Source organism: Tachypleus tridentatus, chromosome 8, assembly GCF_004210375.1.
Source record: "Tachypleus tridentatus isolate NWPU-2018 chromosome 8, ASM421037v1, whole genome shotgun sequence".
NCBI classification, from domain to species: Eukaryota; Metazoa; Arthropoda; class Merostomata; order Xiphosura; family Limulidae; genus Tachypleus; species Tachypleus tridentatus.
Window position 1 is genome coordinate 86,449,548 of NC_134832.1, and position 128,211 is coordinate 86,577,758.

The 128,211-nt window shown below is 33.3% G+C and overlaps 2 protein-coding genes across 10 annotated transcripts; one reads left to right on the forward strand and one right to left on the reverse strand.

Annotated features, from left to right (window-relative positions):
- Positions 1-19,021: 19,021 nt before the first annotated feature.
- LOC143223952 (uncharacterized) lies at positions 19,022-109,134 on the forward strand. The gene is made up of 13 exons (XM_076452424.1): positions 19,022-20,618; positions 52,383-53,047; positions 78,389-78,489; positions 80,128-80,244; positions 82,792-82,849; positions 84,251-84,343; positions 84,947-85,108; positions 89,780-89,935; positions 93,216-93,311; positions 93,708-93,837; positions 94,259-94,409; positions 95,020-95,030; positions 99,227-109,134. Exons 1-13 carry the CDS (start codon positions 20,423-20,425, stop codon positions 101,704-101,706), a joined length of 4,416 nt encoding a protein of 1,471 aa, XP_076308539.1. The 5' UTR covers positions 19,022-20,422; the 3' UTR covers positions 101,707-109,134.
- A 912-nt stretch (positions 109,135-110,046) lies between these two features.
- LOC143222850 (protein yippee-like 5) lies at positions 110,047-117,494 on the reverse strand. 9 transcript variants are annotated; one of them, XM_076449929.1, is made up of 3 exons: positions 117,380-117,494; positions 113,836-114,028; positions 110,047-113,463 (listed from the first exon to the last, which is right to left on the reverse strand). In XM_076449929.1, the coding sequence occupies exons 2-3, from the start codon at positions 113,994-113,996 to the stop codon at positions 113,265-113,267; spliced, it is 360 nt and encodes a 119-aa protein (XP_076306044.1). In that variant the 5' UTR covers positions 113,997-114,028; positions 117,380-117,494; the 3' UTR covers positions 110,047-113,264. The 9 variants fall into 9 exon arrangements, with proteins under 9 accessions (XP_076306044.1, XP_076306048.1, XP_076306045.1 ...); XM_076449933.1 differs by having other exon boundaries at positions 117,388-117,491; XM_076449930.1 differs by having other exon boundaries at positions 117,339-117,473.
- Between the last annotated feature and the right edge of the window lie 10,717 nt (positions 117,495-128,211).

Below are 128,211 nucleotides of genomic sequence, written 5' to 3' on the forward strand. Positions count from 1 at the left end.
ATAAGTTAGGTTGATAAATTCTAACATGCACAAAAGCCAGTGCGTTTTGATAACACTACATTCCAATAACGGTGTTTATATCATGTTGCTTAGTAACAAATTTATAACCTAATATTTTTTAGTCTATGCACTGAAAGTACAAAATGAAATGTATGAGACAACAAAACTGAAAACATATTTGTTGATTTCTTAACTTAGAGTCTCCGTTGATTAAATAGTTTTATTATTATTATTAAAAACGTTGGTGATATAACAGGAAACAGATTAATTCAGAAACTATTTACATTGAAAATTGAATCGATATTTTTACTTTCATGACAAATATTTTGCACTTGGCTCTAGGCTAGATGATCTCACACTACGTCTTTGCTTCAGGCTTATTATAACAACACTCACTGTATTTTTAAGGTTTCACGGTATCCTTCACCTCTCGGCCCCCTTGTAGCACCATCACTAAAATCGTAATGGTCAGATAGTAGTCAAACAATTCTATCTGGATAAATGCACTTTGACTTTTATGACTCCTCCTATTTCGAGAAATCGGTCATGACGTGACACACACTAGTTTTAATAAAGGTTAGATTAGTTTATTTTGTTTGATTTAATTCATGTGATTTATCCTCTACTCCTGCTGGGTGATTTTGTTACTAAAACAGAAGTTTTCAGGATGTTAAAACTTTTCTTATTACTATTACGTATTACAATTTCAAATAAACTCAAACCGAATTAAATTGTAATTTAAATTTAGAAGTTAATTGAATGTAAAGATATATAAAATATATGATGTTTGCCAAAGATTGATACACGTAATTTTCTTTCTGAGGTCCTTACGTGGTGCAACAGTAATTTTATGGATTTACAACGCTAAAATCAGGGGTTCGATTCCCCTCGGTGGACACAACAGATAGTCCAATATGGCTTTGCTATAAGAAAAAAACACACGACACATTCTTTCCGAAAACAAATATATTTTAATATGCAAACAGTAATACAATTTATAATAGCGGTTATTACAAATAATGAGCTATATACAAAAGTTTCACAAACTAATGAACAATATTGAGTCTTCTATCTAATCCGGATGCCCTTGCTAACCTATCAAGGGTTCATGCTAAGCGAATTTCGAGTTGATACAGGCAAAATTCACTTAAAAGGGGATCTAGCCGGCTCTTCGCTGATCATACATGAGTTTTTCACAGCTGAAGTTATAAAATATCTTCGAAAAATACTAACGTCCAATGTTAATCTCCTGAAGTAAAACAGTTTATGATGTTCCGAGTCAGTATCCCAGTTATGGCTTCCGGGGTTTATAATATAGTAACTGGAGTAAACCAACAATATATACTGTCTCTCCGCGCGTTACATTTGTTACCTTTTACAAGTATAAGGCGAGATTCTAAACATTTCGGCTAAAACAATAATACTGACATTTTAATACAAATTTACATTGGTGATTCTTACACACCGGAATCTTCTACAACTTAGAGATGGGAGGGAATTTCGCAATAGAGATTTAAATATAAGTTATATACATTTTTAAATATATGAAACAAACATTGATATTAAAATAAATATATAATTGTAAATCCGTCATACTACACAAAAAAAGCACCTAAATATGTCCATGAAAAAGAAACTGTAATTTATTTAATAAATGTGTTTCGAGCAACCATTCATCGTCAAGAGCAGTTTCTGGAAACGTCGCTATTCAATAAAATAAATTTTTTTCTTTTCTGTAGGTGTGTTAAAAATGTGAGATTTTACTAGGCTGTAGATCACTTCAGCATTGGAAATCTTTAATTTGTATATTATAAAGCCTGCCTATATTTCTTTACTTTCTTTCTATATTTCTTATGTTACTTGATAGCGAAAATAAAATTATTAGAGACAGTTTATTAAATTTTTAATCAGTGTTTTACAATATACATCTGTCCACTAGAGTTTACGTAGGAGGAGGTGTGGCAGTGGCTCCATCTTGTCTTTTACGGGTTTCTAAGTCGAAGAACTGAACGCATAACTTGTGTGTCGGGTCTGCGGAAAAGTGGGTATGGCAACTTACAGATTTGATGGGAAGGGCTTACAAAAGAAGTCGTTGTTTGTACTGTACAAGCGTTTCCTTGAAAATATTTTGGGAGTAGAGTCATTCTTGTTTGAAGCTGACGACTCGGTGTATAAATACACTGCTGACCAAAATCGTAAGGCCAATGAACATAAATAAAAATATGTATTTTACGTTGTTAGACTCAAACACTTTAGTATTACTTTAGCTAAACGTATTAAGTATGTGGGAAATATGATTTCCTCAAACAAAAATTAATTTACAGGAAAGCCGCTCATAAATAGATAAATATATTCCTTTATACTTATACAGGGTGTTCGGAAAGTCACTGTGCACTTATATATTTATTAACAGACATGTTTCAATATAGAATACAGGAGGTAAATATGAATGACAATTATAAACAATGTTGAAAGTGACCCCCGTTGGCATCAATACAGACCTGGATCCTTCTTATTTTGTTTCTAAACATCGCTATCAGTTGCTGGCTTGAAATAGTGAATGAATGCTGATTACAAAACTACACAGTGACTTTCCGAACACCCTGTACAAGTATTAGTAAAAAGTATCGTTAAATAAAAAACTATGTAGGGCTAGCTGCTGAACTTTAAAAAAATGGAAGCAGTCAATGTTGAGATGGAAATAGACATCTGATGTGGCTGAGCCGTTGACTTCACATGGAGAATAAAATCCCCATGTTACTAACTTCTTCATCTTTCCTTTAGTTAACTTTAGAATACTACTTTTATGACTATTTCACAATAGAGTAGAATTTTACGGTTGAAAATCCTAGCACTATTTGTTTTCCCAGTGAGGAAACTTTAAAATGTTTGCAGAGAATAATAAAATAGGTACTCAAAAATCATGAAGACAGTTTTGTTCTATCAAATGATGATAAAATGATACTTACTGCTAGCTCTACAATACCCCAATGAAATATTGTGAACAAACAATCTCATCGAAAGGGGGAAAGTTCTTTGAGATGACACTGTTTTGATATACCGGTGATTAACGACGCGTCCGTACCGTTTAAGTTAAGAATAACCTGAGTAGAAGTTTACAATACGGTTTATAATTATGAATAATCTGAGGAAAAATTACAGTACTGTTTATAGTTATGGATAACCTGGAGAGAAATGTACAGTACTGTTTATAGTTATGAATAACCTTGGAAAAAATTTACAGTAGTGTTTATAGTTATGGTTAACCTTGGACTAAATGTACAGTACTGTTTAAGTTATGGTTAACCTTGGACGAAATGTACAGTACTGTTTATAGTTATGGATAACCTGGAGAGAAATGTACAGTACTGTTTATAATTATTGATAACCTGGAGAGAAATGTACAGTACTGTTTATAGTTATGGATAACCTGGAGAGAAATGTACAGTACTGTTTATAATTATGGATAACCTGGAGAGAGGTGTAAAGCTCCGTTTAAGTTGTTGATAACCTGAGAAATGTAAAGTACCGTTCAAGCTACAGGTAACTCATGGAGAAGTATACAGCACTATTTAAAGTTATGGGTAACTCGACGACATATATAAGTTGAGGGTAACTTGACGAGAACAGTACAGTAGTGTTTCATTTTTGTATAACAGTGCTTTCTAATCACGTCTGTTGACACTAGATAACAGTATAAATATTTATCACTGATACATCGTTCTGCAACAGCATAATTTTTATAAATAAGTTAAAACCGACACTAGGTGGCACTCAAACCAGTGACACTACATATTAGATGTAGACGAGTAGGATATTGTTATAGATTATATTTATTTCTAGCTATTAATGTATCCTGCGAAGTTTCTGACTCACACACACATATATGTATATACTGAATACCTCTCTTGTAAAGCATTTTAGAGTACCTAAACGTGGAACCAACTCTTCCAATTTTGTTATGCGTACAACAAGTTACGTTTTTGAAGATTCTAAACATTAAATGTAAAATATATTTGTCGAATGTACGTTGGTACCAAAACGTCATTCTGCATGATTTCTTGTTGATGGAAAGTTGCTTCAAATACATTCAAAGCAACCTGTCTTTCTTATAAGTACTATATACACCGTGCACACCAAACTGTGATTAAAACTATTTTTTCTTTCTTTTTTTATCTTTTAACTTAGTCGGTGATTTTTATAAATGGCGTTCGTAGTTTAAAATCTTCTATAGTTCTTGTCCCCAAGTGGCACAGCGGCATGTCTGTGGGTTTATAACGCCAGAGACCGGGCTTTGCTGTCCGTGGTGGGCAGAACACAGATAGCCCATTGTGTAGCTTTGTGCATAATTACAAACAAAGAAATTTAATACCGCAGTATCACAGTGTTGGGTTTTGCTGTTGGGCAATAAATGCACGAAATTAACATAAATATATTTCAAAAGACTGCCTTTACAAAAGTAAGATTATCACAAACTAAAGTTTATTAAAGGTGGTAAATGATATATAACTATAATAAATTAGGAACTTTCCCCGTTGTGAAAACAGTAAAATTAAGTTAATAATAAGTTTTCAGTCAGCTGTTACTTCTGGCTTTTAGTCCATCATTTGTTCTCTCTTTAATAAACACACTATTGTACAGGAATGTTTGTAAAAGTTTCAGAGAGATATGTTTAGTTTGTTTTTTTTTCTGGAGGAAAATAATGTTACTTAATGTTTTGGTTTTGTACTTTTATCAAGAAAATTGTGTTCTGCTGCAACAGCTCCGATAAACAGAGCAAAAAATGTTCTTCCTATGTATTAAGTTTGTTATTTCTTATCGAAAACAACTAAAGTTTGTTTGTTTTTTCTTCACTAGCCCTAAATAGTTTGTAGTAAAGAGAAAAATGAAGAAATTTTAATATGTGTAAAACTTATATTTTTGTGAACATATTTCTGAATTTTCATTTAGATCTATGTATACTCATATAATGTTTTAATTACAACTGCTTGTCTTAAAAATAAACTATTATGGTATGAAATATATTGAAACGTACAATCCGCGATAGAATAAAGCTAATAAACTATACTGTTGGGTTTGAATTCTATGAACTACAACAGTGTAAAACTTAATTTATTAAAAACATTTTCACTCTCGTTTTGTCCATTTCTTAACATTTCTCTTGGGACTGTAGTACGTTCAATCATTAGAATCAACTTTTCGAGATGATTGGGGGATGTTAGGCCTATTTTTTCAGAGTCCCAGCTGCCCTCAAATCAATAAAACTGGCTGAACTGGCGCTTATACTTTCAGTTTTGAATAAAACTCGTACGTATCCTACCTGAAGTAAGTTGTAGTAAAAGAAAAAAATATTATTTTAAGCACATTGATAATTATTATAAGTATTATATGTTCCACAGTACCTAGGTCTGCATTATTTAAGGCACTGTATAAATTTATAGTATGTGTTCTACAATGAACAGCATTGTGCTTATAAATCGTTCTTTGTTAACTTACTACTGTATTAGAACAATGTGCTTTCCTACAGAAGTTTGGAGTAACTTGATATGATTAACTTGATGTATTAAGCGTCTATCGGTTGAAATGTTGTAGGTATGCAATGGTCAACATGTAAATAAATAATACAACCTTCATTTATGACTCAGACATTTTTATTAGAAATTAATGAGTCGATTAAAATTACACTTCAAATCTGTAGGTTCACATGTTGAGTTATATAGTGGAGACATATTGGTATAACACACAAAAACGCTACCACGTAGTATGCATTCAATATATATATTAATTGATTAAAGCATGAATCAAACATGTTTCAAGCGTAATAACTGATTATAAAATGGTTAAGTGAATTTATTTGTTTGCCAACTCTTCATTTAAGACTTCACAGAAAAGCTAGTCATTGTGTTCATTTGTAGTTGTTGTGTATAAAACATGACACGCAATAAAAGTATAGAGAAATATCTCGCGGGTATAATAAGTACGTGACCAAGAATACTTGGTTTTAACACAATACGTTCCGCGTCTTATGCTTACGTGACTCAGAGTGGTTGGTTTGGTTTTTTTGTTTCGAATTTCGTGCAAAGCTACAGGAGGACTATCTGCGCTAGCTGTCCCTAATTTCGCAGTGTAAGACTAGAGGGAAGGCAGCTTGTTATCACCACCCACCGCCAACTTTTGGGCTACTCTTTTTTCTAACGAATAGTGGGATTGACCGTCACATTATAACGTACCCACTGGTGAGAGGGCGAGCATGTTTGGTGTTTCGGGGATTCGAACCCAGGACCCTCAGGTTACGAGTAGAGTGCCTTAACCAACTGGCCATACCGGGCCAAGAATGGTTGGTTCAAGCAGTGGAGATTCCTTGAAATATTTCTAGAATATATTTAATTACATTGAATTTAATTAGTATAAAATGATTAAATATAATCGGTCGTTAGCAAGATATACATAATTCACTTTAGTACATTTGTATGAATAACTTACATATATATACGTTATACAGTTAATATGTATAACAATGGCTAAAAAAGTGCCAGTTGCCCATTCTAACACATAGATAAATACCAAATGAAAGACTTATCTCAAGTAGCATTTATGTCACATTCCTTTGTATGGCACTCCAAAAATAATTTTGAAAACTTTTATAGTTTTAAGCACTTATGAGTCACTTGTATGTGTCAACTGTTAAAATCATTGTATATCATCATTACTATAACTTATTATGAATTGTTGTTTTACTGTTCAGTAGGCCCGGCATGGCCAGGTGGGTTAAGGCGTTCGACTCGTAATCCGAGGGTCGCGGATTCGCATCCCCGTCGCGCCAAACATGCTCGCCCTTTCAGCCGTGGGGGCGTTAAAATGTTACGGTTAATCCCACTATTCGTTGGTAAAAGAGTAGCCCAAGAGTTGGCGGTGGGTGGTGATGACTAGCTGCCTTCCATCTAGTCTTACACTGCAAAATTAGGGACGGCTAGCGCGGATAGACCTCATGTAGCTTTGCGCGAAATTAAAAAACAAACAAACAAATAAAGTCTACAAAAGCATAATTTTTACGTCATATGCTATATACATATTTTCTTTAATAAAAGTCTGTCTGAGAAGACAGATAAAGATAAACAGATAAATCAACAAAATTTCATTTCACAAGGTAATAATAGAGACCAACACAGAGATAAGAAAGTTTCAAAATACGTTGTTTTATTTAAAATACGTTTTGGTCGTCGTCATAGGCTTCATAGTTTAATTAAGTTTTATTCCAATGTGCTTCACCCCCCCCCTTCCTATACTCCACTAATTCACTTTGTTTACTTTGTTATAATACCAAGCAATGCATTCCAATCATCATTAGATAATGTAAGTTAAATATTTTATTTAGTTAGATATGTTTATTACTTCGTGTATACGTTTAGTTCTGATCTATCTGGGTAGATTGCTTTGATATTAAGTTAATATTATACAGTTATTTTAAGTGTATGTTACACGTATTGTTGATATTTGTTTTTCTTCACCGTGTAAGAGGAACGCTAATTGACTGTCCCTTTGACTGTCAACACTAGTATTACGCAGATTTATTATGTTTTTTTATGTTTTAGCATGCGTGATGTTGTTGTCCTAATTTGAGGTTTGGTGTTTATTTTACGTTAAGCTTTATTGACCTCAAGTCCCCAATTTTCCCTTATAAATTGCATGACTGTTGAATGATGTTTATATTTTCAAATATATCATATAATACTGAACATGGCATAAAAAATGTATACACATTAGACAAGTGTGTAATAATATAGTGTGATAATTCGAAAATATCGCGTTTTTGTAACCAATAGAAACATTTTAGTATGTAAAGAAATGTCATTGTTATAGCTTTACTTGAGTATAATCCAAGAAACAAAGTTACACAAAGACAACATTATTAGAACAATTACAAAAAAATATTTTGGTATATTCGAAATATAACTGACAGGCTGTCACTCTAATTTGGTTGTGTTCTACCAATTTTGACATTTTGTATGTAATGTATTGTTGAAATTCAGATACTGTTTTATAACTGAACAAAAATACATCGTTCGACATCATTTTGTGGTCCATACAGACTTGTTTTTTGTTTAATGAATATTGTTGTTAGGGGAAAATTTGTTTCATCCAAAATGTATCGTTATTTGTAGCTTATAGATTAATATATATCAACTTTGTTATCGAGTAGCCTAATAGCTTTTCTCATGTATCTGTTTCAGATATTGACATGTTTACGTTTATCTTTACTTATGTTTATATCAGACATCTTAAACAATGTTATGTGGATGCCAAGAGTATTGGTAGGTGATAGTAAATATCGAGGTGAGAGTTATCATCATTAATAAGGATTAACTATACACCAGGCCCGGCATGGCCAAGTGTTAAGGCATTCGACTCGTAATCCGAGGGTTGCGGATTCGAACCCCGGTCGCACCAAGCGTGTTCGTCTTTTCAGCCGTGTGGGCGTTATAATGTGACGGTCAATCCCACTGTTCGTTGGTGAAAGAGTAGCCCAAAGTTGGCGGTAGGTGGTGATGACTAGCTGCCTTCCCTCTAGTCTTACACTGCTAAATTAGGACGGCTAGCGCAGATAACCCTCGAGTAGCTTTGCACGAAATTCAAAACAAATAAATATACACCAATACAACAAACTTAATGCCTTGACAGAATAAGTGTACGTAGTAGATGAAATAATAAGGTATACTTAAATGAATATCTACTGAAAACATTATAAAATTTTATTTATGAAGGCGACGCGTGATCTACAGTATTTAGATGTCAATGTGGCTTCCAGTTTGTCAACACCACCGTTAACATGTTAGCTATGAAATCTAGCGATTCTACCACTGACACCGGAAACACCCCTACACGTACAATGTAGTGGCTAGGGGTGGAAAGTCAGATTTTGTTATGTTATTTTCTTGCAATCTGTACTTTTTCTTTATTTTCAGTGCAGCAGTGTGCATCCATGGTTCCGTCTGCACATGCGCCGTGTTGTTTATTAATGTCATTATATGCTCACTCATAAAACTTCGATGTCCGTCTGCACATGCGCTGTGGTGTTTGTTGATATTATTACATGCTCACTCATGAAACTTCGAATACCGTCTGCACATGCGCTGTGTTTTTTAATGTTATTACATGCTCACTCATGGAACTTCGAATGCTGTCTGCACATGCGCTGTGTTTTTTAATGTTATTACATGCTCACTCATGGAACTTCGAATGCTGTCTGCACATGCGCTGTGTTTATTAATGTTATTGTATGTTCACCCATGCAACTTTGATGTCCGTCTACACATGCGCTGTGTTGTTTATTAATGTTATTTTACGCTCACTCATGCAACTTCGATGTATCGAAGATTAAGTTTGTTTTTATTGTTTTAAATCTGCATTACCCTACCCTCATACATTATTTAGATCCTTATGAATAAAAGATACGTGTGTAAGAGAAAATAATCACGTTTTAAAAACATAAGTTAATTCACACTAAATTAAAAAGGTCTAAGACCTATACTTGAGTAAAACCATCGTCGAGTTGGATAATGTATTAATTACTGTTGGCATTGTCTTGAGTGTCACATTGTTCTTACATAGATGGGTCCACCATTGTGAGAGAAAAGGCTGTGTGAAAATTTTATGGCCGACGCATATATTTGTATGAAAACATTATTTCTACGATCTCTGCTTGATATGGAATACCTTATTGTTCTGTTGGCCATTCCCAAATCCTCCGAGAAATGGAAGAGAGGATCTTTGAAGAGCTTTACTGGAAAGTATGTGTTAAAATACACATCGATTCCTCTGGGTGGACACACTAGATAAACCAATGTGGCGTTGCTATAATAAAATTTATTTTTCTACATCACTGTGTGGTTACCTAAAAGGATGTTTGTTTGTTTGTTTGTTTTTTGAATTTCGCACAAAACTACTCGAGGGCTATCTGTGCTAGCCGTCCCTAATTTTGCAGTATAAGACTAGAGGGAAGGCAGCTAGTCATCACCACCCACCGTCAACTCTTGGGCTACTCTTTTACCAACGAATAGTGGGATTGACCGTCACATTTTAACGCCCCCACGGCTGAAAGGGCGAGCATGTTTGGCGCTATGGGGATGCGAACCCGCGACCCTTAGATTACGAGTCGCACGCCTTAACGCGCTTGGCCATGCCGGGCCCTACCTAAAAGGAAGAGCTCCAGTTCCCAAAGGAACGAGGAGTAGGACTGTAAGTCAATACCTTGCACTATAGTTGAAATTAAGGAGCCTACTTTACAAGTTGTGACTAAGGTTTCTGACCAAATTAACCTTTTGATACAATTTATTCTCAAGATGTCGTGTCGATATTAAAACTTTAATTAAAGTACAGAACAACGTTTCAACTTTCTTAGGTCATATTCAGGTTTGAAAACTCTTTGTTAACGTTGTTTCGTACTTTATTTTAATTAAAATTTTAATACCCGTACTAACCGTCTTGAAAATACACTGTTACTTCAAGTGGTTTTCTTGTCATCACAAACTACTTTTGATACAGTAAAGTTAAGCAATCTACTTTGCAAGTTGTGACTAGTGCTTCTAAGTAAATTAGCCTTCAGATACAAGTTAAATATCACCCATACAAATATCTGAAAATCATAACTGACTTTATGAATAATTCCACAGTTATGTGATATACGAGAGTATCAGGTATTTTCCCACCATCTTTAGTCGTAGCCCCTTCGCTAGTACAGCGGTAATTCTACGGATTTACAGCGCTAAAATCAGGGGATTTGATTCCCCTCGGTGGGCTCAGCAGATAGCCTGATGTAGCTTTCCTATAAGAAAAACAAACAAACCATCTTTAGTCATATAGACGTTTTCGAATTGTTCGTGTAGTTTGCTCGTATGCAGTTTGGCATGAAACCTCTGGTCCAAAAGTTCACCAGAATTATACGGTTCAGGTGTGAGCTTGTACCCATTGTCTCTCTCTCTCAGTTTTTCTTAGTAAGTTTCGTTTTCTCTGCCTGTAAAAATGTAGGGACGTTCTTTCATTGGCCGAGGAAACAACATATATATGGCTTAATTTACAAATGTTAATACAGAGTGATCGATCACGTGGTTACGCAATGTTAAGCTGAAGAAACCCAAATGTTTCATGCGAACAAGAAACCTGATCTTCGGGCTTTTCATTGTGATTAGTTCTTAAGGGATTCAGTTCGAGAAATGGAGATCCAGTCACTGATCCAGCAGATTTGATCTCCACTTTTCTACAAATACTCACAGATATTCGAAAGCGCTTGAGTTTGGTTCGTTGTTGTTGTTTTGAAATTCACAAAAGTAACCAACACAGAAGTTATGTCAGCATTAATAGCTTTAAAAAATACTTGTACCTTGTACGGAAATAAAGTCAAAACAAAATATCCGCACAACTTCCTGAAATAGTTAAATTATACAAATCGAAACTATTTCTAAATAAAAAATGCCTCCTTGTGGTTCAGCGACAAGTCTGAAGATTTATTACGCAAAAGCAAACATAATCTAAATTAAAATTACTTGAAAATTATAAGCATTATATTATGCTATTTTTTCATTCTTAATGGCCAAATATTTTTCTAAGTTTCACTCTCAAAGATTAAGTCATCTAATCTATGAATATTCCATCTGCTTCAACTGAACGATACTCATTCACTAAAATTATTAAAAACAACGCCATGTTCCTCGTTCCCCGCTGTTACAGCGGTAAGTCTTCGGATTTACAACGCTAAAATCAGGGGTTCGATTCCCCTCGGTGGACTCACCAGATAGCCCAATGTGGCTTTGCTATAAGGAAACACACGCCATGTTCCTCACTAATAATTATCCGTACCAGTCATATACGCCTCAATCTTCCAACCAACTTTTTTTATTTGTCTCAAAATATTTGTAGTTGTATACATATACACACGTTAGATTACTGTGCATAATTAAATATACGCAAACTGGTTCATATATTTGTTTGAATTTCGCGCAAAGCTATACGAGGGGTATCTGCGCTAGCCGTTCCTAATTCAGCAGTGTAAGACAAGAGGAAAGGCAGCTAATCATCACTACCCACCGCCAACTCTTGGGTTACTCTTTTACCAACGAATAGTGGGATTTATCGTAACATTATAACGCCCCCACGGCTGAAAAGACGAGTATGTTTGGTGCGACCGGGATTCGAACCCGCAACCCCCGGATTACGCGTCGAACACCTTAACTCACTTGGCCATGCCGGGCCGGTTCATATATAACTTAAGCACAGCTTTTCTCAGCATTTTCGACGCCAGGAACGCTACATTCCTAAGCTTTCTGACACTAAAATAAGCACAACGAAAAACTATAACGACTTATATATGTTAATATTCTATACGATTTGGTTTATTTGTTTGTTATCGTAAAATGTCACGAACTAACGATATGTTTTTGACGTACCAGTGGTTAAGAAACATTGTTCGAGCATACAAATGTCTTAACACCACGCGTTAACCAACAGGAACTTGTAGTAAATGCTTTTACAACTCAGTGACTAACACGATAACCATAGGAATCTATGAACTCATTTGTCGTACTTTACAGTACAATAAAACACGTGTACAGCCTTCAGGCGCCACCTGAGTATACCATACAGTACAGCGTAGTAGGTGCTCAAGAGGTGACAGTACAATTATGTTCGCATTCACAATATAGCAGTTAGCCCTAACTGTCATGTACAGTATTCATGTTAAAACTACAGTACATGGGTTAAAAAAACACTTCATCAGATTAACACGCAAAATAACTTAAAAAAGTGTAGCAAAATGACACAACTTGTGTGTGTTAAAACACAACTACGTTACCGCACTAAATGAAGTTGATTTGTAGCATTCAGTTACACTGACGTTCTCACAAAAATACGAAATATCTCAATACATCAGGTCACGAAAATATTATGAAATGAACACTAAATCCAAAGAAAACAAGCAAACACGCGTGTAGAATAAAACATAATTTTTAATTATTTTAAGCAAATATATTTTTGGATACTTGCTTATATTCATATTGAATTCTCTGGCTGCTAAAGTTGAAGAAATACATTTACAGTATTTGACAGGAACGTAATTACTGCTGATACCACATTGTTAAGTCATATCAAGGATCTTGTGTGGTGTCTCATGATTTTGAGACTACTTTTGTGCAATTGTCATGCACATTACACTTTTCTCAACTGATATTAAGTTGTACAAATTTCTCTCCCACTCCTTGAAAAGAGTATGACCTCACTGCAGAAGGACATGACAGAGAAACATGACCAAACAAGTATAAGCCATATTAAGGAACTGTTGTATCTAATAACCTTTGTCTAAAATGTTAGCGCAAGTCTACTTCTTCTGTACGTCAAGTTACAAGGATGCTTCCAACTACATGCAAAACGCTCGCGTAACTATTTGGTTTTGTTCTGAATTTCGCGCAAAGCTACTTGAGGGCTATTTGCGCTAGCCATCCCTATTTTAGCAGTGTAAGACAAGAGGGAAGACAGCTAGTCATCATAACCCATCGCCAACTCTTGGGCTACTCTTTTACCAACGAATAGTGGGATTGACTGTAACATTATAACGCCCCTACGGCTGAAAGGGCAAGCATGTTTGGTGTGAGTGGGATTCGAACCCGCGATCCTCAGATTATGAGTCGAGTGCCTTAACAACCTGGCCATACCACGCTATGCATATCTATTTATAAAATTGTATTAAAATATTACTAAATACTTATGTGTTCTTTTTTTGTCAAAGAATGGTAGAATTTGACGATCTATCCGATCAGTAGAATTGGTTATTTAGTAAGAGCAGTTTCTGCTTGACTCAGAATTCCAAGAAATGATGAATGTTTGCAATGCATTGAACATTAAATTGTCACTGATTGTTTTGAGAGTTAAAATTACGAATTATTCTACGGTACTAATTATGCCTGACTGTATTTGTTACGTGTTATGGCTAACTGATGCGTTCGTTATGTACACCCATGATTAGCAGTTTGGAGAAAAGAGCTGTAAACTAGCTGTGCCAGCAACAAATTTATGGCTGTTTGTACTTATATTTTCAATAGTTTATATCTGACTGCACATATAATACTGTGAATCTAGCAAGTATAGATTATAACATCAAGTATTCTGATATCAATCCTATAAACTACGAATGTCAGTATAGGAGAACATAATACGAAAATCGAAAACTATTATCATTGTTGTTTTTTTCAAACATTATTGGTATAGACTCGCTAAGTTCAAATGTAGAAATGGCTTAGCTCATTTAAATATATGTATATATATATCTAATGCGGGTTATGTGACAAGCTAAGTCTTAGGCTTAACTGCAGAATTATTACTGTCTCATAAAATAATTAATCTAGTGCCAAAGGTTAATTTCTTTTGAGACTTTGTTGTTGTTTTTTATTTCATTGCTGCCCGTTAACAACATAGCATTTAACCGTAGTTGTTAGAATTCTTGTTACTTTATGTTTGTTACATTTCAAACATATTTAACTGCATATTATCAAGCGGATCAGTTAAGTTGAACGTACTTTTACTAATTAGTTTACTGCAGTTAGAACCCAGTTTGGTAAAGGGTAAGGTTTAATGACCCAAGGAACTAAAGGGAAATTACCAAAGTCACATCAAACATTGATTTATAGTTCTTTCAACAAAAGGTATAATAACATCGAGCTAAATATGATAAATGATTGTAAAGAAAGAAATTAACTGATTAGGTAATACGGTAATTTAAAAGGTCAAAGGTCAAGAAAGCGTTTGACAACTCAATGTGAGCTGGGTATAATTAGAGAACAAGTATGAATCAGTATGCTGGCGTAATTTGATGGACTTTACTTGTCTGGGAGGATAAAGCTACGTGTAATTCCATAGTAAGACTTTATTCATACAACACTATTAACAAGTTATACCCATAGCTTGTTTCAGTTATATATTACTGTTATCACGTAACGGAATTCAATATTTTCATTCCATACTAACTAGATTGGTGAATGTATTCTGGCAAATAGCAAGAATGTTACACTACTGGGGAATATTGCACTGTTGTGATTTATCCACTAAAACGTAAAAAAGTTCAACGCTTTCCAAACACGCTCCTACTCGGATAAAAAAAGAAAGTGTTCGGAAGTTAAAAAAAACTTCAACTCGTGCGTTGTTTATGAACTGAAGAAAGGAACAGATTATGATACTGCCAAAAAATGAATACGTTTTTTATTTATTTATTCTTTACACTTTGTTAACAGAGTACCTTTCTTCGCTTACTTTTATTTTATTTTGTATCTTTCATGTACAATAACGTTTGAAGTTCGTTGGTGTAGGATGTGTCAAATTATTTAACTTGTGTGCTTGAAATAAACCATTTTTAGTGTTAAAATATAAAATTTATGAGTCGGAACTGATATTTCAGCATTGGTTTTAAAGAACATTGGTTTGTATATGTGTACACTGCTGGCCAAAATCTTAAGGCCAATGAACATAAAGAAAAAATATGCATTTTGCGTTGTTAGACTCAACCACTTATTTCAGTAGAGCTTTGAAAGATGAAAATAAGAAAAGGGAAAATAAAAAAAAAAACGTTTTTGGCATTTAATAGAAAAAATGTGAACACTATGAAATTAACCTAAATACTAGCTGGTCAAAAGATTAAGACCATACTAAAAAGAAGTCCTAAACAGGGTAGGAAATGACCAACAAGAGGTCTAAGTAGTGAGTTGTACGACTGTCATTGCGAATAATTTTAAACATTTGCTTTGGCATGGTCGATATAAGCGTTTGCAAAATGCTGGCTGGAATGTTACTCCAAGTGATGAAGATGGCTTCATGAAGATCATGCACTGTTTGGAAATGACTTCCATTTCTATAGACTTCCCTTTCATCCACCCCCAAACATTTTCAATGGGGTTCAGTTCGAGTGAACACGCTGGATGGTCCAAAGGAATCACGTTATTCGCCATGAAAAAGTCCTTTGTCCTGCGGATATTGTGGATTGCAGCGTTGTCCTGCGGAAAGATCCAGTCATTTCCACACAAGCGAGGGCCTTCAGTCAATAAAGATGCTCTCTCCAACATGCCAATGTAGCCAGCTGCTGTTTGACGCCCCTGTATAACCTGAAACTCCATTATTTCATGGAAGGAGAAAGCACCCCAGATCATGATTGAACCTCCTCCACTGTGTCGTGTAGAAAATGTCTGCGATGGAATATCCTTATCGTACCAGTAACGTTGGAAGCCATCTGAACCATCCAGGTTAATTTTTTTCTCATCAGAGAACAAAACCTTCGTCCACTTTTCTACGTCCCATGTTTGGTGCTTCTCAGCAAAGTTTAACCGAGCTGTTTCGTGGTGTGGAAGGAGGCGTGGCCTTGAAGACATTTGCGGTTTTTAAAGCCTTTTTCTCGTAGACGCCGTCTTGTTGTTCTTGAGCTGTATTCTGCGTCCGTAAGGGCCTTAATCTGGTTCGACGATCGGCTGGTGTCTTGCCGGACAACTCGTCGAATCCTCCTGCTCAACGCCTGCGAAATTTTCTTGGGCCAACCACTTGAAATTCTTGTTCCGTATCACTCAGGGTCTTTTAAGAAATTTGCAACAGCAGTTTTACTACCTCCAATCTCACCAATGATGGTACGTTGAGAGAAACCTTGCTTTTGCAGCTTGACAATTCTGCTACGTTCAAACTCTGTCAACTTTTTAGCCTTTGCCATATTTTCACCCAATGTAACACAGGAGATGTCAGTGGGAGATATTGACAATGCTAATGCTTGAACACAAATGACTAAATTTCGTGACGTTTTTACCGATTAAAGCTTAAACTTTTGACCAGCTAGTATTTAGGCTAATTTCATCGTGTTCACATTTTTCCTATTAAATTCTAAAAAAGTTTTTTTTTTTATTTTCCCTTTTTTATTTTCATTTTTAGAAGCTTTACTCAAATAAGTAGTTGTGTCTAACAACGCAAAATGCATATTTTTTATTTATGTTCATTGGCCTTAAGATTTTGGCCAGCAATGTATGTTGGTGGTTGTTCGTGTATATTATCTTTTCACAATTGAAACAAAACGCAAAAAAAATCCATTTAAACTCCAGAGTGAGGTGTAACCGTATAAGAAAACATTTTTTTAACAATTAAAACACTTAGCACACTTAAATGATTCTCTAATTAAATAGTATTGTGTGCTTATTGTGTTTAACCTCTGTCCATGTAGAATACACTAAAATTAAACTTGTACAGTTATAGTATCATGTTTAAGTTGTGTAAACACACTGATGTAAAATGTCTATTGCTAAACATTCAAAAGCGTAGTCAAGAGGGCAGGCCCTCTGAACAATCTTGGCATAACGATCACATAATGTGAACTCTTACACATAAACACGTTTTGTATCATTTAATAATAAAATAAAACTTCTGAAAACACTATTACATTTGAATTGGTTTGTTTTAATGACCTTTTAAAAATTTAGATCAATATCAGTTTTTTAATTTAATGGGCTCTCCTTAAATTTTTTCTCCCCTTTATTCCTGAGTGTAAAACCTGGTTACATCACTGTAAACACTCAGAATACATTTTATAGAAAAGTTTTACCAGTTCTGTCTTTCCCATACTTCCCCGTCACACCAAAGATACTCGTTCTTTCAGCCTTGGGGGCATTATGATGTCATGGTCAATCCCACTATTAGCTGGTAAAAGAGTAGCCCAACAGTTGGCGATGGCTAGTAATGACTAACTGTCTTCCCTCTAGTCTTATACTGCTAAATTAAGGACGGCTAGAGCAGATAGTCTTTGTGTAGTTTTGCGCGAAAATTTAAAACAAACTTTCATTGCTGGTGAGGAAGAGATATTGTGCACCTGACCCTCCTGAGTAGCTAAAATCCAACATATCCAAATGCCCACAAAGAAGAAGCCAAGCTATAGAAATCACTTGAGAGGGAGCTGTAATAAGTGTGATTGTACTGAAGCCGATTCATGGCCTTTCCATTAGCACCAAGAATATAAATATATTCGCATGTTTGTAGTGTGGTAATAGGTTATTAAAGGATGAAATACGACACAGTTGATTAATGCTGTTTTGCCTTACTATGCTTACAGCTATAAAATTATTAACAACTAGAGGGTTCATTTGTTCATGAAAAAAACGAGAACTTTAAAAATGTCTGGTATTTGTAAGAATAATAAAAGTTAATGTTACTACGTGAAAATAATGCCACACACGTGCCTAGAAGCTGGCTGTATAATGCATTTGTAAAGATAAACTTATAAAACTACAAAGAAACTTAACAGCCACAAAAGTGATTGACCCCTCCTTCTAAGATGTAATATCCTCCAGAAACAAATTTAATATTTATTTTAATAATCTATAAAGTAAAGGAAAGGAAAATTTGTAATGATATGTCAATCATCTTTACCATATCCATTTCTGGCGAACCCTCATTTAACACTTTCATTCATGTTTACCATATCCAATGCTCACGAAGCTTCATTCAATACCTTCAATCGTGTTTACCATATTCAGTGCTGACGAAGTCTCATTCAATACCTTCAATAATGTATACCATATCTAATGCTGACGAAGCCTCATTCAATACCTTCAGTCATGTTTACCATATCCAATGCTGACTAAACCTCATTCAATACCTTCAATCATATTTACCATATCTATTGCTGACGAAGTCTCATTCAATACGTTCAGTCGTGTTTACTATATCCAATGATGGCGAAGCCTTATTTAATACGTCAGCTCGTCAAGCCAACTAGGAAATAAAAAACACGATAGTAGTCTTGGCGGCATTTGTAACATCAGTTGGATGAATAGCAACTGTAATGGTACGAGCTGAATTAAATATATGAAGTGTAAATATTATTGATTTTATTTAAGTCATTTACGTACCAGAATTACCAATAGAATTAATAACACAGTATTATTTATTATTTTTAACACCACTTGAACTAACTACACTATCACCCAGAAGGACAGCGAGCTAACTTTCAAAGTACCTGCATGAAATTTTTTCATAACGTGTATTCGCTAATTAATGCAAATTCAATCACGACGACGAGTTGAAACGCAGAAAATTTGCGTTCACTTCTTCTTTGAATGTATACAGTTTCTTCCGTGCTAGGTGGAACAGTCTAATGAGTAAACAGTGTAACGCCTTTGCGTAGAACAAAAAGGTAATTAACACTTCCACCCTGGGCCCCTGACTGTAGGCGAAGCTTCATCTTCTGGTGCCATAAGGAAAATAAACGACGGGTCCCTACATCTGAGTCAGACGAAACCTGAACACCAGAGGAGTTAATAAAGGCGATAGTCAGCTAGCTAATATTATCCATCCCTTCGACATAAAGTGGACCCGTCCTCTGACTTAGATTTCTTGCTTGTTTGATTACTCGAAGCCTACACTTGTCATTTAAGTACACGCGCTGTGTGGTTAGTCTGTCACCCTTAGGCTCTTTCCTTGACATGAGTTAAATTCCGGCCCGTTTGCTACTGAGTTACAAATATTTCCCTGACAAACTGTCTACGAGACATGCAAGGTGATGGCCCTAACTTAAAAGACTCAGAAGTGACATATGAAATATTAGGAATAAAACAAACGAGAAGAAAGATCAAATGTTTTTATAAGTGATGACCTGGTACGAGTCCAATGTATTTACATTAGTTTGATACTGCTCTGTGAAGACTTCATTCAGAACTGGATGGAAATATATAACTAGAAAGAAGTATGTTTACCATGAAACGTAACGGAAGCCGTAGAAAAAGGTCACACATTGACTGAGTTTAATTGAAGTCTGTCACATGAAGAATTCTGGTAAAGGACGAAGCTTTGGTTAAATGCTATGGGAAACTTTTTTCCAGTGACGCTATTTTAACAACAACAAAAAAACAGTGTTTCATAAGCATGACGTAGGCTTAGAGAATGTTAAAGCCGAAAACCGAGAGAAGCGTTTTAATAATTAAAGTACCCAAGGACTTTCACTCGCGTTTGTTGGCATTTTGATGTGAAGTTTAAGGGTAATGATACTGAAAGAAAGTACACCAAACTACAATTAACTGTAATATTGTTAAGAAACTGAGATGAAAAGTGTTTGCGAACATACCGTTTCCAAGATTAGTAGTAACAGAAAATTGCCAAGTTAACAGTTCTCAATAAGTTGGATGGAAAAACCATAGAAATCGATCTGTGACAGACACCTTCAGATTAATGTTGAAATAGAAGTATCTCAATCAATGTAACTCCAAAGTAATGCGTTTGGGGGGCTGAATGTTAACCCCCGGACGTGAGGTTCTTGTGTAAGCTTTAGATCCATTAAGTTGGTGTATACACGTGGAATTCATGCTGCAGAGTGCCTAACAAGGCACATCCTGCAGCCTTTTAAATTACACATATACTTCTACGGATGGTGAAACAAGAAAGCTGCGAGTTCTCTACTTGGACCTACCCACCTTTTGACGTCAATCTGTCCATTCTCAAGCGTGTCAGTCTGGTCAACGATGATCACAGCATGTTTGCCCCATCCTGCTATGTCCAGTGCAAATGTACTTCTGACCAGGAATATGAATCCGACAACTCACTTACCTGGGAAGATTTCTTCGGTGAGTTTAGACTTGAGTTATAAAACAAAACGTGTGCATTGATTTCTTGTAATTCATATTACTGCATGAGTCAAAATTATGCCGTCTATGACAGAAATGGGTACAGTTACGTTATGTGTTGTGACATAAGAAATTCGAAAGCGAAATGTATCATGAAAATAATCAATGCGCTACTGCAGTATTACAGGCCAACATTTCGTTAATATCATAACACGAAGTTGTGTACTGCGTTTCAAAAATAACAATGCTAACGACTTCACTTTTATCATAAACAAGTTTCCACAGGTGTGCTCAAGGTCTAAGCTGCCCACGTTATTAGAGTTTGCGTCCTTCTCGTGTGATGTCTATTCTAGCACAGTGATTACTCACAGAGATTTGACCAACCTCTCTGTCTTTACCCTAAGATTTAAATAACTCACATATTTTTCATGTTATTTCATCATATTTTTATGCACACCTCAGGCTTTGCTACTCACACAATGTTTTTTAACCTAATCGCCATTTTTCTGTTGCATTCCTTCTTAGTCTTTCCTGTTATTTACTAATCTACTCTGTGACCATTACTAGAAGTTGAACTTCCGCATGAACTATTATAACGATTGTCATTTCGCACCAGCTAAAAGCTGTGTAATGGTATTTCGTTTTACCAATAATACTCTGGAGAAATAAGAAAAAAAATGTGTAGTAAATAAGATGACGTTAACTTGCGTTAACCACTTGGCGATTTGCAGCAAATTAGGACAAGTTATTTTTGTAATCCATAAATGTGATAAAAAAATGCAATCAGTTAGTAACTAAAACTCTAAAGAATACTTTTACCTATCAGTGAAAACAAAAGTGAAGATTATTTTATAACTTAAGTAACAAGCTTACTACTGAGCTCAGTTCATTGTGTTGTAACTTCAGTTTACAGGAGAGCATGCAGGTTAATCTGAACTCACAACTTTATCAGTGACTCAACAATAAAATAGATTCTGTTATTGTATAGATATAGATAACAACCCACAGCGAACAATATGCAGTGAAATGTTATATCTTTTAAAAACCCATAATAAGCCAGCTAAGAATTGAGTGTTACAAAATTTTACATTGTAATTTTGTAAAGTTTTATAAAGTATTATTACTGTATGTTTTATTGCTAATATCTATAAAAATAAAATGGCTGTGCCTACGTTATTTAAATGCAGTTCTACCCTTAGTTTTTCAGTATAACCAGTGATCTACCTTTCGAGTTAAGAATCACTCGTTTATTTTGCTAGTGTTTATGATTAGACGAGTGTCTTTCGTTAATAGAGTTACTTCGGTATCGTTAGAATATGTATGCACATTTAAAAAGGGGGTAAGATACAATAAAATTAATTTTACCGTGATTATGAATAATTTGTGTATGAAGGAAGAATACATGGTATATGATCAGATATTACCTATATTGTACTACATTTTCAAAACAGTACAAAGTTTTATTAAAAATGTTATTCCATACAAGTAAACTGAGTGCAATGTTTTCCTTTCGTAGAAAAAAAAAAGCTTATTTTCAGATGCGGGAAATGTTCAGAAGATAATAATTGTCCCATATATTCAAAAGATACTTTAAATGATACTTCAACCTAATCTTTTGAAGACCCGAGCTGAAATTCATATTACATTCGTGGTATAAACGGTTTTGTTTATCGTTTCTAATATTTAAGCACGGCTTCAAAATGTTTCAGATACATAATGACTGAGGTGAGCGATACATCCATGGCAGGAAACCGAATCTTCCATATCTGAAGATCTGGTTCTTCCTGATTCTACTAGTTAAGCTCTTGTCGTCATCCTTCTGTTTTTGTGTTTTTCTTTACTAGATAGTTTATATAACAGTAGTCTGAATGCGGTTCCCAGAACAATTGAGCCATAGCTTACTGCAGTAAACATTGTATCTTTATTTATTAGTTATAGCTTCAGAAGTCGTTCGCCGTGTACAATACAGTTATTGTTCTCAAATATTCGTACTCGATCAGTATAAGTGTATATGTATCACAGTATATTCTCTTTTTTATCGGCAAGCATTGCAGAAAAACGAATGTATGTTGCGGAATGTATATTTGTACATGGTAAACATTATTGAGACAAAACTAGGATATACTTAGTATCGAAAAAAAGTGTTTAAAATTACACCTTTCACATAGACTCTCTTCTCGTTTATATATTGTCTGTTTAGAGACGTATATTAAATTGAAGCAGTTGCCTTAAGCTTGGAATGTTAAAATCCATTATGATAAAACTTGCATGTATGTAACAATAAACTAACAAACAATGACTTATAAACATAATGAAGTGATTTATTTTAGGGAAAACATGTGGTATGTCCCCCCAAAATAAATCACTTTATTATGCTTATAAATTGTTCTCTGGCAGCTTACTATTATTAAATGTTCAGAGCTATCAACATAATATTACACTGGCTTTGTAAGTAGTGATGTTAACAATCGCATATAAGAGTCCTTAGTGATTCATGATATGGTATGGCAACACTTATATGTATTATCATTTTTTGGCAGAATTTCTAATATGTGGTTATCTTTTTTTCGTACGGTATGTAAAACGTTTCCATTTGAAAGCCCTTTGTTTATGTTATCATGTTTAATATTGTCCATTATGAAATGTTGTGCACGTGAACGTAACAAAAAAGTAAAATAAAGTTTAAAGTCATTGAAAATGTATATACAGTGTTTGTAATCGACCCGCCTTTTATTGCATACGGGCACTAACTTGGTTTTCATTTCACTTTAAATGTTGTATAGTATAAAGCAGGATTTGCTATCGTTCTTTAGATTGTATTGAGGCGCCACATTCGAGCTTTAATAGTCATGTCATTCAACTTATTGGAAATACGAACACTTTCATGAAGTTTAAAAGTTGGAAATTGCTACATTATTTATTATTTAAAAGTAATGAAACTTAATTGTTTTTTAGGACTTAAGACGTAATTTTTACAAATCTTCCGTTTTCTCATAATTACATTACTTTATAAGAACACTTCAAAGATTTTTATTTATTCCTTCTTTACTAAAATCACTTTTGAAATCTATAAAATACTTCTATAAAAACTATACCAAAATGGCAAAAGGAAACTAAAAAATTATTGTTGACAACTTGTTGTTCAACTATTCCTAATATGAAGGATGTGCTTGCTATAACTAATTGCCCCCCGTTAGGACAGCGGTATGTCTCCTGATTTACAACGCTAAAATCAGAGGTTTGTTTCCCCTCGGTGGGCTCAGCAGATAGCCCGATGTGGCTTTGCTATAAAAAAACACACACGCTATGACTAACATTATAACGTTATTCCGTAGATTAGCAAAGTTTGAAAACCTCCGGAACTACATCGATCAAATTATAAAGCAGGTTGTAGCTACTTTCGTTATACATGAATTAACATGTTGGTTAACGAAGGACGAAATACGATATTTGGATATTTCACTTTTACACAGTAATAGAAATCAGTGATTGAAGCCAAAAATGTCATTGACTGGATTAATATACCATTAAAATATGTTTCCATGACAGTACTATTTGCCAAAAATTAGTTTACTTTATGAAAAACAACAACAAAAAAACTCATTTCAAACTGGGGTATGCATTGCCAACTATAGGAATCGAATCTCAATTTTAGCGTTGTAAGCCCTGAAGGGGGAGAGAGTTCACTTCAAATTTACTAGTCGAAGCTGGTATTGTATTTAATAAATTATGTTATGCTAAAGTATTTTATCAAAATATGAAATGAAAAGTAACTCTTTCGAAAATTGTTCACACATTCTGGGAACTTTATATTGATTTTGTAAGTTTTGATTTTACTTTATTATGTGTTTAACCATCACAGGACGAGTTAACTCTTTGTTGATGGTTTTATATTGATATTTGATTTTTTGTGTCTAATTTATTGCTTTATAAATTTATTATTATTATTATTATTATTTCATTGTGCCGTTTTTCTCTACACAAGATTCGAAATATTTTTCTATTTTTCAAGTGTGTTTACTTTTTCATGATGACACATAACAAAACACCACAAAAATTCTAAATGAGTAAGCAATTCCAGCCCATCCCCGTCGCACCAAACATGCTCGCCCTTTCAGCCATGGGGGCATTATAATGTGACGGTCAATCCCACTATTCGTTAGTAAAAGAGTAGCCCAAGAGTTTGCGGTGAGTGGTGATGACTAGCTGCCTTCCCTCTAGTCTTAAACTGCAAAATTAGGGACGGCTAGCGCAGATAGCCCTTGAGTAATTTTGCGCGAAATTCAAAAACAAACAAAATTTCAGCCTTCAAATGAAAACTTGTAAGACTCTCATTATTTTTTAAATCTTATCACAGAGTCTACAGTTGTTATGTGTTTCCTTCATTTTTAATGTTTATTCATTAAAAATAACGTTAGACTTGCATATTTCAGTTTGTTCAAATAATAATATATTTTGGTTTTTACTTTGTTTTCCTATTTCAGCACAGAAGCTTTAAATAAGCAGTAATGAAACTTGATATAATTTGACATTTTTTATTCTTTATCTAACAGAATGAGTCATTTTATCTTATTCTTCCCCCACATCTCTGCTCTTTCTTCAACTATTTTTTCTCTGTCTTGGTGCACATAGTTGTCGCTTTAGCTGGTATGGGTTCAAACAAGAACTATTTTTACACACACAGTTTGGATAGAGTTTGTTAAGCTTTGTACCATTTGTACACACCCTAGTATATATATATATATATATAAAAAATAGAAGAATAAGTCATTGTTTGAAATGTTTAGGAAATTGTCGGCCTTTTATTGTTTTTTTTTCTCTCACATTTGTTTCATTTGCATTTATATTTTCTTCACCCCCCAGTGGCTCAGCGGTATGTCTGCGGACTTTACTGCTTAAAACAAGGTTTCTATACCCGTATTGGGCATAGCACAGATAGCCCATTGTGTAGTTTTGTGCTTAATTCAAAATAACAACAACATTTGCATTTAAATTCTGGTGCTGCTGAAATATTGTACCCCGACAGGACAACGATAAGTGTTCGGATTTACAATGCTAAAATCGAGGGTTCGATTCCCCTCGGTGTTCACAGAAGATAGCCCCATGTGACACTTCTAAAATAAATACATATTGCTCGATTGAAACCACATGGAAATTAATTTACAGAGGAGAAATAGTTGGGGATGGGTAGATAACGAATTAGCCTTACGATAAATACACATGCAACATTATTAACTGACCACCAGAAATGTAATTTCATACGTCAGCGTTTCCTGCCTTTTTGTTGTTGTTTTTTCTGTGAACGCAACATTGCAGGTTATGTAACATTTTTTTTAAATTTTAAACAAATTCACCATACAGTAACGTGATACTTCCTTCCACGTGGCGCCTCTGAGTCCTCGGAAGTCATGTAAGGGTTTGGATTCCGCGTGGCGAATTCGTGTTGTTATTTACTAATTTCATTTCCATTTTTCGTGTCTGAGCACGTGTCAGTACAGTAAGTCACGATATGTTTGACTGTTGTTCAAGCAGATTTAGATTCTCTGGGCTTTACTGTTTGGTTTCTTTAAATCAAAGGTACTGATTTGAGTTTCACTAGTCATAAAATGAACGACCTATCTTCTCGTAATTTTCACAACTCTGATGATGTTAATACCGGTTAGAACCACTGCACCATGAGACACTTATAATAATCGTAACACAACCTGGGATTTTAGAGCATTTCTGCATTATTAACGTACTTCGAGATCTCGTGCACATGGTCAACATATTGAGTTAATAAGAATAACTGGAAACTTAAAAGAAATACAGGTGACTCCATCTGAAGAATAGCTTGAAACTTATTAACAAAGAAATATAAGTGATTCGACCCAAAGAATAGCTTGGAACTTTACAAATAGATATAACTGACTACACCCCAAAAATATATTGGAACTTAACAAAGGGATATACGTTTTCCTCCCCTGTGAATAACTTTGAACTTAACAAAAATATAGTAGTGACTTGATCCTCCCCTATAACATAGCTTGAGTTTATGATTGGTTATTCTGTAATAAAATGTATGGAGATTATTTGGTTGAAATATTGACCAAAGTTTAACTTAAGTATTTTAACTCAAACATCTTTTGTTTGCTTTTAGATTACATGTCTAATCCAGTATTTCATAAATTGATTTAAGATCTTCAATTCTAAAAATTAATTTAGCCTAATATACATTTAGTGGCCAATTTACATATTTTAATGTAATAAATAAAAATAACCTATGAAGACCTAAATTTACTGAACTGTAAAGATAAAATTCCATGTGATACTATAATGGAACTCTTGCTTATATTATACTGAAAAACCCTTTTTATTACGCGATGTGCATCCCTCAAGTTTACGAAATTTTAATCCTATGTGTATCTAGAATTGCGATAAGGGTCAAAATTTTCCTGTTTTGTCTCCGTTTCCCGTCACGGAGAACTTTATATTTCTCCATTCTCAGGGTGCAGTCATGAATACGTCACACGCGGATCTAATGCACTGGCGCCATAGGTAATCGTCTATTGTATAATAATATGGCTGTTTTATTGTATCAATAGTATTACAACTAATTTAAACGTCACTTCTAATACAAATAATCCTTAGAGAAACAGTTTATTTAATGAAAGGAAGCTTTTATGTGGGTAGAAATTTACGCACACAAATATATATATGTATATATACGATATATGAAGTAAATTCATCAGTTTGAATTGTTTTAAAAAATGCCTTACTAGCATCTCGTGAGAAAAGCAGAAATGGGAGTTCCAGTAAAAATATGACAACCCACTTAACGACATAAAGATTAAGCCTTAAGGTGGGTTTTTGTTGTGGAAGGTAGGAACGTGATAATTTGTTAATTGTGCATCGACAAGTTGTTGTAGTGAATTGACTTTAGCTAAATCGACAAAATACTTGTGAGAGGTCACATAAGCAGACAGTTCAGTAATGAACAGGAATGGACGTGTAACGTTTTGTTTCAAAGTATGGAGGGAGTCAAAGTGAAGGAAGAAATGGCCAGCCTATGATAGTAGGCCGTTGCGTGTAAAGAATAATTTATAGATTGATTTTTGTCATTGCGCCAATTATTTAAACAAAATAGATATATAATATATCGGACAGAATTTTTACTGCCTCAAAAGTTTCATGTAAAGTATAGTTTTGGAAAAGTACTGCCATTACAAAATTTTTACATTACGTATCTTATACTACGTTCTTGCGAAACTGCAAGTGTAAAACTTAACAATGGCGGTTAGAAAAAGTAGCGTAATTGTTATAAGTTGTTTTTTTTTCGATCCAAATAATTGTATTGTTCGATAACTTACAAAATTATTGATGGCCAACACAGTCTCTTAGTACATTTTTTCTCTCTTATATAAAACTTTTACTTTAAACGTGAGTTATTTGTTAGTGTAAAACTTTGAGACTCAGGAATTTCCACTAAGAGGCGGAGAAGTTCAAGGCCAACTCTTCTATGGCTGAGTTGCTATATTGTTCTGTTTTGTTAAGTCTCGAGTTAGAACAAGCTTCAGTCACAACGAAAGCTTTCATTTGATCCTAGTCTAAAACCGGTAACTTAATCAGTAAAACGTGTTTCGACAGGACTCTCCACTTAAGTATTCAAAAGTGGATATCTTAAGAACACTGTGTTACAATAACAGTTTCGATGCTAATGTACTGGTATCGTAACACCTCCTCGCAATCTTACACTATGTAACACAGATTTTGTTCCTGGATAGTATGTGTTATATCTTAATTGCTTATGTTGTAAAAGTACAGAAAATGGCCATTATTCCCTTCAAATTTTGCTTTTGTGACCTGGATAATGAAATTTAGAAACTAACCTATTTTCTATGTAAAAACGAGCAAATTTGAACATTTTCATTTACATAAGGTCTGAATAAAACAACATATGAATCAAGATATTTACAAGTTATACAAAAATGTTTAGAAGTGAGTAGTTTTTCGAGAGTTGCGACTGTAATGTAAATCACTTAAACGTATCAGCCCCCAAATATAGTCTCCCATCATGTTTTCGTTATACGCTCCCAGGTCACAAAAGCAAAGTTTGAAAAGAAAAATAGGTCTTTTCCATTTACTTTAGACATAAACAATTTGGAAATAACACTATCTGCCCAAGAACAAGAAAAAGTAAAATTTTTGTTACATATTGTTATGTAAAAGTTAGCTTGCTAAAAGCTTTTGATTCACTAATATATGTACATCTGTTTGTGCCCAATAATACAAAAGTATGACATTCATTTACGCCCAGAGGTGAACTTCAACCGGTAAAAAATACTTTGTAAATTACTAAAATAAATATTTTGTATCACATTAAATAGAGTACTCTAGTACCAGCTTTCCAACATTGAACTATGCTTGAAAATTACAAAGCAGCTTAAAAAGGCTTTTCTAGATAATTCGCTCCACAGGTATACTGAGTACCGACCCACAGTTTTTAAACATTCTGTCCTGTTTTATCCTGTTGTTGCCTTATCTGTATGCGAAGATGTGATATAACTTATATATAATACCATGTTGGCTCTACCACTCGTATGGTACTAATACGTTCACATCAATTATTAGTAGTGGAATACAAAAGTAATATGTACTTTAGTTGTTTTTAGTTGTTCTATGTATGTGTGACTATAAGTGTTCTAGTTCTTGCTGCAAAAGATACGACAACAAATATAATATCGCATGTGTATTTAAATAATTATTGCATTGAGCTTTTATGTTGCTAGATATGTGTTATAATAAGAAAGTATAGATGTTTTTGTTTTTTTCTGACAACAAACTAGTGTACATATCGAATGGACAGTTGTTTGCCGAAGATCTGATTTAGACTGTAACGTATTCTCGCTATTTGCTTTTGATTTGACTTGTTCCAGATTAAGAGAACATTATGTATAACATCCTTTCAGTGCGCATGCGCAGCCCACATTAGTGTTGATCATTTCAATATCAAAATAAGGGAATATACCTGCTTAAGGTATCACTTAACGTGCCAGTGGAAAGATCGAAATCCATATTTACTTACTATGTTTGGTTGTTTCTTGTTGAGCACAAAATTATACAATGGACTTACCTGTGCGTTGTCCACTGTAGGTATCGAAACTCGTTTTTAGCGTTATAAGCCATCAGACTAACCGCTGAATCTCGGGGGTGTGTATACAGTATATTCTATTCTGCAGTAATGTTCCTCACGAGAAACCAAAGGGCAATAATCGAGAACAATAGGTGTCTAGAACAAAAGGAATGTAGTTATATTCCTTGATCAAAATTCTGTTGTCAAAACTACACAAAAGAGTAGAAATGGGTAGGTACGAAAAATTTTGGCAAAGATAAAACAGTCGCTTCACTAAACTAAACCAAAAAAGGGGAGATAGTAAATATGTTTTGTGTACTATCTCGACACATATATTAAAATGCCTTAAAAACTATTATATGTACATGACACTCACTTTCATAAATACAAGAATTTTTGTCTAGTAATACATATATGAAGAGTGTGTGTGCTTTCTTATAACAAAGCTACATTGAGCTATCTGCTGAGTCCACCGAGGGGAATCGAACCCCTGACTTTAGAGTTCTAAATTCGTAGACTTACCGCTGTATCAGCAGGGAACATATATATGACGAGACACTCTATATTGAGTGATATTGCTATCCCAGACCGCGCAGCGAGCACAGAGGAAAATATGTTTGAAAGTGAATGTTTAGAAAAATCCATGTAATTGATAAAAGAAAACGAGTTTATGTATGATGGGTTATTAACCTTATGTAGGCACGCATCTACAGAGAGAGAAACAAGCATACAACGGGAAGAAGGTTCTTGCTGCATTACCTGAGAACGAAAGTTGAAATCCGAAAACTAATTCGTTTGAACCGGAAGATACCAGTAGAGAAACAATTGTGACTTTCTTCTCATGTTTGAAAAAAAAAAAAAATGACGTCACCTCGTTACTGTATTATTAATAACGTTAAAGGTTTATCTCTGCTGCACACATTACACTATATAAAAAACCTTGCAGTCAAGTTGATACGGTTAATGTATCCTAGGCTTACTGGTATTGTGCTGTATTATTCTACATGAACTAGACTCATTTGAAACATAACGGGAGTTTTAATGACCCGTAACATTACGTGGTCAAGGTTAAACAGTTTGTCTCAGTATTCAAATACACGAATGCTATGTAACAGACTCTGTAAAACCCGTAAGTAGCCTCTTTGATCTCACACCAACGTCTTTATGTTGTTGTTGTTATTCAAGTAATAGAGAGGGCTAGCTTCACCTTAAGGTGAAATCTGCCTGCTTCAACAGCTCCAAGTTTGTTGTCGAGCAGAAGTGTCATTCAGAAGAACGGGCTACTAGGTTACATATCCACACTATGTGATGTATATGGGATTACGTAACCACGACAATGTATTTGGTAACAAGTTAATCCGGCTACAAAAGGCCGTCATTTATAACACTCTACAATATTACCATATCTGTATACCCCAGATAATAAGACTTGCTGTTTATGAAGTGCTTACTAGACACGTGCCGCATAAATTTGTCACACAGAAATCGGTTTGAACGAGATAACATTCAGAGAAAACTTAATCCAGCTGCGATGTTTAGAATAAAGGAGAAAAACCCACTTGTCTAACTCCTCTTTCGGGGCTTCGTGTTTACGTCGAAAGTAATTCATCTACTTCAAGACTTTGCTGGCACGTCACGTAAAACATATATTGCATATTAGTAGAAAGATTGGAATTGGTAAAAATTACACAATGAACCTATTATAGAACCATGAATATATATATGTGTTTAGAGTGTTCTATGTTCGTAGGTATTGAATTATACATTGATTACACATGTACAATACTAATTTATGGAATTATTACCCGCTATTTTGGTCGACTTGAGTGACACGTACTAAAAACACACCGGTTGTTTCCAGTAACATTTAATGGTACAAAGCAGCTAGTACCAGCTTTCCATATAGGTACAGCTCCAAAAATAGAAATATGTATAACAAAAAACTATGATAATGTTTATTGATAAAATAGTTGAAGTCTTCTGTTTTCTGATGGTTATTAGTTTCTGTAGATTGTTTTGGAAATTAAAACGTTTTTAATAAAATGAAACATGAACTTTGTTGTTTTGAATTTAAGCACAAAGCTACACAATGGGCTATCTGTGCTCTTCCCACCACGGGTGTCGAAACCCGGTTTTTAGCGTTGTAAGCCCGCAGGCATACCACTGAGCCACTGGGGGAAAAACATGAACGTTATTATTTGTCTTTAACATTTAGTATACATATATATATATAATGTATAATACTTTTAATGATTTTCTAACATTAAAGATCTCCATATTAAAAGATCCATACTGACTTCATTCAAACTGTTTCATCGCATTTAGTTCTTTACAAAAATAAAAGAAAAATTTAGTATGATTTTCGGATGATTTTTCTTTATTTATTTTCACTTAAAATTGTAATTTTTCTAGATCAAGTGATTTGTACATGATCCAAACAACTGATTCTCAGTATGTTTAAATGTACAACTTAACTGGGATGTGGCAAAATAAAAACAGTAGACAACGTAATTACCAGGAAACACATCCGTGAACATAAGCTAATTAGATACACTATATTCTTATAATGCTATTATAACGGTCCGAGACTATAACTAACATTTTAATATTTGCGGTAGACTTATGCTGGCAGGAATTAACAAACAAATATTTTATATTTGAATGTGATAAGTGCATACAGTATAAGTTGCAGATTACGACTGCTCTGTAGGATTTGTGTGTGGTCACGTGGAAGAAAGCATATCAGCACACATATTCTATGCCACTTTATCTCTGCAGTTTAGTTATACCAAAGGTAATACACACATAAAATTTAAGGATGAGTTAACCAAAGCTAATAAAATTTAAATAATATTCTATAAATTTATACGTTTCCATACGCTTCTAAACCTTATTGATAATGTAGGAGGTATAATAAATATATTTAATACCATAAACCCTATAACTTGAGCGCTATACAAACTGTTTTAGTTTCTTCCAGCCTTTACGATTTGTTTATTTAAAGCGAAGGAAACTCAAAAGTTGTTGTTGTTGTTTTTAATTTTTTGAGACAAACTTTACAAGTTTCATGTAAACATTTTAAAGAAAGCTCTTTCTGGAGGAAAAGGAAGGAAGGCACACTTTGGTTCAAGTGTCTAAACTTGTACAGACATTTTGTACAGATTTTTATGTTTAACCGGTGATTGCTTGTTTCTACAATTCGTATATTTTGAACTACGTGTGCGACAGAGAAACAAACATATGAAACATATACTTTCTGTGTGAACTACATTAACTGTTGGGTTAATTCAACATGTCACAAGGCTTCCAGAAAGTATACTTGTCTTCCGTAACATAATAATAATGAAGGATTTAACTCTGTGTTTCATGCGTTTGGTGAATCATAACTCGAGAAAAAAGGAAGATAGTTCGACAATCAGACTTGGCTGCAACATCTCAAAAACCCTTTACAAGGTTAATGACCCACTTTTTATCTAAAGACTCCAAGTTCATGTGACAAATTCATTGCACAACATTAAAATGCTGTCCTTCCCACGACATCAGAGTACTTACTGTTCATCAGTTCACTTGATCTGTTTCTGAGATAATTTATCCGAAGCAGTTGATGAGCGTTTACAGTGTTGCTACACACACGCTCTTAATTCAGTCCATGTGTATGTTATTCTATCAAAGAAACATTAAAAGGTCAGCGACATATACAGTGCATCGTTATTCACAAAGAAATACATACTGCAGTTGCGCTCTAACATCTTAATGAATACACTAAAAGAAAGTTCAACGTTTGTATAGATGGATAAGATGATCTACAAGCTTTACATTAAAATTTGAAAACTATTACATAAAGAAAGAAATCGTACGTTGGTTAAACATTCAATAATTATATTATGCATATTTGTATGTTTACATATAGCAGGGATTCTCTGACGTTTCTTGCTTCACCCTGTTTGCTAATATTTCCCATCCTCACACACAAAGTAATAGAAAACTACTGGAAACACTCTTTAAGATACTTGTTATCGCAATATTTTCTATGATCTAGGGGGCCCCAAATTGAGAAATGCTGTTTCTTAGTAGGAATATAGGAATATATATATATATTGCAAAGTAAAATAGAAACTTGTATCACCTAGCAGAATGTGTAGGAAGCTGTACAATATGTTAATTTTTTTTTCCAGATGTGGTTTAACTTGTACAGACTCTTCACTATCATAACCATTCTGTTTATCGTTTTACGATATATTAGGCAAAATCCAGGAGTTAAATGATGCATTAAAGTTTTCTAGCGTGCAGGTCAACCTAAAGATGACCTAATATTTTGATGAGTAATAAAATCGAAACCCTCCTCCCCAGGCTTGATATTGGTGGTGCACAAAAATATAGCTAATGAAAGATGGAAGAGGTCTCATACATTAATTTATTATAATTCTGCTTAAAAGAATTTCAAGTGCTTCAGCCATTAAGGATTTCCTCTTGTTTTGTTTGGCTTAAATATAATTTTAATGCAAGGACCTTTGCATCAGTTTTTGATTTCAATAGGTATTTTAGAGTGAGGCTACAATACTGTTAATCTTTTGACGTCATTTTATTGGCCAGTTTTCCTGCTGTGAGTTATTAGTATACTACATACAATTTTGGTATAAGCTTTCAATAAAAACACAGCCGCTTCTTTCAAAGAAACAAACAAGACATATTAACCATCGTTTTTACATTAGAAATGACTAATGAAAGTAATTGGTCTAAAATTAGAAGGCATTTTGAGATATTTTTCAGGCTTAAACAAAGAAAAAGCACTATATCAATGCCATTAATCATGAAATGCTTCATCTTAATATATTTATTGGAGATAAAAACAGAAGATGACTTTAAATATTACGCAGCATCATATATTGGCTGTGATCTTGTATATTGCTAGACTAATATCCAAATATTTTTAGTTCCACTAGAGCAGATAGGTTGAATATATAAAGTAATCGTTTTAGCTCATGCATTGAAGGCCAATAATCTAGAGGTGAAGTGGGATGTGTAATAATAAGAAAGGTATTCTCCAAAGGTGGAGATGTTAGAATCATGGAAAGAATGAACTTTTAGACGTTCAAGTAATTTTCTGTTAATGAAATACTTCTTGACGATTAGTCTTCAATATTGATGGGGGACGGAGATTGTACTTCTCTTACGTTTTCCGAATCGTCTCCAACCACATTTGAACTGGTGGATTAAAATATATTGGAAATAAATCTGACAGAATATTTCTTCTGAAATTGACAACTGATTTAACGAGTTTTATACGTGACATACTTTTTGTCAATCAGGTGTCCACAATGGACGACAATACAATGGTTATATGTACAGGCTTTATAAATATTATACGTAGCTACAAGGATAACTTGGCCTGACAGTGCATCTGTAGAGTCATTAACACGTAGTAGATTAATGGCAACTTGATTAAACTCTGATGAAGGATGGGCCATTCACTGTGGCACAACAGTATGGTGGCGCTAGCTGGGGTCAGTCTTTCAGAATTATCAGAAAGTGAGTATTGCCATGTGAAATTTCATCTACCTTCTAAGAAGAGAAAGGTAAATGAATGGACAATTGTATAGTAAGTAGTTAATGCCTGATTTAAGGCATAGAAATACAGGTATTGAAGAGAGAAAGAAGCTATTTGTTATAATGATACTTCATAGGCTTACTTACTCCAACGTGACATTGTCTATTCAAGTTTCCCAGTGAGACAAAGGGAGATGTCTACTGCACGTCGATATCATTAAGGCGTAGCTGCTGGTAACTGGTACAGGGGATATAATGTGATAGTAGGACAATAGACTCACTTACAGCAATAACCACCAGAGATGTCATAATCATAGAGAGAATGTGCTGGTCACATAACTCGTGGTAATAGTATCGAGCAGTTTCAAAAATATCTCCTGTGAACACATACGCAGAGGATGGTAAAATTCTATCAAGACCCTGTCTCCATCTACATTAGTGTAAAAACTCAACAGTTCTAATTTATTGGTGAGGAAACAAAAGTAGTCTACGTAATAGAGCTTACGATAAGTCTACGAAACGGAAACTGTTCAAACTTAAAGACTGGATATGATATAGACTAGCTAGTGTCGTTTTTTTTTTTTTATGGAACGTGGATTCACTAGACCCTTCTCGTTATTCTATAAGTAAAGTTGTCAGGTTATGAAATTCAGCAATAGCATAACACATGACTATACAAAGAACAGATTAGAAGATGAAACGACATGTTAGTGATAGATCTGAAACGCTGGCTGGACCAAGATGTTGAGAAGATATTTACTTGGTGGTTTGTTTATTTTACTTTGAGAGATTTGGTACAATTTTCACTTGGTATCGTAAACGATAAAGCACTGCACTGTTGAAAGACAGCTTAGCGATGTTTTATTTTGTCAATAGCATGTGTTTATCGCTCTCTTGTTCAACAAATTTCGTGCATGAAACTTGAAAAATGGAAGTAAAAGTTCACTGTGATTAAAGGCAAAATAATGCATGACTTATTTATGATTTTCATATTATGCTGTAGTTTACATCTGGATTATTCAAGTATAACAAGAAATAGCTTTAGTAGTTAATCCAGCAGAATAAAGAAACACCCAGCAATACGTGATGTTGTCGATTAGCCAGTACCTAGCATCGGAGTTTGAGTTTACTATTGTATTTCCTATATATTCATGAGAGGAATGGAGGTAAGATCATTCTGTGGGTGAATGTGGTATTTCTGATCCTCCCAGTCCTGGATATCTGCACAACCAAAACTTCTTCAGTTAGTTTAGAAACAAAAGAGTTTTAAAGTTTGGTGTGCAATTGCTCTGTTGTCGCTAAATCCACTCTATGCTAGAACTTTGCCTTTTGATACACTTGCACCATAAGTAACCAAAACAAGTAAATGCGTTTTTATCAACCTGTGAGCTTACCAATGGTCCTGCTTACTACTTCAGTGTTAAACATTCGTCAGATAGAAGATACACTACTTACATTATTTTCTGAAGAGAGAAACAACCTACGTTTTTCACTCTAATGCCATCAAAGGAAATTTAATTTGTCACTTCTACAGGGCTCAGCATGGCCAGGTGGATAAGGCACTCGACTCGTAATCTGAGGGTCGCGGATTCGAATCACCGTCACACCAAACACGCTCTCCCTTTCAGCCGTGGGGGCGTTATAATGTGACGGTCAATCGCACTATTCGTTGGTAAAAGAGTAGCCCAAGAGTTGGCGGTGGGTGGTGATGACTAGCTGCCTTCCCTTTAGTCTTACATTGCTAAATTAGGGACAGCTAGCACAGATAGCCTCGAGTAGCTTTGCGCGAAATTCAAAACAAACAAACAAACACTTCTACAGTTAAGCTTAGAAGATAGAGAAAAACATTTTTTGAGCCAACTCTTTGGTGCATTGCAGACACTGAGGTCATCTGCGTGCATGTTTTTCATGATCAAATAATCCCTATCCAGAAAGGATTATGGAGTACTGTAAGATGGCTAGAGCAGTATCACCTCACCACCAGGCCCTCAAAAATATCTAAATTTTTAGAAACAACAAGAAGGCTAATAAGGTAATAAAGATTGCTGGAAAGAAGAGACAGGAGCTAGTGGAGATAAAGATAACTTCACAAGCCACCACTGTCACTCCAAGAACAACACTAATCACTATTTTGCCCTGGACCACGAGCATTTCTTCTACTGCACACCTGCCTCAATTACAACTTCACGAAGTTCCTCCACTATAAGCAGAGAAAAAAGTGGAAGACAATTTACAAATTCTGCGAATTTAAACATAATAAAAGTTGTCTTGGTTTTAATAATGAGATTTTCATAATTCAGCCACACAGGTTTAGAAAATAGTATTATTTTTTTTCTGCCACGTAAGAATTTGTTTTTACAAATCTGAGGGAAAAAAGACTTACTTAAATCAAATTATTATTTTATTTTACACAACAATCAAATTTTATTATTGTGTTTGGTAACAAAAATACAAAAACTGGTGAAAATGGAAGGACATTGATGTCAAACGAATATGTACCCATTCATCATTAATGTTTTGTGAAATCTTCACCTATTTAGTCTCAAAACTAAATGTTGTAGTCTTTTATGTATTGCGTCTGAAGCATCTTGTTTCAATGATCAATAGTAATCATCCATCATGCTAATGTTCCAACTTCCCTGATACTTCCTCTACATTTCCCTGATGTATCGATGAAACCTTTCCCATTGTTTGTCTCTGACGGCACCGAGATTTTCAGGAAAATAGTCAGAATGTAACTGTAAGAAATGACGTTGTAAATTCATATTACAACGCAACTCTTTGAATTTATGAAACAGGTTATTTACAATATTTTCGTAATTTTTGTCCTTGATGTTTCCCAACAAATTTTCGATAACATCTTTAAAGACAATACACGCTTCTTTTTCAACTTTCTCTGTATTACTTTCGAACTGTTCATCCGAAGTCAGTTTCCTAATCTGAGACCCTACAAAAATCCCTTCTTTAAGTTTCGATTCTGAAAGAGCTGAGAATAGCCGACATAGATACTTAAACAATTGCTATCTTTGCATAATGCCTTTACAGATCGCTTCACCAATCGCAGTTTTATGTGAAGTAGAGATAATAGGACTTTCATTGTGTCAACCAAACTTTCACATTAAACGTTTTTTTATCCTGGTATCAGGCTGATTCTCTGTGGCCATTGCTTCTTTATCCAGTGCTGATTTCGTGTTCTGCTGTTCCATTCACACAATAAACATGGAAAATTGTATAATCGTATTGTTGACACGACAACATATAAAGGACTTTTAAGTCGTCACAAAGTAGCCAAACATGATCTTTGTATCAAGAAGTTTGAAATTTACGTTTTTTTCAAATGAACCGAATGATCAATAGGAACAGATGCATATATGCTACCATTGTAAAAAAATAACACCTTTCAGAGTTCTTTTGTGAGAATCAAACAAGAAACACCACTCACTTGGTTCATAGACTGCAGCTCCTAGCATTGATACCAATACAGCAATACTGTTGCAACAAACCAGTGAACTTTTTTTGCGAAAAATATAGTATAAACTATTTCACGATTTCTGTACCAATAAAATGATGTCCCTGAAGAAAACCAGCTTTTAGCCCAAAATCTAGATATTAAAATATCTGAAGAATCCGTTTGAAGGCCCAAATCATTGAAATCACCTTGTATGAAAAATTGTGGTTCACTAGACGTTTTAAGTTGAAAATAATCCTTATCATCATTTCTATTCACATCAGAATCAAATGAAACTGTGTTATCATTATGGAATTTGATCTAATATGGAGACTTTTATTGATTTCTATTATTAATTTTATTGGTTTATTAAGGCTTAAAGAGATCGCTTAGAGATGTTTTTACGCATCGTCAACATGGACTTGAAATGTTTATTTTGTCAGTTTATATGTAATTCATGCTTTATTATTTATGATGTGACGTTTCATACTTGTATGGAGATTGATTAGTATGTGTAAGGTACAATGAGACCCGTGCATGTCATACTACTACCACTATATGTAACGTCACGTTCCTTACGTTTGTGCAAACTGTTTGGCTAAGGTCGAATTTTAGCTTCGAGATCGCAGATTTTCACTTTGTATTTTGATTATGTTTTATAGTTTAATGTACAGTAGAGTCATCTTGTGATAAAGAATGGAAGTATTGTAGTATTTTCACCTGTAATTCAAATTTTATATTTATACATGGCCAATATTAGAAAAATTCATTCTATCTTAGTACATAAAAACTGACACACCTGTGACTGATTTGTTAAAATATGTTTTAGATCTGTAGTTTTATTATAGGGACAGTTAAAAAAAGGCCGGTGTCTTCTGTGTAACAAGAAATGTAAATATTTTCTCTTTATTGTCTGTCCTGTACTTTATCTCAAGAGATAGGTGGAGAAATAATAGTCATATTCCTTTGATTTCCGATGGTCGTGTCTGAATTACCTTACAACTGATCTAGTTGTTGTGGATCTGATAGCGTAAAGGTTGATGAAAGTGTATTTAAAATTATAATTCTAGTAATTATTAACAACGAAGTAAGGATCTGGTTCTAACTGTAAACAGAAAGTCGAGTAAACAAGCGTTGAACCTTTTTTTTAATCTTCAGCACGTTAAAGTCGATTTTTGTGTGTCTTAACTCCAGTCTTTGTTTCCACGTCATCCAATCAAAGTGTTACGTCTTGCATCGTACTATATATATTATATACTGCACTTTGTAGTTTTGTGATTGTTAAATAGTTTAATAACGAAGTTTGTTGTGGCTGGTCTATTACGTCACAACACATAACTCGAGAATCAACATCCTTATCTTACTTTTCTTTGCAACCTCTGGTTGTTCTGTGAGAATCTAACTGCTTGTTACAAAATTGAATTACTACAGCGTGGAAAAAATTGAGTAAAATGTTATTACTCGTGTACCGATCAGCTTGCCGTTCTTGAGGATGGCATATCCTATCTTGTCTAAACCCCTCGTATAGCTTGTTCAACTTTTTATGTTACCAGCTGTTCGTCCGTTATTGTTACATATAAGTCCCCCGCTAGGACAGAGGTAACCCTACGGATTTACAACGCTAAAATCAGGAGTTAGATTCCTCTTGGTTGGCACGACAGATAGCCCGATGTGGCTTTGCTCTAAGAAAAACAAACACACTTAGTTACAATATTTTTTCTCTCTGTACTGATTATGTTATTGTTTTTTGTGACTAATTATTTTATTTCTTACATCATTTTTCTTGCTCCTTGTACATGTACTTGTTTTGTCTGTTTTTAGTTATTTCTCAGAATTTAATTTTGACACAGATCTTCACTATTACAGCAATTTTCTATGCTGTGTATTTGTTTGTTTTTGAATTTCGCGCAAAGCTACACGAGGGCTATCTGTACTAGCCCTCCCTAATTTAGCAGTGTAAGACTAGAGGGAAGGTAGCTAGTCATCACCACCCACTGCCAACTCTTAGGCTACTCTATTACCAATGAATAATGGGATTAACTGTAAACATTATAACGCTCCCGCGGCTGAAAGGGCTAACGTGTTTTTTGTGAGGGGGGTTTCGAACCCCCAATCCTTAGATTGCAAGTCGAACGCCCTAATCACTTGGCTATGTCGGGTTAACTGTAAAAAAAAAGAGTAATATCCTAATCTTTTTAATTAGTTTAATACCTGAATAAATGATACAAAAATTAAAAATGTTTATCTCTTGATAAACGAACAACATAAGAAGTCATTTATTCTTCTGTGTCGTTTTACAAAGATGACTCTTTCGATTTGAATTTTCCTGAGTCACCTTTTTCGTAGGGGTGAAAAACTATATTACCACAAATATGTATACATCATAAACGATCTATTAATAATAGTACTTTGCCCATCAGAATTTATAAATTTGTAAATGCCTATGAGGCCGGGCATGGCCAGGTGGTGAAGGCGCTCGACTCGTTATCTGAGGGTCGCGAGTTCAAATCTCCGTCACACCAAACGTGCCCCCTCCCTTTCAGCCGTGGGGGCGTATAAGTCACTATTCATTGGTAAAAGAGTAGTCCAAGAGTTGGCGGTGGGCGACACTGCTAAAGTACACTGAATCGCTAGCTCAGATAGCCCTTGTGCAGCTTTGCGCGAAATTCAAAAAGAAACAAACAGATGTCTATGGAACTTCTAGCTTGATTGCAAAGTGTTTACATAGTAGTAAAATGTAGTAGTGCTTCATCTGAATCTATGAAACTTACCTGAATATTCTTTTTTTTTTTTCAGTTTGTTATAACAGAGTGTAGTTTAATATTTCTTTTTCGGTATCAGTCGATTATTCCGATCACAATTGTATTTTCAAACAAAGGGCAAGGGTTACCGTAAACGAATTATTAAAAGTTATTGTTGTTTTTGGGCAAACCTACACAGTAACTATTTGACTTCTGTCCACCGTGGGACATTGAACTTCAGATGTTTTTAAACTTACTACTAAAACACTGATAGACAAGCATTTTAAGAACTTAGGAAAACTCAACATATGGGTTATGAACTGATAAGTTGTCTGGTGCCGTATTTACTTCCGTAAGATAATAAAAGTGAACAACTTAGTGAACTGTGTAAAATGAATAGTCTGGTAGGCGAAGTTAGAAAACCGCCTACTAGGACAGAATGAAGGAAACTTTATATATCACTTTTAGTTTTAATAGGACCAACTATTTCGTGTTCGAGATACCATTCAGTGTTTCTTGCTGATCTGGAAACTGTGGCCATAAATACAAAAACTGTGAACTAATAAAATATAAAAAAAAGTTTCTGTTGAACTCAAGAGTCTGTAAACTTAACAAAGTATCCACGTTGTCGCCGTCAGAAAGTCGATGAAAGATGTTGGAAAATGTGACATTTCACTCGTGTAACGTTGTTTATGTTAATCCGCGGAAATATGATATGTTGGAAACTGTCAAGTACCTAAAGCTGAATCTGTAAGTAGTTTTAGTAAATGTTATTTTGGGAAGATAACAGTTTGAATGTAGTTAGGTGTTAAGGCTTTACTATCTTTTAAAGTTTTGAAGATGTTCCTCGTGTGTCATAAAGTATCCCGAGGACTCATTATGAATTTATAGATCGTAAAACCAACTCAGAAAAAAAATTTGTAATCACATGTGCCTGTGGAGCACGTGAGGAGTGTGTGCACATAACCAAAGACTGGTCGTGTTTATCCTGACTAAACTGAAAGACAGTCATCTGAGATGAGGATAAAAATTAGTTTGCCAGTTCTATAATCATACCTCAAAGTAGGCTTAAACTTATATTTGTGGACTATTTACATGGAAAAATGATGTGACACTGAAATTTACCCACATTTTATGAACGTGATAAATAATTATGTGTGTTTTGATTAATGCTCATAGACACTGCATTTGATGCGTTTTTTTCTCTCACATATGTTATAATGCTATCCTTATTTAAATTGCAAAGTCTCATATATTACAATAAGATTCTGTGTCTTTATGTGTCACGTAACATCTACTAAACCACTGGTTGCAGCGAGTTATAAATGGCACCAATCTACTCGTCTGGGTTCCGAGGTTCGCACGAAGACAAAAACGTTTCACTCTTTTATGGAGAAACTCGGGAATTTCCTTTCAAAACCCTTCTTCTAAAGTTTTGAAGCCACCAATTCACATTAGTACCAAACAAAACTTCTCGGCCGCGAGGTTTACACAAATGTAAACCTTTTCATCCAACCCCTTAGAAAACTTGGGTATTTCGCGAAAACACTTTTACGTGGATTCTCCGAAAATGAGCCTCCAATTTGGCATTCATTACTGTTAAACTATGTAAAAAAACAAGCCTATAAAGTACTGTTCGTAACTTAGTTAAATAAATTACATCTGCATTATAGTGGCCCCGCAAATGTGGGTAACAGGCCCACAGGTTCGTTAGTGCATACATATATTTATGTATGTATTGAAAGGTTATTTGAATAAATCTACGTTACAGTCTACAATACTTGGATATAGTCGACTATGCTGTCCGAAATGAACGACTATTTCTTCATGAACGACATGTGTTCTGTAAAAATGAAAACATGCTACTGAAACCAAAGCATGTTTATCAACACATCTGTAACACTAACTAGTTTTGGCAAGACCAGTGTTCTTCAATCTTCTTAGAAATATGGTCCACCTAAATTAAAAAAAAAAAAAAATCCGGGGCCCGACACTGCCAGGTGATTACGAGCTTTTTTCGCAATCTAACGGTCGCGGGTTAGAATCCCCACCCCGCTAAACATACTCGTCTTTTAAGCCGTGGAGGCATTATAATGTTTCGGTCAATTCCACTATTTGTTGGTACAAGAGTAGCCCAAGAGTTGGCTGGGTGGTGATGACTACTTTCCTTCTCTTTAGGCTTACACTGCTAAATTAGGGACGGCTAGCGCAGATAGCTCTCGTGTAATTTTGTGCGAAATTCAAAAAACAAACAAACAATAATGTCGTTTTGGAATGGCACATATCAAAATTACATTTTGACATCATTTGATGTTACGTCGATAGTGTGGTGCCATCAAATTTTGATCGCTTTTGAAAAAAGTATGTAACAGACCTTTCCGACGTAAAATATTCGTACACTCAGGTCGTTAAAATATGTTCGGAACGGGAATTTACGATTTCCAAGATAGGGGGCGTCCTTTGTACTCAGAGGATTGTTACCTAGAGTAATGTTTCTCGAGAACGGCAGAATGTCTTCACATAAAGTAATGTTTTTAACATGAGCATAACATACTGCTTTTACCTAAAGTAATGTTTTCGACTGTGTCAGCATATTTTTACATACCAGTATTCCTATCAGAAATAAACATTTATTATTTTAAACTGGATGTAATTATTACCCAACGTTTGGACGCTCGGTTCAGAATTATAAGAGCTGCGAATTGGAATTCCCTTCGCTGAACATGTTTATCGTATATTACTGTTCAGTGGGCCAGCCACCATGTATAAAAATTTTTGGCTTACAAAGACACCGACCGACTCCAAAATAGTTGGTATTAAGGTCGTTACAGAGAAGAATAAAATAATTATTACCCAACAACATTGAGAAGAGATATTCCGTGTTTACATCAAAACTTCTTGAAATTGATATGCTGAGTTGTGAATGCCAGTCTTGGTCTCAATCCGAAGCCTTACACTGCGTTTCATGTTAGTTTTTCTGTATATAATTTGCAACGGAAGATCGTGGAATAGTGTTTGGCGTTTCATGTTAGTTTATTTGTATATAATCGACAACCGGATAGTGTACTTTGACACAATGGGAAAACATTGCAAGTTCTAATATGTAGGACACTTATTCTTCACTACGAAACAATTTTCTGTCAAATATTATCAAGGGAGAAGCCAAATGTACAGGTAATAGTGTATGCAGGCCCAGACTCGTAATCCGAAGGTGGCGGGTTCGAATCCCCGTCACACCAAACATGCTCCCCCTTTCAGCCGTGGGGGCGTTTTAATGTGACGGTCAATCCAACTAATCGTTGGTAAAAGAGTAACCCAAAATTTGTCGGTGGGTGGTAATGACTAGCTGCTTTCTTTCTAGTCTTACACTGCTAAATTAGGGACGGCTAGCGCAGATAGTCCTCGTGTAGCTTTGCGCGTAATTAAAAACAAACAATGGAGTATGCTTACCCGTTAGTGACAGAAAATATGTAAAGAAAGTTTTAAAATATACTGGTATGTAATATTGTCTTAAATATTCATGATTGGATGAAATGATTTCAATCCTAGTTATTTGTTTTGTTTTGAACAGTTTTAAGACTTTGTGCTAAAAGGGAAGTTGTAGTACATGTGAGATAAACGCTTTTTTGTTTTTTTATCATACGTGACTGTTGAGGAGAGATATCCCGAAGAGTTACTTTTTACTTATAAACAGTTTTTGAACGTTAACTTACTTTACATTCATTTTATTTGAACACTACACTACAAGACAGTGCTCTGTAACTTAACATTGTATTAGTCAGAGGTTTGACATCGCCTTGTAGATAGGGAGCTCGACTCGTAATTTGCTGGTCGTCGGTTCGAATCCCCGTTACAAACATGCCCATCCTTTCAGCCGTGGGAGCGGTATAATTTAACGTTTCAGTCCAACTATGCGTTGGTTAAAAATACTTGCGGGAGGGGTGTAGACCAGCTGTCTTTTCTCTAACTTATCACTGCTAAACTAGAGACGGCTAGAGTGCATACAACTGCAATAGCTTTTCGCGAAATTCGAACTGAACCGAACCGAAAACCAAACCAAACCAATCATTCCACAACCACACTCTCTATGTTGCCAAAACATAGCCTTTTGTCAACTATAACACAACTGATGACAGTTTTCAATTTATAATTCTGTTCATTTAAATACGTTGTTGTGTTGTGAAATTATATTTTTATGTGCATTTAGAGTGTATATTTTGAATATCGCACAAAACTACACGAGGGGCTATCTGCTTTAGCCGTCCCTAATTTAGTGGTGTAAGACTAGAGGGAAAGCAGCTAGTTATCACCACCTATCTTGTGCTACTCTTTTACCCACGAATAGTGCGATTGACCGAAACATATAACGCCCCCACGGCTGAAAGGACAAGTATGTTTGTTGTGACGGGGATTCGAACCCGCGACCCTTATATTACGAGTCGAGTGCCTTAACCTACTGGTCATGCTGGTCATATCTCATTGATCAAAACTGTATTTATAAATTGCTACTAATAGATCAAAATTTTTTCGTTTCGACTGTTATCTCTAGCTGTGTAGTATATATACAGTCATGTGAAAAAGTTAGGTCACCCTATGAAAGCTTGTGTATTTTTGTAACATTTTTGGATATATAGATATTTAATCTCAATTTTAACAATACTGGGAGATTATAGGAATATAACTAAACAATTAAAACTGAAGAAAAGACTTTTCAAGATCTTCTGTAAATGTAATTCTACAAAAATGCATATTCTAACTGAGGAAAAAGTTAGGACACCCCCACATTTATTCCCACTTAAAATGCCTCAACTCACACACAGGTGTATCACACCAGGTGCACATGATTACTCAGGTTACTCAGCATTTTGAATGAGACTTGCCCTATTTGAACCACAGACATTTAGTTTGGTGTGCTCCTGACTATTGAAGTGAGAGTGAGCACCATAGTGAGAGCAAAAGAGCTGTCTGAGGCCTTCAGAAAGAAAATTGCAGCAGCTTATGAGTCTGGTAAGGGATTTAAAAAGATCCCAGAAGATTTTGAAATCAGCCATTCCACTGTCGGGAAAATAGTCAACAAGTGGAGGCTTTCAAAACAACTGCCAACATGCCCAGGTCTGGTCGTCCAAGCAAGTTCACCCGAGAGCAGACCGCAAGATGCTAAAAGAGGTCTCCAAACACCTTAACATGTCATCGCGGGACCTACAGCAGGTTCTGGCTACTGTTGATGTGAAAGTGCATGCCTCTACAATCAGAAAGAGACTGTACAAGTTTAACTTGCATAGGAGGTGTGCAAGGAGGAAACCTTTGCTCTCTAAGAGAAACATCAAGGCCAGACTGAATTTTGCCAGAGAGAATGTAGACAAAGACCAGGACTTCTGGAATAATGTTCTTTGGACAGATGAGTCCAAAACTGAGTTATTTGGACACCAAAACAAACAGAGGACATGTTTGGCGTAAACCAAATACAGCATTCCAGGAAAAGAACCTCCTACCGACTGTGAAGCATGGAGGTGGAAGTGTCATGGTTTGGGGCTGCTTCGCTGCAGCAGGACCTGGACAGCTCACAATCATAGAATCCACCATGAATTCTACTGTGTATCAGAGGGTGCTTGAGGATCATGTGAGACCATCTGTAAAAAAATTAAAACTGAAGCGGAACTGGACCCTGCAACACGACAGTGACCCAAAACATACCAGTAAATCCACCAAGGGCTGACTGAAAACTAAGAAATGGAGAGTCCTGGAATGGCCGAGTCAAAGCCCAGATCTTAATCCCATTGAGATGCTGTAGGGTGACTTGAAATGGGTTGTACATGCAAGAAACCCCTCAAACATATAGCTGAAATAATTCTGCATTGAGGAGTGGGACAAACTTTCTTCAGACCGTTGCCAGAGACTGGTAAATAGCTACAAGAAGCGTCTCACTGCAGTTATTTTAACCAAAGGGAGTAACACTAGCCATTAGGGGGTAGGGTGTCCTAACTTTTTCCTCAGTTAGGATATGCATTTTTGTAGAATTATATTTACAGAAGATCTTGAAAAGTCTTTTCTTCAGTTTTAATTGTTTAGTTATATTCCTATTATCTCTCAGTATTGTTAAAATTGAGATTAAATATCTATATATCCAAAAATGTTACAAAAATACACAGGCTTTCATAGGGTGTCCTAACTTTTTTACATGACTGTAAAAATGATACTAATGGCATTTAATTTTACTGTAAAAAAATCTCTACTCACTATTATTTTGCCAGGCATTACTGAAAAAAAAAAAATTAATTTATCGTATTCCATGTTACTCATGCAAGTTTAAAATATGTTTATGTGGTGCATGTTATTAGAATTATCGTATATCGAATTGTCAGTGACGATATTTTAAAGCATATGTCCGGTGTGGAATTCCTTGGCGCCAAAAGGGTGTCAGCAGTATTTAATTACAAGAATCATATCTTCGTATTTCCTGAATGAATGTCTTACTGCAGAAAGTATCAATGTTTTCTTACAGTTTTAAGGTAACCTTGGCTTACTTAATACACTGAAACGTCTGATATCGAGTTACAATAGTTACTAATGGCAGGAAGAGTTATGGATGATCAAAGAAAATCTGCCTGTCAATAGTTTAGAAAGACCTAACGGATAGTATAACATTTAGGGAAACTGTTGTAGACATTCATCTGAGGAATGTTTCCATACTGTGTTTCACAAGTAATCTTTGAAACTCCAATACGACTGATCACGTTATAGCCGTCCTATATATTAAACTGACCTTGGAAAGGGAAAGCACAAACAAATATGAAGGCTGTCTCGTCTGTTTAGCAAACACTTTCAAAATATATCCCAACTGTAGGAAACATTGAAATAAACTTTAAAAATCTGTTCTCAGTTCCTTAATTTTTGTTAACGTAATCCCATGTCATTACAACTCGGTATTAAGTCCAATAGACAAACTTTCTGTCCAAAGTTTTATTGTTATTTTAGCAAAATTTGTGTTGGCAAGTTATAAACACCACATTCAAAACTTTGTTTGTTTTTTTTTTTCCAAAATATATTCATAGCTGGGAATGATCAATGAACTTTTTACATCAGATGACAGAAGATTCTAATGGATTCTAGAGGGAAGGCAGCTAGTCATCACCACCCACCGCCAACCCTTGGGCTACTCTTTTGCCAAAGAATAGTGGGATTGAACATCACATTATAACGCCCCCACGGCTGAAAGGGCGAGCATGTTTGGTGCGACCGGAATTCGAACCCGCGACCCTCGGATTACGAGTCGAACGCCTTAACACACTTGGCCATGTCGGGCCTACAACTGTTCTTCATATATTTCATGCATGCTATATTTACTTTTGATTTTAGTACCCTGAACTGCTTTACTATGTTACTGATATCCGGTTTTACCTAATCTATTTTTAGTAAACGGCAAATAGTTACGGCAATTAAATAGAGTAATTCCATAATTTACAAATATGACTCCAGTCAATCACTTCACATTGATCAAAGCAGTAATAGGGCTATTATACTTTATTCAGAGATTAGTTGTAGCTGGATAGGTGATTTGTTTTCTTTTAAACACAAAGTTGTATTATGGGCGATGCTCTCCTTGACTATTGCTAGGATTGAACCCACATTTTTGCGTTATAAGCTTTCAACTTACCATTGAGCTGAGGACAGCTTCAGTGGTTAAAGTCCCATAGTTATAACAAATAGTCATCTACAACTGTTTAAACTAGTTATGATTTTCCATGACTTTTGTTTAACTACTTATAGTATCACCTTGTGATATATGACAACACTCCGTGCATTGAAGGATAATAAAGAGAAATAAACACTTATTTTCATCACCCCCATTGAAGTCGTGATCGAATCACAGAATATATTAGTGTTGATATGTGAATAATTATATCCTTGGAAAACAAATAATGCATATGAAACCAATGTTAAAATAATAATAGTGCTTTTTCATATACATATTTCACTGCACTTGGTAGATATTTCATATACATTCCTTTCCAAAATAACATCTATCTTTATTATATTTCAAAGAATATTACAAAGTTTAGATAAATAGCACTATGTAACTCAAATTTTGGTCCTGAATTGTATGTGTTATTTGTTAATTGTTTTAAAAGTACAGAAAATGGCCGTTATTTCCTTCAAACTTTGCTTTTGTGATCTGGATAATGAAATTTAGAAATTAACATAGTTTCTATGTATAAACGGGCAAATTTGCACATTTTTCATTTTCATAAGGTCTAAATAAAACAACATATGAATCAACATTTACATGTATTTATACTAAAGTTATACAAAAATGTTTAGAAATGAGTAGTTTTTCGAGATTTGCGACTGTGATTTAAATCACTTTCACATATCAGCTCCCAAATATAGTCTCCCATCATGTTTTCGTTATACGCTCCTTGGTAGCAGCGTTCAAAGTCCAGTGTATCTTGGTGGAAGCGCTTGCCTTGGTCCTCTCTGTATGCTCCCATGTTCTCCTTGAATTTCTCAAGATGAGCGTCAAGGATGTGGACTTTCAGGGACATCCTGCTGCCCATTTTGCCGTAGTTCTGCACCAGAGCCTCAACCAGTTCCACATAATATTCGGCCTTGTAATTGCCCAAGAAGCTCCGAACCACTGCGACAAAGCTGCTCCAAGCTTTTATTTCCTTCCTACTGAGCTTCTTGTGGAATTATGTGTACTCCAGGATCTTCTTTATTTGTGGTCCAACGAAGAAACCAGTTTTGACCATTGCCTCAGACAGTTTAGGGAAGAAGTTTCGAAGGTACTTGAAGACTGCAGACTCCTTATCAAGAGCTGTGACATATTTTTCCATAAGACCCAATTTTATGTGCAATGGTGGGAACAACACCTTCTGGAGGTCCACTAGTGGCTCACACTTGACATTGTGCCTCCCCACAAAGAACTTGGTCCGTTGTGACCAGTGCTTTCTGTTGTAGTGCGCTGCGGTGTCCCTGCTGTCCCAAAGACAAAGATAACAAGGGAACTTGGTAAAGCCTCCTTGAAAATTCGTCAGGAAGGCCACCATTTTGAAGTCTCCGTTAACTTTCCAGCCATACTCATCATACTTCGATGGTTCTAGCAAGGTCTTGGCACTGTTGTATTCCTCTTTGAGGTGCACTGAATGAGCCGGGGTAAGAGAGGGATACTTTTTCCCGTTATTGAGCAGCACAGCTTTGAGGCTTCTACAGCATTTTAGAAAGTTTTTGAAAATTCTTGTAAGTTCAAGAAAATTCTCTATCAGCTACTCAGCACTGAATCTACCTGGAATGTTCTGTAAAATGGGTAAATTTGAAAATTTTATTACTCAGGTCACAAAAGCAAAGCTTGAAGAAAAAAATAGTTTTTTTTCCACTTACCTTAGGCATAAGCAATTGGGGAATGACACTTTCTGCCCAGAAACAAGAAAAAGTAAAATTTTGTTGCATAGTGTAATAAAACGGACTAACTACTGAACATGAATAACTGTGTGTATGTGTGTGTGTATATATATACATATATATATATATATAGTGAAAACATTATATTACTTTTACCGTAGTAACTGGAACCTGGTTTATATTTAGGATACCATATAACATCTAATTTATGCAAGGAAGATATTCACAAAATTCCAGCAGAGCCAAATTTGGATAAATAAGATTGTCAGCAAATATATGTACGTTCAAGATGTTAATGAAGTTGAAGACTTGGGAACAAACTTGTGTTTTTAATTTTTATCGTCGATGCTGATGACAAATCCAAGTGGTGAAGAATTAGATAGCTAAAAATACATAAAAAGTATGTTATTAGAGCCACTTAAGTCTTCAATGTAATTGTAACAAAACGCCTTTTTTAAAATTAGCTTCCCAACAAAAGTACCTTTTCTTCTTACAGACACCAACAACAGCCGAAAAGCACATGATATGTACAGCTTTCTGTGTAGTTAACAAAACTTGATCTGAAAAACTGTCAGCGAAATGTATGTAATCAAAATATAGTATTCGCAAGTATATTTGTTAACGAAGTTCTTGAATGGCATTTTGACGAGACTGTACATTCTGACGAGAGACATTCTTGTACTATCTAAAGGTGGCTGATGAGTTAGAAACAGAAATAAATAAACAGTATATGTGTATTTACCGCATGGATTTATTTCATTAATATCAATATTGGCTTTTATTAGATTATGTAAAAACTTATTTTTACTTCATGATATGAATATTTTTGCTGACGTCTTATTGTGAATGTAAAATGAAATTCAAGTGTAATATGAATATGTAATGGTTATTAATCTTATAAGAGGGTCAGACTCAGTTCAGATCGTTATAATCAGATGTTTTCAATATGATGTGATATCTAATGTGCTACTTTAAGTTATTGTATTTTTACAGGTCAAAAAAGTAGAAATTCTGCAGGATTTTCCTGGATACGTATTTATTCTTTGAATGTAATGTTAATCTTACATCTTTATTCTCAAGATCGAATGTATTGATGGGATATTTCACTTTATTGTACATTTCTAAAATGATTCAAAACAATTAATTATTTGATTATTTAGAATCTGAAGTCCAAAAGCAGCAGATTATTGACTAGTTGAATGATGTGTGTATTTAATTTGTGTGATTTAATGGCCTCCTCTCTTCCAGAGACATATTTACTAGTGTGTGATTTAATGGCCTCCTCTTTTCCAGAGATGTATTTACTATTGTGTGATTTAATGGCCTCCTCTTTTCCAGAGACGTATTTACTAGTGTGTGATTTAATGGCCTCCTCTTTTCCAGAGACGTATTTACTAGTGTGTGATTTAATGGCCTCCTCTTTTCCAGAGACGTATTTACCATTGTGTGATTTAAATGTTTCCTATTTTCCAGGGGTGTGTTTATAGTTTTGTGATTTAAAAGTCTCCCTTTTACAGGGACGACCGTGGAAATCAGTTCTGGTTTAATGGATATGTATGATAAAATCATACGAAAAGACAAAATTGAAGAGCAGCATGATAAGGCCTGGACAGATAAAGAAGCTCTCGATAGCTCTGGGGTAAATAAAACTGCCAATAATAACTTCAGTGAGGTGTCGCCAAGTTTCTCCAACAAAAGTCTTCACGATGAGACACTTCCCGGAGGACTGCCAGCAACAAGCAGTAGGGAGAGAAATATCTTCCCCAGACGGAGTATGTCTGCTACAGACACATATCACCCTGCGGGCAAAAAGAGACCGCTCAGCACTAGTTCTGTGTCGTCTTCGTCCTCATCTTCATCGTCTTCTCTTCCCCGCAACGGTATAGACGTAAAAAAATCTTACCTGGCCAGCATAGAAAGCCTAGATGACGAAGATGAAGTGACTGGATATGGGGAGGGACTCACAGGTGCACATGCACGTAGAGATCAGCTACCCCATGGCAGAGAGAGAAGAAGTGTTGGCAGCCTCTCTGAATGTGGCGGTAGTGAGGCAACCTCTACTATTACTAACCCGTCCCGACAGACATCTTATGATCCGAACCTGGGTCTTATCGATCGCGTCATTTTAGAAATTGTGGACACCGAACGAACGTACGTTAAGGATCTCAACGAAATAATCGAGGTTAGTCGTTTTATGTTTGTTAAAATTAAAGAATTATATCTAGACTCTTATTATATTATCACTCTGTGTTTATTGTATCAGTCACAAACATTCAGCCATTGTGCGCATACGATATTCAATGAAGTGGTGCTTACCTGTATTGCTTAAGTCCCATGTATGGAACAAATGCAGTATAGAAACACTGGTGTATCTTTTACAATACACATTCATGATTTCTACAACAATGGTAAACTGTTAAGCTTCGCTTAGAAAGAGTTTAAAGAAAAACTGGTACAATTAAATAATGTGTTCAAATACTGGTATAAATTGTTATGAAAAGTCTGAAAAGCTATAAATAAAAAACAAACAGTTTCACAATTGACTTATTTTCTTTCCTCCCCTTTTATTATATTAAGATGTACGACGGATGAACGACAAAGATATGAATCAAAGATGCTTTTCTATTATACAGAAATTCGTACACGATCCGAGATTAAACTGCCTGTCTTTTAATTTAACTCTGAAAGTAATCAATGAATAACAAACTAATTCAGCGTTTCTGGGACTGTTTTGTTTGTTTTGTTTTTGAATTTCGCACAAAGCTACTCGAAGGCTATCTATGCTAGCCATCCCTAATTTAGCAGTGTAAAACTAGAGGGAAGGCAGCTAGTCATCACCACCCACCGCCAACTCTTGGGCTACTCTTTTACCAACGAATAGTGGGATTGACCGTAACATTATAACTGCCCCACGGCTGAAAGGGCGAGCATGTTTGGCGCGACGGGGATGCGAACCCGCGATCCTCAGATTACGAGTCGCATGCCTTAACGCGTTTGGCTATGCCGGGCCCTTCTGGGACTATTCGAATACTTTCTCTCAGTTGTATATAACAATAATCAGGAAAAGTTTTTTTTTATGTCTGAGCTAAAATTAGAAGGTTGTGACGTACAGATGCATTCACTTAAATGTTTTTTGTTATTTGACTCCAGGTTTTAGTAATTTTCCAACCATGAGAATGTAATATTATGAACTGAGCTTTCATTTGAACTTATCTGGGTTAACAGACATGGTAGTCACAGACTTCTTTAAAGAATATCCAAGCTGTAATAATTCTATCGCAGTGACTTCTACAAGTCAACAAAACGTGTTGAACTTTATTTTCTCCAGAAACTCAAACCAGTGACTTGCCTTAAAATATTCAAGTTTCTTAATAATTCGTAACATAGTTTACACGTTTGTCTTCAGAGTAGTAGACACTGAAGGAAACTTCATTTAAAACAACACACTGGGCTTTGAAGCTTTGAAGTTAATTTACTTACCATTTACTTTGAACCCTAGCTTTTTTGTACTTTTTACAAAAAGTGCATTGAAACTGTGATACTCATTAATTGTCCTTGTCGCTAGTTCGATTCCTGTCATCGAACACGCCCTTTAAGCCGTTGTGATGTTATAATGTGATGATCAATCCAACATTGCGTTGGTAAAAGAGTAACACAGGAATTGGCGATAGATGAATGTTAACTAACTACCTTACATCTAGACTATCACTCCTAAGTTAAGGACTGCCAGCGCAAATAGCCCTGGAGTAGCTTTGCGCATAATTCAATAAGTAAAAAAAAATAAATTATCCTACAAAGAATAATCACTATATAATTTTAACAATTCTTTTTAATTCGATATCTTTCTTGATCAAGCTAGTTATTCTTTCTTCCAAAGAAAAATCTTCTCTTTGCATTGCAATATAACAACTATCAGTCAGACGTGTGATACATTAATTAAATATAAAAGTGTCAAACAATTATTTACATTACAAATAACGCAATATAACTAATTTTAACTTGACATAAAAATTAGTAACGAAATAATGGTGACTAACTATAACTTAGCACATTAAAAAAAAGTCTCAGTAAAAAAAAAAAAAGCATATTAGAGCGTTTAGTCACCACGTAGATAGTACGAAGTTTCAGAACTTATTGTGATTTTGCTATCACACGATACTGGAAATGTTTGTATAGTAAAACGCATCCACCAGTTCAGGACGTCTTCCTTCGCTCTAACTCGTCTCGCTGCCATGTCGTGTGGTTGGTCCTCCACGCTTTCTCTTCCTGTTTGGTATCTGTTCACCTTCTTCTTGTCCTGCTGTTGGTCTTTTTCCATGCAGTTGCCTTCTCTGACATTTTTTTTTCCAAGTTTGTTCTGCACATATCCTGCTTAGGTCAAACACCTCTCCTTTGTCGTTAATTACATCTCTCTTTCTGTTGTCCTCTGTTCCAAACTTATTCCTAGAAATACATTTTACTCACCTACCATCGAAACCATCCGATCTCTGTTCCTGTTGTTGTCTGCTACCTACACAGGACTACTAGTATTATTGCAGAGTTATATATTCTAATATTGGCCTTTAGGTTGATACCCCTCCACTTCCACAGTATCTTACTCAAATTATTAAATATTCCTTACGAATCGCAGTCTTACATTTTTTTCTGTTATTTTCGTTTACTACCTCACTTCCTAAACATACAAAACTGTCAAATTTCTCAATCCTTTTGTTCCCAAGTTGAAATCCATCCTTCTTAATCCTCACGACTTCTACACATTTCCGTCCTTGCCACACCTACATTGCAGACGAATTTATCAGCTTCATGACTAAACCTTCAGACGAGAGTACAAACACCACTGCTTTATCTGCATTCTCTATGATTCGAGTTATGGAGTTTTTCATGTTTACACATCTTTAGTGCTTCAGTACAAACTTTCGATAAATCAGTATCAGTCATAGTCTTTTTTTATTCCACACCAAGTCATATGTCTGTTTAAAAGCAACAAAACAGGTATACAGATGTTGTGCCAGTTCACATTTCTCTTCTACAATATGTTTGGTTACCAATACCTGATCGCAGCATCCTCACCTGATCTGAAACCACACTTCTGCGTGATATCCATTATTCTATTCAACAGGACTCTTGAGAAAATATTTTCTTGCTGCGTTTAGTAAACTTATTCCTCTTTCTCTGTTCCAGTCTTCTCTCTTACCTTTCTTATTAAACCATAACGACATTTCTCCAATTATCCGGTATCCTCGTATGTTCTCCAATCAGTCTGAATAACTCTTCTCATTCTCTTTGTTAAGTTATTTTGCCCAAACTTAAACAGTGACAGAAGTAAATTATCAACTCCTATCACTTTCTCAGTTTTTTTATTCATCTGTTCTATTGTTTTTTCTTCTCATACGCATCCATCCTGAGGCCTACATCAATATTTAAGGGTTTGCAACTCTTTGCAGGGTTTATAATTGGTATTGAGACTCTTGGTGATTTAGTAGTGTGTCGAAATGTTCTTCGATCCATTATTTCAAATGTTTCATAGTTATCCTTCAATAACGTCTGTCCATCTTATGTTTTCACAGGGTCTCAACCAGTTAACTTCCTTGGTTCGATCGTTTCAACTAAGAGAAAAGCTTTTCAGAATCATGCATTTTCGTGGCATCTTCCACCATTTTTTTAAAATTTGTCATTCATTCCTTATTATCACACTGCTTAACTTATATGGACCCTCGCTTCACTTTTAGTATTGTCCCCAGTCATTACTTGGTGTTGTCCTTTCTTTTTGTTTCTTATTTTATTTTCAGTTCTTTTATCAAATGGCCCGTTTCATTTTTTTCCTTCTTACTTTCATTTGACACCCATTATGCCCTATGTCTTATAATGTTAAAATATTAAATCAGGAAATGCAAGTTCATTTGCATACATCATGTTCCTTACAAATACGTAATTGAGGTTATAGTGTTAAGTTATACATATGTATCCATAAGAATGCCGAAAATATTTCCGTTTCAGCGTAACATTATAAACATTTTAGACAATGATGTCTGAAATTTGCATTACAAACTATATGTTTCGTGATTGAAAAAAAGTCCTCATCTTTACAATGTTTACATTCTTTTTATCGTTTCATATGTAGCCACTAGATAGAGTGGTTAACGTGATACGTTTAGCCTGCATCTCACTGGTCGTTTTAGATAACGAAAATAATGACAGTTAATTTTAAATTATTACTGTGATGGAGTCTTCATACATGTTGATATCTAAGTCGATCTGACAAGAGTATATCATGTGTAGTTATTTATACGGCATACCAAATAAACATCACGTACACAGAATACTGTGTTTAGGATTTCACTGTCACGATGAGACAGTGACCTTATTTTCGAGAACGTAACTTTACGAAATTCAAAATGTTGATTATACAAGCCTAAAACAACAAGAACATAAAGTTAAATAGCAGTGGACATAATTAACATAATAGAAATACACAAGAAACGTTTTCAACGAAACTTTGATGTTACTAAGCTAAAAATAATTGTAATTTCATTTTGCAAAGTTTAGAATGGGTGTATTCAAGTTAAGGCTAATGACGATAAAATGCGTTTTGTATTATTTTTTAGTTGTGTCTATTGGCGGACTTTTAACACCATGATGAAAGTTCACTGTGATATATATTACAACTCAAGATATTACCAAAGTGTTTGCAGTTTATTATAAACGTTAAAAACTAAATGTCAAAAGAACGTAATAAACCAGTTAATACATCTGACGTGAACCTTCACCTTGTCAGTTATACTTCCTCATGACATGGTTCTTCGTTATTCTCTGTAGACATATTGCAAAAACATCTATGCTAAGGTATCTTTTAACCTTATTAAGGGAAATTATATTATTTAGTCACATTGTAAATCCAGTGAATATACATATTTTATACAGTCAATCACAACATCATTAACTGTTCTTTACAAGTTCACATTAAAATACAATATCTTCATGGTACTGGTTCATATGTAATAAACAGCTCGGGCCATTTCGAGTAAATATGTTGGATGGCAGAGATCTTCTGATTTACATACATACATATATATATATACACACACGCAAGCTGTACCCTCGGGTGAACTGGTCTTCAGGGGAAGGCTGTGCTTGGACCTCCTTATTACTTTCAAACCGTAAAGCTCTTAATGTTTGGTGTTGACACAAGAGGGCCCTCCACATCACTTGCACTCGTCGCTGTTCGATGCTATTTCCTGCTGAGAAACAGCAAAACGATCTTGGGTATAATAACAACATTACCATGACTACAGTCAATCCAGACCGCATTCTTTTTCTATAATTTTGAACATGTCGAGACAGACATCTGTCTATCTACTGATATATATACAAGGTTGTAGAGCGACCAGGAGACATTAATTAACTTATTATTATAGTCATGAAGTCATTTCATATGAATAAATCACGCAAGTAAAACATAAAAGCACTTAAATGGATGTAATTTATAGAAACTTTCTCGTAGTTCTACACTCTCTATATGAATGTTTCTAATGTCATGAATCTAAAAATGAAAGCAAAAGAGAATATAGTAACATTTGTCAACCACATTATATCTGTCATATAAAATTGCGACGAGGCCTTTCATCTAATACCATGGCTCATGGAGTAGTTACATGACAAAAATAGTAATAATCCAAGTATTATATGTATATAGACATCATCAATTTTCATGGACAACTGTTAGTGTGTGAATCATATTAAGTAAGTGAAGTGCACTTATTATGAATTTTATTTTAGTCACTTTGCTTGCTTAGATTTTGTAGGTAATAGCTAGCCTTCTAGAAGTGAAGTTCGTGTACAAATATCGTCAACCATCACATCATGAATTACAATTTAGTCACGAGAGAAGTAAGGATATGAGCAACTATTAATCTGTCTCTTTGGTTCTTAGATCAAAAGCAAAATCGTGACAGGGTGTTGCCCATTATGCGTGCTCATATTTTTGGAACGCCAGAACTATAATACTGTTGTTATCAGCTGAATGAACTCATGATATATCGATGGAGATCAAAATATTATCATTTTATTTTGAGTTACATGTGGCAGACATGTAAGACAGAATGAAATTCAGTGGAACTAATAACAGAAAATAGCATTAGTCACTTAAATATATAAACAGGAGTAGTAAATTAACTAAGACACTATTGGGCTAGGGTTAACAAATTAAGAATACAAAGGCTGCTATTAAAGATTTTTGGGAGAACATATATATATATATAATACGATAAGAATAACATATTTCTTTACATTTTACTGGTTTGATTTGAAATAATCTGCTTCATTCTGTTGGGTCCTACTTAATAGATCTGTTGCTGCTCGAAACTGTCTCCTTATTGTTACCTTGAGAGTTAAAACCTGTTAGAAATTGCGTTTCAGTTTGATAGAAACACTTTTAAGAGTTATTAAAAAAAGAAACTTCGTGATTATCCCTACACAACTCTTCTACAGTTTCACATCACTAGAATGTAGTTCTTTACTACCTCAAAACTAAAGTTTTCAAGTTATTTCCAACATATTTCTGGTATGTCCAGTTTAATACCATAACTGTGGGTCATCATCTTCAAGTTCACCTTAATTATTTTTTTATATGCAGGAGTTGATTTTTGGTTCAAGATAACAAATGAAATATTCGAAGTATATTACACCCTTCCCATGTACACGTCGCCACATAACTATATCCACCAAAAGTTTGGTTGTACGGATAAAGTATATTGGGTGTATTAGCTTCAACATATTATTGCGGTTAAAATACTTATAACATACTCTTGATAAATTTTAGAAAATATGTCCCACCTTGATCTTCTCAAACTTTACCCTCAGTCCCCTTTATAATATACGTGTTATTCAACATGTCATTCTATACAATTACAGACATGTTTGTTATCCCCCACGATCTCTTATTAGTTTTTATTTCTTCTTCATGATATTTATATATCGACTGTCATTTATTCCTGTCAGTCTGTTACAAGAATGTTTCATTCAGTTAACATCTTATAACTCATACATAAATACTATCACACACTGAATACATCATACTTTACAAGCCGGTATTTAACACTTACTGTAATTTGAAACAACATTTTTATTTTATTGGTATGATGTTTATTTGAAGAGAGAGATTCTGTAGAAATAATAGTTGTCCAAATACTATATATCGTTTTTCCATCTGAATCTAAAATACGGAAATGTAAAAACACTAATAATAAAATTCAGGGCAAAATACTACAATTTTATTTCTAGCAGATGCTAATAACTGTATTTATTTCAAATGTTTGCTGTATGCTTGCGAGCATTTCCAAACTTTTGTTATTATTACTGTAATTCCTAAGCCAACGCAGAATTGTCTTATCTCATATGATCTTTCATCCAAAATTATTCACACAAGACGTGATATTGTCTTAACTTCTATATAATAACCGGAACCAGTTCGTTGAGTTTTGATTAGGTTCATTGTCAAAGCAAACGTCTGCTGCCTTAACAGCAATTAAGTAGCACATGAATATTACAGATAAAATGATTTTGTTAATCTGAGCGTTTAATCGGCAAGTGACGCGTATGTATTTGAAAGTGAGACGTTACATATTTCCTTTCAGGTAGATTAATGTAACAGGGAAGATACAGGGTGAACACAATACAATTTTTTGTTTCTTTTTTTTTTAGTAGAAAAGACGTGATGTCTTTAAAGAAACTGTACGGCTTATGTTTAAAATTAATTTTACGATAGATAACAAAATAACCCGTTGTAAAGGTATTAAAACTCAGTATTAAGTTTTAGAATAAGCGAGTTATTTCGGTTTAAGTATATAAATGTGTGTAAGAAATGCAGGGAAGAAATGACTGGAATGTGGGTAGGATTTGTATAAAATGATGAGATACACTGAATGTCAAAAACACTTTCAGTTAGAAAAATGCATATAACTTATTAAAAAATCACTAAACTCCCCTTATAAGTAGCACAACAATTCCATAAAATTTACACCAAGTTTTCTCTAAAGAAATCGAATAACGAGATATTAAATGCAAGTTTACAGCATCTAATTTACTCTGTACAAAACATTTTTTTACTGATCTGGTTCTTACAGCAATAATTATAATACGATGCCTCTTCTAAGCTGACGAAACGTGATTATAATTAATTATAGCGGTCATAAGTCCTTACTATGACTTAGTTGTCATGATCTTTTTAAAGACTGTTTGAAATAAAAACTGTGAAATACAACACAAACTTTAATGAGATAACAACGCAAATCTTTGTTTAATTTTGTAGTCACAGCTGCGAAGCAAAATGTTCTTTCTGTTAGCTATTCACCTAATGCTCCTACTTTGTGTTTGCATTACTGAAAATATACATTTCATGATAACGAGAAACCCACTTGAAGTAAAAATGTATCTCAAAACGGCTGGTATAGGTAGTAAAACTTTAATTAAAATAAAGTACTCTCCTTTATATCAGTAAAAGTTTTAATACCCGTACAAGCTGTCTTAAAATGCACAATATATATATTTGTAACAACCATTTTGAGACCTAACAAGTAAACATGATATTTCTTTCTTGTCGACACCTTAACAATAGTAAGTTATTACAATATTCCTTATACGACTACCCAGCAGTCTGAAATGACGCACATCGCCAAACGTTAGCATTACACTTAATTACGACTGTGCACAGTTAACATTTGACAGGGGGAGAAGATCTAATTTTCTAATTTATCGTTTTTATTTTCTCTCTTGTGTAAAGCTTAAATCTTTACAAATTACATATATATACACACATATTGGTTTAACCCTTTTTTAAAATAATGTTATTTTATATCATTCTTGACTTACAATAAATCATTTCGACACCAAAGAGAATTTAATGCTTATAACATATTAAACAGATGTTAGCGAGTTAAACGTTTTCAACATTGATTTCTTTGTCTTACTAATACACTCGAACGCATTAGTACTTGAATTCAGTAAGGGTGTTAGTTTGTGTAACAATTTTTTTAAATGTAATTGATTTCCTTATTACACGACACACTTTTCATATTTTAACTGCTGTTGCTAAGCCATCTATTTATTACGAACTACATTACCTCTTTAATTTTGTTCCGCATAATTGTTTTTGTTTTTTGTTGTTTTTTTGCTTAAATTGTGTTTTTTGCGAAGATAATGGTCTTTTGTGATGGTATATTATTTGATTCTGTGAAGGCCTTCTGCATCTTCAGCACTTTGCATTCTGTTGGTAGAAGGTCCAAACTTAATCTTGCAAGTTCCAACAGCTACAGCTAAGAGCAAGTTTTTATGAATATATCTGGAGATACAAAAGCAAAATATACGAGAGATAAAACAAATATCTTAAAGTACATCAGTCTCCAAAAGCGTAAACTTAAGATTCGAATTATACTAAAATAAGCTGTAATCATCTTCGGGCAGACACAAAAAAACGCAAAAAAATTAACCCAATTTTAGTCAAACAATTCTTGAATCACTGATCCTGATGAAATCACAGAGGTAAAACGTTGACTAATATAAAACATTTTGTATTATTATCTGGAAGGTTTGTTTTTTTCGACTGTATTGATAAAGTCTCTAAATCAATGATAGTTTATGCTAATATTGAAAATGTAAGTAGGATTTTGTTTTTTACACCATCTGGTGCATGTTTCATGTGTTTAGCTGAAGATGGCCGTTATGTATAATCAAAAGATAATAATTCTTTTGTCTTATTCTAATAACAAGAAGTACTCAATAAAGAAAAAGCACGAGATCAAAAAATAAGTTTTAATATTTGTTTCATACCCGTTTATTTTAGTTTATAGTTGCCTTTTCACTGGAATAATTTCACGACATAAGTGAATAGGCGTGAAATCTCATAGAAGGGCTCCACAGTATATGCAAATGAAGAAGTGAATGCTCATTGAATTCACAATAAACGTCTTCAAAAAATAATATTCAACACCTTTTATAATACTTATTGTTCTGGAAGTGCTTCAAATGCTTTGAATATTGTAATTTCACAATGTCTATGTAGATTTATATAATTTCATTGTAGTTAGTGATACTTAATAGGCCCCAATCTTTCACGCTCATGTTTTAACGTTCAAAGCATACTGTTTATATGCTTATATATATTGATATGAATTTAAGACAGTTCTGTTAATCTTATGTTGTTGTTTTTCTTATTTTCCTAAGTTAGGAGATGCCATTCCTGTCCTGTCAATCCTTTAAAACGTCAAGTTAAGTTTGCTTTTTTTTCTGATTCGTCAGAAAGAATTGAATTTTCTCATCATGAAATGTTCCAGAATATATTCAAACATCATTATTCAGGTTATCACAAAAACATATGGTATGTTTATGTGCATCATTATGAATTATAATAATGCAGTAGTTTTGCCACTGAATTGCGATTTGTTAGGAGCAGTTCTCTTTGTCGGCTCCAGTGCAGCGGTAAATCTATGGGTAATGTTTATAATACATCAGTTTTGCATGCAATGTTGTACATAAATCATAGGTTATGAATCAAGTCCTTTGTGTATTCAGACAGGGAGGGTGAAGGGTGGTTCTGGTGAGATCAAGGTTATCCGGTCTCCATGTGCTACAAGTTCTATCTCTATGCGTGGTAACCTACCAAGTATACAATCTTCTATTGTTATGATTCGTGTTTATAATCTTATATATATATATATATATATATATATATATATGAGACAGGAAGAATGTCGGATGTGGTGTTTGAATGATATTCTGTATTTGTATATCAGCGTTATGTGTGCGCTTTGGTGCGTTCATGTTATTTGATACTTTTAGTTTTATTTGCAATTTTTTATATCTTGTCTTCAACTGCAATGTTTAATTTTCTGCGTCTATGTAACGTTTCTTTTCAGTTGCCATTGTAGTATCACCTTGGAATTCAGTTTGTAACTATAGTCACCGACATTGTATACCTGCTCTACCAGCTGGAAACAAAATAAACGTAATTAGTTTTAGTTGTTCGAGAGTTCATTGTTTCAGTTTAATAACTAACGAAATCACAGTAAACGTAGAGCTATATTGAGTCTAATAACTAACGAAACCACAGTAAACGTAGAGCTATATTGGTGATACAACCTTATTATGCATTTTAAGTTTCTGTGAGCTATGAAGTATGTCAAACACGTGATATTGTACCTGGATGAAGTATGTCAAACACGTAATATTGTATCTGGATGAAGCATGTCAAACACGTGATATTGTATCTGGATGAAGTATGTCAAACACGTAATATTGTATCTGGATGAAGTATGTCAAACACGTGATATTGTATCTGGATGAAGTATGTCAAACACGTAATATTGTATCTGGATGAAGTATGTCAAACTCGTGATATTGCATCTGGAAAATAATTAAAACTAAGTGATACTGTATCTGTTTTCTTATTCAAATATCTCTGTTATCCTGTCTCAGTATCCATTTTTCGTTTTAATGGTATCGAATATGTTTCATAGCGATACCCTTCTTTAATACGCTCAAAGGTTTCATGTTATTACTCATTTTATATATAGATCTATGCTAGATACATAAAGGTATTAATGTCGATTTCAAAAGGAATGTGTTTGTACATATGACTTAGAAATATCCATAAAACTGTCCTGCTTAACACATTTTGTCTCAGTAGTCACATTCGTCGTGAACTGTTGTTTTTTTAACTACTAATTAATTATTGTTTCGATGTCACAGGTTAGATTAAAGTTCCGAAACTTACAGCAGCGAACCCCACGGGATCTGCAGGAAACTGTCTGGAAGGGGCATAGCAAATAGAAAGAACAACAATACGGTTAAGGTACTCAGTATCTATAGATTCATTGGGTGGGATAATCACTCAGGACACGGAATGTTTTGGAAGCGAAACAGATCAAACTTGGATAGTGTGAATTAATTTTGTTGAAACACTTCCTGAAGTGTTTTCAGTACTTCGACAAAGGATAATCTCGCTTTTCGAACATGAGGTTCGTACGAATAGATTTATCTAATGATCTGTTCTCTTTCAAAAGGGTTTAATCTATTTCGTAGTGTTACATGTAACATCTAATCAGTTGTAAACACATATTTTTGCTGTCTGTTGAACGTGTATCGCTTCATTAATTTTCTATAGTGTAATCTAGTACTTGCATGTTGTTCACGTTAATAACAGTTGTCTGTTTTATTTGAAGTAAATTATAATCTAAGTAAAAGTACAAAATATAAAATACGAGTATTTGTTGTTCGCTCTCACTTATAAAAAAACAACAACCACCAAATACAAAAATTAAATGATTTTTATCGTGGTTTTGGGACATATAATTTATCTAAAAAAAGTGTGGTATATGTATAACTCAAGTTTCTTTTCTTTACTGATAATAAAGATTAAAGTATGACCCCTGACGAATACATAAAAGTACTAAATCATTAAATAATTTATGTTAACGAATTGAAATACAATTAAGTATAAATACACAGTTGTCAAATTTATCAACTTGAGCTCATAATATATAGCAACACTTAGTTAACAGTTGACTGGAATTATGAGGAATATTTGGACTATTAAACCAGTTAGGCCAGTCGATGTTAACGTGTCCCACCCATTGCCAGGTTATAAGGGTAACTGCATATGCCCATATACTTTCCCATCTAAACTCACATTAAAATTTCATTGGTTGGTATTATTATAATTAGCTTAGTATTTATTTAGCTACTTTAAAACCCTTTATTCAATATATCAATTACTAGTTGGAGTAACCGTCCGTTGGACGGGCGAAATAAACAAGGCTTCAGTACTGAAAATAAAAAGGTATGCTGTTTTCAAGAATTTTATCATTATAAAACTAAATGAGGGTTTCGTCTTACTCCTCTCAGGTCCGGCATGGCCAGGTGGTTAAGGCATTCGACTTGTAATCCAAGGGTCTTGGGTTCGAATCCCCGTCGCACCAAACATGTAGTCCTTTCAGCCGTGGGGACGTTATAATGTTACGGTCAGTCCCACTATTCGCTGGTAAAAGAGTAGCCCAAGAGTTAGCGGTGGGTGGTGATGACTAGTTGCCTTCCTTCTAGTCTTACACTGCAAAATTAGGGACGGCTAGCGCAGAGAGCCCTTGTGTAGCTTTGCACGAAATTCAAAATAAATTAACCAAATCTCTCATGACTTTCCTCACATCAACCTGTGTCACCTTGTGCTGATTTGTTAGATTTCCTGAAATTAGATGAAAGGTCCGACCCACACCTATGTCAGGTTTGTATTGGTCGATCAGAGAAGTGTGGAAACGTGTAAGGAACAGATAGACACATAGAATGACGTTTATTTATATAGAAAATGGGGGTCCAACACCCAAACCATTCATAACCTTCTTCATATCATACTGTATCATTCTGCCAAGTTAGATGCTGATTAATCAAGAAATGTGGAACGTGTTAGGAACATATATGATTGGTTTGTTTTGTATTGCGCTTAAAGCTTCACGAGTACTATCTGTCTAACCGTCTCTAATTTAGTAGTGAAAAACTAAAGGGAAGGTAGCCAGTCATCACCATCCATCATCAACTCTTGGCTACTATTTTACTAACGAATAGTGGGATTGATTGACACATTATAATGCCCCATGGCTAAAAAAGCGAACATGTTTGGAGTGATGGGAATTCGAACCTGCGACCCATAGATTGCAAGTAGAGCAACCCTAACCACCTGACCGGAGCAGATATGTCGCCCACTGGTACAGAGATAAGTCTGTTGATTTACAACGCTAAAATAAGAGGTTCGATTCTCCTCGGTGGACACAGCAGATAGCCCGAAGTGGCTTTGTTATAAGAAAAAAACACACAATATACACAGCCGGAACAGATATGAAATTATAGACATACGATCGTGTATATTTTCCGGACACTCGCTTTAGCATTATATAGTAGATTACAATTGGCAGAATCTCAAGTTGAAGACATGGTATTTAGGTCTAATTAACCAAAATGTTACATACTAACTTATCTAGACACTATTGGAGTGAAAATATGATTTAAAAAAAAATGATGACAGTATTTAGAGATTTCGAAATAACCAAATGAAAATATGCAGATTTGTCTTAGTAAGTTGTAACTGCTATAAATACAGACATTTACCTTTAGTAGACTTACATCTGTGTAGTTATAACTGCTACAAATACAGAAATTTACCTTTGGTAGACATGCATCTGTGTTTCATAGATATTTATAAATTATGTATATGTTTTTAAGCACTTATGTTTCTTTAATGTTAACTTTATAAATTATGTAGTTTTCTTTATATTAGGCCCAGCATGCTCAGGTGGTTAAGGGGCTCGACTCGTAATTTGCCGATCGCGAGTTCGAACCCCCGTTGCACCAAACATGCTCGCCTTTTCAGCTGCCTTCCCTCTAGCCTTACACTGCTAAATTAGGGACGGCTAGCGCAGATAGCCCTCGTGTAGCTTTGTGCGAGATTCAAAAAACAAACAAACAAAATTCTTCCCATAAAATGCATCTATAATTACTAGGTGTTACATTAATAAACTAGAGGAACACTCAATAGAGCGCGTACCTCTGATAAAGAAGCGTTGGCTCTCAAAATATACGAAAATGTGCTTGTATGTCCGTCGTTAAGTACGGACACGAACCCATTTTCGGCTGGACAATAAGAAATAACATTCTACATATGTCAATCAGATTTTGCCAAAATCCGATCTTTTTTTACTGAGTCACAGAGCAAAAGTAGTGTGAAATTTCAGTTCCCATGTTAACAGATAAGATTTTTGTTGTTGTTTGGTCACTTTGTTGTGACCTTGTTCTTTGACTATCCAAAAACTAATCACTTCTCCGTTGGGTTGTCGTCCAAATGTAGTATACCAACGTTCACCTAAATCTATTCAGCGGTTTTCAAGAAACTTTGTGGATAAATACACACACAGGGAAAGTGAAAATTGGAATTAGTGACCGCTTGTTTACAAAATGCATCTATGTATTTACAAGATTAGAAGTTATATAAAAAATTGCGTTGTTGTTTGCTTAAAACTTCTCTGTTTATTAGATGTTACAGTCATAATATATATATTTTTTACTTTTGTTTTGCAAATTGAATTTTTTCTTACTTGGCAATAATTGTGTTGAAAATTTTCTTTCATGGTTTTTTATATGACTCTTATTGATACCATTTTCACGGTATCTCATATAATTAAATAATTCGTTTACTTTCTTCTTTCATTTGTTACAGAGTTTAGTAGAACTTCTTCGAAAGATGTTGTATGTTTTTGAAATTCGTGCAAAGCTATACGAGGGGTATCTGCGCTAGCCGTCCCTAATTTAGCAGTATAAGACTAGAGGGAAAGCAGCTAGTCATCATCACCCATCGCCAATTCTTGGGCTATTCTTTTATTAATGAATCGTGGGATTGACCGTAACATTATAACGCCCCCACGCCTGAAAGTGCGAGCATATTTAGTGTGACAGGTATTTGAACCCGCGAATTACAAATCTAATGCCTTAACTACTTGGCCACACTGAACCTAAATGTCGTATGTATTGAAACATTATTTAAGTCATATAATTTAGCAAGACTCCTGAAGCACTGTATGTGAAGAAGAATTGTTTAGGACATTTAGTATAATCCCGCATTTCACACAACTCACAATTACATTTTTAGACTTTTCAGCGAAACTTGTTAAATACTTAAAATAATACACATGTAAAAGCGGGTAAACAAAACTCAAATATATTACGTATTCGCTTTTAGAACATACGAGCTTACACATTGTAACGACTGATTACCAATATTTTAATATTCGAACTGCAAGGTTTAGGCACACATGGATATAGCATAAAAGGCAAGTTATTAATCGGAAATAGCCAAAGAGCTGTAGGACGACACTTAAGAATCAATGTATAATAAATAAAAAACATATAATTTAAATTGTTTACTCTAATCTTTGGTATGTACTCAGTACCTTCCGTCACGCGCAGTTTTACGATGCAAATTGTTAATAACTTGATTTTGTGCCAAACGACTGAGATATTTTATTACAAGTACAAGAAAAAACAACAAAAAACACTGAAAATTAAGAAAATCTTTAGAAAAAAATAAGAAATAATTAGGTGAGGTCTCACTAGGCTTACGCTCATGTTGAAAAGGTCTGTTAAGTTCATTAGGTTGAGAACCTAAAAATGTGACAGTATTCTTCCACTAAAAAGTAAACTGTTTAAAATTTCAACAATTAAATCAGTTTATCTTAAATATTGTGTTGGATAAAACACTATTTGTGTTTTTCTCGTTTTTAATTTTTTGCTTGTTTAAACATCGTTGTTTTGTACAACTGGATGTAAATTTTAACATGAAGATTGAGAAGATTGCACAAGTAATATTTTACTTGCTGTACAGAAGCTAATTTAGGAATCCTATACTGTTTATGTAAGTTTAAAGATAAGTTCAAGATATAGGGTCGTATATTAGTATGAAGATATACAGCCTAGTAGTTAGGGCCCTTGATTTACCATCTATGAGTTGCAGTTTCGAATCCCGTCACCTCACTCACTCGCCTTTTCAGCCCTTGGAGCGTTATAATGTGACGTTTAATTCCACTCTTCGTTGGAAAAGAGAATTCCAAGAGTTTGTTGTGTGTGATGTTGATTAGCTGCCTTCCATCTAGTCCAATCACATCGACATTAGGGACGGTTAGCAAGGATAGTCTTCGAGTAGTTTGCTCGAAATTCAACAAACATTATGTATTTGTGTGTGTTAAATTAGTATCCAATATTCACAGTCGTCTGGCTCGACTACCTGATTCTCTGTATGGGAACTGGAAACTAATTGACATTGGATATAGGATAGGCTATTTTCTGTATGGATTTCTGCCTGAATAGGGGTATAATAAATATTCTGAAATAGGATAAATTTCAACTTGTTTAAATATAATTTTGCCTTTAAATTGTAATATACAAGTACGTCATCAATTAAATAAGTCAAAGCAGGGTATGCAATTCGCATCTAATGAGGTACTTATAGATTCAATAACCGAACATTGAAGGATGGGGAACATTATCTAACATTGTTATTTATACGATATTTGCTTTCTTAACGGGTAACATTAGTTAGTAATATTAAATATCGAGTTTACTTTTCATGGATGTACCTTTCAGCGGATCCTAGTAAGAAAAATATGCTAAAACAAAGCATAAATTTATCTGTAACTTTTGCAATCCTTTACGGTACTTTGTGCATGATTGGTGATTTTGCTGACCGACGACGTTAGACTATTGAGACGGCGTCGCCTATCGGCTAGCTCATGACCTTAGATGTTATTCGACACCTGGTTCCAGCGGTTTAGTGTCTACTCGGTTGGCTCCGGCCTGGCCGACATATCGATTGCGCGTTCAAGTAAGTGCCTGTTAGAGACCTCTCGCTCTCTCTCTTTTTAAGTCTGTCAACAGTTGCTACTATACACCAGCTATTTAATAAATAAATAAATTATTAGCATTAGTCGGTGAGAAGCACACTACTTACCCTGTTCGTTTAACAGAAACACAGACGATTAGTGATCTATTTTACTGTTATAATCGGTAATAACCGATAGAACTGGAGTTTTCGGCGACTCTGGTCAGTTGAGCAATTTCCATGTTGCAATATTAATAACTTAGAAGTTATATGATCAGTACATTGTATTTAAAGCCAAAGCCTTTTAATGAAGTGATATATATATATATATATGGTTTATTCTGGAAAACATAAAAACTGTAAAAGAGAGGTATTGAAAGAGCATTTTTTTAAAGCTCAAATGACTAGTAGAAATAAAAGTTCAGAAAACTTTATTATTTAATACCGATATTTCCAAGGCTTCTGTTGAAGATGAAATTTATAAATTACATTTTAATAAAAGGTTTTCAGAGCGGAAACACACATTTAACCTGTAGTATTCATTATATATTGCTTCAACCATAATGAATTATTTGTAGAGAATTTTCTCCGGTGAAAGGGGATACGTAATTTTATATAGTATAATCTCATATTATTTTTTTCTTTACGTACATTTTTCCATGTAATTCGCTACCATTACGTCATTCAGTATAATTATTTATAACTATTTTATTTCTTATTCTCTTTTCCTTCAACAGATATTTCAATATCACTGCATTTTTTGTATTGTAGTAGCGTAGTTCTTGTGTTGGCGAATTCTTTTAAAGTACCTGGTGAAAATAATTCAATGTCAGTCCGCGTAACGATAATAAATTATAATAATTTTTTTCAACTTTTCTATAGGCTTGAGCACTGCCATAAATTTTTGTAGACCTACGTTACAAATGACGTTAATTAGCATAAAATAAATCAACATTTTGTACAAAGTTTGTTTGAAATTAAGCACAAAACTATCCAATGGACTGTCTGCTCTGCCCATCATAGACATCAAAACCCGGTTCCTAGTCACATTGATTGGTTCACTCTCTAATATGAAATAATTCTCTTCATTAATTGGAATACAAGAGATGTTTAATCAACTTTCAAATATGCTAGAGAATTTTACATTACATCATTACAGATGTTCTATATCTATAAAACCTTTTTGTTTGAATGTTATCATTAACACCGCAGCTCCTTCATGCTGACATTTGAATTGCAACGTTGAAAATATATCTTAAAGTATTGTTGTCCTGTCATCATCTTCCAGATGATGATTTTCTTTCCTCTTCAATCCATTCATATTCTTTCTTTGTTATTATTTTTGCATATTTTCACATTCTTTTATATTTCCTATTGTCTCTTCTTTCTCTTCTTACATTCTCCCCTTAACCAGTGTTCCAAATAACATATAAAGAACAGAATTTTTAGCTAATGTCATTCATTCCATTTCTCTTTATTACAGTCCACAGTGTATTTATATAGCTCTCTGCACTTATGCATAGTACTGTTTTATTTACCTCTTTTCTGTATTTGTGCTTGCAAATCAACATCCCAAATATTTATATTTGTTTATTATCTCTATTTCTTGACTGATATGTTTTAATTTCTCGTTCCTTCTTCCTACGTTTTGAAATATAATAATATTCGATATATCTAAGTTCAATATTAACTTCTTTCTATCTCTACGTATTTCTAATTTTTAATCAGTTCTTTCAATCCTTCTGTACCATCTGCTGCTACAATTATACTGTTTGCAAGTTTCAAACAACAGATTTTGTATTTCCAATCAGAGCTCCTCCAACTCTCTTTTCGTTTCCCAAATAATTTAATTATATAATATTGAGTGTAATGAGCACCCGTTTCTAACTCCTTTTTGTGTCCAAAATTTTTCTTCTGTCTTCCATCTACCATTACTATGTTTTCTGTTTCACTATAAATATATCATTTTTGATATATCTCCCTTAATTACAATCATGTGTGTCTTCCAGAATAATCTTTTTTATATCTCTAGATAAAATACTAACTGTAACATCACACAAAAAATAATTAAAATTTTAAAAATCATGTAAGGTCACACACTCAATGAAAAAAGAAAACCCTAATCACTATACACATCTTCATCAATATTACGCTCTGAAAATCTTTTCAACATAAATTTTTCTATAACTACTCTTTATCTCAACAATTCTCCAAATACCAACACTGCTTTGCATCGACGCAAGCTCACAATTTTTAACACATCTAGTTACGACAATATTTATAATACTGCAAAGTATTCTAATCAGCCACATCCCAAAATTATTTCTGGCATTATAAATTGATATGGTAAATCATTTTCTCATGATAGTAAGTTGTTTGTTAAAGGTTTTAATTTTTACCTTATTTCAAACAAACTAGATGACTAAAAAACTTGTTTTGAATCTTAACAGAGTATTGAAGCTCAGAGTATTTTTTAAAATGTCAAACGTAACTTTTATAACAACAAACTCCAAATTTCAAAGAAAAGCCTTTTTGTTTACCTCCAATTACAGAAAAATCACACTTGAAGAGATATATAAAAGTTAATGAAAAAAACAACTACATATCTTAAATTGTGAGATCTCCAAATATGTCCACTAAAATCCCAAAATAAATGAAGAGCACCTCTTAGTAGTATGAGATCAGATGTAAACCTTGTTATACAACTAACTGATAAGGGAGGTGCTATTCTCATACCTATCACAATTATCTCAAAGAAGTTTTCTTTCAATTTTATCTTACCTAGTTCTACAAAAATTTAACCAGAAACTAACATCTCCAAATGTTAAAAAAAAAAAAAATTAAATAAAAGGTGAGTACATTTCATTAGCCTAATGAAACTGACAAAAACTGTTTGGAATAACTAATATATAAAATCATTGTCCTGAGAGATTTTACTTTCTTCCAAAAATCGAAAAACTGATTATCTCCAACACCAACAGGACTATGTTATCAACCATTCTTCCAACTCTTCAATCACACATCAGAAAAACATCACAGTTTCTAATTATTAATGCAGAGGTGTCAACCATTACGATTTTGGTGTATACATTATGACTATACGCTCATACAGACAAATATTACGACTTGTTGCAACTCCCAAATTATTATATATTATATAGGCCTATACAATAAAGTGATAAATTATTCCCCCAGGGCTTGAAAGGGGTGAAAAGAAAATTTCTAGTGAGATACAACTAAATTTTGATAATAAATAAAAGAAATAGTCCAAATGGATACTTGCGATAATCATGTTTGTGCTTGAAATGATAAAAAATATTTGTATCTTCGACGTCTACCAATAATTTGAGTATGGTGCTTCTCCATACTGGGTACATGGGAGAATCCATAGTTACGTCATCAGTGCATGTCAGCCAATGAGCATTCGCGTAGATGGGTATTTCTCATTTTCTAAGCGGCGTAGAAACACCAATGCGATCGTTCACAAGATGGAAAAAAAGAGGCCTCGTTCACCAGATTATCTTGTTTCTTACAAATCTAAAAGGACTAGAACTGTGAAAGAGCTCTGTCTGAAATCATTATGCTCAGTCATTTAAATAGTTAGCATCTCTGTTAATGGCAATGGACCTTTTCCTTCTAACTCTCCTCCCTGAACAATGGATGTTTCTTCTTTGTACTTGAATATTTTACATCATGAAGACTTAAGTCCAAAAAATTCAGGTTTTTACTGCCTCTTAAAACTTATTTTAACCTGTTGACTGCCAAGGATTTCAACTGCTACGGCAGCTCCTATGACGGGTTCTTTCAGCAACATTGAGTACTTTTTAAAACAAAGGAAATAAACAACAAATACTATTTTTTTCTCTAAGCCAAACTTATAGAAATACAGAAAATAAAGAAATATGAAACAATAATGCACAAAATGTCATTTTTGGGTATTGAAATACATGACACATTTAATAATTCACTTTCGTATGAAATGTTTTGAAGCAGGGGTCGACACACTTTGCAATCAGTACATTCATATCTGCTTTCACTCCTTGTGGATTTGTCAGAGCACACTTTACACTTTCTAGTGGGTAATTTTTCTTTTCTATTTGGTGAATAAGTGTTTGAAAGTGACGTTCTGTGAAGTGAAGGGGTTTTCCAAGGAAGGTCGGCCTCCGGTGGATTTTGGGCGCTTTTGAAAACCAAAGAGCTTTAAGTCTTGGCTCAAATCGTCGTACTGGACACCATGATTTCCTGAGAAGGGGTTTATAAAGGGAGCAAGCAGCAAAGGATTCAGCATTCCAATCATTGTCATTAGGGCACATTTTCTTGGAACTGTTCTTACCACGACTTACAATTTTACGTTTACTCCTTGGATTTATCGCCTGTTTACCAGTGCTAGTTGATGGCCAGTTATCATCATCTTCACTAACATCTGAGCCTTGTATTTCCATATTTTAAAATAATCTTCAAAATCCGATTCTTTTGAATCGCCACTGCTATCTTCAAACTCTGAACCAAGTTCAAAATACAACTCTAATGCTTCATCATTTCGTAACTTTTTCGTGAGGCCATTTTGGACCGAAAGTAAAACAATTTGTAAGTAGGTCAAATGCATGTATGGTGCTGACATTTAGCATTGAAGTTAGGTATTATTGAGAACGAATTATCTTGTCCAAGGCACTGTGTTACCAATCGGCTTGGACAAGTTATCTCGTCTATAGCACTGAACAGGTTAAACTTTAGATATTTATTTCATAATGAACTTATTTTCAAACCAGCAGCACTGCCATGGGAACAAAAATGGCTCCTGATTTTGCTAATATTATCATGAAGGCATATTTTTTGAAGAGATGAGTAATTTTATTTTTCTAGATGATGAAGAAAAACTTGGAGTGCTTTTTGTGTGTGTTTATGCTTCTCATGGTAGTATAAAATTCATATTCGACTATCCTGTGGCTAAAATCTTAAACTTTACTCATAAAGACTATTGCACACTGACTGACCAAGAGACACCCTCCCAGGATGTAGCGGTATGTCTGCAGACTTACAACACTAGAAACTGGGGATTTGCTCATATTCAGCCACAAGAACATTTGTGATATTGGGTACTGTTTTTGGGGTGAGAAGACCTGGCTTGAAGTCAGAGTTCCAGTTCATCCTAAATGTGTTTGATGGGGTTGAGGTCAGGGCTCTTTGCAGGCTAGTCAAGTTCTTCCACACCAACCTTGGCAAACCATGTCTTTATAGACATTGCTTTCTGCATGGGGGCATTGTCATGCTGAAACAAAAAAGATCCTTTGCCAAACTGCTGCCACAAAGTTGGAAGCACACAATTCTCTAGAATGTCATTGTATGCTGTAGTATTAAGACTTCCCTTCACTGAAACTAAAGAGCCCAGCACCATGAAAAACAGCCTCAAACAATTTTTCCTCCTCCACAAAACTTTACAGTTGGCACTATGCATTCAGGCAGGTAGCATTCTCCTGGCATCTGCCAAACTTAGATTCATCTGTCAGACTGTCAGATAGCGAAATGTGATTCATCACTCCAGAGAACATGTTTCCACTGCTCCAGAGTCCAATAGCAGTGTGCTTTACACCACTCCAGCAGACGCTTGACATCGCACATGGTGATCTCAGGCTTGTGTGCGGCTGCTCAGCCATGGAAACCCATTTCATGAAGGTCCCGATGAACAGTTTTTGTGCTGATATTGCTTCCAGAGGTAATTTGGAACTCGATAGTGAGTGTTGCAACTGTGGACAGACAACTTTTACGTGCTTCAGCAGGGCAGAAATTTGACAGTGCCATGTTGAAAGTCACTGAGCTCTTCAGTATGACCCATTCTACTGTCAGTGTTTGTCTATGGAAATTGCATGGCTGTGTGCTTGATTTTTACACACCTGTTAGCAAAGGGTGTGGCTGAAATAGCCGAACCCACTTTTCAACTTTTTGAACACATTGAAGTTATAATGTTTTTCCATGTAGTGTATGCATCTGTAGGTAAGAAGGACTTAGTTCCTTTCTGCATGTTCTGATTTATTTTTATGAATAGGGTGTTTAAAACTTTTAGTTTGTGTTGTGATAAAGCATTTATTTCAGAAAAACTGTCAGCATCAAATTCATTTAGTGCACATGGTTATTAACTTCTTTTGGAAATGGTATATTTTAAGAGTCAAATAAATTATGAATGAATAGCTACTAGCTAGACAGAGTTAAAGGTGTGATTAATAACCTTAGCATTAAGATACTTGTTTTCTTGGCTTGACGAAGGATATGCTACTTGTACTTTGATCAACATTCTTTAGTTAGAGAAAGACACATTGTAACCTGTTTAAAAGATTTTAGTTATCTAACATCAGTCTATCTGGTTGGAACAGGACACATTTCAACCAACTGAAAATATTATTACTTAACATTGTCTAGTTAGAGCAAAATAGATTATCACTTGTCTTAGTAAAAATGCATCAAAATTTATAAAATTATTTACAGCAAAAGTAGGAGAATTCACAAAACTTAATCTAGGACCCAAGAGCTTCCAGGGCTTTCATGTAAGACTTGCAAATCCTGGCTATAATTGATGCACCAGTGGCATATGTTCCATCACTTTGCTCAACCAAATAAACTTCCCTCCATCTTAAATTTACTCCCTATACATCTGGAAAATATTATATAATAAGATCAGTCCATCTACTTGAGCATAACAGTAAATGTTGAAAATTTTCTAGTTGTATCATAACATCCATCCTTACAATTCTCTACTTTTCAACATTTTGAAAACATTGAAGTTATAATGTTTCTCCATCAAGTTACATACAGGCAGACACCTTTAACTTCTTGAAATTATTGAAATTATATCTTAATGAGAAATGTAGTCTCTTTTGTTTTTTTTTATAGTTATTCATCTCTGTGAATAAATGGTCCAGTGTCACATACAAAAATAAGAAAAAATTTGGTGCATATGTTATTGATTATAGTATATGAATCATGTATGTTCAAGTTCAAGTCTTTTGCTTTTTAAGATCTTGTAGGTAGACAGCAAGTGCTTGCCATCTGTAATCTTTCAATGGCTCTTAAGGTACAGCTCTCAAAAACTTTTCTAAAGTATTTTTGTAAGATTAAGAATAAAAGAAATAGGAATGTAATACCACAAAAAGCCATTCAGTTGGTCAAGGGCATCCCCTTAACAATTTAAGAGAACTTCTTAGAAAAACGAAATTCTACAAAACATCTATATTAGAAGATGCAAAAATGAATATTATGATTTCAACAACAATACAGTCGTAGTTTTTGTGACTGTACAACTTTAAATGGCAAGGATATATACCAACTGCATTATAATTTGTGTAAATTATGAGGGTAGATACTTTATTTAGCTTTGTTCAGATATGGCAAATAGAAAATATGTTTCAGTTCTATTTGAGCATTAGATTTTTCATATAAAATGACAAAATTAACTAAGTAAATCAATGTTAAATGTTAAAATTTGATTTGTTTGGTATATGTTGGTATTTCTGTTTCATCAGGATTCTAAAGGTATGTAAATTTATGATTGTGTGAAAAGTCTGTTTTCAAACTTTTTAACAAGGATCAATTTCCTGTGAAGGTGGACCCTTTTCTCTTAGAGAGGCTACTCTTCTACTGTTTGTGTTACTCTTACTGTAATTAATAATTTCGATACTATCTAATCATGCATGGCATCTTTTGAAGTCAAACAATATGTACTTACTGTTGTTGGTCTTTTTTATTAAAATTATCAGATTCATAAAAAAACTTATTTTAGGTTCAGAAAGGGAATTTTGAGATTAAAACTGAATATTAATGCCCTCTTTTATGTAAAACATGAGTTAATTTAAACTATAATGTCTGATGAAATTGACAGAAGTTTTTTTTTATGAAAATGTTACCTTTCTTCTTTTGAATCGTAGCATGAATATAACAATGGTATATGAAGACTTAGGTCTTGATAAGTTCTTGTATACTAATCAGCTGCTTCTATTAGAGTTCATTCTACTCCTTGAAGATCAGTATGCTAGTTCAGTCACTGTTGAAGAGCTTCGGTTACAGAAACTGTAGTTTGTGTTACATATACATTCAGAGAAGAAATTTTGTTTGGCCTTGTTTCTATAGGGTTATCTTCACCACATCCAGCAGTCTGGATACACAAAAGTCAGTGAAGAAATTCTTAAAGATCTCTTTGGAAATATTGAAGATATTCATACATTTAACAAGTAAGTACATTAAGTAGATCTATAATACCAATCAAAATCTTGTGTCTTATTAATATTCATAAATCAAGCATATTTAACTTGTGTTTAGCAGAATAAACATCAGTGAAGGTAAGTAAGTGCCTATCAGAGATACAGTTTTGGTACATGAAAATTGTAACTTTCAGTTGATAGTATATTTTGGTTATATGCTTACTGTTTAACATTATATTATGATATGTGTCAGATACTTAAGTACAATTTTTTAGTGTCTTATCATTTTATTATGCAAGCTATTAACCTCATGTGTATAGGTGGGACTAAATTTTTCATGGCATAACTTTGTACGTAGTGCCATTCAACATTGTATTATGCATTTGATTGTCAAAGTTATCATCCTTTCATGTCAACCTACACTTCTTATTTCACAACAGTTCATGTTAGAGTAGAGAAAATACCAGATTCACTATATAGAGATACTGAAAAACTTTAGATATGCATTCAAAAGGTTGTAAAAATAGTACAAATTCAATTTTCAGTCTGAACAATAGACAAAAATATTTTTATTGTTCACATGAAAATCAACTTGCACTTCACCTTATCAAAATCTAAGTCAGATTAACTTTGCCATTTAATGGATGTATTTTTGCCACAGAAACTTTAGTAGAACATCTGATATCTTGTGTACAAAAACTTGTTTTGTTAACTGAAAGTTTGCCACATTTCATGAAGATATGCTTCATAAATTGAGAACTAGTCAACATTATTTCTCCAATATGGAGTTAGTCCAGTTAACTGAACCTTTGCACATTCATTTAATACAGTTTCATAATGGTTACTGAAAGTGATTGTAAATTAGTGGTATGAAATCTCTAAAGTACAAACGTCTGGGATGAAATGGGTATTTAATGTTCATTTGGTTATGTAATAAACAGATAAGAAAGTATTTACAGTTTCATTGTCAGCTACATGCATTATTTAATAATTTTGGTGTTTATAAACAGTTCCTGTCTCTTAACTATCTGTTGCTGTTGCAATTAATGTTATTTGAAACTAATTATCATTAGCTCTAGTATTTATTTTGTATTAATTGCATTGTTAATTTAAACAGCTGCTGTTTAACAATTAGTTTTAATTACAGATTATACTATAAACTACAGTTGTTATTTTAAGCAACTGTCAACTGCCATGTTTTTATTAATAACTATATGCTAATTGAAGCATCTAGTGATTTTGTTTTAAGTTGTCAAATTGAACAATCTGTTGCTAATTGTTGTTGTCACTACAAACCATTGAGAGCTAAAACTGTTATTCATTGATTAGTAGTTTTATAGCTAATTACAGTTATGTAGAAATTCTAGTTAGCTATAACTGCTGTTTTTTGACACCACAAACCATTGTTAACTTACTGCTGTTTATTAACTAGTAGTTGTATTTCAAATTACAGTTGCCTAAAAACTTTTATGAGGTATAACTTCTGCTTGTTGACCAGTAGTTTTATTGCTAACTGTATTTGTTACAGCAAACCAGTATCAACTGTTAACTGCTGTTTCTTAATTGTTAATTACACTGCTAGCTATAAAATTTACTGTCAACAACTACATTGCTAATTACAATAATTTGTCAGTTTCTACATTGTTAACACTATGTGCATTTCAATAGCACATTCCTAGAAGAGTTAGAAGGCTGTGGGCTTGACCCTGTGGCTGTTGCTCGCTGTTTTGTGAAGAACAGCACGGGATTTGTTATATACACTCAATACTGTACAAACTACCCACGGTAAGTTTATCTTCTACCAGAATTTGATTGGTTTCTATGGTATTTAGCTTGAAATAATTGTACCATATAATAATAAATTCTTTTTATTTTTTACAATTAAAAAATTGTGTTCTGAAGAATAAAATTTTGATAGATGATAAAAATGTTTTAGGTGAATTAAATCAGTTTAACCAAAAGCTGAGAAGATAATACTACAGACTTGAGATATTATCACTGAAGTATAACTGAAATACAGTGTTAACTAATTTTTTGCAATTTGTTTGAAGATTAAAGAAAGAAATTTTTCAAGTATTTGACTGAGTTATTCAGAATTTGCATTACAAATTATACATATAAAAATTCTCATTTGAAATAAATAAAAGTGCTGAAATTGATAAGTTTAGATTTTTTTGAATGAAAAACTGCATACCACAACTCCAAGCCTAAAGAATATTGGCATAAATATTAATTTCTCTTTAACAGTTGAGTTATCATACCGGTAATCATAGATATTTTGGTTTAGGAGGTTGATAACATTTTTTATGAATAAGATCATTCAAATTGAGTCTTTTCAGCAAGCTTGCTCAATAGTTACACTCAACTATATAGTCTGAGAAACCTTTAATAATGTAAAGTAGAATAATGAGTTTGTTAGTGAATCATATAAATCAGCTTTTATTCCCTATTTAAACTCTCGAACATGCTCATCAGATATGATAACTTCTGTAACTTAAGTAATTATCTATGTAAAATATACATACTATTTTCTAACATTAAATACTTTTCCTTTGATAGCAAGATATTGGTCTGCTTACTAGAACCTTCATCAGGCTGAATAATACAAATTTTTTATCTGTGGAACACTTTTTTTAAAGGCAGTTGTCTATGCAACAATTATGAAAATACCTAACATCTACTACATGTTTGTTTTCTTTTTTTCCTTGCCAAAACACAGATTTTAGTAAAGAAATGATAATGTAGAGCCCTAATCTGTTCTTTTATTATCTAGTCCCAACAAAGACCACTTTCATTGAATTCACAACTCATCATTAATAGTTCAAAGAGATGTTATTAACCATTCAGAAAATGATGAAAACAAATTATGATTTGTGCAGAATAACAGCCAAAGATTTAATATTTTACATTGATTAAATAATTGAAACATCTGTCTTTGTATTTGTTTGAGAATATTTGAAATCAAATAATTACTTGAATATAACACATGTGAGAAGAAAAGTACAATCATAGCTGTAATATAATAAAGTAAAATGCTTAAATTTCAAATAATACATTATAGAAGTAGTTGTTATGAATAACACAAAAGAAATATTGTTAAGGCTTAGGTTAACATTGATGAATGATGAATTTACAATGAATGATATATTTAGTATCTTTAATAAGTTGTGTATAAACAGTACTGAGTACCATTGTTTTTATTAGTTCTCACTGGTGGTAATAATTTTTTTTATTTTGATCTCTTCAATGGTATTTCTCTGTCCACTATTTTTAAATTTTTTAAAGTCTATTTTGTAGTAATTTTCCTAAATGTTAAATTTTTAGCACAGTTTGTAATATCTCTTTTGTGTTAGTTGAATCTTGCTCATAATGGACAATGTATTTCTGCAATATGTTATTTATTACACTCAAACTGAGTTCTTTATGAAAATATTGGGAACTGGTAATTTTACTTTCATAAGACTGTCATGTTATGTAGGAGAACTTATGACCACTACAATGATTTTAAGTTTATTTTTTATTCTTTGTAGTTTTGCAGTGAATCCTAGTGTGTCAGGAAAGATTCCTTTAAGTGTTCCATTGATAAAAAAAATATTATTTAGTGCATCGTTGTGAGATATAAGGTATAAGCTGTTGTAATTGAGCCAAAAGCTTGCAATTAAAGAAAAATTTATTAATATAGTGAGTCTGTGTATATTTTTACTTAGTAATATATATACATTATGTGTTATAAGAAAGTATTAATGCATTTAATTTTTATTTATAGCTACTTTTGTTAAAGGTTTATGGTTATTATGTTTAAAATGATTTTTAAATCTTTTTTATTTTTCATTACACTTACTGGGATTATTTTGCACTGTTGGCTTCATGTGTGAATGTTGAACTAGCTTAAATCTCCTATTTAGTAGTTAATAAATATTATTAGGCTTAATACTAAAAATAACATTAACACTGAAGCTCTTCAGTTAGTGGTTTGCACTATAATCATTCAAAGTTTTTGTTATCTGATATACTAGTTTATAACATAAATCCTGTTAGTTCCAATTCTCTTTATTTGTATGATTTTTTAATTTTAGTTCCATTAAAAATACTTACTTTTGGTAAGAATTTCATAATTACAATATATTTGATATTCATCAGAAACCTTACTATAATACCTGAAAACCAAATTAATTGCTTCTTTCCTAACTTTTCTGTTGCATGTGATTAATCATAAACAGATTTTTAGGAAAGAAAAGAACAGATTGGTGTTTAAGATTATATTATAATTATTTTTTCAAATGGTTTGGAGCATTTGATTTCATATGCAAATTACAATTTTCTATATTTCAGAAGTGTATCAGTCATTAAAGAGTTAATGAACAATTTAGAAACTGCAGAAATCTTCAAGGTAAGAAAGATCATTAATAACTGGTCAGTCATTATTGAAAAGCTTACTGACAAAAGTTGTTTTCATTTAATTTCTTACAAACATATACTCTGCAAAAAAAGAAATGCAAAAGGCAAAATTTGAGACATATTATAACAAGTTTATTCCGAGTAGTTCTGTATGACAAGTGTGAAACTTTGCACATTCACTGTTGAACATCCAAAATCTGCAAAGGCGAAGTCCACGCTCACTAGTTGAAGTTTAACGCCACTCAACGCCAATAACGAGTATGCCCCGTGAGCATCAATAACTGCTTGGCATCTCCTGCCCATGGAAGTGATGAGATGACGAATCACATCCTGTGGAATGGCTGTCCACTCAGCCTGCAAAGCTGCTGCAAGCTGAGGTAGAGTCTGCGGTTGAGGTTGTCGCCGTCGCAGGCGTCAGTCCAACTCGTCCCAGAGATGTTCGATGGGGTTTAATCTGGTGATCTGGAGGGCCAGGGAAGAACGTTGATGTTGTGGTGTCTCAAGAAGACAGGGGTAAGTCGGGCTGTGTGAGGACGGGCGTTGTCATGTTGAAAAACGTCGTTGACGTTCACCATGATGGGTTGCACATGGGGCCTAAGAATCTCGTGAACGGTTGCGCACGGCCTGATCGAAATCCTACGCAGCCCTGGTATGGTTGAGGCAGTAGACGTCGCAGTGGTGGTCCTATCCCTAAGATGACGTAATCGGATGTTGCGATCTTGTGCGGGCGTGGTCACACGAGGTCTGCCAGATCATGGACGGTCACAAATTGATCCATGTTGTTGGTGACGATTCCATAGCCCTGTGATGGTGCTTGGGTGGACATTCACAGCTCTGGCAACATCTGATTGAGATTCACCTGCTTCCAAGCGACCAATGGCTTTGTTGCATTGTGCTTCAGTCAGTCTTGGCGTAACTGTATTGCGTGTCGGTGGCTTAACACTGAGCTATGGAAACCGAGAACCCATCACTTTTATAGGGATTTTGCACATGTTGCACTTGCAGAAAATGCAGATCTCTCAAACAAATTTATTGGACACGAATGTGTTTTGGCAAAAAATCCGATGTTTTCCTCAGTTTTCAAAGTGCACAACTTTTATTGTCATTTTGGTCTGACAATCAGTGCCTTAACATGTGTAACATCACATACTCTGAGCTTTTAATGTTATTATATATATTTCTCTTTAAAATAACAAAAATATCCCTTTTGTGTTTCTTTTTTTGAAGAGTATATTTTTGAGACTAAAGGAATTATAGTAGAGTGTATATGAACTAGGATTAATTAGAAATTTACACCTTAAATAAAATGTTTGATAGTAAAAGTCACTTTACTCTTTATTCACTAATTAGAATTAAAACTCAAACCTAAAATGTTAAAAAAATTCTCTTTCAGGAAAGACAATTAGCTTTGCACCACTGTCTACCTCTAGGTTCATACCTGTTGAAGCCAGTTCAAAGAATACTGAAATACCATCTCCTTTTAAATGTGAGAATTACTTTAATATTTTCTTAGCCCCACATGATCTTCTATTGCATGTGAGATCTTCAACTTATTATGTATTTTAATTCATCAGTATGATCTTTCATCAAATCTAAGATTTTAATATAATTGTAGTACTGTACCATTTCCTTTTATGTGTGAAACATTTCAGTTTATTATATATTCTTTTAGTTATAGTACCACCTTCTGTCATCTAGGTAATCTTCAGTTTAATATGTGTTTCCTTAAAACAGACCATTTCTTTTCTTATATTAGTGCTTCAGCTTATTGTATATTCTTGTGGCCACAAGATAACCTGTGTAATATATACTGATTTTAATAATAATTATGATTTTTATAAATATATATAAATCTATATGAATTATAATAAAAAAGTTAAGGATTTATTATTCCTGAGTTTTCCAAGATGCATCATTTCTCTTTAAGGATCAAATCAACCTTTATTCTCAATACTGTTCTCTTTTTTTTTTTTTTCATATTCTAGGGAACAACATAATATTCTTCTTCATGCTTTTGTATAGCTAAGATCAATACTTTATACTATAAGTTATTTAAGTTAATGATATGAATTGTGTATATTCTCTTCAGAACATTGTGAAATACTCAGACAAAGAGAGTGATGGATATCCTGACATCAAAAATGCTCTTTCAGTGATGACAGGAATAGCTTATCACATTAATGACATGAAGAAAAAACATGAACATGCTGTGAGAGTTCAGGAGATACAGTCATTGTTGTATGGCTGGGAGGTAAGCACTTAAAGAAACTATGAATTTAACTTAAGATACCAGCACAGTATGACTTTTAGCCTTGTTTTTTTGTATTTCACAATTTTTTATACAGTATTGTTTTAAATTAATCAAAAACACATTTTGTAAATCTTTTCAAATACCACTTTCAATGACTGATTAAAATAATATTTAGGAACAACAAGGTCCATTTAGCTTGTCTCATCTACTAAACCAAAGTAAAAACTATAAACAACTCAAAGCCAGTCTTTATCATTCATATATTTATCAAGCCTTCCTTTAAACTTACTTAAACATATTGCCTGTACAACAACCGAAGGCCACCTGTTCCAAATACCAATCACTCTGTTAGAAAAATGAAACTGTCTTAGCCAAAAGTGATTCCTGTGGTACTAAAATTTACATTTATGCCCCCTGGTTCTACCATTAAGCATAAAAGTAGATGCATCAACACTATCAATTGCATTAGCAACATAAAACACCTCAGGAAGATTCCCTCTAACTCTTCTTTTGTCAAGAGAAAACATTTTAAAGAGACTTAACCCCTCCTTGTATGACAGCATTTTCATCCTAGTAGCCCTCCTCTGAATCCTTTCAAACAGTTCAATGTCCTTCTTAAGGTAAAGACCCTAAGATGGAACACAATACTCCAAATATGGCCTAACCAATGACCTATGCAATGAAATTATAACCAACTTTGTATCATATTTATGTAGATACAACCTAATATCCTATTTGCCCTTTCAAAAACTTTTCCTGCAATTGATGTAAGACTAATAAACCTATAATTACTGGAAAAATGATAAACCTCATTTCTTTATCTTCAAAATTTCCAGTCATACCAGTCAATTTAAAGTTCTTAAGCTTCTCATACTTTTCTTTAAGTTTATCCATTTTATCATTTGTGAGCCAGTCATTTTTTGGTTTTTCTTCAACCACTCTTTTCTTTCTATAAGGAACATGTTTATTTTGAATATTTAAATCTACCTTTAAAAATTTCCATAACTTATCAATGTCCTCAGATAATTCATGTACCCAATTCACAACAGATAATTTTTGTTACTTCCTTGTTTGGAATTTGCAACAAAAATATTATCCCTGATCTCCAACTGAGCAAAGCATCAAATCTAATAAAGCAATGATTATTTGTACCTAGATTTTTTCCAGTTTCTACCCTCTTAACCATTTATATATTAGGAGTTAACAATAACTGTAAAATAACATTGTCTTTAGTAGGTTCCTTGACCAATTGGTGAAGAAAACCTTTCTCTCTCAACATTTTCCAGTATATTTACCTGAAATTAAAATCACCTATAATTATGATATCATTAACAGCTTAAACCTTAATCTCACTGCAAGGATTCTTCTTAATTTCATTAGTATCATCTGATGATCTGTAACATGTTCCTACTAAAAGCCTTTTCCATTTATATCTGTTAACACAGAAGTTCCCAATGTTTTTCTCTTCATGAGTCCCTTGAGAAATAATTGTTTTCACAGTGAACCCTTTTTAAGCAGTAATAAATTTTGTAAAATAAAATAACTTTCAAATGTGTTGAATTTATTTAAAATAAAAAGTTTCTGTAACACACGATCTAACATGTTTATAGTAAAGTCTGAATAGCTAATACTGTTATTAGTTTGCAGTTAGTAACCAGTAAAATTGAAATATAATTCTTGAAACATAATAAAAAAAAGAAAAACAAAATAATTTAATTAAAACTAATGAGATTCTAAGTTTCTTTGAAGAACTCAGGGCTTTAAGGTTTGACTCAACAAAAACAATATTGTCTGAAATCTGTAGGTATTTTTTTTAATAAATATGTTATAAGGAAATTAAAATATTGGTGAGAACTGTAGAACACAAAAAGTAGAAAAAGACACCATTACAAAATTTTTCTTGAGAATTCTCTTTTAACCACCTAAGAGTCTGCATACCATGGGTTGGGAAACACTATGATAACAAAACCCAAATGGTTATTATTCTCGATATTATCAACTTCAAGAGGAGGAAACTTACATTTTAAATATAATGCCACTCCTTCTCCTCTTTTTAGTACTGTAATGGGTATATGGGCAGCCTGTGGACTTAAGACATGGAGTTCAACTATACATTTGTTACAAAGACACTTGTTTGGATTTTGCACTGTGCATTCATGAGTGAAGCACACAAGCTACTAAGTTAAAAGTTTATGTGTGGAATAAAGAACTCGCAGAGACAACTATATACAAATAGTCTTTCTATTTATACACTATGGAGCATTTCATTGATATCAAAAATCACAAGGTTATGTTAGAAGAATACTATCTCTAAAGAATCTTTGTTCTGAAGATCTAGGTGTTAATTGATAATGCCTTCTATTATGTTGAGTAACATATGCACCACATCAGTTAAGTTATCAACTAAATTAATGCAAGAAATCCTCTTGGTCATAGTTGGTATAGCTGGTATCTTAAAAGATATCTTCAGGAAATTCCACCCACTTCAAGCACTTTCAAGTCTAATTCTTGTTTGTTGCACTTTTAAAAGTGATTCTTTTGTCTTGTTGGTAACAGTGGGATCTTCCATCAACTAGTGGCCTATTCCATAAGACTATAACCAAAATATGCTGTTATTTGTCCTTACAGAACTTATTTCTATTCCTCATCTAATATCTTCAGTAAAATCAGTCAAGACAATTAACTTAGGGTGTATAGCAACAAACTGTGTAATCAATGTCTCTTCACTAAGATTAATTCTTTCAGTTATTTTCCTTGCTATTCCATTAACTGTTTCTGGTGACATTGATTCATTTCCTCAATAACTTTATCTAAATATCTGTCTGGCACTAAAGACTGTAAATGTGAATTTTCTCACCTCTATGTCAAGACACAAAATTTGTTCCAAGCTAATTCTTGCAATAGGCTTCAAGCCTGTATCTTGTTCATTCTCAACATAGCCCTAGACACAATTATGTTATGGCTTTTTTCTTTAAATGTCTTTATCAATCCACTGTACTTATCAATTAGCTCCTCTAACCTACCTTTCCCTACAATGTTAGCCTCTATGTACACAACAAAAACTATATCATTGCTAGTCTCCTTCATTATATCCCTTACTCTGTCAGTAAAATCTTTCTCTCATAACCCTGAATAACAGTCTAATTCTTTTATCCCTATTTGTTCCATAGACTATCCTATCCACAAGCCTTATCAAATAATCACATATAACTATATCCTCCTTAAGTTTATCATTCCAATCCTTCTGTACCTTTTGTTTTCCTTCTCATCAATAATTCCTCATTTATACAAGCTGAAGGCTAAAATTTGATGCTTAATTGGAAATGCTAATTACAATTCAGTCTACTATTTTTAACCCTAATAGTACTGTTTCTGATTTCCTCAGACATTAATTGTCTATTAACATATCCCTTGCATATAAACACTCAATTTCCTCTTGAAGCCATGCTGCTGTTTGCCACAGTTTATTCTTCTCTTTATTTATTGTTTCTACTCTAATTAGAATAGCCTCTAACCTGTAGGTTTTGCAAGCAAATTGCTCATCTTTACTGCTAGTCTCCTTAAATCTTCATACAAGTCCAAAGTTCTCAGATAAGACCCATTCATTGCATCCATGACTTCTAATAAACTGTGAGCACACAACTCCTACGCTAGTCTTAACCATTGTATTTTTAGCCTGAGGATAAATTCTCAATGCTAAATGCAAGTAATGTATTGATGAAACCGTTGAGCTTGATATTTGAGAATCAAATATATTACAATATTTTAGCATTGCTTTATCTTCACACTAAAGGAATTAAGTTTATCTTTGAAATATGGAGGTGACAATAACTTGTCCTTAGTTGACATTTATCTAATAATACAATGTATTTAGTTTGATTTATAACCTACATATAAGCTGAATTCAAAATAATGGATGTAAATTTAAGTAATTGAGTTTATCCTTAAGATATGAAGAGACAACCAACTAGCCTTTAGATTGTATGTACTTAATGAAACAATGTGTTTAATCTGTTTTGTGATTTACCAATAACTTGAAATAAAGCTAAGCCAAATCTAACTAAAAATGCAATATTTTGGCAGTTGTATTTGAAGTGTATGCAGTGTTGTTGTACAATACTAAATGGACAGTTATTTAAAATGTATGCAGACATATAAACGTCTAAGAAATATTAACTTCCCTTTCATCATGTAATTTAATATTTTTTTATAATTCAGGATATCTTTTAAAGCAATTTCGTCTGCAAAAACTTATTTTCCAGGACTGTAAAATAAATTCAGTTTTAGACAATTAACCAGTTAAGAAGCATTAAAGTCATAAAAATATTTTTACTCTTCCATGTACCCTTGCTGTTTTCAAACCTCAGAGCTACTCTTTTGACTCTATTTTTGTTCAAGTGAAAAGTTTGATTATAAAAAACTGAATGAATTTTGCATAATGAAGTAAGTTTTAATATTTGCAATACTTATTCAACATTTGGTAATAGATTTGGTGACTGTCTATTTAGATTACTTTTGAATACAGAATAATAAGTTCCTTGTAAATTTTATATTTCCAATTATTAGGTAAGGATGGAATATTACTGTTTTTCAAGTAAATTTTGAAACTAAGGTTTTCAGTTTATCTACTGTAGAAATAAGTATGTGGAAGTCTCTTTAATAAATTTTCAGGGTGAGGATCTTACAACCTTTGGAGAATTGATGGCTGAGGGAACATTCCGCATGTTTGGAGCCAAAGCTCTGCGTCACCTATTTCTTTTTAATAAAATGTTGCTTATAGCTAAGAAGAAGGAAGAAGGAATACTCATTTACAAAACACACATTATGGTGAGTGTTTTGTCGTATAAAAACACTAGAATTTTTCTATATGAAAAACATTGTTATTTAAAGAAAAAAAATCTAGACACCACAAGAAGTCTGCTAGGTTTTTATGACTAAATCTTTTGAACACAGAATATTTATTATTTAACTGAAGGTGTATTTGAGAGAAAAAGCTGTAAAAGTTTGGCTGAATTTACAATTATGAGTTTCAAAACACACTTCCTATCAGACTTTAGCTATGTCCTGATAAAATATTCTTTTCTTTGCCCATCTAAGCATTGGTACAAATTTTGTGATTCTCTTGACTTATATCAATGTGCCTCTGACACCAGATCTGTATATAAGCTCCCCTTTATTATTTATTATTCACTTTTTCAACAGCAAATAATTATGACAACAATTTTATGTGGTTACCCTGGGATTCTTTTAATTGTGGTACAACTTCAGTTATACCTGTGATTTGGATAACAGTTTTTTTACTCATTCTTTGGAGTTTTTAGTTTATTGTCTGTTTTCATAATTTCTAAAAAAATAAATACCTGAGACATTTCTAATATTACTTCTCTTATTCACATCCCTCATGCAGATTTTTTTACTGCTTCTAACCTGTCACCTCTGGAGTCTAGCATTGCCAAGGCATCATGGGGTGTCACCCTTTTTATAAAGGATACCAAGTCTCTCATATGCAGTAAGTTGGAGTCTTGCATGAAGACTGATGTTTATTCTGTTGGCTTAGAGGCTGAATTTGCAGAGAGGAATCTGTATTCTATTTTTATGGCTCCTTTCTTTCTTCAGACAGCTAATCACAAACCTCAGACAGACATCCCACCTCCTGTACTGTTTTTGCAACTAGTATACCAAAGTTGTAATGTCTTCTTTGTTGGGGAAAAGTCAATCAGCTGATTACCTAGTTTTTCCACCTTCACCAAACATTGCTGTGCATGTGGAGGTTTCCTACTCAATCAAAAGTAGGATGCTGCCATGCCTTGTCCTCCTCATTTATTGGATCAGCTTACCTTAGCTTTCCATTACTTGGAGGACCCATGTTTAGATTCATATAGCTTAGGTCCTATTCATTTTATTTAGGGTACTAGGCTTTATGCCACTCAGTTTTTCTGGATTTTACTGCCCCTTACAATAGTTTTGCAGTTTTTATTTTATTTGTAGCTGTTGTCTGAGGCCTATTGCTTATATCCTGCTCAAGTTTCAGACAACTTTACCCCATGTGGTTTAGTACTGTAGTGGCTCAATTCAGTTTGTATCTGTATTGGAGGTCCTTTGCCACCAATCAGTGGGTCATTAAAGTTTTTACATTATGGTTGGTTCTTCATTTCACATCTCCTCCTCCATTATTTACCATACCAGTTTCTTGTCCCTCTCCAAGGATTGTTTTTACATCAAATAATTGGGCACAAGCAATCAAGGATCTTCTACTCAGAGGCTATGGACTGCATTGACCACTTTCTCAACTCTCCTCAGTTTACAAGGGAGTTGTTTCTTTCCCTCTAATGGAACTTTGTACCCAGTCTATGGATGATGAAGTTTGCTGTCACTGATGCCTACTTTTATATTATGTTCACAGAATCTTCTTGTCAGTATTTTCATTTTGAGCATGAAGAACAGGTTTTTCAATTTTGCATTCTACCATTTTGTCTTGCATCTGCCCCATACTTCTTTTGCCTTATTGTAAGATCTTCTTCACATTGTACTTCCTCAATGAGCATTCACACTCACCATTATATGGATGATTGGCTTCTTCTTGCTCCTTTCCACCATTTGGCAGAATTTCTTACTTGAGCTCTTTTATTAAAAATGGGAAAAGCTAGGTTTCTTGTCAAATATGGAGAAGTCTGTTCTTATCCCCACACAGTCCTTCATTCATTTAGGAGTATTTTTGAAATTACAGAGAAGGCTCTTTAATATCTGGTTGAATTGTGCATAGCCCTTCTTTTTTGGTCATTCTCTTTATATTGATGACCATGGGAGAGGGTTCTGTGACTCTTCATTATTCTGCATGTGGAGTATTGCTTCCTGTGCCACTGGTTGAACTTAGTTTGTTCTACATCATAATTCTGGGGGCAGAAGGTATTGCTTTGTCTCTTAGGTTGAGGAGCTAGGACTTCAGTTTGTAATCTCTGTTTCTTCAAGTTGAGTGAGGCATGATAGGTCTTGTAATTCTGTGTTTAATTTGTTGCATTTTGCACTTTTTCAGGTTGGGGCGAGGGTTTGTCCACTTTTTTATTGCATACCTTCTCATCATAATTCTGGTGGCTTGACATGCAACATTCTGTAAATTTTAAGTTGGGATTCAATAATACCACATAACTAAATAAGACCAAATATAAAGTTGTCCTTGTGTCCTATCCACTACATTTTGAATCTTGATTTGTGTCCACAGTTCTGTAAATTGAGTGATGAGACATGGCACTTTGTCTGCTTGGTTACGGTCTGGATGAATTCCTGTTTATCTAAAGATATTAGAATTTTGCCTTTGTGACTGGTCAGCATTTACAGCCCATGAATTATATTTCATGTTGTCTGGCTGTAGAGCATACCTGTACCAGAAGTAGTGAGAACCCTCAATCCTGTCAATGTGGAATTCTCGTTAAAGTGTCAGAGGAAGTATGTTTCAGAAATTAACATTTTCCTATACTGAAAAGGCATTTTGGATAATACCTATGTCCTCTCACACTCTTTTGCCCATCATCATTATGAAATGGCTAGTTTCAGGTCTGTAAATTTGGACAGTCTCAAAGTGAATAAGATGTAATGACAGGGTACTTATATGTGGATCTGATGTAAAGGGTCCATTGACACAGGTGGAGAAAATCACAATATTTGTATTGCTATGGGCAGTATAGTGGGGTGTAAAGGCTGGAGCATGTGAAGTAAAATTCAAATCAATGGTTAGATGGGGAGAGAAGAGAAATTTTCACCAGGAAAGACCTAAAGCACAAGAAGAGGTAAGTATTTTCAGAAATACATTTTTAGTGTAGGAAAATGACAATTTTCATTACAATATAATATAAAGGATTAATGTTTTCAGTGTATGAAAGTAAAAGTTTGAAGAATATTTGAAATACATTTATAAAAAAATTTGTTTGTTGGTAAGTGCAAAGTTGCATAATGAAGTATGTGTGCTTTGCCCACCATGCTAAATTTTAGCATTTTAAGCCATCATGCTTACCACCAAACCAAGGGCAGATAATAAAGGAAGAAATTAACATGGAAAAGACCATTTTATTTAATATTTCCAACAACAATCTTGTTTGTTTTTTATTTTCAGTGCTCAAACTTAATGTTAATTGAAAGCATCCAGGGAGAGCCGCTGTGTTTCCATGTAATACCCTTTGATAACCCTCGGCTGCAGTACACTTTCCAGGTATCTTTATGAAATGTTATTAATCTTCAGCATATTATTGAGGCAATAGATTAGGCTTATTCTTTAAAGACATTTTTAAATATAATATTTTCTGGTCATATTTTCTGAGGTAGAAAAATGTGTGAAATTCAGATATAAAGGAAATTTGTTATGTGTAAAATTAACTAATTAAAATGAACTGCAGCTAACAGCCAAGTGAGAAGCCAAATATCATTAAGTTTTTATCACTAAAGTTATTTTGGAAGTTGGCTTCTTATCTGGAATTTATGTCATGTAAGGATTACTGAAGTTCATCAAAGTTTAGCAAAGCATGTAATACTGTAAGATTCTTTGAGAAATGGGCTGGTTAACATAGACAGGAGTTATGGTGTTTCAAGCTTAACTATTTTAATATAGGCTAGAAATATGGAACAAAAGAGAGAATGGTGTCTGGAACTCAAGAGAGTTATCCTGGAGAATTATAATGCTGTTATTCCTTCACATGCCCGGCAGTTAGTCATGGAACTAGGTCAAAACAAGCAAGAAGGTAAGTCAAAATAGTGAAGAATAACCTCCATTCTTTGATTAATAAAATCAATACAAGTTAGAATAGTTTGACATGAAATATGAGTTAAACTTTGGATCTTGCAATGATAATTTTACTGTTACTGTCAAGTGTATGCATTAACTAAAAAGAATATAAATGATTCTATTGTCAAAATGACATTTATATGTGTTTTGCAAAATCTCAGTCAGCATCATGCAGATTTGGCATGTGTTGTAATAATAGTGGGTTTAGTTCTACATTTGGAGAGAGTAATTACTTAAATAAGTGAAGAGAATGAGTGTTTAAATTATCTGTAGATTCAGTTTTGTTTTTAACAAATATGGTTTTTGTAATGCTACACCGAACAAAAGTTTAATACCTTTCTTTTATTAAGAATAAAAAAATGATTAACAAATTTCAGACCCTATATCTGTGGATAAAAGCAATACTAAAAGACAGCTTTCTGCACCTGAGTATCTTGAAAAAAGAAAACAAGAAAGGAGAAAGTCTGAAATCAGTCTGAATCGAGCATTTAAACTTAAAAAAGGTAAACACAACATACATGTAATTTGACCTCAGTGTACACACTCTCAGAAAAAAATCTTTTATAAATTGTCATAAAGTGTTTATTTTTAGAAGAAGAAAATGTTGAAGACACTACTTGAACTTCATTTAATATGATTTACTTGGTTGAGTGAAAAGAATATTTTATTAGTTTGCATAACAAAATGTTTCTATTTATTTTAGTTTTTAACTTTAGTGGTAAAAGTACTGTATTAATTTATGTACTTCTAAGGTTTTATTTGACATAACTAGATTTATTTGGTTGAGTGAAAAACTTTTTTTATTAGTTTACATGCCTCCAAGGTTTTTATTTGCTTTAAATTGATATTTTCATTGGTAGTGTTTCTTATTATGTCATTAAAAAATATATTTTAGGTATATTGATAGATTTTTGATGTTTTTGGTATTTAATAAATTTACATGTATTAACAGAAATGACCTGTTTGCAAAAATCAGTAAAATTGATATTAAAAGTAAATTTCCATTTTTTTGTATTACATTACCAACATCATGAAGCAATGCAAATAACATAATGTTTATATTATTGAAAACTCTGTACAGTATTGTGTTTTATGTAGAAATTTATTCTAAACTCTGCAATTTTTTCTTTTTGTTTAGGTGTCAAGAAGGTATGTCCCAATGCTAAAAATGTTTTCATACTTGAAAAAGTTGGATGGATGAGAAATCACATGTTACCTGATGTTTTGTTTGAAATCATTATATTCTGATTTCTGTAACTTTTTTATTATTTATTTGACATGATTGGAACTTGTTGACCTTGTTATTGGATGTTATTATGATTAATTCGTTTTCTGTATATTAATTTATTATGCAGCTGCTGGTCATAGGTTTCATATTTGCCTTAAAAACTGTAACTGATGCAATTTTTCTATGATAATACATTTAATAATAAGTTAAAATAGATAATTTTATATTTATAACTGCCATGCTTTTAAAAGTTCATAACAGTTACTTGAGTGTAGCTATCAATATTGTGAAAACATTAATGTATAAAAAAGTCTCTGAATTATTGGACAATAAATTGCACTGCAACTCAGTTAGCAACCACAACATATAATAATAATAATAATAACAGAAATTTGTTTAAGAATCTAGTTAAAAAGCAATATTGAAAGGCTACAAGTTTTAAGAGATTTACACAACAGGTTAAAAAGAGATTAAACAGCTGCTCAAATATTTTAAAAGTGTATGAAATTATTCAGAAGTCCTTTTTATAAATATATTTATTTACATTGTTATCAGGGATATGGAATTCATGTCATCCGATACCCAAAACAATAAGTTTTGTCATTATCCTTTGCCAACTGGGCAAGTAGGGTCTTTTAACCTTCATTATTTATCCTATTACTAGAAAGACAGATTCATTGTAGGGAGTTACATCAGTTCCTGAAAAATCTGAACTGTGGAGGTTTAACATACAAATATATATGAATATTTATTTCACTAGTTCAAAAACCCTTGACTGCACATCCTGAAACAATTTTATTTAAGGTAATGCAACAATATTATTACATTGCTTTTGTTTATAGCAGGAGCCCCGTAAAGTTTGGCACAAGCTTAAGGAAGACTGTATTACTTAATAAAAATTTAAAAAGTCTTTAAAAATTATTTGCATATTAAATATCATTTAGTTCCTGGCAACATTAACGTAAGCCATGATTTTTTATCAGCTCATGGGAATTTTAAGTGCTCCACTCCATAAACTCTAAAGGACTATATGTTGACAAAATATATATAAAATACTTGAATGAATACATATATATACATATGTGTGTGCGAGTATGAAGAGGTTAGTTAGATGTAAAATTTGATACATATATCTTTCCCAAAAATAGAGCTATCATGTTGATTTGTTCACTGTCAAATTAATCCAAAATCTTAAACATTGTATTCTGTTTATGTGGAAGTGGTTTGTGGTACTGGGAGGAGAAAAAGTAGATTTTTCTAATATTTTGTACCTCAGGCAATTTTTTTTCAAATATGATTGAGTTTTATTGATTGGAATTTGTAGCTTTCATGTTTTATTGCAATTGCATTTTCCTGTTTTTATATTAAAATTAGCTACTGTGATTAAGTGCTAATTATATTGTGCAAATGGTATCTTGAGACATGACTTTGCAAATACCCTTAAAAACTGTTGTTTAAAAAAAGTAGAATCCCACCAATAATATATTAATTGAAAGCACTAAAGTAAAAATATTTCAGTTTAATTCGATACATCAGGTTATGTTAACACTCCTACGAAAAGTGGGGCCTAATAGGCCCCAGAGCAACTTGAAAGGTTATTAATATTAGGCTAATAATTTTGTATTTAAATGAAATTGCCATTTCATTTTATTTCATTTCATTTAAATACAAAATTATTAGCCTAATATTAATAACCTTTCAAGTTGCTCTGTGGCCTATTAGGCCTTACTTTTCGTAGGAGTGTTAAAGTATTCACTAAATATTAATAAACCTATGCATTAAATGTAGGATTTAATGTTAATTTACTTTGAAATATTTTTTCATCTTATTTGCATATTACAAAACTTTGTTCTAATGAAGTTTATTTTGCTATTTTTAACACATTAATGACCTATTTGTACCATTTATTTTCCTTTTTTTCTCATCTCTTAGAATGATACCCTCACCAGCTCAAAAAATGTGAGTATTGTTTTAAACATTTATTCATATATCTATACTGATTAATTACATTGAAATAAAAAAAAATCAGGTTACTAATGGCATTACCTGTTTTATACTCAAAACTTTTGTGGTCTAACACCACATTAGCAGACATAACATTATACTTATAGATGGATATAAATACTTACAATAATATCAGTATTAATATTTAAAATAATTCTCAGCAAAAAAAAAATTGACAGAGATGTATGAACTAGTTGAACTTAGTGTTTTAGAAAAAATCTGTTATTGATGTTATACTAGTTAAAAGTCGAATTTTAAACCTTCTAGTCGTTGTCAGAAACCAAAAGGGGGAGAAGATTACGAAGCACAAGCCAAGATGTTTTATCTTTTTATAAAATTGAAGACAGTCAAATTAATTATAATAACAGTCAAAACAGTTTGAATATTCCTGTGACCTCTAATGGCAGAAGAAGCAACAATGGCATTAAAAATCCTTCTGTAAGTAAACAAATGGGTATTTTAGAATCATACTTGTAGATATGGACATTTCAAATTTAGATAAATATAAATCCCATTTAGTCTAATCGGGGTTGAGAATTTTTCATGAAAATGTTTTTCTAATATTATCAATAACAATGTTTAAAATAATCTAAGAATTATTATATATTATTATTTTCTTATTGTGAAGATTATTTTGTAATGTTTTTTTTTAGTGTATGGTTTTAGGGCTAACCTAAATCTTTTAAGTTAGAAAACTTTCACAAAGTTATTGAGATGATGGTAATAAATGTCACTAATAACAAGGATACATAACATAGTTTAGTGAATTACAATATCATTATAGATTTTGGTTTTCTCATATAATGCTTTATCACAACATGTACATAAAGGCAGTTTGTTATATTAACTTTAGTAAATCATAAGTTACTTTTCGAGTGCTGATTAGAATTCTATTTTCATGAATATCAACTCTGAAGTAATGAGCATTTAGAAAACACATTACCTATCTTTTAATTTTTATTAATTTTTTTTCGTATGTACTAAAACAGCAAGTATATAAGTAAGTGAATGCACTGAAAGCTGAATATGTAAACATAATAAGCAATGGTATTTGAAAATATCTCCTTGAGTTAAAAAACTTTAAACCAAAAAAAGAAGAACACACAGATTCCCTACTTGATTAGCACTCTCAAATGTAAAGCAACAAAACTATTTCATGGCTGAATGACTATAAAACTAATCAAACCTCATGAGAAAGAAACTGTTTTCATAATATGTATCTTTACATCATTTTTAAGTACATTTTGTTAATTCTAAGTGCTGCATTTTTGTATGATGAAAAAGTAAGTTATAGTAATTGGTATGAGAGTATGTTAATCATTTTACAGTTTATATTTCACACTGTATGAATTATATAAATTGACCTCTTTTGTTGTTTTTAATATTCACTAACAAACAAGGGTGAGAATTATAGGACTAGGGAACATAAGTATAAATTCTGTAAGGACAGGGACCATCTTCACCAAAGATGGTTTTATTGTTTTCAATAGGTTGAATAGCTTTTGAAATGGGCTGCCTTCAGATGTAGTTTAAGGGAAAGGTTGATAGCTATTTGATTGATGAGGGCTAACTTATTTTTTTTATATATAGTTTAATTTGCTGAATGAGCACTCTACATGGACAACTGGTCCCTTGTTGTTCTTAAGTTTTGTGTTATATGATACTCTAATTTCTTGATAGAAATTTTGATTTTCAGTTGTAGTCCCCCTACTGTAGGAAGAATATTGGCTTATTATAAAGTGTTTAGATGAGGACTGTAGAATTATTTCATGGATGGAAGGGTTATCTCATGGGGATATATTAAGGTTTGTGCTTTCTTGGAAAATGAATGTTAAGAGGTGATTGTATAAAAGCTTACAGATTATTTAAGGAATGAATAGGATAGAAACTTATAATGTCTATATGTTGTTTTAATGAAATAAAAATCACAGAAAATTTTAGAAAAACAAAACAAACAAACTTTCATTAGATTTGGTCACTAATACTTTACAGACTGTATAATAAATAAAATAAACTTGCACTTTAACTTGCACACCAGTACAGAAGATCAGCTGTGCCAAGCTTGTATTAATGGTTCATGTGATGTTATATTAATGATCATATTATGTTTTAGCAGAAAGCCAGAAGCCATGGAGTTCAAAAATCTTGCTCCCCTCATCCAGTAAAGAGTCTTTGTCCCAGCTTCATATAGGAGGAAGAATACAACAAACTAGATCTTCATGGAGGACTTGGAGCAGCTTACCTGAGGAGACCACTGATACTGAGGTGGAAGACAATTATGAGACACTTGATTTTAGCAGGCTTCTTCAGGTGGGACCACATCTGCAGACAACTAGGACACAGGAGGAGATGTTAGAAGACTTGGCAGGAGAATATGTTACTTTTGTATTTGCTCATGCATATGCTTGCAGAGATATGAGGTCTCTAACTGAACCTGAACAACCTAGAGGTAATATCACAGTCCAACCAGTGAGAAGTGACAAGAATATGGTACTTTCAGCAAATTCTTCACTAAAAATACAAAATGGAGATGAATTTAGAGAGACATTAACAACATCTACAGATATAAGGTGCCACAGAGACAACAGCTTTAAGTCTGAAAATTTAACAAGAGTCAAAACTACTCAATGTCAAAATAACAGCACTTTGGGGTATAGAACACCAGCTTATAGTGACAGTCTTCTTGATTTCTGGGACAAGTTAGGTAGAGTACAGGTCAATAACATATGTAATACAACAACAAGCAGTACATCAAGTGAGTCCTCTTGGAGAAATAGTACTGCTGTTCAAAGAGCACAGTCTTTTACTGGAATAACAAACATCAATGTTACCGCTTCTCATCACTCTTCTTCAGTCCATCAGACATCAAAGATACTTCAGAAAACTTCCTCTCTTCGTGAAAGCAAGGATTTTCAACCTGGTAAACTCTTACAGCAAGCTGAACTGTCTTCTTTACCTTCTAAAGATAACTTGAGTCCTACAGCACCAGCTGTATGGCTCTCACAACAAAAGCACTTGGCTGATGTATACAGTAAGTTTGGGTCACTTCCACGCAGCTTCCAGGTATCACAAGAGTATAACTCCAAATCTCCTACAATCAAAGAAACTGAAGTTGCTGAAAGTCAAAGAGCTCGTAGGAGGGTTGCAGAGGGTAGCAGAACTCAGTATGCTGACCATCGTCCATTTACTATAGCATCTGATAAACCTTGTCAGGCAGACTTGAGGGAAGATCTAGATGGTTACATTGAAGATTCTTCTCATATGAGTAATTTCTCAAATTTCACTTCAGGAAGTGCATTGAGCAGCAAGGACAGAGCAATAACAAGTGTTACTACCCCAACAGTTAGTATTGAAAACGTTTCCATTCATCCAACTCACAAAGTTTATGCACAGCCAAGAACAAGATATGCCACTCTTCGAAATGTACTAGCCAATTTCAGTTCAAAGATAGCAGCGCTTAAATCAGTTTTGGGATCTCCTTCTAATGACCACTTAGATACAAGTTCTTTTGCCTCAGAGGATAATGATTTCCCACTTCGTTTCAAGCATGGTTTTTTACAGAGACGATCTGCTAGTCGAAGTAGTGTTAAAAGTGAAAAAAACCTAAATCCTCGAGCTGTATCAGCCAATTTCCTTCATTCTCTAGCCAAAGCTTACTCAGCATTGAGAAAACATAGATTAAAGAAAGAATTTATGCCTAAAAGTTTTCATAATGGTAAGGGCTCAGCAGAAAAGAAAACACCTATTCCAGCAAATACACATGGAAGTTCTGTTGTTGGTGCACGTATTGCAAAACTTCATGAATCAGAGTATTCTGTACCAAATACCCTAATGATATGTCGCCAATTAAGAGCAGCAAAAGAATTAGAATTAAGGCCAGACAGTTTATTTTCAGATTCATCCAATACAACATCCTCTAGTGATGGAGATAAAACATCTGGGGTGGGAGGTAGTGTTGTGACAAGGGTTAGTTGTAGTGAAAATTCACCTCTTGTCATAGGAAACAATGAGGATGATTCCACTTCTAATTCGAGTAATGACTCAGTTGACAGCTTTTATGAAAGAACCTTTGAAGCTATTGAAAATTCACTAGAAGATGAAATGTTTCGAGATTCAGCTATTTATAGTGATCCTGAAGAAGCAGATCTCAGTACAATGGAGTTCTGTTTACCAGGTAAAAAACAAACAAAACAAGCTACTTTAGATAAAAGAAAGACTTTCAACTGCAAGTTTCCTTACTGTTACTATGATCAAAAATATTTAGCACAAACTTCAGACTGCCATACTTCACAGACTTTCAATGATACTGTTGTTGAAAGGGTAAAGTTTCCAGAGGTAAACACAAATTTTCAAAATGAAGTTATTTCTAGACACCAGACTGAGATACTAAACAACCAGAAAGAACATTCTATCAGCTGTAACCATAAAGATCATGAAGAAAGTGAGACAAGTTCAGAACATTCAACTTCCACTGTAAATACTGTTATGGAAACTTGCCATGCAAAATCTATGGAGAATTTTTCACAGCCAAGACAACTTACAGGCTGGGTTAAACACATTGTTGACAAGTTGCAAGCAGAAAGCAATGTTTGATGTATATTTGCTTTTTAGTTTTATTTACATATATAACTATAAAGCAAATAAGTTTGTTTTTTTTAGTATCCCAGTGTGGTGTGCCTTCTCATTGAAATGCCAAAATGTGAAGAAAAATCTCATGAGTTTATAGTCTTGTGTTATCTGGTAATTTTTTTTTATGTAAACTACATAATCAGATGTTTAAAATTTGTTAACAATAAATCCAAGTTTTACCATTTGCACCATAGTTTACAATTATAAAAATGTACCTTAATACCAACTCTCCTTATCATTAACGTAAAAAGCTAAAATTATTTTATCTCTTAGCTTCTAGATAAACCAAAGTTTGAAAAATAGCCTGTTTACCATTGCGAATGATAGCATAGAAGTGCTACTTTGTGGTAGTAAAGATTATATCTAGTCAAATATCTAACTTAGAGCATTTAAGATATGTCTGTTTTTCAGACTGGCCTTATTAATTATGGTTTTACCTTTCAAATATATTTTCTTCTTGCTTTTTAAAACAGTACAAATAACACAGACTGTATTTCTCTCAAACACATTTCAGTATGTGAACAATTGTTTTAATGAATTTAATGTTTAATAAACAAATGTTACCTAGTAGTAACCAATTAGTATGATAAATACTTATTTACAAATGGAGTCTTACTAAGGTATAGTACTAAAGATCATGACAATCTGTACTAATTTATAAGCCCAAAATTACCCTTAAAAATTTGCAGTTTTTGTAATATGCAAATTTCTGTTTCTTATCAATTATTTTAACATTAATATATTTTTCAAAACATAAAGCAGGTGTCAAAAACATATACAACATACTAAAAACAACATTCTCCTTTTAGAATTCTGGTAAGAAACACTGTAATTATTCCTAAGAATCAACATCAAAGAAGAGAAAAAAATATTCAAGATAGTATCTTTCCTTTCCTTAATTTATGTACTTAGTTATGGCACATGTATTTACGATGTCTGTCAATAGAAGTGTTTGTATAAAACACGTATTGTTATGTGTTTTTGTGGAATCTAGCTGTTATAGTTAGAATATAAGCTAAGCAGTGGCTCTTCTGTTTTTAGATAAACTATTTTGAATTATTAGTAATTTTCAGAAGCTAGAAGTTTATTTTTATTAAATAATAGTTAAACTAATTGTTGAAAGTCTTGTTTCTTTATGGAAAGACTTGAATAATATTTTTGTTATTTTAAATATCTTTTTCTCATTTCTAAATAGTACACTTGTGTGTTTACTCTTTCTTGGAATCAAAGTTATTGATGAAAGGTGTTATTTTTTTAAAAACTTACATAATCCAGAGAAGTGTTCAAAAACTAAAAATAATCTTTATTTCTTCATCAGAAACAAGGAAAAAATTGCCAACACTTTTGAATATTTTTAACCATTTATTTTGGGACTCTCGAAAATGAGTGTTTTTGTATAGTTAACCAAACTTTATGTCTTGTTACATTTGAGTGTAACAAGGAATAGCATCCTATTTCAATAAGAATGGTACTTGGTTTTTACCATTTATATGGTATTAGTTGTAGATTTTCTAAACATAGTTTGACATAACCAATTTAGAGAAAATATTTTGAGAAAATTTTGAAGCATACTTGATAAATTAAATTTTACAGATTCATGTTTAGTTCCATAATTTCTTGCCCACCAGTGGCTCAGGCTTATAAATCACAACACAGAAAACTGGGTTTTGATACCTGTGATGGAGCAAGCATAAACAGACCATTGTGTAGTTTGGTGCTTAACAATAACCAAAACCAAACCATAATTTCCAAATAGACCACAAAAATATTTGTATTTTTTACTTTCATCCCTCCAACCAAAATGATTGAGGATGATGTAGAGTTTATATTGTTCATTCTTCATGATAAGTTGTAAAAAGAACTTTCAATCAAACTTTATAGATCATTTCCCTTTTGGATGTGGAGAAAGGTAATAGTTTTGAATTTAAAAGTTAAAAATAACCCATTACATTAATGTACAAAAGTACATGAATGTACACATTCTCACACAAAAAGCTAGTATTCTACTAATGGTTATTTTGTTTTTCTGTTATAAAAGATCAATAATCACAAGCACAGTTTCTTCTCAGACATGTTTCTTTTTCTTAATATAATCAGTAACTCCATTTCTAAAATATTTGTGGTCTTAGTCATTCTTGAGCCCTGGAGAGAAGTTCATTAATTCAATTGCCCAGTTTGCCCAATAGGTAAGACTGTCTGTGACAATATTTCAACTATAACAGATACCAAGTTTTAAGACTAACAGAGATAGCTTTAGATAATATCATTTGTCAGCTATTAAAAAGATTATATATTTTTTCCAAATACTAAATATTATCTTACCACAACAGCATATTTAAAACTGTTTGAAATGTGAATAGCTTTTAATACCATATAATTATCCTTCAAATTGATGAATGGCAGGGTTTCTATATAATTAGTAATGACAAATATTTATTTTTAATAGAACTAATTAAAATCAGTAAAATTTTTATGCAAAATTTAAAAATGAAGAGTATGAAGTTATATTAAGAAATATGTACAGCAGAAATTCTTTATATAAGGACATACAAGTGTGCACTGTTTGATGATTTGCTTCATCTGAAATTTACCTAACTATCTACTTAAAGAGCCAGTATAAACATGTTTACCATATAAATGATGGTTTAAGCAGTGTATTCATGTTGTTATACCCTACTTTGCTTTCAATAAGTAAAATCAGCTCAAGCATATTCTTCATTAAATGTTCTTTAGAAACTAAGTGCATAATACATCCTTAAAATATTATATGGTCATAACTTTCTACTTGCAGTTATAAATGAAATTTTCTCTGAATGCTGTTTGGGAACTCCTACTGCACATTGTGGTTCATCTTATTGACTTTCAGGTCAACTGAAAAGTCTGTGTGTTTGTGTGTGTTTTTCTTATAGCAAAGCCACATCAGGCTATCTGCTCAGCCCACCGAGGGGAATTTACCCCTAATTTTAGCATTGTAATCTGGAGACATATCACTGTACTAGCGGGAAGCCACTGAAAAGTCAAAATTAATAACTGATGGTTATAGTCATCATTCACATATGTTCTTTACACCTTTTAATAATAGATGTTCATATACAAAGGCATTTAAAGTTGACAGTTGATAAAAACTAAATCAAAATGTGTTTTAGTTTAAAAACGAACAAGCTGATGTGAGTGTTTGACTTAAGTGCAGTTGAAACTTTCTTTAAACCACATACAACTTTCTGAGAAAAAATATTTAATTCTGATACAATATCTTACCTCCACTCACAAAATATATTTTATATATAACTTTTCATGGTTAGTACTACCCTCTATCATGCAAATTTTCAATACTTGCCACTAGTCCTTCACCTCTCTATATCCACATGTAAATGACTATGCAGCAGCTTTCCACCAATAGGAGCACAATACAACCCCTATATTAACAAGCACCCTCTCCACCTTTGCAGATGCTAATAACTTCTTAATTAGCAATAGTACTGTTCAGACATGCTTGTTTTTTCCTGCAAATTTGTCAGCATACTCCTTTATATTATGGACTCGGTTTTTTCTTTAGTATGTTTTTGCTATTTCTCTCCTTACCTGAGTGTTTTGGCTAATGTATTATGGATCAGATTCTGTGACAAGTGGTGCCTGACAAGGTATACTTTTTTTGTTTTTTGAAAATCTGCTCTGTCTATTCTGTAACCATGCTCAATCTCAATTATGTTGTGGCTCTTCCTACCAATGTGCAATTACAGATGCCACCAGATGTAGGTTGTGTGTCTCTGTTTAATTGCCATCTATGCTGAAACAGTTTTGTTACAGAATTAGGTTATACACATTATAGAGATGAGGGGCTCTGCTGGACCACTAGTAGTTCTCTCTTGTGGTCTTTTGCTTCATAAGTATGTTCATTTCAAACTGTACACTCATGGGCACACATGAATAAAACAGATAAGGACTGCTGCCAATCTCTGATGCTCTGTTGCTCTGAAACTTCCTATTGTGGATCTGACATACAATTCCAGATGCTCTCAGGTATTGGTTGATTGACTCTGTCAGTGTGGTAGCTCTGCTTTTCAAAATAGGGTATCACAGTCACCTATTGCACTATCTCCTGTGATATGGTCCTCTAGGCTCTCCAACATGTTTTTACTTTTTTTTCTTCCAGTGGAGTATGAGAGCCCTTGCTACTTACCATTTTGTAGCTGCTGAAGTGGAAGATCCAGGAGGCCTATCCTCCTCAGTGATGCATCATACAACTTTGTCAAGATTAGGGCTGTGGCATTCTGCTGGTGTCAATGGTGTATAGCACTTCCTACCATGGATCTTATGTAAATTTCCAGATACTTCCACATTTTGGTTGTAGCACTATGCTGTACTAGTGTTATATATTTCACACAGATTTCTTTTCCCACTGTGGCATTCCTCCTTCCTACCATCCTCCAGGTGTACATTTCCAGTAAGTCTGGTGTTGGTTAGAGATGGCCCAATCACAATTAAAATGTGTTAATTTTGCAACACCCCCTTCCTACCACAAATCTAATATACAATTCCAGATACTGCCAGGTTTTGGTTAAAGCACTGTCATGTCACTACTATATGTATTGCAATTTGCCCTTCAAGCAGAGACATTCCTTCTACCTACCATCCTCTGGATGTGGTTCTCAGGGAGTCAGGTGTTGGTTGAAAATGATATATCTAACTATGTGCTTTCTTGTTTTATAGTATCTCTCCTCCCACTGCAGACTGGATGAAAAATGACCATTACACCCCAGGTTTGCAGTCTCTCTTCCTACCATCTGTGGGATGCAGCATATGAATTCCTACTTTTGTATGGATAAATATTCTCTTGTTACAACAGTTTGGAAGAACCATACCCAATGCTACCAGCTTTTAGATGTGAAATGTCATCTAACATGGGCTTTCCTCTTTCCTACAATCCACTAGATGTTGGTTCATAGTGACAGAGTTTGGTATGGATTATTGTTTTTCCTAATAATTTCCATATTGAGATGAAGAGGTAGGTGATCTGCCTCTCACAGACCTGTTGTATGATTCCAAATATTGGCAGGTGTTGGATGAGGTTGAACTATCACTATGTCCATTCACATCCCAAGGGTCCCATAAATCAGTAATATATATTATGAGATTCCTTCATGTGTGCAACACAGTAATAAGAGAGCAAAGGATATGCTTGGATCAGATGTGGTGCAGCCTCCACTGAAGTGTGATATTTTCTTTTTAGGTTCCACACTTCTTCATCTCTCCTTGAGTGATTCCTATAGAATTTTTTTTCATGATCCCTCTACCACTTCAGAGTGAGATTCTATCATTTTAGGAGAGGAGGTGAGATATTGCATCCCAACTGAACATTTTCCTAAATTGAAAATGTATTTCCAATAAATACTTACCTCCTTTCATATTTCCCACCCAGCCTACCCACTTCTGATGATATGTGGTACAGGTCTTCTGACCAATCTGGAAGTAATTAACAAGTGAAAATGTGGAGAGGGCGCTAGATTTGATAGGAGTTGCATCACTCTCCTTTCAGTGGAGAGCTACTGAATAATCATTTATATGTGGATATGTAGAAGTGGAAGGCATGGCAAGTATTGAAAATTTATGTTGATAGAAGGTAGTATCAACTGAGAAACGTTATTTGTGAGTAGAAGTATGTATAGAAAATACATTTTTAGTTTAGGAAAATGTTAACTTTCTTTTTCTTTAACTTATGAATTGAAAAGCACAGGATAATTGTTGAAAAGTTAGTTTTCCTTATATTATTCTGTGTCAAAATTTAAGGACCAAAAATCTTACATTAGTTTGGAAGAGTATTTATGGCTTCTAACGTTATACATTTTCTCATATTTGTATGTCATGTTTCAAATTCATTATACTTTCAAGTATTAGTTTGTCATTTTAATGCTGTAGTGACTGCTCATGTTGACCACTTTTAAAAACTTGTTTAAATGTTAAAAAACTTGTAACTTAAATTTAAAATAAACAACAAGAAAGTACCAGAAAATAGGGAATATTTATAATATGGTTTTTACCTCTAGTTGTTAGTCCATGTGACAAACTAAATTTTATACAACATTTACAGAGTAAACTTTTGTATATTCATTCCTAGTTTTTGATATATTTACATAAGAATATTTGAACTAAAACATTACAGGAAATAGCATATGAAGAAAATTCATTTGAAACAGTGTTGTGTTATTTGTTGCTATTTCAAGCCAACAATCTTAATTAAGCCTCTGCCAGGTACCAATAGTATTGAATGTTTTATAAGTGATCAATTGTTGCAAATTAATATTAATGCTTCATTAATTAAGGATAAATGTCTGCTTTTCCATAAAAGTTTTAGATGAGTTTGAATATTCCATTAATAAATTCAATTTTGAAAGTTATATTTAATTCCTATGAATTAAGTGATAATTACATCAGGATTTGTTACATTTGTTGGTGACCAGTTTTCAACAGAATCAGTTCTAAAATTTCTCTTCATACATTATACTGCTCTTTGCCCCTTGAGATGTTTTTAGTTGCAAGAAATTATAATAATTGCCTTTTTGTGACAGAATGCACTTCAAATGAACAAAATTATCACAATGCTTCAGAGTAATAAACTAATCTTCAGCAGTGTCATTTGGTATTCTCTCTCTTTTTATCAGGAACATTGAAATTCTAAGGCATCTAATGGATAGTGGCATGTCACTAACCATGGGGTACAATACTTAAAAGTGAAACTTGTGGTACACATTTAGATCATGATTTATAGGAAACCTATCAGTCAAGACTAACTTCATGACTGTAGGAATCTAACACAGAAAACTGATACATCATGTGTTACAAAGACCTAAGACTAGAAACCATGGTACTTTGACAAGTCATGAGAGATATTTCATTTCTTCAAGGTTTTCATGACCACTAATAACATCGTAATGAAGATCTGACAACTTACAAGTCCTGGACTATCATTCTAAGTTTCTGATGATATAATACAAATTAACATGTATTATAGTGAATATTCTAGAGTATTTCTAAGCAAAGAGATCAACATACAATGTACACCCATCTACAAGTGAGCACACTGTCAGTATTACATATTTGACTGTTTAGCTACAGGTTCTAAGTTTTATATAAATAAATGTTATTAAAACCTGTAAACCTGATGACAATGTTTAATAAAAATCCTGAGGTTTTTATCCCTTGGTGATTTGCAGACAATTGTCAACACATTTTATATATAATCTGTGTTTTACTTCATTTCCAATCTTTCACTACAGCTTTATTATTGGCATACATTACTTGTAGTCTTAGAGACCCTTATGTTTGTAAAAAATGTACCAGATTGTCACATTTTTGGATTTCAATAAACCATGTAATTTAAAAAGTTACTGCATGAAAGTAAAGGTGTTTTGCTTGCTTTAAAATTTTTCAAGTCTGTTGGATAAAAATTTGCTATAGCCTGGAAAACAGTACAAAAGTGAATTAGTTCATTACCTATGGTATAACAACACAACATACTCTGCTCAGCTCAGATTTGTAACACAAAATATTAATTAAGACTTTGAATTGCTGACAAACTTAAAAGTTAACAATTTTTCAGACGTTTTGTTAAAAGTAGCTGCACAATGAACAACATTATTAAAAAAAAAAAAGTAAACTGTTCTGTAATGTGAAGGCTGTTGGTTATAATTAATATTTCATATCACCTCATTATAATTTGGTATATTTTCAAAACATTCAATTTTGAATAACACAAAGTGTGCTTGCAGCTGTAAGGCTACTAACAATGTTTTATTTCAGAAGTTGATCCTTTGTTTCACGTTTTTTCCCTCTGATGTACTTTCTGTCAAATGGATATGAGCATTTACTCTACAAATAATACAATCTCCATCTAGTGTCAACAACTTAAAACTAAGTAAAGCAATACAAGACATCACTCAATCATCCAACTAGGTGAATTGTGTTACAGGTGTTCTTAGCTAAGAAGTTTTCCACATGACAGGTACATCCACAGATTAACTAGCATCCTCCAAATATTATCCTTGTCATTTAAAATGTAGGTATAGGGTATCCTCCAATTCTAATTTGAAAGAATGCCAAATTTTATGGGTATGTTTATATATATATATATATATATAAAAACACACCTATAAAATTACAAAGTTCTATACAAAAGTTTCTCACAAAGTTATTAATTGAAAAGTTATAAGTTAATTAATATTAAATAGTAATCTAGATAAATTTACTTTAAAAAGGACTAGGAGAGTGGCAAGTTTTTGTTGAAAACAAAACATTATTCATGTATTATAGTAGTAGTAATTTTGTCCAAGAACTATTAAATGTTTATTTTTTTTTCCCAGACCATTGTACATCAAAATAATTTTGTAACTTGCTACTTATACTCAAGTTAATAAACAAATGTATGCATTGAAAAACAGTGTTTGACAACATAATGAAACTTGGTTGATATGGTTTAAAATAAGCTCAGCTTTTCATACTAATTTTTTTACTTATTAATTTTATCTGCCAAAGCAATGAAAATTTAATTTATATGCACATTTGTAAAACATCTGTTTTGTTACACTGAAAATTCAGAAATTCTAGTTTTTAATTTTATTATTCAACTTAAGGACATACAAAAAATATCAACTTTATGTATTTGTTGATTTCAAGTTTGTGCAGACATTTCACAGAACATTTAGTAAAATGAGACAAATTATTTTTACTTTTATACTACTGCAAAATAATGTTTTACTTCACCCCATTTATTGGTACTTTTAAGAAAACAAGTTTTTAAAATTCAAGTTGAAGCTCAATGCTTGAGTAGAAGATACTTGATCCAGTTATGCAAGTTTGTTTTAGAAAATGAAGTTTGTTTTTTTTTAAATCACTCAGACTTGAAAAGCCTGACTGTTCAAAAGATTCATTCTAAATCTATTGCAAAACAATGATTAAGAAAAGCTTCAATATTGAAGGCAGTGACTAGCAGTACCCTTACAAATAACAATTTGTATTTACAAAATTATAGAAAACAATCAACTTCTAAAAAAATGAATAAATTAAAACAATTTATATTTTATAGTCTAAACAGTACTATCAGATAAACCACTGCATTCAGCTATACAACTTATCAGCTTATTAATATCTTAAAATAAATTTTGCATTTCTTAAACATAAAAGGAAAAAAAAATTAACTAATCATCAAACTGATACAATAACTTTTTTAAATAAATTTCATCAAAATAGTTTTAATTTTCAAAAATAATACAAGTTTTGGACTTTCAGAGTTTGAAACATGTTGATAAAAGTGGGTGTTTTCTCACACTCCAGAACTACATTTATTAATATCCTTTAAAATCAGCAAAGGTCATAAAGCTTAGTTGTTGTTTTTTTGTCTCATCATAGAAACACAAACACCAACCTCTGCAGAAAGCCTCGAGAAAATTAACTACATGAAAATTCAACTCTTTCTTTCAATAAGCAATCCAGTTTACAAACTTTTCCAACAAAACCTCGAAATAATTCAAGGTGTCACAAAGAATTACAAAAATAACATTTACAAACAAAATTTTCTGCTGATGGGCAAACAAAACTGTCTTTCCAAAATTCTATTTACTGCTTGTAACATTTTAAATATTGTGTATCAGAATCATTAGTGTGTAATTACATTACAAAAACTAGCTTCTTCAAACCTAATTCATATTTTGGAAGAGAGCGAGAGCCTAAAAAATGATAATTTCCATTTATTTTTAAAATATATTTTCATAAGGATGCATCATCATATAAAGTTGGAAGATTTTAAAAATGATTAAGAAGTCTGGTTTTAGTTTTCCTTGCTTAAAAAAAAAATCAATACAACACTTAAATTATGGAATATGTAGCCATAAAATGCAAATTAACAAATTCTAATCAATGTAAAAACTGGGACCAGAACACATGAAATGCAATAGTTTAGTAGGTTCAATCAAGCACTTGTTAAGCTGAATTATTAGTTCAAGTTCCACTAAATATCAATTTTTACAGACCTAAAAACACTTTACACTTGTATATGTAATATAATATTTTTGTAATCCATATTTGTATAACGTTTTTTTATTCATATTCTATAAACTAAATATTTCTTTATCCATTTAACATACTATTTCTTACTAGTTGTTTGATGAAATATACAAGTGAGAGTTTGTCATACCAGAAAATCTTAAAACTAATAATAAACCAGGGTAATTAAATTTATACTCACTTTGGGGTCTACTACAACTAATGAGTATACACTCAAACTTATTTTAATCCATTGCTTAAACCAATTCAGTTCAGAAACTATTCATAATTACTGCTATTCAAAACAATATTTTTTGTTACATTATTTTGAGGAAATAGCCACAAAACATCTCAACAGAACAACTAAGGTAAATAAAAATTGCACATGACAATGTAATTCCAACCAGTTAGGAGCTTTATTCCACAAAAAAGTAAGAAAAACTGATTTTACATCTTGAATGGTTTCTAAAGATGGTGTCTTATCTTTGACATCTGATGCCCATAGGCATTTCTAGAATAAAATACTATATGAACAAGTTATCTCTATGGATTTCTTTTTAACTCTTCTATAAATCCTAGCTTTTTTAAAAAGACTATATGACTTTATACATAAATATGTTTTTTAGTAATTTTTAAAATTATTCTACTACTAAATCAATTTGATTTTGCAAAACTTCTATCATATATAATTAGCTGTAGTTCCAAAGCTACAATAACTTTTTTAACAAACCCTTTTCATAAAATATTTTCACTCCAAGCAAATATTAATAAAATGTAGTTCACTTGTAAAAAAATTAATTTATCAGAGCAAAAATGTTCAATTGTAAACTTTTGTATAATGACAATACCCAAACCCTACACATGCACAAAATTTTTTGCTACTTTAAATTAAGGTGATTTTTTCTTTTTATTTCTGAATTATAAATAATACAGCATATTTAGAAAGAGGATTTATTTTTCATTTCCCTTATCTCATTAATTTGCATCACTGATTTTTATGGTATCTTACCAGTTAGGTAATTTTAATATTAGTTTTTGTACTTCATACATTTTCAAGCATCAGTAATTCTTACAATAATTTTTAATTTTATTCAAAGAAAGAACAAAAATTCAACAATTAACAAAAATATTTTTACCTTAAGAAAACTGTTATGACTTAAATAAATTATATATCTGAACAAGTACAAATTAAAATTTACATCGAGATAATAACTCCCTTTAAATCCCTCTCCAGTCTTCAAGAAGTTCTTATAGTCAAGTATTACAAATACCTCAAATACATTATAGTATATTGATACAACAAGAAAACTTAATAATGATGATTGGCAAGTGTCCCTATGTGGGTCGTCATCACAGCTTGAAACTACTACACTTTAATTTGGACTTCAGAGACATACTATTCTCATGGGACGTGAATTTGTCACAGATGAAGAAAGTTCCATATTTCAATAAAATACAAAGTTACAAAGCTTAAATAAGACATGAAATCAGGCACTGCCCATATTTTCATCTATTCCACTAGTTTCTGTAACCAGCGCCCGTTCCAAAATGACCCGGCCTTCCTTGTATCGCTGGTTCTCCTCTGTAGCAAATTCATAGATCCATCCCAGTTTAGTGTCACAATTTTTACAAGCTACATCACGAACCATGTGTCTGCCTGTTAACATTACCCTATCTTGAATTTCACTGTAAAACAACAAGAAAAACCTTGCATACTTTAAATATATATATATTGGTCAACCAACTAAAATAATTAATACCTGTATCTGAATTTGGAGAATGCATGTCACTATATCCATTCTTTTACAGTAAAACTTCACAAAAATACAGTTCTATAATGAACTAAGTGTTAGAAAATTAAAATTAAGGTTTCAGAAGAAAACACACACCAAAAAACTGTATAATTTCTCTCTCTCTCTCTTCATATTTTGAGTTAATTTTTAAAAATGGCCATGTTGCCACAAAATTTTAGTGTAAGTAAACTGTGGAATCACTATAGATATGTCTATACTATAGATATTTTCTTATGAATAAATAAGGATAGTTATTTTACCTCACCTATAATTTAGGTTAACAACACGGTTAAATAGGAATGCTCGTCCTGTGGCTCCTGTGAACCTGGTGCTGATCAGTTCACTGCGATTTGTCAAAATAGTGTCACAGCTTGCACAGCAAAAAAGTCGAGAGCCTCCGATATGAGATAAAAAAATTCTCCCCATTACCAAAATTCTCTTTTGTATAGGAAAAGAATCTGCAAAATATATTCAAAATTTTCATCACTAAAACACAAACTGTAATGGAACATTATATAATGTGAATGCAAGCATTCATGATTCCTTCATTTATTGGCATCACAGAATATCTAATTTATACATATTATATGAAACCTTAAAAAAAAATGCAAGAAAACTCAAAACTTAAAACATGTTAGATAAAAGTAAAACAAATATTTGATCATTATTTTAATGATTAAGATATTTATGAATAGACAACAGCTACAGTGAAGCTTTCTAGATGAGGGTTTCTTGCTAACTACTTAAGAGATTTGATTTTTTTTACCAGGTTGGAGTTTCTAACTGACTGCTATATAAGAATAGGATCTCTTTTAAAATTAGCATTTGTTACTGATTGTAAGAGAAGAAAGATCTTTTTTCTATGCATGAGTTTCTAACTTGCTTCTTGATGACACATGTTCGTATGCAATGGTTTCTTACCGTGCATTTGGGTATAATATATAGACTTCTTTCCAGATGAGGATTTTTACTGCTTGAAGCAGTATATAAATAATTTTTTTACTGATTAATGGATTAGGATTTTATTATGTCAACTACTTTTTACACAGCAAAATCAAGAGATATGTATAAACACACTGATTAACAGTGTTTATTATACAATACTTACACTTCTCACCAGTAAAGCTGCTGTGAAAATAATTAGTGAAAAATTTACTAATATAGAATGAGACAAAAATGCTGCTGCTGAAAAAAAAAAATTCCATCAATTCATGAACAATAAAACAAAAAACTGACAAAGACAGGGATTAACTAGATGGGAGAAATCTCTGGGATTCTTGAAAAAAAATACTGAAAAAAATTCTTACTACAGCCAAATAAACCAAGTTGTCTCTGTTTATTTAATTTAAAAAAAGAAATTTAGGTCTTTAAGCTTTCTTTTATTTATACCTCAAATTTTATAAGTTTCTTTACCAAGATAAGGATATATTTCCTCAAAATGCATTTACTTAATAAAAATTAAGTATATCTGAAACATATGTTACTCTTTACCAACCAATACACAAATATCTTCATCACTCAGGAAATTTGTTTTTTGTTATGTGGTTACCCAGTCCATTTTCAGATTTGAACATGGTTACCTATTATCAGTGTTAGACTTACTTCCTCATCAATTCTGTGCCTGAAGGTTGACATTTAATTAGCATCATTCACAAAAACGTCTGCATAACTTAAACATAACTTGTGTAAAATATGATGTTACATTTTGCATCTCCATTTTTAGAAGAGAGAAACTGGAAAATACTGGTTACAAATTTTGTGTCAAAGGAAAAAAATACCTCAGAATTAGTGTTGAGAAGACCTTTGTGATTATGTATTGTTTGTTGAAATGTTAAAGGAAGAAGGTTGTGCTTTTTACACCAAGCAACAAATATTGTAAGTTCTTTATATTTCTTCCATTCCCAAAAATTCAAATAGGCTCAGTAAGTGGCCTTAGGTTTGAAAAATGTGTTTTAATATGAAAGCATGAAATGACATGCACTTGGGTATAAGACCTTCCACACGGTACTTTGGTTAAGAGCCTAAAAGTTGGAAACACAAAACTGTAATTCACTCATTCACCAGATTTCACTATCTTTTGTTAGGGAAAATGAAAGTACAATTTTTTTGTAGTTTTTTTTTTTTTTTAGTTGTATAGGTCACTGATTAGGGTGCATTTCAAACACTTCATCTTGGGCTCTATTTTAAACAGAACATTAAACTAGTGGAAAGAGCTCAAAAGAGAACTAAAATAACACCTTGAATGTAAAAGTTGTCATAAGAGAACAGGTTAAACTCTTATATTATTTCTTTTTTGAGAAAATAAAAGTTAAAGGGGATGTGATTGAGGTGGTTTATACTGTTAATATTGATAGTACTGAAGCATCTTTTTGTTACTTACTAACGAGAATGTTACAGCAAGAAAGCATAAGTACAAAATACTAGCAGTGTATAAAACATCTTCAGCTAATAGTTTTATTTGTTTAGCAGAATAGTTGGTCTTTAAGTATGTTACCTTTAGATGCAGTGCATTCATTCCTATAAATTACCACAAAATATCACAAGTTGACTTCTAAAACATGTACAAAAGGGTAAAATATTCTCAACAACAAATGTACTGTACAATGCTTCAAGAAATGTAACAAAGTAAATTTTCTCAAATTTGTAATTGAATAAAGGCTTGATAAATATTTAATAATATTTTAAATAATGATTAATGTTTACGTTGTTGGACGAGAAAGCATAGATGAACCTACAAATTCCTTGCTGTCCTTAAATCTTGTATTATTTGATAATGGGATTTGTTGATAAAACATTTTAAGCTCAGCTGTAGTCTCCCTACATAGAAAGCTAAGGCAATTTTAGAAATAGAAAATAACCGTTATGTTTTTCATTTTATTCATTACTATTTTTAACTACAGAAACGTTTACTACATTTTTTCTACGGTTTATAAATGCAATACAGATGTAAAAATGTTACACTGTAATTTAAACTCTATTAAAGCTGTTACAATATCAGTTATTACTCCACATGGAATAAAAATACCCCAATTTTCACTCTTGAAACCTAATAACCCTAATCACGATAGAACTATGAATTATGTTGTAACTATTACAACATTAAGCAAATTTATTTATAGTATAATTTAATAAATACAATGCAAATGATAAGTGAAACTAAGTTGGAACTTAATTACCTTTACCTTAACGTCCGTTTGCACTAAAATTGAAGTATCAAAAATTACAATGAGCTCACTTCTTTAGTTTTTAAATAATCAATAAAACTTTCACCACTAAAGATACTTAGTGAATAAATATTAATTACTCTTATAGAATTTGAAATTTAAAAGCATACAAGTTTCTACGTGGTCTCACATTATACAATTTATAAAACAAGTCTACGATTTACAACCTGCTTTAAAAGTTTAGTAAATTTCTGACAAAGAATTGGCGAAGGACATAACATTACAGTTTAAACTTAACTTTAAATTTAAGGTATAAATCATTATAAGGACTTAAATAAGCAAATAATCATTTCCTAATTTGATGTGTTGTTTAAGGTGCAACAAGCAAATATCACTCATAGCCTCATACTACTAGTAGTCACACATACATTACTTTTAAGTTATCGCTGCGAGGTTGTCACCTACGTGACTAAAAAAAACAAAGTAAATTTAAATACAACTCGAGATTACTTAACAAATAAGTGAACTGAGGCACGCATTTATAAATTAAATATCCGTTTATCTTTCTACTGTCTGCAGGCCAAAATATAAAAAAATATCTTACTGATTAAATGTGTAAAAATGCATAAAAAATTTAAAACAAACCACTTTACATGTTCACTTCACACAATGCAAGAATTAAATCACAACAAGCATATGTTAACTCACACGTTACTTTAGACACCAAAACACAATTACATCATCCCATATGATGATTTTCTGTTTGTCTTACGAATAACCAAAGGAAAATAAAATCACACACACACATATATATATATAATGTTTAATCATTTTTTATCCTCACTTTATTCAATAATGAAGAGAATAAAAAAATTAGGAAGAAAAGCGCTTAAAACTCCAATAAAAACCCTTAAAATTAAGTATAATGCAAAAAGATCAAACTATTTGCGTGTATGTTTTTGGACAATCGTTTGGAGTGGCATAAAGGCTCTTTGCGAGAGCTTTTGTTAAGCCAAACGTTACATAATCGGTTATTTGTGCTCTGCCCACCACTAGTTTCGAAACCCGGTTTCTAGTGATATAATTCCGCGGGCATGCCACTAGGCTAGCAGTCCCATCCTTTAACAAACATATCAGAAGGAAGGCTTCACTTCTGATTAAATTTAATACCATTAAAATTTAATGGTATATCATTTAATCACTGTCTGGTTAAATAGTGAGATCTTAAAATTACTTTTATAACACATATCCGATCTAAATGAAAGGAACTTTTTATTTTGTTTTTGTATTTTTAAAGTATTAAATGTTACTGCATGACCCACAGATCTGTAGGTTGGCATGTTAACCTTTGACCCAGAACAAGGTATAATACTGTAAAATTTTTTATTTAAAATACACAGAAAAGTAGTTACTAACTCAAGTGAAAATAAATTTATTTCAAAAATTATTGACAAATATGCCTTCTCCTATGGCTCAGCGGAAAGTTTAGAACGTTATAACGCTAATAAACTGAATTTAGATACAGGCAGCCCATTCTGAAGTTTTTTGCTTAGGGAAATACAAACAAGTAACAACCATTACGTACGAAATAAAGAAAATATATGTGACATCTTTTTATATATAGACACAAAAAGATAGATAATTTCCTCATTTATTTACACGTTAAAGAAGAATTTTGTACAGTGGCTCGGGAGTATGTCTCCGGAATTATAGCACAGCACAAATAGCCCATTGAGTAGCTTTTGCTCAATAACAAAGAAGCATACGGAAGAATTTACCACAAGCCAAGGCACATGCTCTACTCTCTCAATGGTGAAGTACCATAGCTCTACGTTTATCAGTGCGTAGTTCAGATAGCTTTATATTATCCCTAATTCCGAAACACTGACCAGAGGGAAGCAACTTACCGACAGCAACCAATTTTACTTTATATCTTATTATTATTTATAATTGTATATCACATTGTGTATTACAGTTATTTTTATTTTTAACATCAATCACTCAAGGTCGTTACAATTATTTTCATATTACTTCTAGAACTATTTTACATTTTGGAAATTTGTCACCTGATTAGCCCATGCTTTGCTCTTTCCAATAATATTCTCGAGGGTTTTTTTAACTAAAATTGAAACTCGCTCTATTTCCGTGACTTCACTCATTTTTATCCAGTGTTCCAACTGAGCAGTATCACCTGTGTTTCACCTTTTCCTGTTTTCTCAGATTACATTTTATTCCACTGATTACATCATTCAAAAACCTTAGCAGGTCATCCAAGGACTGCACCTCACCAGAAACGGCTCCCTTCGCAAGAGAGTCTCATTGGTTTAATAATTTAAGTTGTATTACATTTTTTAAATGTAATTATAGAATCAGAATAATATAAATGGTTTGGTAGTTTAATAAACCGAAAAAAAAGAAACTTTAAAGTGCATCTGTCAAGCAAATTTCGTCCAAACCAACACCAACCAAAACAGTTATATGCCTTTCTTAGGCAAGCAACTGTTTAACAGGAGATAGTTTGGCTTTTAATATTAAAACTTGAATTAGAACAACATTGTCACTACAACTGTATATACGACCTTCAACAATTGTGATTCAAGTGCAAGGATGGGACATTCCTGGGCCACTACCTAATTTGCGAACAGATTCTGGGACATCACAAGCTATCATTTCTGCGAAACAATGCAGTTAATGGTCAATTAGTAAACCAGGTCCTGAACACACACTTAGAATAAAGAAACGTTAATTGTTTGCTTGCATGACGTAATGCATGGATTTAATATTACATATTTATTTTAATACATATGTTTGTTTCAGTTTAATATATATATTTAGAAATGCATGAAACTTATATTGTTTAATGGGTATTGCGAAAGTTCCGCCTATTCTTTAAATTTGTAGAAGATTCTGGAGTTAAGAATCAACAATGTACGATGTGTGTATATAAGATACCAGTATTGTTGCCTTAGCTAAAATGTTTAGAAAATATCTTCTCTCAAGCTTATAAAAGGCAACCAACACAACGTTCAATCTAAGCTAATCTTGATTTTCTTTATTATTATGTATTACCTTGGGTGAAATTTAGGTGAGCTTCCTCTTTTACATATACGCATATTTTCATAAACAGATTATTTCTAATTTGTAATAATGAATTATTAATCAGAGTATGAGTTTCTAATGAAAACTGCATTGAAAACGCAGTTCAAAATAGCACACCTTTCTGAAATGTACCTCGGTATTTACATTATTATAATTTACCATCTATACTTCATATTGATGGCATTTTGGGAAGCCCTTTCACAGTTTACCTCAGCCTTCCTCAGCTCCCCCAACGAAAATATCCTGGCGCCGCCACCGGTTCATATACAGGTACACTTTTCTTGACGGGAAAGCTAGCTAACTCTATCGTGGTTGGGTTCGTACGGTTTAAAAGCTCACCTATCACCGAGGGATATATCTAATGTCCTCGTAGAAATACTAATGTCCAAAGTTAATTTTCTGAAGTATTATAAACCATTTACTGCATTTACTGCATTTCCAATGCAGTTTTCATTGGAAACTCATACTCTGATGAATAATTCATTATTACAAATTAGAAATAATCTGTTTATGAAAATATGCGTATATGTAAAAGAGGAAGTTCACCTAAATTCCACCCAAGATAATACATAATAATAAAGAAAATCAAGATTAGCTTAGATTGAACATTTAATATACCATTAAGATTAAAGCTACAAATCAAAAGAAATATAGAATAAAGACATAGTTTACATAGCAGAAACGAATTATCCAATGTGAAGTTAATACACTCTGAGGAAAAGTAAGATCACTATCAGGCTAACTATCTTTCATCATGTTGTGTTTATAGTCAATATTATTTCAAAACAATGTGCCTGTTCTGGTGATTAGCAGCAAATGTGTCTATAGCAGTATCAATATCGAGTTGTTTTCCCCTCTTGGAGTTTACTGATATGACAGCAAGGTTGCTGGTGCGGTTGTTACCACTATTGTTGCGCAACTATGTCTTGAGAAGCTTCAGACATGAGAAACTTCTCTCACAGGCAGCTAAAGTGACAGGCAGGGTCACAGCGATGCATACAAGTTAGTGGAGATCAATGAAGGCATCCTTGTATGGCTCCAGCATGGTTGCAAGCTCCAATGGTGTGGATACTTCCTGCCACTTGTCTTTCTTCCTGGCAATTAACCGGTTCAAATGGTGGACCTCCACTACGAGGTCATCCTCTGCCACACCATAGTTTGCTGCCATTTCTGAGAGTGCTTGCGTGTTCAGAAATGTGGAGTGTTTGGGGTTCAATGCAGTTGCACCCATCAGAAGAGAATCTTCTATTCAGCTCGTTGAGCATCCTTTCTATGATGGCATAGAAGGTGTGTCTCCTGGCATCTGGTGTTGGTTCATCTCTTTGGCCATTACTATATGTGATTATGAATTCATCCAGGTGTCTGGGGGCAGATCGCTGTCCACCTTGATGCGCCGTCTCAGTGTGTATTCCCACTTTCTTACATATATCCTTAGCAGACTCTTCCAAGTCTTTCCATGTTGCTTCAGTTCTCATTTCTGAGAGACCAGAGATGACAGATTGTACTAGGTCCTCTGCAGAGGCCAGCTGCAGGTCTAGTGACTGGAGGTAGTCTGATAGCTGTTTTGTCGTCAGCAGTAGTTTTTCTGTAGCCACTAGACTGGTTACGAACTGCTGATCTAGGAGGATACACAGGCCCTTTGATTCAGTGGCTCTGTGAACATTGTCCCCCACCACAAGACGCTTTAGTGTTGTCACAATGGCAGGAAGGGTTCTTTTCACAGCCAGACAAGCAGCATGTTGGCAGGCCCATCTTGTGTCTGACAGTTGCTTCAACTCTGTGTGCTGGTTCACGGGTTCAAACTCCTCCTGTATCTTCAGAAATTCTTCATGCACAACTGATGTAGAGAAGAATTTGTACAGCTTCTGAATTGTCACAAAGAACTCTGCTGCAGCCTGGACGTTGTGCACACAATCAACTAGCAGAAGGTTGAGCCTGTGTGTCTAGCAGTGGACATATACAGCCTGAGACACCTCTCTCCTGAACCTCTCCTGTACGCCACTGATGTGTCCTGACATGACTGTAGCTCCGTCATAGCACTGACCAATGCAGGCATTATGGTCAATACCACGTTTAGCTAGAATCTCCATGATTTTCTTGAGCAATGAATCTGCATCCAGACCCTTAGCAGCTGTGAAGTCCAAGAACTCGTGAAGGTTCTGTTGGTGGAGGTACATTACCGCAATGGACAGCTGTTCTTGTTTGCTCACATCCTTTGTTTCATCCACCATTAGAGCAAAATGCTCAGCTTCCATGACCTCTTTGCTGATATCCTTCCTGATCATTCCAGCTATGATGTCAAGCAGTTCGTTTTAGATATCATGGTGTGTGTACTTGGCATTGCTGGGACAACTCAGCTTCTTCTTCGCGATTTCATCATACCTGAAAATCTGGATCTCGATCGGGCTGATCGTACACAGAGCGTACACCATGGTCAGCGGCTCGGTGATCATACGCTGAAGACGTTCGAGGAGGAATCGCGCGCTCGAACAAAGCAAATCCGCGGCTTGAATATTGAATGGTTATAGTAGCACTAAAACATAATGTCTAAATTGCAGTTGACTTTCACAGAAAGGCTGGTTTCTTCAAAAGTTCACATTATTTATACAGGCCAAACTGTGATTATCATATTGTTCTTATTATCATAAGTGTGACAAGCACCTGCTACAATAATGTAACTACTACATTACATTAAATTAGGCACTTCTAAATAGCCCAATGACAATTTCAAAATTAATTCTAGAATTGTTTAGAAATATTATTTGGTCAGTTAACATGTAAGGCTATCATCTAATCATAAGTATAACATTAATTGGATTGTAAGTCACAATTTTAAGTGTATGCCACAATCATCAGTTCAATTTTGGATGGCTGATACACAGTGCAAAATGATCTCACAGAGGACACAACACAGCTAAATGCTTCATAGTTTTGACCTATACGCAATACACTTATACATGCATGTTATGTTTTACTTTTCAATAAAAGATAAATGATATTAATCGGTAAATATCTGTGAAACCTTTGGTTTATCAAGTAAAATCTCTGATGATCTGTTATAACTTGAAAGCAATGTGCTTGTCTAATCTTCATCAAAGCTCAAGATAGAATGGCATTACACAGGGAGCGGCAATACAGTGCATGAGTTTTAGTGCATTTAGTAGGTTGCTATGAGACGCATGACACATACTTCCGTCTTAATGAAGACATTGAGTTCTACAGATCTATGTCTCTTTGGTGTTAATTGTTAAGCAACAACGACGATTGTGTTTTCCATATTTTATGAATATATGTAGAAAACAATATTGGGGAGCTGAGGAGGCTTGGCTCATTTTGGGGGCTCAAGCCCCTCAAACCCACCTTGGCGTCGCCACTGATATGAACATAGAATTAATTCGCTCTCCGTGAACCGTCGTCAAATAAATTGTCAGATCATTTATGTGAATATGACAAAAGAATATAGTTTGAGGGATAGATATTATTCTCGACATAAAGTTACAAGTTCAAATTAAGAATATCGAGTAAACTAATGTTAAATAAAAAAGGGTGAAACACATTTGCTGGAATGGTAGGTATTTTCACCAAAACAATTTTCCAGTTTTTTACCACTTTGATGTTTTAAAAACATCAAAATTAAAATACCCCCTACTGATCCTTGAAGGTCCTGGTAATTGTTTATTGAAAAACTATCCAATCCGGTTTTTCTTAATTTGAACTGAAAATGTTGACATTTTATGGCTTAAAAGACGACATTTTCTGCACTCTTTTAGTGCTGGGGCTGGGAAAAGTAATATTAAGGGGTAAGATGATTGAAATCCATTACTTATCATAAGCTTAACAGCCAAGCACAAGAAGCATAAAAGTCTCCAAGTGTCATGCAGAGGTATTAAGGAACCACTTTGATGGATATTGTGCAGCAAATCGAGTACAATATTATACCTATAGTGGTTTCAAAGTATTTCTGTCTGCTCATTCTACTGCTGACTATCGTGATATTTCGACCTTCCTTAACAAATCACAAGTGAAATCGTTCGTATATCAATTGATATTTAAGCATAAAAAATGATAGCAGAAGCATAATGGGTGGGAGATTCCGTAGTTAATGATCTTAAGAATGTGGCTCTATTGATACATATGAAATTAGTAAATCTTAGTATTAGCTAGTATGGAAATTAGGGGATGTTGTATTTCACTTAAAAGTTATCACTTAACAAACAAAACCTTATCTAGAAGTTTTCTTGAAAATATATGCTTAAAGTCACCTTATTTGAAAGTTTCTGTTTTGAACTTACTTTTAATATTCAACAAATTGTAGTGTAAAAACAACCTTTGGCTCCTGAGGGACATACTAAAATGAAGGCAGCTGTTGACAATCCAAATTTTTATAACTCAAAACAAATAATAAGACTTTCAAATTATATTTTTATGACACCTAAATAATAATAACAATTTATTCAATATAAACTTGATATTTGTTGTGTTATCACGGGATGTTCTAGCTTCTCAAGCATTGAAAGCCAAAAGAACACTCTTAATTTATATTGTTATGGGCGACACATACTATTTCTAATAAGGTCATATAATTACAAATAGTTGATACAATGCTGTCCTTAAATGTTTATCTTACCTATTCATCTTACGTTATGATTTCATAGAGATCATAGAGATGACTCTTAACTTAGCCAGAGAAAATAAGCTACTAATTTTCATTTTATTAAATATTATTTTGGTTTTAACATTACCAATTAGTGAGAACATTAGGGATGAGGTTTTCTTTAATTAGTGATTCGAAATCGACGTTTCAATGCTGGAGGTCGATAGTCTAAGGCGTGTGTCGATTGTTTCATTATCCATCATGCTCTGTGTCTTTTATTTCATTTGTTTCATCTCAAATGCATGCTTTTCCAAACATTGAACACGTTGTGAGCGCAAATTTTCATAGTTTTTGAAAATGCTTCCTGTAAACAAATATCATGATACTCTTTTTTTTTCTTTGTTAATACAAAAGCGTTCCATTACAGCTCACATAATCCCAGCTGAAGGTTTGATAGCTGTGTTTAAGTAGTAACTGTCATTGGGTTATTAAACAGATCAAGACTCGGATTTCTTGTGCCAAAGTATGCAAATATTTCTTCAAACTCAGCAGAAATATTCTCAACTTTTTTCTGTAAAAGTCGAAGAGTCTGCTGTGCTATCATTGTCCAACAATTCACACAAAAAAAGAAGAGCTGGTAATAACATTTTTTTTTCAGATAACACTAACTAGATATTTCTTTCAAGAACTTTCAATGTGTCCCACCAGCTAAGGAGAGAAGGAAGCCTTTATCTTGCAGTTGACCAATGTATTGCTAATTTGCTCATTCTGAAGGAAGCAGAGGTTGTTGTTTCTTTTCTAAAAGAAAAGAAATAGTTAAGACACTTCCCTGCACTTCGCCATTTGCTATTCCACTTCAATGGTAAATAACTAATAACTAACTTTTGCACTCACTTCTAAAAAAATATCAATAGTGGTATTTATTTCAAGGTTAGTCGTGGCTGGTGTGAGAAATTTATATATAAAAAAAGGGTTATCATTACGGCGAAAGAAAACAAGTTATCGAAAATTGGTGTCAGATTTTGAAATAAATGAATATCAGCATTACGTTATTGGTTTACGTCAAAGGAATAAATATTCCCTAAACCAAATCGGTAACGCAGATGAAACGGCAGTTGTTTTGACATGCCTCGCAACTACACTGTAAATGCAAAAGGAGAAAGCAGGTGACAATCAAAACTGATGGTTATGAAAAGTTAAGATTTAGTGTCATGCTTTGTGTAACTACATATAGAAATAAATTACCACCCTATGTCATATTAAACAGGAAACCATTACCAAAAGAAAATTTTTGCAAAGAAAAATGCACAGAAAAATGCATGGATGACATCAGAGTTAATGGAAGAGAAGTTAGGTTGGGATGTGCATGGGAATGTCGGCATGGTGCATTATTAAAGCTACGGAGCATGCTTGTAATGAATGCATTTTATGGCCATCTCTCCGATAAAATCAAGAGTAGGTTAATAAACAAAAACAGTAATCTGGTGATAATTCCTGGCAGAATGACAGGTCAGTTACATTAACATGACATTAACAAGTCATTCAAAGATCGTATCCGTAAGTATTATGATGTTTTGTTGAATAACGACAATCATACTTTGACACCGAGTGGCAATATAAAAATGGCATCAGTATCAATAATATTGGAGTGGACTTTAAAAGCTTAGGGAAGAAACTTTTTAAAATGTTGTTTATCCAATGCAGAAGATGGACGCAAGATGACATTCTTTGGACAATAGTGAATCAAGCGATGAAGATACTTTAACTTCAGAATATAACAGTCAATCAGAAGAAACATTAGAGTGGCATTCTCATTAAATAAAGAAAGCAGGAAGAAACATTGCTGTAATGAAAATTTTAAATTTATTGTATAGTTCATATATCTTTATTATATTTCATTTTAAGTACATTGTTAACACTTTTGATTCTTTAGTAAACCTTTCAAAATATATTTACTCTTTTTTAATTATCATCCAAATGTATTTCATTAAAAATTCTTTTTAAAATTGGGGTGTGTCTTAAATTCGAAGTGATATGATATGTAATATTGCTTCTTTATAAAGTGCAAAGACGAGAAAACTATGCCAATCTTGCGACTCGTAGAGAGAATAGGTTTTATACAGTATAACAATAAAATATTCCAAAAAATTTGAATAAATATACAAAGCATGCCAGAGTTAATCCTCCAGTGGTATATCTCCTACTTACACGGCTATAAACTTATTTACATTACTCACGCATATAATTTCTGTATAAGTCATATTCATTTCTACTATGGATATCCTAGCCCCTCATGTTTTATTGAGTATCGTGCCTCACCTATATCCATCTGTGCTCTCCACTGTGGCATTTTCCAAATCAACAATTCACATCTACTCTGTAACCAAATCCAGTTTCTTACACTACTATCTGGTTGTAAAATACAGAACCATGAGTTTAACAGAAAAGAAATTAGAGCAAGACTACATACTTTGGTTCCTACACAAGTAACCAAAGTGCGTCAATGCACTGGTGCTAAAATCATTAGTTTTACCATGGAAATTCCATTAGATAAATATCTTAATTCATTTCAAATATAAGTTTAATATAGTCAAATGCAGCAACAAAACAATACAGCATGGATATTGTTTTTCATCTTTAGTTACACAATCATAATCTGTGCTTTCATGAACGATGTACCTCGTATTGAAATAATGTTAAGAAAATATTCAGTGAAATTGTTTTTTTCAAAATATTTCAAGCTGCATAACTGAAATTTTAAATTATAACCAAATAAAATTCTAGTTGGACAAAATTTACATTCGGTATGACTGAGCTATAGTTTGTCAATTTCATTCGTACACATAATTTCATTTACTCATAAATAATTCGCATTCTTCCAGTAAAAATATTTCGTTAGCAAAAACAACTGATCAAACTATGTGTTTTTCCGAGTATTGTGAATGTAACAATTACTTTTATCTTTTCCTTGAAAATTGGGACCGACATGAACAGATGGGTTAAGACGTTCGACTCGTCATCTGAGGGTCGCATTTTCGAATCCCCGTCGCGCCAAACATGCTCACCCTTTCAGCCGTGGGGGCGTTATAATGTTACGGTCAATCCCACTATTCGTTGGTAAAAGAGTAGCCCAAGAATTGGCGGTAGGTGGTGATGACTAGCTGCCTTCCCTCTAGTCTTACACTGCTAAATTAGGGACGGCTAGCGCAGATAGTCCTCGTGTAGTTTTGTGCGAAATTCAAAAAACAAACAAACAGTTCATGAAAATTCATTTCTGTTTCAGAAAATAATTTGAAAGCTCGGATAAAGACACACATACCAATTACATTGTTCTGTTTTTATGGCTATTTATTGTACAGAATAACCAAAAGTTCAATGCAGAAGTTTACCTTGTCTATGATTGTTTTCCTTCGAGCAGTACACGTTGTACAATGTTGACACCACGACTTAATATTATGACCTGACTGTCGCCGGTAAAACTACTGTATAGCAAGGACTACCCATGTTAACACTAGGCCAAAAAGGGTGTTTGACTATTTAAAGTTTTCATCAACTCCTCTTGGTCCTAAATTTTATATTTAAAGCTTCAAAGCATACATGATTGCTTGTTCTTTATGTTGTATTTTTGTACTGTGTTAGTGAAGTATTGTTTATTTTAATTGTTAACTGTGATTTGTTAAATATTTTTTCTCTAAATAAATATGTGTCTTGTTTCTTTCTCTGTGACTCAACTGTTACAACATTTTGGAAAGCTTACGTCTAAGTCAATACCACACCATTTTTC

Coding starts and splice junctions, on each gene's coding strand:
- LOC143222850 (XM_076449929.1), bottom strand. CDS start 113,996: ATGGGGAGAATTTTTTTATCTCATATCGGAGGCTCTCGACTTTTTTGC. Junction 113,464..113,835: donor GTTGTTAACCTAAATTATAG/GTGAGGTAAAAT, acceptor GTTGTTTTACAG/TGAAATTCAAGATAGGGTAA.
- LOC143223952 (XM_076452424.1), top strand. CDS start 20,423: ATGGTGAAACAAGAAAGCTGCGAGTTCTCTACTTGGACCTACCCACCT. Junction 78,490..80,127: donor GATATTCATACATTTAACAA/GTAAGTACATTA, acceptor GCATTTCAATAG/CACATTCCTAGAAGAGTTAG. Junction 84,344..84,946: donor AATACCATCTCCTTTTAAAT/GTGAGAATTACT, acceptor TATTCTCTTCAG/AACATTGTGAAATACTCAGA.